At 34.0% G+C, this 144,179-nt stretch overlaps 2 protein-coding genes, 1 long non-coding RNA gene and 3 other non-coding genes across 6 annotated transcripts; 1 reads left to right on the top strand and 5 right to left on the bottom strand.

Moving 5' to 3' along the window:
• Nucleotides 1-3,771: 3,771 nt before the first annotated feature.
• LOC114580611 lies at nt 3,772-3,877 on the bottom strand. Its single transcript, XR_003702078.1, has one exon. It is a non-coding gene; the product is annotated as a small nucleolar RNA R71 (small nucleolar RNA).
• A 6,230-nt stretch (nt 3,878-10,107) lies between these two features.
• Nucleotides 10,108-10,214, bottom strand: LOC114580613. Its single transcript, XR_003702080.1, has one exon. It is a non-coding gene; the product is annotated as a small nucleolar RNA R71 (small nucleolar RNA).
• Nucleotides 10,215-24,953: 14,739 nt separating this feature from the next.
• On the bottom strand, nt 24,954-25,059 carry LOC114580612. Its single transcript, XR_003702079.1, has one exon. It is a non-coding gene; the product is annotated as a small nucleolar RNA R71 (small nucleolar RNA).
• A 39,333-nt stretch (nt 25,060-64,392) lies between these two features.
• Nucleotides 64,393-67,690, bottom strand: LOC110113858 (putative Myb family transcription factor At1g14600). The gene is made up of 6 exons (XM_020846565.2): nt 67,496-67,690; nt 67,344-67,420; nt 67,196-67,232; nt 65,938-66,088; nt 65,711-65,834; nt 64,393-64,669 (listed from the first exon to the last, which is right to left on the bottom strand). The coding sequence occupies exons 1-6, from the start codon at nt 67,620-67,622 to the stop codon at nt 64,418-64,420; spliced, it is 768 nt and encodes a 255-aa protein (XP_020702224.1). The 5' UTR covers nt 67,623-67,690; the 3' UTR covers nt 64,393-64,417.
• Nucleotides 67,691-82,555: 14,865 nt separating this feature from the next.
• Nucleotides 82,556-102,721, top strand: LOC110113859 (MACPF domain-containing protein NSL1). The gene is made up of 5 exons (XM_020846566.2): nt 82,556-82,771; nt 94,091-94,174; nt 94,267-94,450; nt 95,381-95,547; nt 101,003-102,721. Exons 1-5 carry the CDS (start codon nt 82,571-82,573, stop codon nt 101,681-101,683), a joined length of 1,317 nt encoding a protein of 438 aa, XP_020702225.2. The 5' UTR covers nt 82,556-82,570; the 3' UTR covers nt 101,684-102,721.
• Nucleotides 102,722-128,620: 25,899 nt separating this feature from the next.
• On the bottom strand, nt 128,621-141,066 carry LOC114580610. The gene is made up of 2 exons (XR_003702077.1): nt 140,832-141,066; nt 128,621-129,129 (listed from the first exon to the last, which is right to left on the bottom strand). It is a non-coding gene; the product is annotated as an uncharacterized LOC114580610 (long non-coding RNA).
• Nucleotides 141,067-144,179: the final 3,113 nt, after the last annotated feature.

Here is a 144,179-nt window from a genome sequence, read left to right as displayed (position 1 = left end):
GAAGAAAGAAAAGTGTGAAGTAATCTCAAATCACAAGTAGGAAATCTTATCTTTGAACATCAAGCGAAGCCTTCACGCCTAGTGGTAGGAATCCTCCTTTGAATGTTCTCTCACACTCTCTCCTTAACTCTTCTTCCAATAAGCACGAAGTTCAATGAACAAAAAGATTTGGTGGCAGTAAAAATTGTACCTTATATAGGCGAGACAAGAAAAACCATCCAAAACTACAAAATTTTCAAGTTATCACGAAATGGATCGTCTCGTACGATCGTGGATTGTCCCGTACGATCGTGGATCGTTCCGGACTATTTTACTTAAAGTGTCAGAAAAAATCTTGATGTATAATTGTACGAACTATATTCGTACATGCTTATCATCCCGTACGAACTAGGTTCTTCTGGTATGAAATGGTTATTGCATAGGTCGGTTCCCAAATCCCTGCAGGACGTAACCAACTGAGGTAAGTCGGTTCAGTTCATCCTGGGACGAACAAGTTTGATCCTGGATGATTTTATACAGAGGGTTTCATCCAGAGACGAAGGTTAATTTTATCCTGTATGATTTTATACATAGAGTTTCGTCCAGAGACGAACCATGCATTTCATCTGGACGAACAGTGCAAAGTGAGAATCCCGAGACGTTCATCCCGGGACGAATGTTAAATTTGTCCTGGATGATTAGGACTTTGAAAAATTTTCTCCCTGCCTATTCGATCCATTGCTCTTCTGAGGTCTTAATTGGCACGATCGTCCTGTACGAACTAGGTTCGTCCCATACGATCAGTTCACAAAAATTGTTCCCCTAAGTGTGTGTGTTGTGATTTTTCACTCAATTACAATCACTCCCTCTCAATTCAAAACTTATAATTTACAAATAAATATTTACTAAATTTGATTTGAAGTCTTCATATCTTGGAGTTGATTTTCCTAAAATGTTAGTACACACTAGAGCAAAAACAAATCTTCCAAAAAAGTGTTAGGAGATATATATACCTAAAACAATAATATTTGAAATCATCAAAATAATACAAATTTCAAGAATGTAAAATATGCAAATAGCAACTCTCTTAACAAGGTTCGTAAAGTCGAACTACTGATCCATCTTCTGAATAACATTGTTTAACTTTCTTCATGTCCACCTTAATGTAAAGATGCTTCAACCATGGATTTCCCGTCCTACCTTCCACTGCCTCCAAGTGAGAATAGGATCAGAGGCATTCTCACAACAATCTGATGTTCCACATGGATTCTCCCTATAACCCATCACTTTAATAGCTACAGAATCAGGTTTCGTATTCACAAACCTATTCACGAACAACTTCATGCCAGAAGATGAAGATTCCATAAGAGAATTGCTACGAATACCAAGAGAAGTATTCGAATTCACCTCTTCCATGATCTGCTTCCCTTTACATTACATCGGAGTTGTTATAAGAGCTTTAGCTTCAGTCGGTTCCTTGATTTGCAGAATACCATTTGATCAAAAAGCGTTCTGACCAGGTAATCGTTTCAAATTATCTAGTTTCATAATCAAATTTTGGCCATCACCGACGGATGAAAGACGGTCATCCATGTCCCGCTAAAAATACTCCCACAAGAGCCGAAGATGAAATTTGAAAAAAAAACATTAAAATCCTGGAGTTTCGCTCTCTAACTATATATAAATGTGATGTTTTAGTTGTGTAATGCAGGAAAACATAAAAATGTTATAAATTGTTAAGTATCTTCCAGCACTCTAGTGTAAGACAAATCAATTTCACAATGCCATTGAAGGTACCAACGTATTTATACAATATTTTCATAGAGGCTCTTACTTCTCTATTTGATAGCACTATGATATTAAAATTGTAAGCTTTGTAGTGCCATGTTCACTATCTTCAATCGCCATGGTTTCGCAATTTATCATGCCTCAGTTCCAAAATTTCTACCCTAGCACCTCAACATTAAAAAGTTAGTAGTGTTGTGGTGTAGCAATTATAAATTACAAAGGATATGATTTATCATCAAAATGATACAAATGTTTACTAAGTAAGTAATCCATACCAGCAAGTGCCACAATGGGCCTAAAATAGTAGCACACGGGTGTTAGTTCATTTTATGGGCATAGTGGCACTGATCTTTCAAGCGTTGTAGTGTTAGCTTCCTACTTTATGTTTTCCTATAAATAATTATTATGTTATGTTTGAAATTGAGTTTAGTCATGTTTATAATTTTAGTATTTTTTATAGTACTTCTTTAAATCTCTCTTAGAGTACAATCTAAGATTGACCAAGGAAATACTATATATAATCATTAGAGTGCTAGACAGTATTTATTTTAGCAACTCCATACATTATTGAATAAGAAGTGCAGAAGAGATACATTGATCATTCCTAGTTATATTATTCTCTTATATTTTTGTTCATCTATGATTTAAAAAAAAAAATGAGTTTGCTTATTCTTTCTTCCATTTCTAGCTAATTATTTACTTTTGGATTGATAATATAGAAAAAATATTATGTACTAATGAAAATTCTTGTGCTCTAATATTAAATATTATTTTTGAAACTATTCCGCTCTTTATTTAATGCTCATAGTAGTCAAATATATAGTTAAAACCTAATGTGATGTATAGCCTCGACGGAGGAATGCTAGAACAACCAGATTATATTTGCATACCTAGATATAGGTTGTAAAATTTGTTAGGTTATTAAGGAGATGATTTAATTGTAGTAGGTCAACATATATCCTTTTTCAACCCTAAAAGCTCGATAAAGATCTAGGTATGCATATGTTTTGAATCACATTAAAAATAAGAATTTTATTAGGAAAGATAGGTAATTTACATTTATTAATCCAAAGCACTTTATTTAAATATTGTATCCATTATTTCACAATTTTTATTTAGTGATTGAATATCCATAACCAACAATCTCATTTCTTTAGGAAAAATTTGCAAGAAAGTAAATAGTAATTTTTTATTGCTAAAATACTCTATCCTCTTATTGCTTGATTTTGCATGTATGCTTGCATATATTTGGTGTGATTTATTATTTATATATTACAAAAAAGAAAACCAAAACATTCTTTAGGGTAGATAGAGCCTTAAACATTTTTATAATTTAAAGTTGCACTCCACAGTAACCCATCCATGAAGTTTTTGGAAACATTGCTTGTGAAGTATTTCACTTTTTTTCAAAATTTTAATTATATTTTGAATTATTTATATAGTTATACTTACTTCCATTTTATTTTATAATTATTTTTAATTGATTTGATCACTAATTATAATATATTTTTGGTTGCATGCTTTATAGCCATAGAAATAAATTTTTTTTTTCATTTGATCTTTAAATTGAGAGAAACCTTTCTTAAAATCTAGAAAATCAAAAAGATTTTAATAATGACTCAATCTGAGTTAGAAAAAATTCATTCTAGACATCTTAAGGATTATGCAAACCCTTTAGTTGATAGAAATCATGAAAGAATAAATATGCCTATAATCCAAGCTAATAAATTTGAATTAAAAATAGTTATTATTCAAATGATTTAAAACATGCAATGTGGAGGAATTTATGTAGAATATTCCAATTTATATTTGGTCGGCTTCTTAAAAATTTATGCAACATTTAAGCAAATTGGTGTCGGAGATGATGCTATTGGAATTGGATTCTTTCCCTTTTCTTTAAGAGATAAAGCTAAAATATGGTTGAATTCTTTACCACCAAGCTATAAAACTACTAGGAATGCTCATATTTTTCTTGCTAAGTATTTTCCACCTTTAAAAACTACCAAACTTCAAAATGTCATAACTTCTTTTAATCTGTTTGAATGAAAATCCATTTATGAGAGTTGGGAAAGATTTAAGAAGATGCTTAAAAATGCCCTCATCATGGATTACCTGATGGGTTTGTTATTAAAATATTTTATAATATATTAATAGGATCTCTTAAAGTTATAATTGATGTTGCAGTTAAAGGATCATTAGTAACTAAACCATTTGAGGAAGCAAGTGAAATAATAGAGGAAATGGCTATTAATAAATTCATATGGCCTCGTGATGGGGTAAATACTAAAAAATAGGTAGAATTTATAAATCTAATGCTTTATCAATCTTGATTGCACAAGTTCTTATAATTTTTAAGAAGTTGAATACAATAGGTGAAAATCCTAGAATAGGAACTAATTATTTTGTAGATTAAAATTTCATTAAAGATAATAATATGTAAGGAATTAAAAATATTAATATAATTAGAATACAAAATTATCCCTATTCAAATACCTATAATTTAGGTTGGAGGATCCATCGTAATTTTAATTGGTCAAATAATAAGGGTGGTAGTAATCAATTAAATAATTAGCAAAATAATCAAGGAGTAAATTGAAGCACTTCTCAAAAACCCACTGTTAATCCTTAGACTTACATATCCTCCATGATTTAAACATAGAAATAAACTTGGAAATAAAAAATTAGCATTCGAGGTTGTAGTTACACATTTAGGGAATCAATTGCAAAATCAAGTTGCTTTTATTAAAATTTGAAAACTCAATTAAGTCAGCTTACAATTTTAATCAGTAGTAGACCTCTTAGATCTTTACCTAGTAATACTAAATTTAGTCCAAAATAAAAATAGAAATATCTTAATAATGTCATTTAAAGAATGGAAGTAATATACACTAGCCAAATTAAAAAATCAATGCAACTCTGGCTAAAGATTACAAACTTAGCACTCTATAAGAGGCAACCCATAATGAGGTTTAGTATGTTATTAAGTCTGTCTGAACGGTATAAACTTACCACTTCAAGGGAGGAAACCCAGTTTATAGCTTTTGTGTGATTAGTAGTTGTTAATTTTATTAATTTTTTATTATTTTTGCTTAAAAAGAACCTTTAGAGAATGAGTGCCTCAGCACTCAGTTAGGACTTTGTGGTTTAAAAATTCTCTTCACCTGAAAATTTAAAAATGGTATGTTGGAACATTATGTCTCAATCCTTGTCAATTTTTAAGTATAGTGTTATCTTTCTCTTCCTAAAAATTCAACTAAAGTGATGAGTGGAACCAAGCAAAGGCATTCCTCCTCTAGGATTAGAAGTGAAGAACATTTGAAAAATGAATATTCTTTTTCTCTTTTGCATATGCAATATTTTACTGGCATTAATAAACTTAATACGCTATATGATGAAATTCATGAAGATACAAGGCATATACTAAGAAATTACATAAAAGTGAAGTTTTAGATTATGAATTTCATCCTGCTCAAGTTATTCTATGATTTGATTATAAGAAGAAGTGTTGCCACAGAAAACATTAATCTAGATGGGTTGGTCCATATATTGTTATTAGAATTTATCTCAATGGTGCCATCAGCATTCAAGATAAGAAAACCTTTCAAATTTTTAGTTCAATGGTCATAGATTGAAATTATGTGGATAAGATGAATTAGGAAATCTTAAATTTGGATAAATGGAGGATGTGTATCTATATCTTTACTTTACTTTATATCTTTTAGAAGAGAATACATTTATGTGAGTAACTAGTATATGTAGTGTGAGCATAATTTATTGTATGTTATTTATAGTGCCTAGTTTACTAGTTTTCTTATAACTTATTTTATGTTTATGAATGTTATCACTTGTTTTATGGGTCTTTTATCATTCATATGAAAGCTTGTGTAGTGTTAATTATTAATTATATTTTTTTATTTACATTTTATTGAAATTATCCTCATGCTTACTCAAATTGTCATTATTTTTTATATTTTGATTATTTATTTAACATTAGTAAAAATGATAATTATAAATTATGTAAAATAAGGATAATAATAAAACCCCAGATCATAATTCAAATAAACCTTGTTTATACTTCATAGAGTGAAAAACTAATAATTAACTAACTCAGACCATTTATGTTGTTGCTTTAATTTGAAATTATAGGTTATACCTTTTTGCATTAATTTTTGTAATAAATATGAATGGTCAGAATTATAGATTAGGTATGAATAGATTAAAATTGGAAATCATAAGCAACACTAATTTTGATTTGGTAAACATATTACATTCTTTTATAAAATTCATTAAGATTGCCAAAGGGTTCGAAGCAAAATCTTCAAAATTATTAACTATGTACTCTAAAAAAAAGTAAAATAAATACAAAAAGAACAATGAAATTAGTTCCAAAAAGAAAAAAAAAAGGTGGTGAACTCATGAAAGTTTCAATTTTAACTACTAATATATCTATACATATACCTATATTTTTCACTTTAAATTTAAAAAAATAATAATTAAATTAATAACCTAAAAATTCAAATTATGCAATAATGACTAATTCATGTAATTATTAGTATTTTTAAAACTAGAACTATATTCTTATTCATTTTTGCTACTTCTAGATCAGGATATATTATCCTATATTTTAATAAATTTAAATTATCAAATTTTACTTGAAATTATTAATTAATCAAAATTATAAAATTTTTATTTTTTAAGGAAAACAAGAATTTAGGCTGGGAAGAATTTGATAAGTTGAAATATTGTATTATTTTATGTGTTATATTTTCATTGAAAATATATTATTTTAGTTTTGTTGTGTATAAAAAATACAAAAAATGAACAAAATTTTAAGTATTATCTAGAGCCGCAGTGTCAGTCACTTAATGCCACAACACTTTCGATGGCATCGCCAGATCGCTATAACATTTATATATAGGCACTAACATTGCTATTGGACAGCACCGTAGCTTTAAAAAGGTCAACTTTGCAATGTTATGTTCATTATCTCCAAATACATGGCATTGCAATCTATCATTCCTCGTCACCAAAATCGCAACTCTAAGGGCATAGGGTTCGAAAGACAGTAGTGTTGTTTCAAAACAGTTGTAACTTCCAAAGTACACAATCTGTTAGCAAAATGATTCAACTGTTCACTAAGTAATTGATCCACATTATCAAGAGTCATGATGGAGCTAAAATAGTAACATAATGACATTAGTTAATTTTATGGGCTTAGCAGCACTAATCTTTCAAGATCCATAGTGCCAGTTGCCTACTTTTATTTTCCTATATAGATTTATTGTGTTATGTTTGTAAGGAAGTTAAATCACTTATATAATATTAGTACTGTTTATTATACTTATTTTGATCTCTCTTAGAGTACAATCTAAGAGAGGCTAGGGAAGTACAAGATACAATCATTAGAATGTTAGCTATATTTATTTATCTAACTCCATACATTAAGAAAGAAGAAGTGTCTATGAGACACATCAATGCTTCATGGTAATATTATTCTCTTGTATTTTTATTCTTCTATTATTTCAATGCAAATGAGTTTGCTTATTTTTTTCTTTCAGGTTTGGCTAAATCTTTACTTTTGAATTGATAATGTAAAAAACATATTAGTATTAATGAAAATTCTTGTGCTCTAAAGTTAAATGATGTTTTAAATATTATCTCACTCTTTATTTAATGCACATAATAGTCATATATGTATTTAAAATCTAGTTTGATGTATAGCCTCGATGGAGGAATGCAAGAACAACTAGGAATATTGAAATAACATATTTGCATACCTAGGCATAGGATATAAAATATACTAGGTTATTATGGAGATGATTTAATTATAGGACTTCATCATATACCCTTTTCACCCCTACAAGCTCGATAGAGATCTAGAGATGCTTATGCTCTAAATCAGATTAGAAATAAAAAATTTGTTAGGAATGATATGCAATTTACATTTATCAATTCAAAGCACTTTCTTAAAATATTATATCTATTATGTTACTATTTTTATTCAATGATTGAATCTTCACAACAACAATTTTACTGTCGTAGGATAATTTTTCAATTAGAGTAAACAATAATAGTTGATTGTTGAAAGGCATATCTCTCCACAGGTTTGTCACTCTACACTATCACTTTATTACTTGATTTGGCATGTATAATTGTATATACTATGTGGGGTTTATTATTTTTATATATCAAAGAAAAACTAAGCATAATTTAGGGGAGATTAAGAATTAAATATTTTTATAATTTAAAATTAAACTTCATAGTAACCCAACCACAACCACCCCATTATGCATAAGTGAAATAACACTTATCAAAACTTCATACAAAATTTAGCATTATCTACTATGAAAAAGCATTCTATAGATTGTCCATCTAGAGTTCACATAATAAATTTAAAGGTATGATCAATTGAATAAAAAATCCATAGCCTTCAAAGTTTTGACAAGAAAGAACTATTGCACTTCTTGATTGCTAATGTCAGTATTATGTGTTTCTCAACTCAAGGATTGAGTGCCAAGGTTATTTTTATAATTTTCATATTATATTATAGGCAGTCATGTTTGTTAGAGGAATAACACATTTACTTAAGTACAATTTTATTTATTCTGATTCAAATAACACAAGCAATAAACCCTTTAGTAATACCAACCATTAATGATTTCAATATCATCTAATGTCAACATAGGTTTGCACAAGATTTCCTAATTAAGGGCCTGTCTTCTTAAACCTATAAAAATTATTTTTCTTGAATGGTTACTGTTTATTTCCTCATCCTTTTTGACATAATTATTTGTTTATATGGCTTTTATAGATGTGATTAATTTTCTCCAATTAATAACTTTGTAACCAAGTGTTTTTGTGCTTTGTATCATCTCATATTATTATTAGTAAATTATTGGTTCAATTGTTTTCATGCAATAACTTGTAAATTTTTAGGTAAGATATAACCATTACTGCATTGTTTAGCATATCCTTAAGGTAATATCATTATAATAAGGTATTGTTTCCCATAAGAATTAAATTGTCTCCTCTTATACTCAGCTTTACTTGGTGGTTCCAATAAATCATTCTTGCCATGCATTTTGCTTTGAATTATTTTGTAAAATGCATTCATGGGATATTTAGTTTATAGAAATTCATTTAATTGGGTAGGATCATAATGCCAATATATAAATTATATGTTATCTCATATTTATATTATAAGGCATTAATAATTTTATGTGACCATTTTCTTTGGTTACTATAATGTAAGTTATTAGTTAAACTTTATTCTTTAAAAGGTAATTGATAAGGAAATAAATACATTTCCATGACACGTAATTATAGATGGGTTGCCTCTTCTAGTTATTTCTTTTCTCAATCATGATCATGTCATAAGTTGGAATGTAAACATGCTAACATATTATGATACTTAGGTTCTGCTATTGATAAGTGTAAATTATGTGCATTTTATATATTTTATTTAGTTATTTTTTGTAGAAAAAAATCCAAAAATGATAGAAAGTCTAAGGAGACTACAATGTCATGATGTCTCACAAAATAACATCATTGTACAACCTTCAATATCACCAGTGCCACAACATCAAAAAGTCAACATGGTAGCATCAGATTTTACATTTTAAATGTCGCAACATCCTAATTTCCCATGCCTTAGCACCATTTTTTCCACTCGAGCACCACAACACTCAAATTTCAAAAGTGTCACGGTGTTGTAGTTTTAATTTCCAAGGGCCACATTCTCTAAGTGAAGAGACAAGACAGTTCACTAAGTAACTGATCCACATCAGCAAGCATTATGTTGGTGAAAAAGTTTCAACACGGAGGCATTAGTTCACTTCAATGGCACCGTAGCACTACTCTTTCAAATGCCATAGTGCCGGATGCCTTTTTGGGTTATCCTATAAATTGTTTTTATGTTATGTTTGTAAGAGAGATTAGTTACATCTATAAATTTTAGTACTTCTTTAGTTCCCTCTTATAAAAATTTTTAAGAGAGGTTTTGAAAGTAGAAGATACAATCATTTAAAGTATTTAGCCTATGTTTCTTCAAAGAACTCTATAATTTAAGGGAGAAGGAGTTTGGAAGAGATTATTTGATCATTTCTGGTGTTATTACTCTCTTGTATTTTCATTCCTTCATGAGTTTAATGAAAATGAGTTTGTTTGTCATTAATTTTATGTCTAGCTAATTCTCTTATTTTTTTATTAATGATTTAAAGTGCATGTTAAGCACTACTGAAAATTCTTATTCTATAAATATTAAATGAGCTTTTTAATATTATACTGATCTTAATATAAATGCACATAGTGGCTAAGTATTTTCCACCTTAAAAGATTATCAAATGTATAAATGATATTACTTGTTTTACCTAGTTTCAAAGAGAAACAATTTATAAGAGCTTTGAGAGATTTAAGGAAATGCTTAGGAGATGCCCTCACCATGTTTTAACATATTTTATAACGGATTAGTATGATCTTTTAGAGTAATCATAGATGCTGGAGGATCATTAATATCTAATCCATTGGGTAAAGGATATAAATTAGTAGAGGAAATGGCTACTAATAAATTTTAGTGGCCTATTGATAGAGTAAATCCTAAGAGGGTATTAAAAATTTGGAATATGATGCTTTGTCAATGTTGACTACACAATTTGTAGTCATTTTTTAAAATTTAAGCGTTATATGAGTAAATTCTTGATTAGGAACTGGACCATCTATGTAATAGAAGGATAAAAATGAAATTATCAATAGTAATGTGCATAAGATTAAAAATAATAATTTGATTGGAAGAGAAAATAATTTTTACTCTAATACATATTATCCAGGTTGAAAGAACCATCCTAATTTTAATTGGTCAAATAATGTTGTAGGTAAAAATTCAATATAATTATAATTCAAATAATCAAGAAATAAAAAGAAAAAACCATCAATAACCTATAATTAATCATAGACCTATATATACTCTAGGTTTTAATCAAAGTATTTTGTTAGTATTAAGAAAATCATCATTTCAAGATGTAATGATGTAGTTAGGGACTTAATTATAAAATTAAGATGCTTTTATTAAATGTTTGCAAATCTAATTAATTCAACTTTAATTTTGATCAGTAGTAGACCTCTTGGATCATAGCCTAGCAATACTAAAGTTAACCTAAAGGAAAAAATAAAAATATCCTATTGAAAATCATTTGAAGAATGGATGCAATATACACCAAACAAGTTAAAAAATATAAGCAAGTCTGGATTAAAACTAAGTATTTGTCACTAATGGGAGGCAACCCACTTGTATATTTACTAAACTTAGTGTGATGGTGATAATTTGCTTTAAGCACTAGCTATCTTATTTCCTGTATTTTAGTTTTATATTTATTATATGTTTTTTCACTTTTTTATCATTCATATAAAAGCATATATTATTTACCTATATTCATTTATGTTTTTTTTTCATTTAATAAAATTCTCCTTATACTTATAATTTTTTATTACTGTTCATTAATATGTTTATATTTTGATTATTTAATTTACCCTAATAAAAATAAAATTTTAAAAATACATTATATAATGCTTTATAGGTTATTGCTAGGGCGTCCCCTCGAAGCGACGCGCTGTATGGCCTGAATACAGTGACAAGTGTGCAAGCACCGGCGCCCGAGTGCAGTGTTAAATAGGCAAGGGTTCCCACATCAAGGACGTATGTGGGCAAAGAAGCTAGTCCATGAAACTAAAATTAGGATAGGAACTTGGAATATAGGTTCCCTTACAGGAAAATTAATAGAATTAATAGATATTATGATTCATAGGAAGTTAAATATTTTGTGCATTCAGGAAACTAAATGGGTTGGAGATAAGGCTAAGGAAATTGATAATTTAGGATTTAAACTTTGGTATTCGAGTAGGAGTCGTACTAGAAATGGTGTAGGTGTTATTATAGATAAGAGTTTAAAGGATAATGTTATAAAAATTAATAGGATTGGAGATATAATTATAGCTTTAAAGATTGTTGTTGATGATAAGATTGTTAATATTATAAGTGCTTATGCTCCTCAAGTAGGTTTGGATATGAGTTCTAAATTAAATTTTTGGAATGACTTAGAAGAATTAATACAAAATATACCTCTTGGAGAAAGAGTTTTTATTGGAGGAGATTTAAATGGACATGTTGGTAGAGAGGTAGATGATTTTAAAAGCATTCATGGTGGCCATGGATTTGGAACGACGAATGAAGGTGGCAAGACCATATTGGATTTTTGTTTAGCTTATGATTTTTTTATTGCTAATACCTTATTTAAGAAAAGGAATGAGCATCTCATCACTTATAAAAATGGATATAATACAACCCAGATTGACTATTTTCTTATTAGAAAATTAAATCGTTTAGATTGCAAAGATTGTAAAGTTATTCCGAGTGAAAATTTATGTACCCAACATCGATTATTAGTTTTGGACTTTAAGATAAAGGGGCATAAAATAAAAAATAAAGTAAAACAATTTTCTAGGATTAAATGGGGGCATTTAAAGAATATTAACAAAAATATTTTTGGAAATAAGATTTTAGATCTTAAGATTTTGTCTGTGCATGAGGATGCTAATATTATGTGGGAAAAAGTGGCTACTGATATTAAGAATATTGCAAAAGATGTCCTTGGAGTATCAAAGGGAAAAGCTCCCAATAGTAAAAATAGTTGGTGGTGGAATCCTAATGTGCAAGAAAAAATTAAAAATAAGAAGCTTTGTTATAAAAATTGGTTTAATTTTAAAAATTATGATAATTAAGAAATATCATAAAGTGGCTCAAGAGTTAAGACACAATATCGATGTAAAAGGCATTAGCTTTTGATTTATAATAAATTAGATACTAAAAAGGAAAGATATATGTATATTCGCACAACAAGAGATAGTAGTAAATGTATTCAGTTAAGTGTATTTAAAATGAAGATCAAAAAACTTTTCTTAGAAGATTGATATTCAACAAAGATGGATAGATATTTAGCTAAACTTTTAATGAGATGGGAAAATAAGATTACTATTGTACCTTAGCACCCTAGATTGGAAAATAAAGAATTATAGTTTATCAGACGTAATTGGAAAACTGAAGTTAATGAGGCTGTTAAAAGATAATGAAGGTGTAAAGAGCTGTGACTGATATATTCAAGATAGGTGGTGAAATGCTTAAGTGGAGATGAATCTTCATGCTACAAACTTATTTAAATCTATTAGACTAAGAAATGCCAGATGAGTGAGAATGAGTTGTTATTCCATTTTAGATAAATGATGTACAAATTTGCGAATTATAAGGTATATATGTAATTGTCATACTTATAAAACTATGGGAGCGAGTTGGAGCATAGGTGCGGCGTGATACTAATGTTTCTCAAAATCAATTTGGATTTATGCCGGGTAGGTCGACTATGGAAGCCATACATTTATTCAGAGGTTTGATGGAAAAATATAGAGGAAATAAGGAGGATCTACATATGATATTTATTGATTTAGAAAAAGCATATGATAAAGTTCCAAGAGAAGTGCTATGGAGAGTTCTTGAAAAGAAAGGAGTCAATAATGCTTATATTCAAATCATTAAAGATATGTATGCAGGAGCTATTACTTGTGTTCAAACACAAGGTGGATTGACCAAGTATTTTCCTATTTCGGTTGGGTTACAACAAGGATCAGTCTTAAGCCCATATATTTTTGCTTTAGTCTTGGATGTTCTCACTAGACATTTGCAAGAGTATGTACCTTTGTGTATGCTTTTTGCTGATGATATTCTTCTTGTTGATAAGACTAGAGAGGGAGTTGAAGGTAAACTTGAATTATGGAGGTCAACCTTAGAGTCTAAAGGTTTTCGCTTGAGTAGATCTAAAACGGAATATATGGAGTGTAATTTTAGCAGTAATAGTCCTAGTGAGGGGATTGTGACTTTGGGTGATCAAGTCATTAATAAGAGTACACGTTTTGATATCTTGGATCTGTTGTTCAGAGTGATGGTGAAATAGATGGAGATATTATCAGTAGAATTCAAGTTGGATGGTTGAAGTGGAGGAATGCATCGGGTTTGTTATGTGATAGAAATGTACCCCTCAAACTTAAGGGAAAATTTTATAAGATGGTAGTGAGGCCTGCAATGCTTTATGGTGCCGAATGTTGGCCATTAAAAGAGAAGCATAATACTAAGTTAAGTGTGGCAGAGATGAGGATGCTCAGGTGGATGAGTGGCTTTACCCTTAGAGATAGGATACGAAATGAGCATATACGTGAAAAGGTTGGAGTAGCTCCAGTAGAAGATAAGATTAGAGAAAGTCGCCTTAGATGGTTTGGTCACATAAAACGGCGGCCTTGCGATGACCCGGTTAGGAGAGTAGAGGTATTAGATTTGACTTATGTTAAGAAAGGTAGGGGTAGACCTAAAAAGACTTGGTTAGAAAATATTAGGAATGACCTTTCTTTATTAGATTTAAACGAGAATTTGACTTTTAATAGGACACAATGGAGAAAAAGGATTCATGTAGCCGACCCCATGTAGTGGGATAAAGGCTTGATGTTGTTGTTGTTGTTGTTGTATTAAATAATGCTTTATAATTCATAGATGAGAAAAACTAGTAATTAACTAACTTGAATCTTTTAAATTATTAATTTATATTTAATTTTTAAGTTATACATTGATCGTTGAATTGAAGATTAATAATTAAGGTTAAAGAATAGATTTGGGTATATTCAAATTTAAAATTATAGCATCCAAAATTTAGAATTCGTAATCATATTAAATCCATGCATTAAACTTTTTAAGATTATGAGAAGATTATAAGAAAAATTGATATTCAAAATTATTAACTATGTACTCCTCAAAAAATAAAAATGGTACATTCAAAAATTTATAACAGATAAAAGCTTAGAGCTTGGCTGTAATAGTACACATAAATTCATAATGGTTGCGTTAGGAGAACTAGTATAAATGATGGTGAACTAATGAAATTTTAATTTTAACTACAATCAAATATAATCTTAAAGCTATTTTTTTAATTCAAATTTTAATGTCATAAATTATAAATTTAAATTAAGCAATGATAAGGGTGATTGGTTTGGAAAATAAATAGTATTTTTTCAAACTAGAATTATTACTTTATTCATCTCTACTACTTCTAAACTGTAACATATTATCCTATATTTCAGTAATTTTAAATTATAAATTTTTACATTGACTATTTTATTAATCAGAATTACAGATTTCCTTATTTGCATGAGGAAAAGCAAGAGTTTAAGTTGGGAAAAATTTGTAAGTAAATAGAGAAGGATTGTAGATGAGATAGTTTGATCCTTTTTGGTGATATCACTTTCTTTTTTTTATTCTTTTATGAGTTTAATAAAATTGAGTTTGCTTGTCATTTATTCTATGTATGGCTAGTTCTCTTATTTTGGATTGATGATGTAAATTGCATGTGAAGCACTAAGGATGTTTATTTTTCTATAAATATTAAATGATGTTTTCAATATTATCTCGATCTTAATTTAATGCATATAGTTATCATATATGTAGTTAAAACATAGTGTGATGTATAACCTTGAAAGAGGAATATAAAATAGCCAAAAATATTACAATAGGTTATTTGCATGCTCATATGTAGGATGTAAAATATTTTAGGTTCTTAAGGAGAAACTATAACTGTATGAGGTCAGAAGATATCCCCTTCACCCCTACAAGCTGTTTAGAGATCTAGTGATATATATATGAAATGAATCTATAACTAAGGGTCTCATTATAAGGAAGTAGTTTGTTGCAAGTAAGCATACTTTCTTGTGGATTTGGTACTCTAGTCTATCATTTTATTACTTTAATATATTAAGTGGAGTTTTGTTATTTTTATATCTAGGAAAACCTAACCATTATTTAGGGGTGATAGAGCCCTGGATTTGTACACAATTCAATGATTCACTCCACATATCTCATCAAAAGTTTGATTTCCTAACTATATAAGTATTTTGTTTTTTATTTAAAATTATAGCTATATTATTAAATTAATTTCATACTTAGGCCTACCTGTATATTTTATTTTATTTTCTTATTTCATATTCATGGTTGCATGTTTTTTTTTTTTTGAAGAAATACATTAGCATTAACGCAATAATTAAAAAAAAAAATACAAAGAAACCTAAGGTATAGCTAACCTATCACAATCATTCCTGATGAAGTTAAAAATACTTGATGGAAGTTCACCTAAAAGAAAAGTATCCTGAAAAAAATCAGCGCCTAGAACATAGTTAGCGCAAGCATCCGCAACACTATTACCTTCTCTAAAAACAAAATGAAAATCTACTTTATTAAAAACTTCAAGAAAAGACAAATCAGTACTATTAAATATTGTCTTCTGATGATTCTTCATTACTAACTTTTGCATTAGATTGATAACATTAATATTATCTCCTTCAATAATGATCCATTACTTCTCTAGCATCTAATCTTTTATTACATCATTGAAATTGAGCACATCAATTGGCTCAAAAAGTGATATATCCCAATGAAATAACTTCCTACCATACGCAAGCAAAAACCTACCCTTGTGGTCTCTTAGAACTCTTGTTATACATGCTTCATTAGAATGTAATAAAGATACATGAACATTCTACTTAATCCAATTTATAGGAGGGGTAAACAAATTTTTTTTACAGTACCGAATGCTGGCTTGTTTCCTAGTTATTAAAAATTGGAACAATTAAAGTATACATCGAATCAGTATGAACTTAAGCAATAATAGTTGATGGAATAGGATAAGTACTCCTATGTTTAACACAATTTCTTGATCTCCAATTATAGACATAAAAATGAACCTTTGTTTTTTGACTTTGAAATAGGAAGAACCCTTTAAAAAAGTTAAAAAAAAAATTATGAAAATGGTTGAACCTATATTAGATCAAGATCATTCTAGATCTTTTAGAGATTATGCCGAAAGTTTGTTAGGGATATTAAGCCCTTAAAAACTAGCCCGAGGCTAACCAAGAGGGAGTTGAATTGGTATTTTAAAAAAATTTTCTTAGGTAAAGCACAGTATTAAAACCAAAATAATTCACCACAAGAGTAGCGGATGCGGAAATTAAATGCGGAAGTAAAACAAGGAAAGAACACACCAGATTTATAGTGGTTTGGTCAAACCTTGACCTATGTACACTCTTCGGAGGCACCCTCCGAGTGTTGCACTAACTAAGTGTATCTCCTTTAGCTCCCACAGCTAGGCGGAGAAGCCTTTACAACAAACTCATTTTCACCAACTCCGGTGCGGCAGAGAACCGACTCCTTTTATTTCCTCTTGAAGTGGGCACAGAACCCGGACCTTTTGCTGAAGTAGACCTCCCAAGAACCTCCCAAGGACGAAGGATGAGGAACGGAGATGATGACTTGGAACCTTGTATGGAGCAACCTTTGTGAACCCTCCCCCTCACAAGTTCCTCTCTCTCTCTCTCTCTCTCTCTCTCTCTCTCTCTCTCTCTCTCTCTCTCTCTCTCTCTCTCTCTCTCTCTCCCTCTCCCAAGACTCTCTCAGGTCAAGACAATAGCACTCAAGGTCTTGAGCATGAGAAAATTTGGGTCCTTTAAATAGAATTCTAAGAAACGACATTATCATCCAGGATGATATTTCTATCATCTTGTACGATCTGTATAAATTAAGATCAATCAGCCAGGATGATTTCGAACGATTAGAAGAAAATTAGTTACATCGTCCAGGCCGATACCATATCATCCTGGATGATTAGTTCAAATCCGAGGAAAATTATCTTAAACATCGCCCTGAATAGATTATGGCCGATGTCAATCGTCCAGTACATCAGCCTGGCCGATCCTATGATCGGCCCTACTAATGTGATCGTATCAATCAGCCTTAATTACTTTCCATAATTATCATATTAATTTTGGCATAATTATGTTGCATCATCAAGGCCGATGCTTCGATCGTCCTAGATAATTCTCTAAAATAAACAATAAATAAATTAATCAAGGCGGCTGATTCTTTCTTAATTGAGCCTATCCTCATGGCTGATACAGGAATCATCCATGACGATCTGCTTAATGACGACTGCCTTAATGAGATTTCTTAATTAAGGTTTTTATTTTTAGTCTGATCGTCCAGGTTGATATGGTCATCATCTAGGCCGACATTCTCAAAATAGAAAATAACAGAAAAACCCTCAAGTGCGTATGTGCAAGGTTACTTAGCATCAGGAACCACTTTTACAATGGAGTCAAGAAAAGAAAAATACAAACTTGACTCAACCTAAATCTACGAGATCTTAAGCTGTCTTGAGTTTCATTCGATCTTGTGGACCTAAAAAGTTAGTAGGTAAGGCAGTCGTAGGAAATCATGAATGTTTCCTATCATCAAAATTATAATCCATAAACTCAGATTTGCAACAATCTCCCCCTTTTTGATGATGGCAAACACACCTAGAAAATTTCAAACAGTTATGGCAGTTTAGTAAAAAAAATGTGATGAAAAAATAGCTCACTAAATTCTAGAAATCAAATTACAAGATACATCAGACTACTCCCCCTTTTGACATCACAAAAAAGAGGACTAAAAAAATAGAACAAAAACTAAAAACAACCATAAGAGAAAAAATAAACTACAAAAAACAGAAACTAAAACTAGTAAAATGAGGGACCCTGATCATCAGACAGAGGTGGTGGTGGTGGTGGTTACTGGTGGAAGAAACTAAAAAACATAGCAAACTGTACCCCAAACCAGACCATGTTCTGATCGAGCTGCTACTGCTGGTGTGTAACATAGGCATCAAAATGGGCCTTCCACTGATAAAATCTCTCCACTAACTGATCTAGCTGAGAGTGCTGGCGGAGAGGAACAGGTTCAGGAACAGGAGCAGGAGCCTCCTCCTCCTTGGCCCCCTGAGCCTCCCCATATCCTGGGTAGACACGAGTACTGTGAAGGACATTAAAGGAATTGTTTAAGTAGAAGGGTGCAGATGGTTGGGAGGAGAAGGATATTGAAGGTTATATTTGGATTCTAGAACATATGTAATGATTTGTCCTAGAGAAAGATTGGGTTTTCTTCTATGACCTGGATCATGGATTATAGTCAAATGCTCAATATAGCTAAATATTAGGTCTATGTCATTGAAATCTCTATGTGCCAGAATGTAAAAGGTAGTAAGTGAAAGAAGTAGAGTGATGTAGACACGATCCCCGGCTTTTGGAATAACAGAAGTGCGAAGGACATGCTGGATTATCCTAGCATCTTTGAGTAAAGATCTAGTCTCTCCAACATAAAAGTGTGTGTTGGTGTGGCGAATAAAGTGATTTGCAGTGGACCAGTCAAAGTCAGGATCAGAGATAAGGGTATGCAGCTTATCCCCAATGGTGGTCAGCTGCAATAGTTCAGCACAATCCTGATATATGATCTCGATAGGACGTCAATTCACATAAGAGGTGAGAGTAGTGTAAGAAGAATTTATGCAGAGGTTTGCGTAAAATTAAAAAAGAAATTCATAACTAAAGGGGACTGCGATGGTGATAATAAAGCAAAGAGAGGTGTGAGTGAAAAGATCCAGTATCGGATAGGAGAGGTAGGCTAGATTTATTGTTCATGAGAGAGTAATGCTTCACGCTTGCTGCCAGCCATTTAGAATAAAAAGTAAAGAAATAGTAAGCAGTAGCAAGTAGAAATCCAAAGATAGAGGTGAAAAAAAAGGCTGATTTTGGGCCCTATTTAAAGAATAGGTCGAATCATCCAAGACGATCGCAGGATCGTCCAGGCTAATTCGGTGCAATTATTGTGGCTGGCCGATTGGTCAAAAAGGAGGTCCCATCATTCAGGATGATTAGATATCATCTGAGATGATCATATATCATCTGGGACGATCAGATATCGTCTGCAATGATTAGATACAAGCGATCTTCCTGAGGAATCAGGCCAGATGACCGTTGAAAAAGCATATCATGCAGGCTGATTAGGTGGATCGTCCAGGATAATGCTCAATAATTAATCGTACCGACTAAATTTAAAACATTTTAAATTATGCGCCACGTGTATCATCCAGGACGAACAGTGGATCGTCCAGGACGATTGTCCAAAAATGGATAATCCTAGGCAATTTTAAAAATTTTAAACGTACTGACACGTGTATCATCAAGGACGAATAGGTGTATTGGATGGGATGATTACAATAAACGCGTCATCCAGGATGAAAAATGTATCGGCCAGGACGATCAAGATGATTGTAATGAGGATGATCAGATCGACCAGGATGATAAAGGATCATCCAGGATGATTAGAGCATAAAGGTCAAAATATTAAGCATATTGAGTTTTTGAAGCAAGAAAAGCTGATCGTCCAGGATGATATAAATATCGGCCAAGACGATGTGACAAAAAATTTCAAATCAAAGGAAGAATGGATATGATTAGAGAAGGCTCAAAAACAATAAAATCAACAAAAAATAACAACGATAAAACAAAAGCCATAAAAAAACAAAGCTTTTTTTTTAATCAAGTCATGAACATGATATAGTCTCCATGTGATTGATTTTAAAAATTTGTAAGTTAATGAGTTAACAACTTCAAAAATCCAAAAAACGGTAAAATATCCGATCGTGTTAACCCTAAGCTCAGACTTCTTTTAGGGCAAAATCTTCTTTTGAAATCAAAAGGCCTAACTTAGAAGAAACATTTGGATAAGAAAAAGAGATCGGATCAAGACTTAGTTTCAGAAAAATATCTTATAAAATAATATATCAAAGTAGTTTGTTAAATTGCAAAATTCAAAATCAAGTCCTTGAAATCTCAAGTGATATATGAAATCTTCTAATTTTTAAGAGTTGGAAGAAAGGAAGATAGCTTGTTTTTTGATTGGCTCATTTTATGCCTCTTGTCCATTGAATGGAGCACTTTGCGCATCTTTTGATTTATGATGCACTTTGTGTATAATAATTTTTTTTCCAATTTGGCATCATTGTGAATCTTTTGCTTTTGGCATCATTGTCCTTATTTTTTTTTTCAAGCTAAATTCTTTTCCAAAAATTCTTAAATATTCTTAGTTGTGAGTATATCTTCTGGATATTAGAGAAGAAGAAAACTCACTCTCTATTATAGGGAAGAATAAACCACAAAATAGAATAAAAATTTATATGAGAGATGCATTGATAAGATAACGAGAAATATTGAAGTAACAAAAAACTTTGATTATTATAAATATAAGCTAGATTGTTGTAGCAAGGTAGAAAGCATCCCAATTGCAAAATCCATTTGTTAGTTTGATTTAGACCTTTGTTTAAAAAAAAAAATTTAACTACTAGAATATGTTAGAGAAAGAGACACAATCAACGGTGATTTTACCCTTTAGCATATTAAAGAGATGTAAAACATTGACTACAAATTTTCAAAAAAAAAATAAAAACAAGGCATAAGATATCAATTCAGTGATGATTTGAAAGAGAAAACAAATTAAGGCCTAAAAACTAAAGTAAAAACAAGAGAAACATCTACAAAAAGAATAAATAATAAAAAGACTAAAAAAAATAAAACAAGGTAATCAGCCGATAACAAATAAGAAAATCAATAAAAATCAAGTTCATGCATTAATGTCAATCACACCCAATCTGGTCCTTAAAGTATTGAAAGTATCGAAGTCTAGTGGTTTAGCAAATATGTCATCCAATTGATTCTCAGTTGCCACATGGTGTAACTCAATATCTCCCTTAGTCACGTGATCTCTAATAAAATGATGCCTAATGTTAATGTGCTTAGTCCTTGAATGTTGGATAGGAATCTTAGAAAAGCAGATGGCACTAGTGTTGTTACAAATAATTGAGATGGTGCCTACAGGTAATCCTAAATCCAGTACTTGCTATTTTAGCCAAAGGACTAGGGCCACACAACTTTCTAAAGCAATGTACTCAGCTTCAGTAGTGGAAAGAGCAACAGAGTTTTGCTTTCTACTAGACTAGGAGACTAAAGAATGTCCTATGAATTGGCAAGTTCAAGAAGTGCTTTTTCTATCCACCTTACATCCTGCAAAATCAGAATCAAAAAATCTAATAATCTCAAAAGAAGTGATGTGCCTAGGGTACCAGATGCTCTCATGAAGCCTTTTCTGAGAGCTTACCTATAAAATTATCAAATATCAGATTTAGGAACCCAAACATGTTTGGGTTCCTTCTTATGAAAAGTAGAATGCAATGCATGCTGTGGATCATGTAACTTGGGGCGCCAAACCCAATGTGAGCTATGGTTAATGGTGCAAGTGTGTGCTATGTGACCTAGCATACCACATAAAAAACATCTAACTTCAGGAAAAGGATGCACTAATCTACTCCTATGGTTATGCTTCCTTTTAAAATCATACAATGGTTTATTTTCAAAAATTTTGAGATTTGTTAATTCTTTTTCTAACTCAACATGGGATAATTTTATGGAATCATGTGCATCAGATAATTCATTGTGCCTTTTGTTTAATGCATCAAACACATCAAGTAAATCCATGTGGTTGCTATCAATTTGAGAATTTTCTTTTAAAAGATTTTTATGCTCTTTTTGCAAATTTAAAAATTCTAATTTCAAACTAGCATGAGATTTTTTGAGTTTTTATATGATGCATGCATGTGCTCACAAATTTCTAATAATTGATCAAAAGTTGGTTCACATACCTCTTCTTGGTCACTTTGACAAAGATTATTGTCTTCCATTAAGCACAAGTTTGGTTTCTCCTCCTGAGGTTCAGTTTCACAGGAATCTGATACAGAATCCCACCAGAACTCCTTTTGGAATCGCTTCTTGCTCTTGTCCTTTTTGAGGTTTGGTTTCTCCTCACCCTTCTCCTTACTTGGGTGTGCCTTAAGCGTAGTACAATCATCTTTAACGTGCCTAGGCTTCTTGCATTCAAAGCAGATTGTATCATTAGACTTCATAAAATTTTTGCTACCCTTACCTTTATTCCACTTTTGATGATTCTTGTGCTTCTTCCTTAGAAAGTTCTTAAATTGCCTTGTGATTAAAGAAACATCATTGCTTTCAGACCCGTAAGAGTCAGTGTCTAAATTGTTCGCCTTAAGTGCAACCATTTTCTCCTTCTTCCTTTCACTTGCATCAAGATTTCCTTGGTTCACCCCTTGCTCGTAAGCAATGAGTGAACCAAGTAAGTTATCGATCGAATATGTAATTAAATATTTAGATTTAGATATTGCAGTAATTTTTGCATCAAAAGAGGAAGGCAAACATCTTAAATTTTTGTTTACTTTTTCATGGTTAGAAAGTTCTCTTCCTAATGCATGCAATGAAGTAATAATCTGAGTAAACCTTATATACATTTCAAAAATTAATTCAGAAGGTTTCATACAAAAAGTTCATAATCATGCAAGAGAATATTCAAATAGGATTGCTTAATTTCATTAGTACCTTCATAGGTGATACACAATTTATCCTAAATTTCTTTACCAATGGTGCAAGTGAAAACACGCATGTAATCTTCCAATTTCAAAGGGGGGGGGGGGGGGGTAAATTGGTTTTTTAAAAAAATTTCCTTAAGTAAAGCACAATATTAAAACCAAAACAATTCACCATAAGAGTAACAAATGTGGAAATTAAATACGAAAGTAAAACAAGGAAAGATCACACCAGATTTATAGTGGTTTGGTCAAACCTTGACCTACGTCCACGCCTCAGAGGCACCCTCTGAGTTATGCACTAACTAAGTGTTTCTCCTTTAGCTCCCACAACTAGGCGGAGAATCCTTTACAACAGACTCCTTTTCACCAACCCTGGTGCGACAGAGAAACGACTCCTTTTGCTTCCTCATGAAGCGGGCAGAGAACCCAGACTTTTTGCTGAAGTAGACCTCCAAATAACCTCCCAACGATGAAGGATGATGAACGGAGATGACAACTTGGAACCTTGTTTGGAGAAACCATTGTGAACCCTCTCAAAAACTAAATTAAGGTCACTCTCTATGTCCCTCTCCCAAGGCACTCTCAGGTCAAAATAGCAGCACTCAAGGTCTTCAGCATGAAAAAATTTGGGTCCTTTAAATAGAGTTTTAAGAACCGATATTATCATCCAGGATGATATTTCTATCGTACTGTATGATCAGTACAAATTAAGCTCAATCAGCCAGGACGATTTCAGACGATCAGAAGAAAATTGATTACATTATTCAGGTCGATACCATATCATCCTAAATGATTAGTTCAAATCTAAGGAAAATCATCCTGAACATTGCCCTGAATAGATTCTGGTTGATGTCAATAGTCCAGTACATCGGCCTAGCCAATCCTGCAATCGGCCGAGCTGATCTGATTGTATCAATCAACCTTAATTGCTATCCATAATTACCATATTAATTTTGGCATAATTGTGCTTCATCATCCAGGCCGATGCTTTGATCATCCTGGATGATTCCCTAAATTAAAGAATACCTAAATTGATCATGGCGACTAATTCTTTCTTAACTGAGCCAATCATCCTGGCCGATATAGGGATCATCCAGGATGATCTGCTTAATGATGGTTGCATTAATGAGATGACTTAGTTAGGGTTTCTATTTTTAGTCTGATTGTCCTTGCTAATATGGTCATCGTCTAGGCCGATGTTCTCAAAGTAGAAAACAACAAAAAAACCCTCAAGTGTGTGTGTGCAAGGTTACTTAGTATCAGGAACCACTTTTATAATTGACTCAAGAAAGGAAAAAATACAGACTTGACTCAACCTAAATCTATTCGATTTTGAGCTGGCTTGAGTTGCATTCGATATTGTGGACTTGAAAAGTTTGCAGGCAAGGTAGTCGTAAGAAATCATGAATGTTTGCTATCAACAAAAGTCTAATTCATAAACTCAGATTTGCAACATATGCTAACCTTTTAGTTGATGAAATTTATCATAGCATTAATAAACCAACAATCCAAGATGGTAATTTTAAATTAAAACTTGTTATAATTTGAATGGTTCAAATTTCTTAATTTGAGAGAATTATTGTTGAAGAATCCAATTTAAACATAGCTAGTTTGTCAATATTTTGTGTAATATTTAAGTATAATGGTGTTAGTGATGATGCTATTAGACTTATATTATTCTCATTTTCTCTAACAGATAAAGCATAGAAGTTATTGAATTCTTTACCCCTAGGCTCTAAAATCACTTAGAATGAATTTGCTCATAAGTTTCTTGCTAAGTATTTTACACCTCAAAATATTATCAAACTTATAAATTATATCACTTCTTTAACTCTGTTTGAAGGTGAATCAATTTATGATAGTTGGGAGAGATTTTAAAAATACTTAGGGAATGCCCTCACCATGCTTTACCTGACTAGTTGGTTATCCAAATATTTTATAATCTATTAGTGTAATCTATTAGAGTAATCAAAGTTCTTGTAATTGAAGGATTATTAATTTCTAAGCCATTTGATGAAGCATATGAATTAATAAAGGAAATAACTATTAATAATTTTTAGTTGCCTACTAATAAGGTAACTCATAAGAGAGTGGCAGGAATTTATGAATTTAATACTTCTTCAATGATGTTTACATAAGTTGCACTAATTTTGAAGAAGTTGAACATAATATGAGTAAATTCTAGATTAGGAATTGAATTATCTATGCAATTGAACGACCAAAATTTAATTAAAAATAATAATATTTAAGATATTGCAAATATTAATTGATTAGAAGATAAAATAATCTCTACTACAATACATATAATCCTGGTCAGAGGAACCAACCTAATTTTAATTGGTCAAATAACTTAGGTGGTAATAATTAATGGAATTATTATTAAAATAATTAAGGAGTAAATTAGAATAATCCTCAACAACCTAATTTTAATCCTAGGCCTGCATATACTCTAGGATTTAATCAAAGCAATAAGTTTGGAAGTAGAAAATCATCATTTGATGATGTAGCAATGTAGATAGGGTCTCAATTACAAAATCATGCTGCTTCTATTAAAAATTTGGAAATCCAATTAAGTTAGCTTGTAATTTCAGTCAATAATAGACCTCTTGGATCATTTAGTTTTTTATTTTATTTAAATTTAATAAAATACCCATATACTTATAATTTTATAATTCATTTTATTAATACCTATGCTTTTTGATTATTTAATTAACTATACACAAAATGATAATAAAAAATATGTAAAATTAAGATAATAATAAAACCCCACATCATAGTTAAATTGAACATTGCTTTATAATTCATAGATTAAAAAAAAATTAATTGACTAACTTAGATCATTTTAATTATATAATTAATTTGAATTTATAAATTATACACTTATATATTGATCTTCGAATTGAAGATGAATAATTAAGGTTAAAGAATAGATTTATGTTGATTAAAATTTAAAATCAAACCAACCATAATTTGGAATTAGTAATCGTATTAAATCTTTATATTAAACTCATTAAGATTGTAAGAAGATTTTAAGCAAAATTGATATTAAAAATTATTAATTATGTATTCTATAAAAATAAAAGGAAATTAAATGAGATAAGAGTTCTTAAAATTAAATACAAGAAAAGAAGAAAAAGAAAGAATACATTAATAAATTGGTATCAGATAAAAGCTTATACTTAAATTTACTAAGGATAAGATGGGAGAATTAGACAAATAATGATGAAATAATGAAATTTAAATTTCTACTACAAACACATCTAATCTTTAAGTTACATTATTCAATTTAGAATTCAAAAGTCAATAATTATATTCATAACGTATAAATTCAAATTAAGAAATTATTTTTAGTATTTATCCAAATTTGAATTATAACTTTTTTCATTTTCACAATTTCTAGATTGTGACATACTATCTTATATTTCATTAGTTTTAAATAATCAATTTTTTCTTTTGTTATTTAATTAATTTTAATTATAGATTTTTTTATTTGCTTAAGAAAAAGCAAGAATTTATATTGGGTAGAATTTGATAAGAGTAAATTATGTACAATTTTATATGTTTTACTTTCAGTTAAAATGTGTTGTTTTAGTTATTTTTATGCACAAGAAATCCAAAAAATGATAGAAATTCTAAGGAGACTACAATGTTGCGGCCTCCGACAAAGCAACATCGTAGCGCCATTCAGTACGACCTATACTGCAACATCATAAATTCAGTTTGGTAGTGCAAGATTCCCAATTTTTAAATGTTGAGGCACTATAATTTCTCACACCTTAGCACAATTTTTTTCTAGTTGGGCTCCACAGTGCTCGAATGTCAACAACACCACGGTAATCCAATTGTAACTTCTAAGGACCATGTTCTCATAGTAAAGAGACATGATTATTCAGTAAGTAACCAGTCCACATCAGCAAGTACCATAACAGTATAAAAGTTTTAGCGTTGAGGTGTTAGTTCACTTCAATGGCACTGTGGTGCAACTCTTTCAAATGTCGTAGCTCTAGATTCCTTTTTTATATTAACCTATGAATAGTTGTGTTGTTATGTTTATAAGAGAGTACAATCAGTTTTGTAAGATTTAGTTCTTCTTTTTAGAGCACTTCTCTAGTTCTCTCTTATAGTAAATCTAAGGGAGGATAGGGAATAATAAGGTATAATCATTTAGAGTGCTTATACTTTATTTCTTGAATCAACAAAGTAAGTTAAGGGTGAAGGAGTGTATAGGAGATACTTTAATTCTTTCTAGAAATATCACCCTCTTATTTATTTTTTTCAATTTTTTAATGAGTTTAATGAAAATGAGATTTCTTGTCATTTATTTTATGCCTGGTTATTTCTCTTATTTTGTATTAATGATGTAAAGTACATGTTAACTACTAATGAATATTCTTATTTTATAAATGTTAAATCATATTTTCAATATCTTTTATCTTAGTTTAATACACAGAGGGGCTATATGTGTAGTTAAGATATAGTATGATGTATAACCTAGATGAAGAAATGCAAGAATAACTAGGAATATTAAGAAAGGATGTTTGCATGCCTAGATGAAGGATATAAAATATTTTAGATTCTTTAGGATATAATATAACTATTTTAGGTCAATAGATATCCTTTTCACCCCTATTAGCTTGATAAAGACTAAGGGATGCATATACTTTAAATAACATCTATGATTAAGAGTCTCATTAGGAAAGATATGAAATTTTTACTCTTCAATCCAAAATATTTTTTTTAAAATATTGTCGTATATTTTACTATTTTATTGAATAATAGAATCTCCATAAATATCATTTTTATTTTGGTAGAATAATTATTAGAATTAGAGTAAATGGTAGTAGTTTATTGTAAGTATGAATGGTTCCTCATGGGTTTGACACTCCACTCTATCAGTATATTACTTAATTTAGTATGCATACTTATGTATATTAAGTGGGGTTTTGTTATTTTTATATATAAAAAAATACAAGAATTATTTAGGGGTGATAGAGCCCTAGATTTTTGTACAATTCAAAAGTTCACTTCACAGCCCCCTCATCTATATACTTTAATATTTTGAAGGGTTATTAACTATGGTGTATTCTTCTACAATGCTACTAGAGCCATTCTTCCCTGTTAAATGCATTTGATATGCAGATTTGCTTGGTATTGGATTTTTAAGTTGCTCTTATTGTTCCATAATTTTGCCTATGAAATTTTCTTAAGTAGTGCACCTTCCAATATCAATGGCTCTATTTATTAAATAGGTTATCTTTGTTTTTTATCTTTTTTACAAATTAAATTTCCTTTCTATTATTATTTATATAGGTAGCTTGACGATGCTAAGTTCTTTCAGATTCCTAACTCAAGTGTTTGCCTCTATAGTTGGGTATGTTAACTAATATTTTGTCACTAAGAGTGTTTTTATGCATTTCTAAGGCTTCACTATGTGCTCTTCAGGTTTTGATATGTTGGGTAACATGAAAATAATATTTATAATTGTTAGGGTAAGAGTGCATATATGAAGTACTCAGGAACATTTCATTATTATTTCTATTTTATAATCGAAATAACTTTTATTATTAGCTCTAATTATCATGCTTGCATTTTTTGTAGATTTTAACTAATTTAGGCAATAAAACATCCAACTTGCGTCAAAGACATAAACTGAATTTCAAGTTCCTCTAGATGGGTGAGGCATTCGCTCCTTCACAATTATGCGGTGCAGTATTTATACTTGTTGGTATATATTTGGTCAACTACAAAGGCAGTGATGATGATAATGCATGAATTTTCCTTAAAGATGAAGCTTATAGGTCCGTTCACTTCCAAGTGGCCTGCATTAGCACTGACAACAATAGGATTATCTGCATTTCAAGTTCCTCTTGATGATAATGAATATGAAGCTTGAAGTACCTCTTTTTTTTAAATTTAAGAAATAACTATTTTTATTTGAAGAGAATAGATTATGTAAGTTCTCATATGTGTGATTTTAAATATTTTGATTAGATAGTAATTATTTATAATTGAAATATCATGAGTAATCATATTTATTTGAGAATTGAATGTAATCTACATTGGATAAAAAATATATTAAGACACATAATAGTGCAATTTATTAAGATATTTCATTTATTTTAAGTATTGGGAAATCATATGTCTTAGGATAGTTAATTATTTCTATTTTAAAAATTATTATTGAACTTGTTCCATAAAATAAATGTATTAGGAAAGTTAACCTATTATGATACATAATAGTTATTGTATTTATTCACAAGCTCCATAAAATTAAGATGTTAGAAAGGCTTTCCTATTAGGACACCTTATAAGTGTCATATAAAAACTATTACATCAAAGTCATATGCCATAAAAGTTTAGTTTTTCGGGCACATAAAGATGCCATTACCCCTATGCTAACGGTCACCTATGTGACACCATTATTTGATGTCCTAATAGAATATGTACCCTAACAGATACATATTAAGGAACTTTAAGGTGTCGTAATGGACATTACTTTTTTGTAGGGAATGATTAAATAGTTTCTGAGGCCTTTGGCATAATTTGATATAATATCTATGCATAATTAAGGGATTTTATCCTAATGGGTCCTTTATGGTCAAAGTGATCAATCAAGGTAAACCAAACTTAATTAAGAGTCCATTTGGGTTTAAACATAATCAAGGATGATTTTAGAATACCTAGGGGTCAAACTTAGGGCTTGAATAATGGTTTACAAGATGATTCATGCATACGAGGGAGATTTATGATTTAAGGGTACATTTGGTCAACTTAGGTTAGCCATGAACTCAAATGAGTTTAAATCATTACGGTGATGATTAAGAATATTTACTAATCATTTCTAACGGTTTATGGGGATGTTGAATCAAGATACCATGTAAATAGCATGGGATATAAATAATTGAAGATTTTGGATCCATTATGGAGGCTTTAGGATTTAGGGTTTCAAAGGAAATGAGGCCTTAATAAATGGTTAGGGATCTTACCTATTATGATATAGATAATCAACATGTGAATGAGTAAATTGCATTCCAGAATTTTATAAAGGGTTTTCAGCAAACGAATGGATCTCCTTGGGAAAGGAAAAAAGTCTAAAGCTTTTAGGGTTTAGATTTGAACATAATTTTGAATTTATTGATCATTGAAGATAATTGAATGGTTTGATTTTTAATAAGTTTAGTAGTTGAATCTACATGATTGATAATGATGATTGGATTGAACTTGATTGATCTTTGATAATCATTGACAATTACTTGATTATTAAAAAATAATGATTGATTGTTGAACATTGATTGAAGTTTTAATGATTGAATCTGATTAAATATTTTATTTAAGGATTAAGTTTATTAAATTAATTAAAATATTATGATTAAATGATTGAAAATTATTAAATGAAAATAAATGGATGACTAAACTTCAGTTGAATGATTGAATTAAATTGTTTAAGGTTAAATGAAGTTTAAACATTGAATGGAGTTTAATGAGTGAATATATTTGAATTACATAATAGGGTTTAATGATCAAAAAATGTAATTATAATTTTTTAAATTGATCTTACTAGTTGAATGGAGTTCAAGACACACCATAATTAAAAATAACTAAAAGTAATTTGAATGATTGACCTCAAGTAGATGAAATTTCTATAACTAAAAGGCCTCTCCATCTGTCACCCTACACTACGGAGATGCCAACCTTCCTTCTACTCCTTATAATGGTGAATATGTCTCTCCCTCATTTTTGTCCTTGTAATGGTTGAGATGTTACTCCGCTAGCTTTCTCTAGCTAGTCTCAAGTCTTCACCCAATACTTCGTTAGAGACCCTTTCAAAAACACTCAATAAAAACTCTAAAGAAAAGGTGCATATTGAAAATACTCTTGTGTGCATCCCCTCACACAATCCTTGCACACCATTGATGATTCTCTCAAAATAAAAAACACTCTTAGAAATCTGCTCAAGCTTATTCCAAGGAAAATACAGCCCTTCTCTGTCTAAGGTCTTTCTTAGAGAAAGAACTTGTTAATACTCACTTTATTATTACATAATTAATTTAATTAGATTGGGTTATTTAAATGAAACCCTACTTTTAAATTTTGTTGTTTTTATCATATAGTATAAATTGTGGCTCATACTATCAAATTAGTTAAAATTCTATTTTTGAATTTTGTTAGATCAAACTATTCAATATGAATCGTATGAATGAAAAGTTTTATCATATCAGGTTCATCCACTAAATATTCTATTAGATCATATCGGGTGACTTGGAATATACAATATGATCTCAAATCAATATTTAATCCTAATTTGATTGCTTGATCAATAATTCAAATTAGGCAATAATTATTAATAATTAGATTTTACGAAAGATTTTATATAGTATGATTACATCAATTTTAAAAAATCAAATTTGCCAAAATTTGATATCTCAGATTCCATGATAAGGCTTTAGCAAAATAAATTTTTGCTCGTATGATGACTAGTCGTACATAACAATTTGTTATGCATTAAATTAATTTTAATAATTTAATTAAATAATTGATTTAATTTTTTGAAATAACCAATTGTATAATATGATTTAGATTATATGGTACAATTTGGATCGTACAGTATAATTTAATTGGGAAAATCAAGTGTTTAAATTTTTATCCCCACTCATATGTATATGCTTAGTCACCTTGATAATATACCCTCAATACAGACAGACTCAAGAAAATGAAAATTTTACACTAGTTAATTTATTATTGAAACTCTCAATCTTCATTTTCTCTTTTTATCAAGCTTGGTGTATGATGTAGGTTCGTCTATTCTACTTGAAATGTTAGTAACCCACAAAAAAAAAATTATTTACATAATGTAGAGGCTAATAAATGGTCAAACTAATTATGAGTATAATTATCAAAACACTCTGTCATGCTCCTGAATTTCAACAACCTTACCATCCACCCTTTTTTTTTACCAATCATTCCTTCTTTGTTCTATATAGTGAGATGTGCAGATTAGTACAAGGAGGAGGTGGAAGAAGATGAAGATGAACAAGGATGGTCCACTAATTCCCCTTACTAATAATTGTTGTCAGGATGGATGAACCATGTGTTTCACAGGACTAAAGATAAAATAGTATGAGCGCATTCAGTAATAAAATATCCATTAAGAGCATATGCAACTTCAACAAAATCAAGAATGACTCTGGTTGTATAGATAGTTTTCTCATATACACTATTATTTTTATCCTCCTCCACCACCATAAGATCAGGGCCATTCGAGTATTAAATTTATTTATCATACATTAATTTTTCCAACTTTTTTACTATTTTTTTAACACTTCTTGAAATGTCTAAAGGGATAATAATATTTTGTGTTATTTGTAGTATATCAGTTTACTTATGCAGTGCTTATGTTTTATAATATATATATAAAAAAATTCATTGTTTCCCTCTTCTAGCTTTTTGTAAATTGATGTCTTTATATTTTAACTTGCTTCGTATTATTAGAACACAAATTGAGGGGAAGAATCGTGTCTATAATATTAATAATACTTTTTTTACAAACTATTACATAATAATATAAGACCCAATTAAAAAGTATTTTATATCTTAAGAAATAGGATGTTAAACCTCATGAGCATATACTTATGATATTTTGGTGATTACAAATATTACTAGTTGATTTGATTTTTGACTAATGAGTATGTATGTCTAAATTTTCTATTTATGCTAAGATATTTTCTTTGTAGATGACAAAGGTTGATATGAGATTTTTTTTTTAAGAAAGAAGAATTTGCATTAATAACTAAGAGAGGAAAAAACAACATCCTACGGAGAACAACCTAATGATTCCTCCAACACATTAATAAAAGGAGGAGGAATCTGTCATGAAAAATGCCATAAAAAAAAGAGGAGAATATCCCAAAGTTAACACATAAGTCTGCTAACTTATTACAACAACTCTTAATGCAATTGAAAATAACATAATTAAAATCTTTGATAAAAGATAGATTTTCTATACCTTTTCCACCTCTTTTGAGAGCTTTGTGTATGAATTTGATGACATTTGCATTATCGCTCTCAATAATGAGTCCCTTGTACTCATGCATCCAATATTTGATAACATCTTTAATAGATTTTATAACAAGAAGCTCCAAGTAATAGATATCCAAATGAATACATGGTCTACCAAAAGCTGCGAGCATTCTACCTTTGTAGTCTCTAAACACTCCACCAATGCCCCCTTTGTATGAAGATAATAATGTTGCATCCACATTTACCTTGATCCAATCGGGTGGAGGAGAGTACCAATAATTTTCCAACAGCAAAAGCTGATTAGTACTCAACCGACCCAGCATGACATAATTTGGAGCATTAGCATCTCCAGCATAGTAAATAGATTCAACTGCTATGAGAACCAAACTCCTTTCCTTCTTTCCATGCACTATCTCATTTCTTTCCTTCCATATGAAGTAAATGACATTACAAAACAAATTAGATAAAAATATATTATGTATTTCCATCCAATTATAAGTTTTCTCTTTATAAATCAATGAAGGAATAGCAAATCCCCAACTATTTAGCTGTTGTATTACTTCACCAATCTTGTAACATCTGCAAACCACATGATTTATGTTCTCCACCTCATTACAACCTCTTGGACAATGTTCAAGCCTTTGAAGTCTTCTATACAATAAAAAGGAGTTAGTTGTCAAAGCATTGTTGAATACCCTCCACTAGAAATTTTCTACTCGTGCATTCAATTTTGACTTTTTCAGCCAATTCCAGATTTTGATTTCAATGCTTTGATGTGCCATGTTAACAACAGCCATTGAAGTTATAGTCTTTCCTGATTCTATATGAATGAGCTCTATTTGATCTTCATCAAGATTGGAATGAATCCGAACCTCACAAATCAAATCCATAAGGTCATTCCCGAAGTGTTTCTCTAGTTCATATATATTCCAGTAACCTATCGAGATGAATCTATCCACTGTGAAAGATTCAACAAAATCTTCTGGAGTGTTTACAAATGTTGGCCATTTGTTAAGACTTTTATCCATAATCCATATGTCTTCAAGGACATCAATAGATTGACCATGTGTTATGCACCGTCTAACAATTGGTTTTAAGAATTTGCCTCCATCCTTGATTAATTTCTAGGCCACCTAAGCAGATTTTATCCTACTTCTAGAATTCCAACAGGAACCATATCTCGGATACAACATTTTATTTAACAAGGAGCCTTCATATTTCAAGTAACTCCAAGCTAATTTATCCCTTAGAGGACCTGCTTTTTTAGAGCAAGAATGCAGCCCTCTACCTCCATTTTCTAGCAGTTCACACAATTTATTCCAGCATACATAATGCAAGCCTTGCCTTCCATTCATTTTGTTCCAGATAAAATTATGATAAAGTTTTTCTATCTCTTCTAGAATACCTCTTGGAATCAGTGAAATAGTGGAATAGAAAGAGGGTAGATAGAGAATTATCGATTTCACCAAGGATATTTTCTCTGCCAATGAGATATATTTGTATCACCAAGTGTTTAGCTTCTTCAACACTTTATCTATGATAAATTGGAAGTCCACCAAATCAAGTCTTCTTAAATCAACTTTATTTCCTAGATAGTTGAATTCCTTAACCTCTTTAAATCCCATAATATATTTAATCTTTCTCCTTTTCCTTTTTTTGACAGCTTTCCCGAATAGAATTCCATATTTGCATATATTTACATTTTGTCCGATCCAATAGCAATACCTTTTTAAAATACCCTTGATCTTCCTCACAGTATTAATTTTTGCTTGAAAAAAATAATAACATCATCCGTGTATAGCAAATGCAAAATCCTTGGCCTGTCATGGCTTACCCGAACTCCAATTGATTCATTTTCCATAATAGCATTTGATAGAAGCTGAGAACAAAAGATAAAGAGGTAAGGCAACAAGGGACATCCCTGTCTGAATCCACTTCTAGAATTGATCCAAGTAGAAGAAATTCCATTGATCAATAATGAGAAAACAGGATTTTGAACACACTCCATGATAAGCTTAGAAAAGAATGGTGGGAATCCAAACAAGTTCATAACTCTATATAGAGTAGTCCATCCGATAGAATCATAGGCTTATTCCATGTCTAATTTGAAGGATACTAATCTCTTTATAGCTTTAGAATATATAAACTTATGGAAAAGTTCTTGAGCAATCAGATCATGCTTTTAAAGCAACCTCCCCTTAATAAAAGTCGCCTGCTCCAATAAAATCATCTTTGGAATGATGCCATTTAATCTATTGAGAAGGACCTTGGAAGAAACTTTGTAAATCAAGTTGCATAGACTAATAGGTCTATAATTAGCTGGAGCTTTTGTATTACTAACTTTGGGGATTAAAACAATAATTGCTTTCTTCCAGTTATCACTCATTTCAGATGTTGAGAAGAACAACTGCAATGCTTTCCAGAAGTCATCTTTGATTATTGACCATTACCTCTTATGAAAGGAATAAGATATTCCATCCACACTTAGAGCTATGCTCCACTAGTGTCTCTTATTACCTTTTCCACTTCATCAAGAGAGAAGTCTTTTCTTAGAAAAATTCGGTCCTCTTCATACATGCAATTAAGATTTTTCGGCCACCCCTATAGCAAGTAATTCCTTTCACACCATTTCTTCTTGAAGAATTGTATTAAAACATTTTCTATCTGATTTTTCTCTTCCACCATATTCCCGTTGTCATCCTTAATACAAGAAATGAAGTTTGCATTCTTTCTAGCACTAGCAAAAGAATGGAAGAATTTGGAGTTATAAACACCTTCAACTATCCATTTCACCTTAGCACGTTGTCTCCACCAAGTGCTCAACTGAGCCAATGTGGAGTTCAGCTCATAAATTTTAAATTTTAGCAAGTAAACCTCTTCTAGAGAAAGCATACCTATCTCTACTTCCTTAGTTTGAAGCTCTAGAATTTCCATTTTATGAGTGTCCTTTAACTATTTCATATTTTTAAGTTTGGCCTTACTCCAAAGAAAATAGAGATTTTAGAGCACTTTTCATTTTGAAGTTAACGATATCGAATGCCGAACCAGTATAAACCTTTTTCCAAGCTTTTTCCACCACTGTAATGGATGCCAGGTAGGAAGCCCAAACATCCTCAAATTTAATGGGTCTTCTGATTTTGGGAGCTAATTCAAAAAGGTTTAGTAAAATGGGACAATGGTCCAAAGTAATTCTTGGAAGATGATTAACCACCATATGCTGAGTCAAGTTAACTGATGTCGAGTTAACAAAAATTCTATCACCTTTCCATAATTCGGTTCACCCCTTTTTTGTTGTTGCTCCATGTGAGATTAGGACCAACATATCCTAACTCATGCAGATCTTTGCTCGTTATGAAAGAATTCATTTCTTTGGGCCCCATAGAAAATAAGAATCTTCTTTCACCTCTCTTATATTTTAGAAAGAAGACAATTAAAGTCCCTGCCAATCACCATAGGCCAATCAGAGGTAATGTGAGGTTCCAATATATTCCAAAGATATCTTCTTCAATAAACATCTTTACTTCCATAAATTGTAGCTATCCTCCATCTACCTTTATTAGGGATATCCAGATCTCCAATGATGGATTGAGAAGAAAATTCTAACATGCTAAAAAAAACAAAGTTTTTTTAAAAGTTATTCAACCTTATTTTTTTAAAGTTCATCAGGGATGTTAAGCCCTTATGAACTAGTCCCGAGACTAACCAAGAGGGAGGGTGAATTTATATTTAAATCTTTTTATCTTAAAAAAAATCTTTTTATATTTTACAATGGAAACAAATTAAATTAATAATAAAAAGATCAATCAGAGAGTTCACCCAAGCAATTAATCATAATAAAAATAAAGTGCAAAAATAATAAAGAAAAGAACACATCAGATTTATAGTGGTTCGGTCAAACCTTGACCTACGTTCACTCCTCGAAGGCGCCCTCCGAGTATTGCACTAAACTCAGTGTCTCTCCTTTAGCCCCATAGCTATGAGGAGAGGCCCTTACAAAATCACTTCGACCTTCCCCGGTGCAGTAGAGTAACCAGGTCCTTTGACACCAACGAGATCTTCTTCTTCCAAAAACTTCCCTCAAGACGAACCTTGAATCTGATGGTACTAAGGTGCAAGCTTGCCAAAGAAACCGTGTGAACCCTCCTCTACACTCCCTTGAAACCCCCTCCAAGGATCATCTCTCTCTCTCAAACTCCACCCTTTTCTCTCTCCCTTTCAAGTTATCTCTTCAAGTTTTCTACAGAAAAATGATGCTTTAATGGCTGCCAAAGACACTTTGCAAGTGCCTTGATAAAGCTTAAATAGAAGATCTCCAAAAAGGCTCTTAATTGCACCAAACTATTATTATCATCCTGGACGATCTAGAGAACATCAATTCAACTCAATCAGCCAGGATGATTTGGGACTATCAGAAGGAAATATGTTTCTATCATTCAGGATGATAATAAGTCATCCTGTATGATTAGTTCAATTAGTCGAATTTCATCTAAAGAATCACCCTGAATGAACCAGGCAGATTAAACATCGTATAGAAAGAATTAAGGTTTTGTTTAACGGATCATCCCGGACAATCCTACGATCTTCCAAGATGATATAATCATTCAATCAACCTTAATTGCTTTCCATAATTACCAAATTAATTTAGGCATAATTATGCTGCATCGTCCAGGATGATATCTTGGATGACATCTAAAAATAAAAGCTACCTAAATAGATATGACAGTTGATTCTTTCTGATTTGAGCCTATCATTTCAGCTGATACAAATATCATCCAGAATGATGTGCTTAATGATGGCTGCATTAATCAGGATGCCCTAATTAAGGTTTCTATTTTTAACTGTTCGTCCAAGATGAATTATGGATCATCTTAAATGATGCGACTAAAAAAAATAAACTCTAAAAATAGTTAGAAATTTTCTCAAAAGTGTGTGTGCAAGGTTACTTAACGTCAGGAACCACTTTGTTAACAAGTGAGTCAAGAAAAGGAAAAGATTACAAACTAACTCAGACCAAGTCTACCCAATCTTGAGCTGATTCAAATTATAGTGTTGATCTTGTGGACCTGAAAAGTTAGTAGGCAAGGCTGTCGTAGAGAAGCAGAAGTGTTTGTTATCATCAAAACTCTATTCGTTGAAATCAGATTTGCAATAATCTCCCCCTTTTTTCTGATGGCAAATATTACTTGTTGAATTTGTAAAATTAAAAATATTTTCTCCTAATCTTCCCCTCATTAGAATAAAGAAACTAAAAATAGGTGACAAAACTTTCCTTTTTTTAAATTTTTATTTTAATATAAAATTAGTAAAACAAAATAAATAACTAAAACAAATACAAAAATAACAGTACGTTCTCCCCCTTTGATAATATCAAAAAGAAGAGGAGAACTAAAAACTAAAATATTAAAAAAACTGACTAACAAAACATCAAATGATCCCTAATCTAGTGACGAAGAGGTTTTTACTAAGTTTGAAAATTCAAATTTTCTTGAAATGAGAAAGTTACCTCTTGATTTTATTCAAAAATTTAGTAAGGAATATATTGACAATGCATACCGCAGAAAAGTTAGAAATTCAAAAATTGTTAATCAAAGCTCAAGTTCTTTTAAAGGCTAAAAAAGTTTTTAATACAATATCTAAATCAAGGAACAAATTAGAAAAATAAATAGTAATATTTTCAAAACTCCTTTCATGAAATATATCTAATAGAAGATTAATGCAAATATTGGTGAATCAAAAATCATAATTTTCAAGCTCAAGTATAAAAAATATCAATAGATAAAAGGGTTTTCTTAAGACTAAAGAAATTCAAGAAAGGTAAGCTTACTTTTTATGGGCTCATCTTATGCCTCTTGTCAATTATTTGGTGCACTTTGCGCATCTTTTACTTTGATATATTGTGTATCTTTCTTAATATGGCATCATTGCTCATCTTTTAATTTGTCATTATTAGCCACTTTTTTTATTTTGCATCATTGGCCATTTTTTTAAATCAAATATGCTATCTTTCTGAAATTTATAAAACTAAAGCAAATGCATTCTATTGACAAAAAATGAACTACTTGACTAAGAAAATTTTGAGGTAAATTCAACAACTTATAAAAGATACATATGTAATAGAAAAAATGTTGGGAGATTAAAAAGTTCAGTTTCAAATTTCAATTTATAATATGATGAAGATTTTGAATTATAAGTAAAATAACTGTTTTAAGAAAAGAGATAGAGAGACAAAATCATGAGTTTCCTTCTTTTGACTATTTTTAGAGAAGTCAATCACAACTTATAGAAGAGTTCAAGAAAAATAGGAGGTAAATTTTTTATTTTTAGAAAAAATAATCTTTAAAGAATATTTGAGTTTCTAAAGTGTATACGAAACAAAAAAGAAGATATATGTGTGTTGATCAAAGAAAACTTTACAAAAAATATAAAAACTAATTTAAAATTTTAACGTAAAAAAAGTGATGAAAGATTAAGCCAAAAGAAAATACATAAAATAAAGAAAAACAAAACAAACAAAAATATGGATACACAAATAAATAAACACATAAACAAGGGGTTAAACATCATCTTACTTCTAGTCTGATGATTCATAAGCAAGGTCTACCTAGGAGATTTTTTATTTTTCATTATTTTTCCTTTTTACAATTTACTTAGCTTTACCCTTTTCTTTTGCAGGAAGAGTTCTCAAATTAGGGCACTGATTTTTCATATTTCTAGGCTTCCTACATCCAAAGCAAACAACGTCACAAGAAATCTTAACATTTTTACCATTTTTACCTTTATTCCACTTTTGTTGATATTTTTGCTTTGGTGAGCCTTTTAATTTGTTTGATAATTCATCGCTTTCATCACAAACTAAGGCACTTTTCTCCACATTTTTAGCATTTAACACTATCATCTCACCTGCATCCAATGTCTTTGGCCCAAACTTTGCTTATAGGTAATGAGTGAGCCAATCAAATTATCAATAAAATATTCATTCAAATTTTTTGATTCACAAATAGCGTTAACTTTGGCATCAAACTTATCAAGTAGACAACATAGAATTTTATTAGCTTTTTCAAAGTTTGAAAATTCTTTACCTAAAGCATGTAATGATATCATAATTTGAATAAACCTAGTATACATTTCTAAGAATGTCTCATAAGGTTTCAAGCGAAATAGTTCATAATCATGCACTAAAGTATTCAACCTGGATTGCTTGATTTCACTAGTGCCTTTGTATATAGTGTATAATTTATCCCAAATTTTCTTATCAGTAGTGCACGTGGATACAAACATACAATCTTTAGAATTTAAAGCACAGAAAAAATAGTTATTGATTTATCATTAAATTAAGAATTGATTTAATCTTCCCTACTCCATTTATTAAAAGTAATATCAGTTTTAATTCCATCTTTAATACGTGACGGTATAGAATAACCATTTAAAATCGGTAATCAATTAATTACAAGAAAGTAGACATATAAATTTTCCAAAAATCAAAAGTAATATTTTTAAATAAAGGTGGTCAGGTGATTGAATATACTTCTACAATATTATGATTATAAAAATTAGTTATGGACTGAAATTCAAAAATTAGATTTTATAAATCTCGCTTTGATATCACTTGAAAGTTCATCAGGGATGTTAAGCCCTTATGAACTAGTCCCAAGCCTAACCAAGATGATGGGTTAAATGATATTTAAATATTCTTTAACTAAAAGAAAAATCTTTTTATATCTTATAACGGAAACAAATTAAATCAATAATAAAAAGATCAATCAGTGAGTTCACCCAAGCAGTTAATCATAACAAAAATAAAGTGCAGAAATAATAAAGGAAAGAATACACAAGATTTATAATAGTTCGGCCAAACCTTGACCTATGTCCATTCCTCAGAGGGGCCCTCCGTGTATTGCACTAAACTCAGTGTCTCTCCTTTAGCCCCCATAGCTAGGTGGAGAAGCCTTAACAAAATCACATCCACCTTTCTTGGTGTGGTGGAGTAGCCGGGTTCTTTGACACAAAAGAAATCTTCTTCTTCCCAAAACTTTCCTTAAGATGAACCTTGAATCTGATGGTACTAAGGTGCATGCTTGCTAGAGCAACCGTGTGAACCCACCTCCATACTCCCTTGAAACCCACTCATAGGATCTTCTCCCTCTCTCAAATTCCACCCTTTCCTCTCTCCCTTTCAAGTTCTATCTTCAAGTTTCTTCCAGAAAAATGAAGCTTCAATGGCTGCCAAAGATACTTTGCAACTTCCTTTATAAAGCTTAAATAGAATAGCTCCGAAAAGGCTCTTAAATGCACCAAATGGACATTATCATCCATGATGATCTGGAAGAAAGTTCGTTAGGGATGTTAAGTTCTATGAACTAGTCCCGAGGCTAACCAAGAGGGGGGGTGAATTGGTACTTTAAAAAATTCTTTGAAACCAAAAGAACGATTATCACAAACCAAAATCACCACGAAAAAATAAGTGTAGAAAAATTAAAGTGCGGAAGCAGTAAAAAGAACACAAGGGTTTATAGTGGTTCAGTCAACTTGACCTACATACACTCCCCAGAGGAGCCCTCCGACTATTGCACTACCAACGTGACTCTCCTTTAGCCCCCACAGCTAAAAGGAGAAGCCCTCACAAAAACACCTCCTTTTTTCCACACCCGGCAAGGCAGAGAACCCAACGCCTTTTGCTTCCTCCTGAAGAAGGCAGAGAACCACGATCACTTGCTGAAATTTACATCTCCCAACCCTTCCAAGGACAAGAGACTCTAGGGAAGAAGAAGTGAAACAATACTTGGAGCAACCCTTATGAACCCCCTCATAAGCTCCACCTCACAAGATCCTCTCGCTCTCTCTCCCTCTCTCTCTCTCTCCTTTAGGTTTTCTCAGGTCAAGATAGCAACCAAGGATGTTCAAAAATGTTGAACAAGAGCTCTTAAATAGAAGAGCTTCAAAGGAGCTCATTAATTAGAAGTTGCTGACTTTATCATCCAGGGATGATATGGACATCGTCCTGGCCGATCAGTTCAAATCTCATAAGATCGGCCAGAGCATCGCTCTGAATGTAAACTGGATGATTAAAAATTTGCTTTATCGTCCCGGCTGATCAGTTCAAATTAGAGGAAAATCGTCCAAAGCATCGCCCTAAATTTGAGCTGGCCGATATTTATCGTCCAGAAGCAACTAAGGGTTTTTGAATATATCATTCTAGCTGATTTCCAAAAATACAGAATACCTAAATTGATCATGGCGGCAATTTCTTTCTATATTGGGCATATCGTCCAGGCCGATCAATTAATTACGGGTGTCTTAACTAAGAAACCCTGATTAGATCTTCAGTTTTGAACTTGATCGTCCATAACGATATAAATATCATCCGGGCCGATGTGAGTAAAAATACAAGTTCTAAATCTCTCAAATGTGTGTGTAGGGTTACTTAACATCAGTCACTTCAAACAATTACAATAAACTCAAGAAAGAAAAAAGAAAATTATAGACTCACTCAACCCTAATCTACCCAGTCTTGAGCTGATTCTGATTTCCGTCTGATCTTTGAATCCTAAAAATGTTAGCAGTAAAGGCAGTAAAAAATAAGCAGGAGTGTTTGCTAATCATCAAAATATAATTCATGGAATCTGCAACAATCTCCCCCTTTTTGATGATGGCAAACACTTTGACAATTAATCCAAAAATAGTAGTGTAAACATGGAATTGAAAGTGCAAGCATACAAAAGAACCCCTCTCACCCTTTTGACATCTCAAAAAGGAGGAGGAAACTAAGAATCAAAAGATTTTTTTTTAACCAAGGCATGAACATGATGTAGTACTCCATGTGATTGATTTATAAAAAAATTGTGAGCTAATAAATCAACATAAAAAAAATTCATAAAACTGTATAATATCTGATCATGATTACCCTTAGCTCGGACTTTCTTTTAGGGTAGAATTGTCTTTGGAAATTAATGACCTAACTCAAAGAAATCAATTGGATACAAAAAAGGATCCATTCATTACTTGTTTCCAGAAAAATCTCTTATAGAATAATGAACCAAAGTGAATTTGTTATAATCCCAAAACAATCGAAATCAAGCATTTGAAATCTTCTAAGTTTTTAAAAGATTTGAAAGGAGAGGAGAGCTTGCTTTTGGTGGGCTCATTTTATGCCTCTTGTCAATTGATATACTTTGTGTATATAATTTTTATTTTCAATTTTGGCGTATTTGCGCATCTTTTGTTGGCATCATTGGCCAAAATTTTTTTTATTTTTGCAAGCTTCATTCTCTTTCAAAAACTCTAAAAATAATCTTAGTTGTGAGTATATCTTCTAGATATTAGAGAATAGGAGCTCTCTCTCTAACATAGGGAAGAACAATTCACAAAATAGAATCAATAACCAATGATAAGAATAATGAGAAATCTTGATGTGCCAAAAAGACTTTGATCATTATAAATACAAGATAGATTTGCTTTGGCAAGTTTAGAAAAGATCTTATTTTCACATACAATTGTTACTTTGAAATATATTTTTGATTAGAAAAGAAAATTGTGCCACTAAAATAGATTAGAGAAAGAGACATAATTAATAATATATTTTTACCATCTAATAGATTTAAGAGAAGTGAAACATTGACTACAAATTTTCAAAACCAATGACACATCTATTAGATGGTAAAAAGGAGAAAAGAACAATAAAGAGTAAAAAGGAAAAACAAATCAAAAAATAAAAAGAACAAAAGCAAAAGGAAGAAAGTAAAAGATCAAGTTCATGCAGTTATGTCAATCACACCCAATTTGGTCCTTAAAGAGCTGAAAGTGTCGAAGGCCAGTGGTTTAGTAAAGATGTCAACGAGTTGATTTTCAGTAGTCATATGGTGTAAATCAATGTCTCCCTTAGTCACATGATCTCTAATAAAGTGATGCCTAATCTCAATGTGTTTAGTCCTTGAATGTTGGATAGGTCTCTTAGAAACGCATATGGCACTAGTGTTGTCACAAAAGATTGAGATGGTGTCTATAGGTAATCATAAATCCAATATCTGTTATTTCAACCAAAGGACTTGGGCCACACAACTCCCCAAAGCAATGTACTTCGCTTCAGTAGTGGAAAGTGCAACAGAGTTTTGCTTTCTACTAGACCATGAGATCAAAGATTTTCCTATGAATTGATAAGTTCCTGAAGTGCTTTTTCTATCCACCTTGCATCATACAAAATCAGAGTCAAAAAATCCAATTATCTCAAAAGAAGTGTTGTGCCTCGGATATCAAATCCCTAATTTTTGGGGCTCCAAAAGTTATCTAAAAATTATCTTAACAACAGCTAGGTGGGACTCCTTGGGTTCAGCTTGAAACCTCGCACAAAGGAAAACACTAAACATAATATCAGGTTGGCTAGCAGTCAGGTAAAGTAAGGATCCAATCATGCCTCTATACTTCTTTTGATCAACAGACTTACCACTTGGGTCCTTATCCAAAGAAGTCATGGGAGTATTAATTGGTTTAGCTTTATTCATCTTATACTTCTTCATAATGTCATTTATGTATTTTGGTTGATTTAAAAATGTTCCATCATCTAATTATTTTATGCTAAAACCCAAAAAGTATGACAACTCTCCCATCAAACTATCTCAAACTCTTTACTCATTATTTCAGAGAAGTCATCAAAAAGTTTTTTATAACAATGAGCAAATCATCTCCAACTTTCCTAAGAAAAAGGGTGGTGTCTACGCTCCCCTTAACAAACTCCCTTTCTAGTAAAAATGTGCTAAGCCTTTCATGCCAAGCTCTTGGTGCCTGCTTTAACTCATACAAAGCCTTTTTTTATTTAAAAATATGATTTGGACATTGGGAGCTCTCAAAACCTGGGGGTTATTCTACCAACACATCCTCTTTTACTTCCCCATTTAAAAAGGCACTCATAACATCCATTTGAAAAAGCTTAAATCCTTTATAACAGGCAAAGGCTAATAGCACCTAATAGCTTCCAATCTAGCTACAGGGCAAAATTCTCCTCAAAGTCTATCCCTTCTATTTGGTTATACCCCTTAGCCACTAATCTTGCTTTATTCCTAATCACTACTCTAGAATCATTCATCTTGTTCTTAAAGACCCACTTTGTTCCAACTACACTTTGTCCTTTAGGTCTTTCTACAAGCTCCCAAACATCATTCTTAAAAAATTGATTCAACTCCTCTTGCATGGCTAAAATCCAAAACTCATCCGTAAGGGCTTGGTTTATGTTGGTGGGTTCAGTCATTGAGATAAAGGCAGAGTGGTTCACCTCCTTCTTAAGTCCATGTCTAGTCCTAACTCCATCAGAAAGGTCTCCTAAGATAAATTCCTTGGAGTGACTTATAGAGTATCTCCAATCTCTAGGCAAGGTGTGAGACGGTCCAACCCTTTCCTCCAGATCTATATTTTCTACTCCTTGGGTGACATCTCCTACTCCTTCAATGTTTTGGTGACCTACTCCCTTCTCCAAACTTTCTACTCCTATGGTAACCTCTCCAACATGATCATCATCCTCAACTCCAGGCTTTTTAGGATCAGACTAATCAAATACTACATGTGTAGTCTCTTCCACCATCAAAGTCCTCTTGTTAAACACCCTAAAAGACTTCCCATCACTAGAATAACCAAAGAACACTCCATCAGATTTAGGATCAAATTTGTCCAAGTGAGACTTCCCATTTTTGTGAATGAAAAAACTTACAACCAAAAACATGAAGGCGAGAAAGATTGGGTGTCCTACCCTTAAGGATCTCATAGGGTGTCTTATCTAGTTTGGCTATAACATTCAACCTATTCAACACATAACAAGCTGTGTTAACCACTTCAGCCCAAAAATATTTTGGAAGTGAATACTCTACAAGCATGGCTCTAGCGGCTTCCACCAAGGTTCGATTCTTCCTTTTAGCTATACCATTTTGTTGAGGGGTCCTAGGAGCTAAGAAGTTGTGGCTAATCCCCTTATCCTCACAAAAAATTCTAAATCATTTATTCTCAAACTCTCCACCATAATCCTTATGGATGGTCAAGATCTCACAACCTAGCATTTTCTGAATCCAAGTAGAAAATGTTCTAAACTCCTCAAAAGACTCATATTTATGTGAAAGAAATCTAGTCCAAGTGAACCTTGAGTAGTCATCAACAATCACCAAATCATAGACTTTCCCTCCCAAGCTGGTAGTGCTAATGGGTCCAAACAAATCCATGTGAAGGACTTCTAAAGGTTTAGAGGTGCTAATGTCCTTAGTGGGGTGAAAAGTGGAGTAGACTTGCTTTCCTAGTTGGCAGGCATCACAAAGGTGGTCTTTTGAAAACTTGAGTTTGGGGACACCTCTAACTAGGTCTTTTTGGGTCACTTTCCTAAGGGTTTTCATACTTGCATGACATAATCTCAGGTGCCATAACCATGAATCATCAATAACTATTTTTAAGAAAAATGAAACAGTGCATTCAATGTTATTTAAATCAAGCATGTAGACGTTGTTAATTCTTTTTCCCTGCAAAATAGTATTGTTACTTAAACTTACAATGCATGAATTTGCAAAGAATTGCACGATGAAGCCTTTGTCACAAAGTTGACTGATGCTGAGCAGGTTGTGTTTTAATCCATCTACAAACAAAATATTTTTAATCATAAGGTTCTTGAAATTACCAATTATACCTAAGCTTACCACCTTCTTGGTTGTGTTGTCTCCAAGAGTAACCTTGCCTCCAGTCCTGGACTCCAACGAAACAAATTGATTGGCAACACCAGTCATATGTCGAGAGCATCCGCTGTCCAAGTACCACATACTCTCATGAGGCCTTTTGTGGAGAGCCCACCTACAAACATTATCAAATGTCAAAATATAGGAACCCAAACAGTTTGGGCCCTTCTTTATGAAAAGTTAAAATGCAATGCATGTTGTGGTATGTGTAAATCATGCACCTTTGGTCTCCACACCCAATCGTGTACTATGGTAATAGTGCAAGTGTGTGACATGGTCCTAGCATGCCACATGAAAAACATTTAACACCTGGAGAAAGGATTTTTTAAATGATTTGAGTTAAAATGCCTCTTCCTAGGTTTTGGCTTTTGATCAAGAGTTAGTGTCATCCTAGTTTTCTTAAATATATCCAATTCATTTTGAATCCTCAAGTTAGTACTTTTTAAGACATCATTATCAATCCTCAAATTTTTCTCCATCTTCTTTAGAATTCTTAAAATCAGATTCAAGTGAGTGTTGTTTGACTTTTAGTGACTCATTCTCTTCAATTTATTCACAATGCTTTTTGTTTAACTCATCAAATTCATCAAGTATAATCATGTGATTTGAATCAATCGTAGAATGATCTTTGAGAATAACTTCATGCTTCTTTTTGAAATTCAAAAAATTCCAATTTCAAGCTAGCATGTGTTTTCCTTAGTTTTCCTATATGATGCATGAATTTTTTGAGAAACTTCAAGGAGTTGATCGTAGGAAAGTTCACCATACCTCTTCTTTAATTCAAGATTATCATTTTCCATTAACACAAGTTTAGTTGTCTCATCTTCTGTTCCGTCTCCGATGAATCTATGCAGAATCCACCCAAAAAAGCCTTTTAAAGTCTCTTTTGCTCTTTTCTAAACTTAGATTTCTCCTACTCTTTTCCTTGCTTGTGCTTACATCTAATTGTAGGGAAATCGGGGCTTTCACGTTGTTGGGCTTCCTACACTCATAACAAAACCCATCATATGATCCTTTAGAATATTGTTATCTTTACCTTTATCTTCAATTTTGATCTGATGCTTTTGCTTCTTCCTTAGAAAGCTTTTCGAATTGCCCTTGTGATAAAGGCAATGTCATCGCTCCAAACGGAAGAATCAACAGAGTCAGAGTTGTGTGCCTTCAGTGCCAACTGTTGTTTCTCCTTATTTTTCTCACCTGCATAAAGATTCACCCCTTGTTCATAAGCAATGAGTGAGGCAAGTAAGTTATCAATCGAATAGGTGTTTAAATCTTTAGATTCAATTATAACAGTGATTTTTGCATCAAAAGAGGAAGGCAAGCATCGTAAGATTTTGTTTACTTTTTCATAGTTTGAAAATTCTCTTCCTAGGGCATGCAAAGAAGTTACAATTTGAGTAAATCGTGTATACATATCAGAAATTGATTCAGAAGGTTTCATACGAAAAAGTTCGTAGTCATGCAAGAGAATATTCAAACGAGATTGTTTAACTTCATTGGTTCCTTCATAAGTAATGCACAATTTATCCCAAATTTCTTTTCCAGTAGAGCAAGTAGAAACACGCATGTAATCTTCAAACTTTAAAGCATAGAAAAAATAGTTCAAACACTTCTTATTCAACTGAGCTAAATCTCTTTCATCGGTAGTCCATTAAGTAAAAACAACTTTAGTTTTAATTATGTTAACTTCATGAGTAGGTGGAGAATATCCTTCTTTAATAAGCATCCACATGCGATAGTCAATTGATTGCAAAAAAATTAGCCATGCGAGTTTTCCAAAAACCAAAAGGAATGTTGTCAAACAAGGGAGGTCGTGTAATAGAATATCCTTCAGTTGTATTACGATTCACAAAGTTAACCATGGATCAAAATTCAAAAAGTTTTCAAACTTAGTTTTATGAATCCCGCTCTGATACCACTTGAAAATTTGTTAAGGATGTTAAGCCCTATGAACTAATCCCGAGGCTAACCAAGAGTGGGGGGGGGGAAGAATTGGTATTTTAAAAAATTCTTTGAAACCAAAAGAACGATTATCACAAACCAAAATCACCACGGAAAAATTAAAGTGCGGAAGAAGTAAAAAGAACACAAGGGTTTATAGTGGTTCTGTCAACTTGCCTACGTCCATGCCCCGGAGGAGCCCTCCGAGTAATGCACTACCAATGTGACTCTCCTTTAGCCCCCACAGCTAGGCGGAGAAGCCCTCATAAAACACCTCCTTTTTTCCACCCGGCAAGGCAGAGAACCAAACTCCTTTTGCTTCCTCCTGAAGCAAGCAGAGAACCACGATCACTTGCTAAAACATACCTCTCCCAACCCTTCCAAGGACAAGAGACTCTAGGGAAGAAGAGTGGAGTAAAGCTTGGAGCAACCCTTGTGAACCCCCTCATAAGCTCCCCCTCACAAGATCCTCTCTCTCTCTCTCTCTCTCTCTCCCTCTCTCTCTCTCTCTCTTAGGTTTTCTCAGGTCAAGATAGTAGCCAAGGATGTTCAAAAATGTTAAATAAAAGCTCTTAAATAGAAGAGCTTCAAAGGAGCTCATTAATTGCAAGTTGTCGACTTTATCGTCCAGGATGATATGGACATCGTCCTGGCCGATCAGTACAAATCTCATAAGATCGGCCAGAGCATCACCCTGAATACAAATTAGACGATTGAAAATTTGCTTGATCATCCTGGATGATCTCATGATATTTCTGGCCGATCAGTTCAAATCAGAGGAAAATCGTCCAGAGCATCGCCCTGAATTTGAGCTGACAAATATTTATCGTCTAGAAGCAACTAAGGGTTTTTAAATATATCATCCCGACCGATCCAGCGATCGTCCAAGATGATGTGATCGTATCAATCATCCTTAATTACTTTCTTGATTCCTGGATTAATTTAGGCATAATTGTATAATATCGTCCAAGACGATCAAAGAATCATCTTGGTCGATTTCCAAAAATGCAGAATACCTAAATTGATCATGGCGAGAATTTCTTTTTGTATTGAGTATATCGTCCTAGCCGATACAGGTATCGTCCATGCCGATCAGTTAATTACGGCTGCCTTAACTAAGAAATTCTGATTAGATCTTCTATTTTGAACTCGATCGTCCAGGATGATATAAATATCGTTTGGGTTGATGTGAGTAAAAACACAAGTTCTAAATATCTCAAATGTGTGTGTAGGGTTATTTAACATCAATCACTTCAAACAATTACAATTGACTCAAGAAAGAAAAGAGAAAATTTTAGACTAACTCAACCCTAATCTACCCAGTCTTGAGCTGATTCTGATTTCTATCCGATCTTTGAATCCTGAAAATGTCAGCAGTAAAGGCAGTCAAAAAGAAGCAAGAGTGTTTGCTAATCATCAAAACATAAGTCATGAAATCCGCAACACTGGAAATTATCCTATACGATCAGTACAAATTCAGCTCAATCAACTAGGATGATTTGGGGCAATCATAAGGAAATTGGTTCCTATCATCTAGGATGATAGTAAATTATCATGTACAATTAGTTTAATTAGTTGAATATCATCTAGAGAATCTCCCTGAATGAACCAGGCCGATTAAACATCATCCAGAAAGAATTAAGGTTTTATTTAATGGATCATCCCGGACGATCCTACAATTGTCTAAGAAGATATGATCATTCAATCAACCTTAATTTCTTTACATAATTACCAGATTAATTTAGGCATAATTGTGCTGCATCATCCAAGATGATATCTTGGATGATATCTAAAAATAAAACCTACATAAATAGATATGGTGGTTTATTCTTTCTGATTTGAGCCTATCATCTCGGCCGATACAAATATCATCAAGGATGATGTGGTTAATGATGGTTGTCTTAATCAGGATGCCCTAATTAGGGTTTTTATTTTTAACTGATCATCCAGGATTATTTATGGATTGTCCCGAATGATGTGACAAAAAATAGTAAACTCTAAAAAAAGTCAAAAATTTTCTCCCAAGTGTGTGTACAATGTTACTTAGCATCAGGAACCACTTTGTTAACAAGTGACTCAAGAAAAGGAAAAGATTACAAACTGACTTAGACTTAGTCTACCTAATCATGAGCTAGTTCAAATTATAGTTTTTATTTTGAAGACCTGAAAAATTAGTTGGCAAGCTAGTCATAGAGAAGCAGAAGTGTTTGTTATCATCAAAATTATATTCCTTGAAATCAGATTTGCAACATTCTTCTCCATGGTTTGGGTTCTTTTAAAATTGGCCAAAAACTATAAAAATTCATAACATAAGGTAGAAAATTTTAAATCTATCAAACTTAGAGTCAAATAACTCAACTTAAGCTCTAGTATTTAGAAAAAATATTAAAAATCCAAAAAATTGCTTTAATGTAGAAAGTCAAATTTTGACCCCTTAATTAATATAATTAAATAATTCCAATAATTCCAAAATTTAACAATTGACTTAAAATTTTAGAAATCTTAGTTTAATTATCAAAACCAGTAATCAATTAACTCAATTAAGAATTTTTGAACCCTGAACCTTCAATCTTTTTCAATCACCTAATTAATACTATTTAATACTAAGTAACTCGGGCCTACAAGACTATTAATTTAGACCAAAGGAATGTAAAATAAATTTCAAGAACCTAGCATAAACAACGGTAGTACACAATTAGCCCTTAAAATATATTTTAAAATAAACATTAACACACAAATATTTGAGATGAAGTTTTAGGCTCTTCTTCAACAGTTTTGATTGTTGCACTCTGCTTTCCCTTTGTGGTTCTTGGGCGATTTAGGGCTTGGATTCGGAAGCTTGCTTTCAGTCCTCTAGCATTTTGGTTTGGCTTCCCATTTCTTATTTGTAATCATTGTCTTTCTTTCAATTCTTCCATGATTTTACTTTGAGGTTCTCTTTTGGCTTTTTTTTCTTGGGGAGATGATGACTCCGTCGTTATCTATCCCCTCAATAGCTTCCATCCCTGATGGCCATTCTCGATCCTTCAAGGATGTTATTTTAGGTTCTTCTTCTGCTCCTAAGCTCAACTTTGTGCACACCATGTTCAAGGGCTGCCCGGCTCTTATGTTTGATGAATCGGTTGTGTCTCAGTTAGCCACCCTGTTTGCTCTTACACTTGTTGGTAAATTTCTTTTGCGTCGGCCTAATTTGGATGTTATCTATAAATTTTTTGTAAGCTTGAAACTGTTTGGTGCTTTTCATGTTGATTTATTGGATCCTCATCATGTTGCGATCCAATTGGAGAACAATCTTGATTATGGTCGCATTTTTGCTAGAAGGTCCTACTATATTCAAGTGTGTCAAATGTGACTTCTCAAATGGGCACCTAACTTTGATGTGAGGGAAGAATTGCCTATTACACCTGTTTGGATTTTGTTCCCTAACTTGAGATTGCATTTTTGAATTCACAAATCATGTTTGGCCTTGCGTCAATTTTTGGGAGACCTTTACAAATAGATTAAGCCACTGCTTCTATATCTCGTCCTTCCATGGCTTGTGTTCTTATGGAACTTGATGTTTCTAAGAAGCACCCGAGTGAAATTGGGATAGTTTATGAGCTAAATGGATACTTCCAAAAAGTGGAATTTGGAAATCTGCCTATTTTTTTCTCTCATTGTAAAATGCATAGCCGTAGTTTTAATGAATATTTTAGAGAGTTGTGTCCAAATAATCTCAACGAAATGATGGACCTCTTATTGAAAATGATAAATTGCCTTCTATTGAGACTGAAGGAAATAATTCCAAGATGGGTGGTTCTTCTTTACCTTTGCTTAGTGATCCTGCCCCCTCCATACTTCACCCATTCATATATATTTGGATCCGACCATTGTGGATGCTCCTCCTACTATGTAGGTTAATTCTATTAGTACATTGGTTTATTATCCTAGTGATTGTGACAACTCGGAGAACCAAGGGTTAAATGATTCTATCTCTCTAAATATTACTAACTCTTAATTACTGATTATGGATTGTTTATTGAGTACTAATAAATAATCTAATTTTGATGTTGCTCTATGTAAATTTCATGATCAGTGAGACGTGGTTAGAAATGAAAGGATTTATATTGATAACAATTTGGGGCCTAATGAAAAGGTCTTTGTTGAAAAAGAAAATGTTGAACTTGGCCTGATTAGTAATGTGATTAAGGATGAAGAATTGTTGGAGGAAGGAGAGCTTCCTCAAAAGGGTAAGGAAAAAGATGTGATTATTAACTGTAAGTCTCCCTCTACCTCTCAACAAAATTATGATGCTCTTACTAATACTGAGGATTACAATTTTCTACTAAATGATTTGCTAAATATGATAATGATATTAGCTTCATTAAAGCTCAAGATAAGTGCGGTAGGAACAATAAGAACCTTGTTTTACAATCGGGTAGAAATACCCGTTCACAAACTAGTCGTTAATTTTTTTACTTTTATGTTTAAATCAATTATTTGAAATGTTAGGGTTATTGGGTGTTCTTCTTCTCACTTGCGGGTTAAGAGTTTATGTCATTTTTATGATATTTCTATTCTTTTTTTACATGAACCTCTTGTCAATATCTCTAATTTAATTAGTACTGTTAGATTTCTTGGTATTAAGCATGCTACTGCTAATTGTACTAATAAGATTTGGGTTTTTTGAAAAGATCCGATTTGTATTGATATTCTTGATAATTTTACTCAAGTGCTACACTATAATATTGAAGCTTTAAATCTTAATTGTCGTGCTTCTTTCATTTATGCGATTTCTTCTCATGGGAATAGAAAAATTCTTTGGGAGCAGTTATCTGCCTTTCATAATATTTGTCAATTACCTTGGTTGGTGGGTGGTGATTTTAATAACATTTCTAATCCTTCGGAGAGTATTGGGGCATCCTCTCCTATTTTACATTATATGGACAATTTTAATAATATGATTTTGGATTGTAATATCATTTACATTGGCTTTTCTGGTAACAAGTTTACTTGGAATAGAGGTCAATTATGGAAAAGGCTTAACCGTATTTTATTTAATGATAACTAGCTTAACTCCTTTAGTATTATTTCTATTGATCATCTTAGTCGTACTCTTTTTGGTCACTCTCCTTTACTCCTTATGCTTAATATTAGACATATGAATTCTTTTCCTCAATTTAGATTTCAAAATATGTTGCTTAAACATGACTTTTTTCTAAGTATTGTTCATGATAATTAGAATTCTCATTTGCATCCTAATAACTCTATTATGGGGATGAATAAACTTTTTCTCAAGTTGAAAAGACTTAAATAGCTTTAAAATTAGTGGAACCATAATGTTTTTAAAAATATTTTTACTAATATTTTAAATGCTAAAAAGGTTGTTAATAATATTGAGCTTAATTATCAGAGCTTTCCTTCTGATGCTAATTTTGCTAAGGCTAGTCTCTTTAAACTCCATGCCCAAGAGAAAAACTTTTAGAAACATAAAGCTATTGCTAAGCATCTGGTGGAAGGTGATAATAATACAAAGTATTTTCATACTTTGGTTAAAAGGAAATGTGCCTTGAACTTCATTAAAAAAATCAAACAAGAGGATGATTCTGTTACTGAGGATGCTGAGGAGATTGCCCTATTGGCTGTTCAACACTTTCAGGATAGGCTCAATAAGGTTTTTATCCCTAGTAATATTAACAATCCTACTATTATCCCCAATCTCATCTCTTAGGATGATAATGATTTTCTTTCTAAAATTCCCTCTTTAGAGGAATTAAAAGATATTATTTTAGATATGAGTGGTAACTCTGTTGCTGGTTCGGATGGATTCACTACTAAATTTTTTTAAAAACATTTAGGGTACTATTAAGGATGATCTTTATGTTATGGTTCTGGATTTTTTTGCTGGTTATACAATGCCTAAATTTTTTTCGGCTACTTCTATTGTTCTTATCCCTAAGAGTAATGATGCTAGTAATTTGAATGACTTTAGACCTATTAGTCTATGAACTTTTTTTAATAAACTATTTTTCAAAATGTTTATGACTCATTTAACTACTGTTCTTCCTAAGATTATTTCTCCTTTCTAAATGGGTTTTGTTAAAGGTCGTGCCATCTCTGATAATATTTTGCTGGCCCAGAAATTCTGCATGATTTGGATGTTAAGGTGAGGGATGGTAATTCTATCCTCAAGCTTGATATATCCAAAGCTTATGATTATATTAGTTGGCAATTCATTTATAACATCTTGCATTTATTTGGTTTTAACTTGGGTTTTATTAACCTTATTAGAAATTGCATTGAAGACTCTTTTTTCTCTATTATTATCAATGGTAAGAGCTCTAGTATCTTTAAATCTTCTCATCGTTTAAGACAGGGAGACCCTATGTTTCCTGCTCTTTTTATTATTATGATTAATTATATTTCTAGAAGCCTTGCTAATCTGTTTGAAAATCACCCCAATTTTTATTTCAGGACTAGGGGGATTTCCTATATTTCACTTATGTTTTGCTGATGATTTTATCATTTTTATGAATGCTTCTCATAATAAGATTAATAAGCTTATGGATTTCTTTTATTATTTTCAAACTGTTAGTGGTCTGTCTTTGAACAATCAAAAATGTTGTTTCCTTATTTCCAATAATATGCATATTGATCGTATCTCAACTATTAAAGACCTTAATGGGTTCGTGCATGGCCAGTTACCTATCAAGTATCTTGGGATTCCTCTATTTAAAGGCAGAAAAAAATATTTTTTGTTTGATAATTTAATTACCTTTGTGCAGAATAAACTTCAGTCTCGGGATTCTAATTTCCTGAGCTTTTGTGGTCGGCTTACTCTAATTAGAAGTGTCCTTTGTTCTCTCCCTATCTACTCTTTCCAAACTTTGCTTCCTACTAAAATGGTGTGTAATAGAATTGATAAAATCCTTAACATGTTTTTTGGAAAGGCACTAGTAGTAACACTAAAATTACTTGGGCTTCCTGGGATAAGTGTTGTGGGGTTTTAAAGAGGGTGGCCTTGGTTGCAAAAGCATGGCTGATCTGGCCCATGCTTTTTCCTTCAAATGATGGTTTACTTTTCATGCCAAGTTATCTTTGTGGGCTAAATTTATATTTTCCAAATACTATGTGGGGAAGCATCCTTCTACTTGTTCTTTTAATATTAGTGATTCTAAAGTTTGGCATAAGCTGCGCAAGGTTAAGTATGAGGTGGAGCCTCATCTTTCTTGGGGTCTTGGGAGTGGCAATATTTTTTTCTGGCAGTATCAGCGGTTAAGTTCTTTCTCTATTGACTCCCTCAATAATTCCACTTCTACTATCGCAATCAAGGTAAATTATTTCATTAATGATAATTGTTGGGAGTATGATAAGCTTTCTAATGTTTTTCCTGATTTTATTATTCAAAAAATTCTCAGTCTTCCTTTGAACTTGGAGTTGAATGATGTGTTATTATGCAAGTTAGCTAGTGATGGTATTTTTAGATTAAAAGATGCTTGGCATGACTTTAGAACTAAGAATGCTGCTACTACCATTTTTTTGAAGATTTGGCATAAAAGTATCCCTTCTACTATGGCTACTTTCATTTGGAGAATTTTACACAAATTCATTCCTACAGATGATAATTTGATCAAAAGAGGTTTTGTTCTTCCTTCTAAGAGTCAATGTTGTTTTCATTTGGAAAGTGCATCATGTTTTTGTTTTAGGGCCTTTAGCTTTAGCTTTTAAAACTTGGTGTTATTTTGATGATATCTTCAAATTAAACTTTTTTAATGCGAATTTGTCTATTCATGCTCTTCTTAATGCTTGGCTTGTTAATTCTAAAGGCCATAATAAAAATGTTACCCCTTCCATAATTTTGTGGTTTTTTTGGTTGGAAAGGAACAATTATGTTTTTAATGGCATTAGAGTGGTCTCTCAGAGGGTTATTAAGAATGTGAAATATAAATTGCTTAGTTTGATTTCTGTTAACTTCCTGTCTATTAAAAGTTTCAAAAATTGCTATGTTGTTGCTTCTGACTTAGGTATCACGATAGAGGCCACTTTGCATCCTTCTCTTCCTCGTTCTGTTTCTTGGTTTAAACCTGTTGTGGGTAATTTCAAGCTGAATGTTAGTATTGTTAATGAGATTAACAACATGGGGTGTGGTGGTATTATTAGAGATTGTCATCGTAATGTTATTCTTGCATTTGTGGGGCCTTTATTTAATGGTAATCCTCTTATGGCTCTTCTTACTTCGGTTCTTTATGGGTTGAGAAGTTGTATGTCCCTTGACATTGCTAATATTGCTACTGAGATTGATCCCTCTTATAATATTCAATGCATTTTTAATGAGGATGAATAAGTTTATAACTCTAAGGTTTTTATATTGTTAGGGACATTAAATATTTGATGGTTTTTATCTCTGTTTATGTTTCTATTGTGCTTAAGGAAGGCAATGCTTGTGCAAATTGGTTGGCTCAGTTTGGTTCTAGGATTGATTGTTTCATGGACCTCGTGGAATCCAATGCCCCAATTCCATTTAAAGGCCTCTTAAGATTAGACAAAATTTCCTATCATTATGTTAGAAGTTAATTTGTTTCCTATTTACTTTCCTAATATGTTCATTTGGCCAACTTTGCCAGCTATTTTTGGCTTGCTGGTATTATTCTGGTTATTATTCTGGTGGGGTACCCTGCTCTCTTTTTCTCGGTTATGTTGGTTTTCATCTGGTTTTATTTTGGGTTTTTAGGGCTGAGCGATGATTATAAGCTCTTCTTGATGGGTTTCCTATTTGTTGCTCTTCTCCCTCGGGTTCTAGGTGGGCAGGAGTCTACTGGTTGTGGGTTTCTTGGCTTTACAAATTTCTGGATATGAATGTTATATGGCCTGTTAGATGGTTTTGTTTTGTTGAGGGATTATTGGGTGGATGTTTTTGTTCTAGTTCCCAGTTGGGTTCTTCTTGGCTATTTGGTTCTTCTCTGTAGTGATTTATGGGTGTTCAGTAGGTTCTGGTTTGGGCACCTATGTGTGTTCTTCTGGATGGCCTTGCCTTACCGTGATAGCTGGGGCTTTTCTATTGTGCGGAAGGTGGCTCTCTAGAGCCTGGTTTGGATTTTTCTTGATCATTATAGTCATGTTTCTCCAGGGTATGGGTTGATGCTTTTTTGGGTGGTGTTGTCTGGCTATTCCTAGTGTGTTTGGGGGGGGGGGGGGGGGGGGTATACAACCGGGGGGGGGGGGGGGGGGGTGCATGCTAGGGCCTTTGGGCAGGATGGAGCGGCCTAAGGATTTAACTTTTGATGTTTGTGTGATCTATTCATTCCTGAGCTCTTTTTACTCGATCCTCTCTGGCCTTAACTATATTTCTTTTATTTTGGTTATTATTTTTATGATCCACACCGTTCTTTCTTGGTGTGTGCTTGGTACTTTAATTAGATGTTGTGCTTTGTGGTTGATCTGGTTCTGTTTCTACCCGTGGCTTACTATATGGGATGGCTTGGTTTATCTATTTTTTTGGAGGTGGAGCTGTTACTTTGGGAGGACTATGGTGTTTTTTTTTTTTTTTTTCTTGGTGTGTGCTTGGTACTTTAATTAGATGTTGTGCTTTGTGGTTGATCTGGTTCTGTTTCTACCCGTGGCTTACTATATGGGATGGCTTGGTTTATCTATTTTTTTGGAGGTGGAGCTGTTACTTTGGGAGGACTATGGTGTTTTTTTTTTTTTTTTTGTGCGAATATGACTGAATGTAACATGATTCACAGGTGATATTTTCAACTCACTTCCTGTTATTTGATTTTGTGTCTTTCTTTGTGTGCCTTGTACTCCTTTTTGGAAGCTCTTTTTGGTACAGGTTATTGCTCTACTAATTTTTTTGGACAGGAAGTTCATGCTGAATGATAATGGTTGCTGCTTTCCTTCTTTTTGGGTGCTTCTTCTTGCGCACCATTGAATGTATCTAGGATTTTTTGTAATCTTGTATAGCAGGGATCTTGAGCTCATAGGGTTTTTTTATTTTCTCTTGTAACTCTTTTAAGTAGTAGAGAGCCTGAGATCCCTTTAAGGACCTTGTACTTTTACATTTATATTAACACGTAGGCCCCTCTTTGGGTTTCCCCTAAAAAAAAAATTAACACAAATATTTAAATTCAATTTAAATCCTCTCTTAAGCATTCGACAAATCAAAATACTAGATGACTTTAACCAATTTTCCTAGCCTTGGGCATATCCAAGCCAGATAGCCTTTCACACTGAATAAATTGTTTGTTTGGACAACCGACTCTAGATTTAGGCTTGGACGGTGTTTAATTTTTTGTTATTCCCTGTGGAGTTTTTCCGCAGTTTTCACTATATGTTGGTTAAAAATTGATTGATTGAGTGTTTATTTATGCAATCTGTTAAATGATGCAATGGACGATAGACTACCCTTAAGTTAGAAAAGATCAGATTGCTCATATAATTTTTTGTAGGTGATCATACTCATAAAGGGTTAAAATAAGGGGCAAAATAAAGTTTAAATTAATAGAGCTTTCTACATATGCTAATTGATAAAGCCCCCCTTAAAATCTAAAATAACTTGGCCAAGCATGATTGAGATTTAATTATATAAATATATAACTATGAATATTATTATTGATTTCAATTCAATGTAAGAAAGTGTTAAAAAAATGTTATTTGAGTTAGGATGCCATATCAAACGTAGAATCGAAAGAGGAGATATTATCCCTTAGGGAAGAGCTCTCTTCCAATTGGAGATAAAAATTATGACAACTTTAATATCCAAAGATAAAAGAAAACACTCCCTCGGGGAGGAGTTTCTTTTCATTCGGATATCAAGATCTGAAGAATTCATGGATCTTGTTGGAGGACGAAGAAGTGAAGATAGAAGAGTATCTCACTCAAAGTCACTTGTGTCAGTCCTAAGATTAGAATCTGGGTTTTGTTAGTGATACCCGATCACTTTTAATTCTGCAGACCCTAGGTTGTAAACTAAGTGGTACTTGTCATAATGATATTTAATTCATTTAATTTTTTTAATTGATTAATTTACACTAATTGTGCTTAGAACTTCAAGTCTTTCCTAATTTTTTTTGATGCCATATTTGATTTTGCCTTGATACGCGGAGGCTCGTAAGGATACAATAAAAAATATTTTCTACTTAAAATTTAATAAAAAAATTTAGGCTCACATAGAAACTCTAATGTTCTAAGATGTAAGCTCAAACTGTCAAGAGTCTGCATAAGCATATTATTACTTTCTTCTCCTTGTTCGACACTTCCCTGCCCGCAAGTTCTGGAAGACTATCTGACCCATTAGGGTGAAATTCTGACAAGGGAATGTTGTACAATCTCTAGAACAATATTATTTTTAAGCCTTTTAAAATTGTTTCATACAAATTCATGTATTTATCGAGTTAATTAGCATTCATTATATTAGAAACATATTTAAAAGTATCTTAAGTTTTAATTGCATTTACTCTAAGCATATTAGTCTTATATAAGTCAAGCCAATAAGGATCTACTTTAGATGTAGGCCATAATTATGAAAATTTTAATTAACAATAGCCCATCACTCTTTCATAAAAAGACTGAATTCAATATTTTAAAGCGCCTAGGTAATTAGTTGGCTCCCAAATCAAGGCTAGGGTAAATCCCGATTTGCACTTTATTAGCTAGGTTCGGGTTACTATCATTAAGTGTACAATTTAGACTTTGGATGCAGGGCGGACAAAAAATCATATGATCCCAACCTTCAGAAATCTAATAACATTATTCTAATAAATCTTCAACTCAAATGAAATGGTCTCTTCAAATAAAAACTTAAAGCCCAACATATAGGATAGCCTGGGGTGTTTCTAAAGTGTTTCAGAATCACAAATCACATCCTACACTTTATCCTTTAATCTCGAAAATAATTGATCAAATTCGATCAAATCCCAATTGAGATTCTAAATTCATCTCCTCTCATATCACTTCTCAAAAATCTTTACAAATAAAACTTCTGTCGTTGTACTAATCAAGAGTATTCATAGGAAGTTTAATTTCCCTATGATTAAATTAACTATGAGAGCTTGCACTCGTAGGAGATTTAGAATCAACATCTTCTTTTTAAAATTGATTTTCAATACTCAAATAATTTTCATTAGAAAAATCAAAATAATGAAGATCATTATCATCATATTCAATCGATCGATAATAAATGATATTATTTTCCCTGGAGAGATACATCAGTTACCATCACAATTTTGAATATTAAATTAATTTTTTCTTATCCATATTATAATAGCTAATTACAAATAGAATATCATTTTGACCCTTCTGGGCAGGATGTAGTTCTTTGAATTTGACTATTATAGCTTGGATGAAACTTTAAGTTTTGCCATCTGAACCCATTGGGGATTAATATTTTCATCTTCCGATGCGATATATCGTTCATAATAATGTGTTCAATCTGAAAACTAAAATCTTAGAAATTAAATTTTCCCAAAAAAAATTAACCTTTTCAACCTCAACTTTTCAAGCACAAACATATATATGGAGTTGTTTAGTTTGAAGGTAATTTGTATCGAAGATGACACTTTCAGGCTAGGTGATAAAAAATGTAGTAGGCGAAAAAAAACAAAAAGAAAACTAAAAAAGAAGTATATCTTTGGTGTGGAATGTGCACTTTGTTGGGTTCTACAATTTTATTTATGTTCTTCTGTGGCTTGTCTCTATCCTTGTTTGGTTGTCTGGGCTCTAGGGTTTTCTTTTTACCCTTTTGGTTTCTTTCATGTGAGTCTTATTGTACTTGTCATAATGATATTTAATTCATTTAATTTTTTTAATTGATTAATTTACACTAATTGTGCTTAGAACTTCAAGTCTTTCCTAATTTTTTTTGATGCCATATTTGATTTTGCCTTGATACGCGGAGGCTCGTAAGGATACAATAAAAAATATTTTCTACTTAAAATTTAATAAAAAAATTTAGGCTCACATAGAAAATCTAATGTTCTAAGATGTAAGCTCGAACTGTCAAGAGTCTGCATAAGCATATTATTACTTTCTTCTCCTTGTTCGACACTTCCCTGCCCGCAAGTTCTGGAAGACTATCTGACCCATTAGGGTGAAATTCTGACAAGGGAATGTTGTACAATCTCTAGAACAATATTATTTTTAAGCCTTTTAAAATTGTTTCATACAAATTCATGTATTTATCGAGTTAATTAGCATTCATTATATTAGAAACATATTTAAAAGTATCTTAAGTTTTAATTGCATTTACTCTAAGCATATTAGTCTTATATAAGTCAAGCCAATAAGGATCTACTTTAGATGTAGGCCATAATTATGAAAATTTTAATTAACAATAGCCCATCACTCTTTCATAAAAAGACCGAATTCAATATTTTAAAGCGCCTAGGTAATTAGTTGGCTCCCAAATCAAGGCTAGGGTAAATCCCGATTTGCACTTTATTAGCTAGGTTCGGGTTACTATCATTAAGTGTACAATTTAGACTTTGGATGCAGGGCGGACAAAAAATCATATGATCCCAACCTTCAGAAATCTAATAACATTATTCTAATAAATCTTCAACTCAAATGAAATGGTCTCTTCAAATAAAAACTTAAAGCCCAACATATAGGATAGCCTGGGGTGTTTCTAAAGTGTTTCAGAATCACAAATCACATCCTACACTTTATCCTTTAATCTCGAAAATAATTGATCAAATTCGATCAAATCCCAATTGAGATTCTAAATTCATCTCCTCTCATATCACTTCTCAAAAATCTTTACAAATAAAACTTCTGTCGTTGTACTAATCAAGAGTATTCATAGGAAGTTTAATTTCCCTATGATTAAATTAACTATGAGAGCTTGCACTCGTAGGAGATTTAGAATCAACATCTTCTTTTTAAAATTGATTTTCAATACTCAAATAATTTTCATTAGAAAAATCAAAATAATGAAGATCATTATCATCATATTCAATCGATCGATAATAAATGATATTATTTTCCCTGGAGAGATACATCAGTTACCATCACAATTTTGAATATTAAATTAATTTTTTCTTATCCATATTATAATAGCTAATTACAAATAGAATATCATTTTGACCCTTCTGGGCAGGATGTAGTTCTTTGAATTTGACTATTATAGCTTGGATGAAACTTTAAGTTTTGCCATCTGAACCCATTGGGGATTAATATTTTCATCTTCCGATGCGATATATCGTTCATAATAATGTGTTCAATCTGAAAACCAAAATCTTAGAAATTAAATTTTCCCAAAAAAAATTAACCTTTTCAACCTCAACTTTTCAAGCACAAACATATATATGGAGTTGTTTAGTTTGAAGGTAATTTGTATCGAAGATGACACTTTCAGGCTAGGTGATAAAAAATGTAGTAGGCGAAAAAAAACAAAAAGAAAACTAAAAAAGAAGTATATCTTTGGTGTGGAATGTGCACTTTGTTGGGTTCTACAATTTTATTTATGTTCTTCTGTGGCTTGTCTCTATCCTTGTTTGGTTGTCTGGGCTCTAGGGTTTTCTTTTTACCCTTTGGTTTCTTTCATGTGAGTCTTATTTTGCGTATGGTTGTGGTCTGAATGGGGGGGGCGGTGCTGTTTGGTTCTGGTTGTTTGTTATGGTGTTGGCCCCTTTAATGAGCTGCTCTTTGGGTTTCTCTTGGTTGCTTTGGGCTTTTGGTTTTAGTTTTTTCTTCCCTGTTGTGGGTTGGGTCCCTTTCTCCTACAGGTTATTGTTGGTTGTTTTGGATGTATTGAACGAGTTGTTGATTAGCCAGGCGTTGGTCCATAGTTCATTTCTTCTGGATTTTCTTCTCAAGGTTTCTTTGCATGTTGCTCATGTCCAGCCTTTTCTTGGACTGAACTGTGTATTGTTGCTCTTCGTTTGCAGTTGTCGTGATTTTATTTTTATTTTTTTGCTTATTGTATTAGATTAGAACATTTGCTGTTAGATTTTATTTTAAAAAAAATGTATTTGTGATTAGCTTTTATTCTATTAAGGTCTTATAATCCGTATTTTTTATTAACACGTAGGCCCCTCTAATTCCTCGTATGTTTATTAGTTTATAAAATATCATTATTAAAACAAAAAATAGCCTTTAGTCCGTTGCCATCTTTAACTAAAGAGTTATGCTAAAAATGATAAAATATGACACTGTACTATAGTGTCATCCCTTTCTAAACTAAACAATAGATAGCGCCAAAAGTAGAAAGCACCTACTTTCAGCACTTTCTCATAAGTGCTTGGTAAATTTTTTATCATTGTTTGCTAACTATAAATATAATAGTCAATCAAATGCTAGTTAAAGCTAAAAGAATGTTATATGACTGGCCCTGAAAAATAATTCATTAAAGACCAGCACTCAACTTCGTAAACTGATAGATTTTCCTAACACCACAATTTCAACAAAACTAATTCTACCTAAATGTTTAAGTATCAAACAGCCGTAAATCTGTCATTTAAGTGACACCTTTCAGCAAGAATGTTAAACAAAAGAATAAATTGAAATTTACGAACAAATGCTAATGATATTGTTAGAAAGGTGCATAGTATCAAAATCACTAACAAAAGAAAAGAACAAAACATTATCTAAATATAAGTTTGAAAAGAACAAAATATAGAAATTAGGAGTTTGCAACTATGCATAAGAGCTACAGGCTGACATTGAGAGATCCAAATTTAAGCAACAATCATTTGACTGATGCAAGCTTTCTGTGTGATTTCTACCAGCGGCTGGAAAGGCACAACAACTGCTTTCACAAGCAGAAGAAGCACTACTCCCATGTTTGGGTTTTAGAGATAATGAAAGTGAGAGGGAGAGTTCATCCTCTTCATCGGATCTGCAGGTTATGGTACTTGTTGGGGTTTGACAACCATTTTGCTTAATGCCCTGCCACCATTAAAAAAAAAAAAAGATGTTGAAGAATTAGTTCATCTAAACTGCAATTATAGATTAAGGATCGCTTACTCTCTTGTGTTTCATAAATCAAAGTTTTGCAAAAGCAATAAATCTGTTGTACTCTCCTAAAAGAGTCTTGTTAACATAAAGGAAGAGGATTTTATTCATCTATCAAAGTTGTGTAGAGTTGTTAATCAGGAAAAAAAATTCGGTTGACATGCATAGAAGCTTAATCAATGAGAATACAGTTTAGAGTCAGATTTAGTTATATCTTGGCATATCATAGACTAACGCATTGATAAGAAAGAAATTGACCTAAACGTATAAATTTGCTTTTTTGTGCTAAACCATAGAAGCGTGCTCTGGCAACCATTACTCGTAGGAAGGTAGTAGTATTATTATTCATTCAAAAAAATTCTGGGAGCCACAATATTGCTTTTTAATTTCTATTTATTATGAGAATCAAATATTCCAATAATTATCACATCTTTAGCGATAGGAAGATAACTATCATATTGACCCCTCCTCGCTTCTCGAGCATTTGATATCCAAAAAACAGCTGCTAAAAATAGATGATTTGAGTAAAACTAAATTTGTAATACTAGAAGTTAGAGATGGAATTAAAATAAATATTGACGATAATATTATTAAAAAGATAATCGATAATGAAAATGTCGGTCAACTCTAATCTTTGAATGGAAAGGATTTTTTTTAAGAAGATAAAATATAATTACGGATTTAAGGCCTGTGCTACATTTGAGCTATCAAATAACTCATTTTATTAATACTATTTGAACTATAATGTGGCCATGTTTCAAGCTATTTGTGCAATAGTTTAAACAATAAAACAATCCCAAAGAAAGCCGTTAAAGTAAAAGATGGAGTGCATGCAAGAAAGTAATGCAGTGCTGAGTTAAAAAAGTAATCATCATTTTCCACGATGAATTGAAGTAAACTATCAAAAGGGAGGGGCAGAAAAGTTAATGATAGAGAGAAAGAGATGCCTCTGTCCTTCCCCTTTATGCAATTTACCTTCGAAGTGTGAGATTCTTCAACCATGTAAAAGCCGAAAGTGTGATTTTTTCTCTGCATGTAATCATGGAAGTTGCACAGGGTGGTAAATATCCCACAAATTCCATTGCTACTCTCCATGCTTCTGTTGAAAGAAAAAGAGTTTTTAATTGTAAATAAATAGATAGAAAGGCAAAGAATGTTGAATACTTCATAGAAAAGTGAGTAGCTTTGTTGTTTCAACAAACCTTTTGAGTACAGGGAGAGATGAGAGCATGAAGTGGGGTTGGGTTTCATTGGGCTTTGAAGAGGGCAAAAATACATCATCATGATTTTGCTTATAAGCAACGCCATCATTGCCTTCGCATGAACGTCTTCTCTCTTCAATGAGTTGAACATCTGGTGCATATAGGTAACTACCCCAGTTTTAGCTTCGCTGTTCCAATCACTTGTTACTTGTACGGAGTTTAAGATTATTTTTAAAAAATCTTATTTATGTTGTTTAACATAAAAGAAATCCTGAATTCAATTAGAATTTCAATAATATAGTTATAATTAATATATAAACAAAATCCGGGAAGCCATTTGAATGGCATGAGGTGATCTCTAGGCTCCGGGGAGGTTCATGTTTTTTCGTCCCCTTCTCTTCTGATGAGTCACACAATCCACGCATTAAAACAGAGAGGAATAAAGTCTTGAACGTTAGAGAGAAGACAAAAAAAAAAAAAAAAAAAAAAAAAAAAAAAAAAAAGGAAAGTATTTAAAAGGCTTGAGACTGGAACATCGCTTCTAGAAGAATACTGATTATGGTATGAATTTTCAAATATTTATACTTTTGGCTTGATTATAGTACAATCTTATAATTACATAGAGAATATAAACTATTAAAATTGTGAATTTATAAATATATTTTAACTTTAAATAAAAACTTATTCAAAAAAATTATGAAGAGAAAGACAACCAAATCAAGTCTAAGTTGATTAATTATAATATAAGCCCTGCAAATCAAGCAACAAAACTACTAACATGTGAAAGAATAGTGGCTACAGCTGCAACTTAAGATTTGCGAGAAAAAACTACACCTTAGAGTCAGATAAAAAAATGCTGATTTCCAATAACTGTCACATAAATTTAATGTATTATTACTTAAAACCATAATAAATATGGGGAAGAGCCGGGTTAAATAAATGTGAAATGTTTCAGCAAATACAACAGAAAACAATATCCATGGACACAAGTCCTGTGAAAATAAAATCTCAGTTCTCCATAGAGAAGATAGTGAGATGCTACAACTTGTAGCCTACAAGTAAGCTGATTTGGATCGGTCTCTACTAAAAATTGCACTTATCTAGATTTAAGTCACTCGTAAAATTTGAGATTAGTCCAACTCAACTAATGTGGCGGAACTTAATCAATTATACAGTTTATATGAAAAATGATGATAATAACTTTGTCTGAAATCCGCAATGAAGCTATCAGGATGACGGAACAATGAATTGAATATACCTTGTCTGCTTAGATCATTCCTCATGCTTCTGTACATCTGCTAAGAAGTTCAAAAATGGAAACAAAATTTCTTTGAGAACAACAATAAAGAACCAATAGTTTTAACAAATTGAAATTTCAGGGCTTGCCCGTTATGACGAAACAGCACCTGCAGATGACTCTTGACATGAGAAATAGTTAGCCCTTTCACATCCATCATCTGAAGCACCAGCTTTGGAGTAGCCTCTGCATAATTTTGATGGATTAATAGAAGAACAATCGCAATGCGGACTGAAGAACAAAATAATGAGAAAACATTACTATCTTGGCCTCCAAGGCGCTCAATGGCATAAACAAAGCAGTGGTGGAGATCAGGAGTCCATCTCAGCCTGGGAACCTTTGATCTGTTGTACTGCCTTACTGCTCCATTTCTACCACAGCTCACCATTTCCGCTTCTTTCTTTGCTAACCTTTAAGAAGATGAAGCAGAGCAGCAAAGCCAATAACTTTCCCTTGAAGCTAGCTGCCACGGCTTCCTCTAACTTATACCTGTTTACTTGCCCGCCTCCCCTATTCCCATGAAACTTCTTATTTCGTCGGTTCTATAAACCGTATTTCCTTACCTCAAAAAGTTTTCTTCTGATAGCATAGAAAGCACGAGGTGAAGTTTTGGGTTATTATTTTTTTCAGAAAAAAATAAGTTATTTAAAAGGATCACATGTTTAAGTAAGAAAAAAGAAACGCAATTAAAAAGAAATTTATAATTGGTCAAAATTGTAAAACAGAATTGGGTTTTAGTAGAAAACGCAAATCAAATATTTTGCGTTTTCTAAAGAAAACTCTAAACAATTTTTTGTTTTCTTAGAACTCAGAACTCTTTTATATTTTCTATACAAAACATAATTTAATATAATATTTGATAAATGTTTAATATAATATTTAAGAAATTAATATAATAAAGCTTAAAATGTTAAATAAAATTTAATATGATAATTAGAATTAATAAATATTTTTGATTAAATGGGTAATGAAAATTACGTAAATAAAATGTAAAATAAATTTTTTTTATATTTCTAAATACAACATAATATATTTTTGTAATTATAATATATTATTTTCATATAAAATAAATTTATAATTAAACAACAAAAATTATTTTTACCGGCTTAACTAAATAACTCATTAGTAAAAGTTTTCAATAATTAAACAATTATTTTCTAGTAGATATAATTAAATAATAATACAAATTAATTATCATCATTTACGCTTTTATTTTAATCTAATTAGCTTTAATGATAATATTAATTTTAATTTATCGATAATTAATTATTTCATTATCCTATATATAATTATTAAAAGTATTAAACTTTAATTTAATCTTAGCAATAATAATATAACACTGTTAATCAGTGAAGGATCTTATTAATGGTTATTTCATACAATCAATGTCCAATTAGTATAGATAGTTTAAATTTAAACTTTTTTTCATTTAGGGGAAATTTTAGTTTTAGAAGTTAAACTCTGTACTAATTGGATTCTAATTGTGTGAAGAAACTATTATCAAGATTCTTCTATATTATTATCGCTAACTATCCAATTAGTATAGATAGTTTAATTTCTAAAGTTTATCATTTAGGCCAAATTTTAATTTGAGAATTTAACTATCTATACTGATTCGATACTGATTTGGTAAAATAACTATTATTAAGATTCTTCAGTGATTAAGAGTGTTATTTTATTGTCGCTAAGATTAAATTCACACTGTTATATTATTATCACTAATATTAAATTAACATTAAACTCTTTTAATAATTATCTATGGGTTTATTAATTAAATTATTAATCAATTAAACTAATTGTTTTCATAAAGGCTAATTGAATTTTAATAATAGCATAAATGATGATAGTAAATTTTTTATTATTTAATTACGACAACTAGAAAATAATTGTTTTATTATTTATAACTTTTGTAATGAAGTATTTAGTTAAGGCTGTTAGAATAATTTTAATTGTTCAATTATAAATATATCTTATATGAAAAGAATATATTACAAAATTTTAATTTTTATAATTATAAAATTATATTATACTGTACTAAAAATATTAAAAAAAAAATAATTTTAATATTATTTATATAATTTTCATTTCCCATTAATCAGTTGAATTTATTAATTATAAATATCTAATTAAATGATATTTAACAATTTAAACTTTATTATATTAATTTGGTGAATATTATACTTAATATTAATATTCTATTAAATATTTATCAGATATTATATTCAATTAAATTTTGTGTAGAGCAAACACAGTTTGGAGTTTTCTTGGAAAACCAAAAATTATTTTGGGTTTTCTTTAGAAAATGCAAAATGTTTTCCTGTTTTCAGAAAAAACCAAAAATTGATTTGCCTTTTCTGTTAAAACCCATTTCAGTTTATTTATTTATTTATTTATTTTGATCCTCTTTAAATTTCTCTTTAATTAAGTTTTTTCTTCTTATCTAAAAATGTATATGTTGATCCGTTTAAAAAAATTGTCTATTTAAATCTCAATAAAGAACCATGTGTAAACAATTAGATAATAAGAAAAATTATAATTCAAGAGTTTGAATAACATATATATCTTTCGTTGATATATCGTCAAAAAGTTATCTTGATCCGACATGAATTTCGAGGTAAAATCAAGTTGGAAACTTCCGAAATTATATTCGGAACCATATGAAGTCCGATATCAACAAACACATAGTTGAACTAAACGTCTCAAGAAGAGGAATCCAACCAAACCCAATTCGACTGAATCCATACCCAAATGGGTCCAAATCGAAGACTCGAAGTACCTTTGGAAAGTTCAAACCATAAATTGTATATACAAATGATTTCCAAATGTAACATGCTTACAGTTGAATCGAGCGGCGCAACGAAACAAATCCAGCAAGCCCAATATCACCAAATTCTGATATCGTTAAGTCATTCTGATGCACAGTAAAGGGTTCACAATCAGGGGGATCAATATTGGTCGTCCAATCAAAACACTCCCAGCATACCCTTGATCTCCTTCCTATTTACTAGCCATACCACCATCAAAAAATCTTAAATAGACTCGTCATTCCTCATAGAAAGGGACCCAAGCAAGGAAGATAAGAAAGAGAGAAAAACTAGAGATATATAGCAACCATACTCTTCCTAGACACCCGGCATCACCAAACTATTGTCAAACTTCCGCCCGGCCATCAGCTGATGGTGAACATCGGCTCGACCATTGATTATAGTCGGATCTCCGCCTAGCCAACAATTATTGCCATATTTACACTCGGCCACCAATTGAAGATGGATTTACACCTAGCCACGAAATGTCAATAGTTATCCAATTTTCTTCGCTAGAAAACAAACTTTTTTACCACTATCTTCTGCCAACTATAGTCCTTTCGACCTATGTCACATGATAACAGTCTTTCTAACCATATTCTCCCACCAATTATGGTACTTCCGCCTTTCTTCACTAGATAATGGTCATTCTTACCACTATCACCCATTGAGTAAAGTCCTTCTGACCTTCATCCCCAGACTATGATTCTTTTGACCTCAATCACGAAGCAACTGTCCTTTCAACCTTCGTCGCAAGTCTACAGGCTTTCCAACATCCACTACTCATGACTACAGTCTTTCCGACCTCATTCGACAAACTATGGCCTTTACGACCTCCTTCCCCTACAGAATATGATCCTTCCAACCTCTATCACCAGACTACAATCATTTTGACCTCTGTCACCCACAAACTATAGTCCATCCGACCTCCATCACAAGACTAGTGTCTTTTTGACCTCGGTCGCCTGCAATCTTTCATATTTCTGACCAAATAAATATGTCAATATGTATTAGGAGTATCAAAAAGGGTCAACGAGTCAGCTTCGAGTACAACCTGAATTGACCCGACCTGACCCATGCGGATTAGGGTTCATGCTAATTCGCACCTGCTTCCATATACAGGATGATGTTGTATGGAATGGGTTGACCATTCTTACAAGCATTCATGCACAATATCATGAACGGGATGATGCCGATAATGGATGGGATAATAAGATAATGATGCAGTGCGGGTTGGTAGTATGCTAGGACACTTATGAGATGTGAGACATCAGCAACAAACATGTGAAGCCAGCCCACAGACACTCAACTTAGATTGTCACACTTGCAAGATGAGGTTAGTTATAATAGACCAGGATGACATCAATGATGATGAGACGACATGATATTCTCTGGCCAATTTGAGTTTGTTTTGGATTTTCGAGTCAACCTGAACTCGGCCTAGTTTTACGAACAGGTTGAAATCCCAAAGCTTAACCTGGCAAATTTCTCAAATGGGTTGACCTTAACCCAAAATTTTTTAGTCTAGTTTGGGTTGGGTTTTTGAGCCGTGTAAAATATTGACACCCTAATATGGATTCTTCCAATTCCCACCATGTAAGGAGTTCTATATGATGTATATTTTCTACATTCATTCAAGGCCTTCCCTTGAGGTAGGGCCTCATTGCACTCGATTGCAAATAATATTTGATTCATTTAAATTGGGCCATGCCCCTTGGTTTCCCCCCTTTTTAGGGATTTCCACATAAAATATCTAGTGTCTCTTATAAATGTTACGCCTTTTCTTTTATTTGATTGTGTGTTGGGTCTTCATACAAAGCTACGATGTTAAACTTTCAATTTCTCTACCATCGTGAATTTTCTAGGATGCAAGAGTTTGGCTTCATCTGTGAGAACATGGTTCCTAACTGGGGGCCTATTTTTGTTCCAACTTCAAAAGGTTATTTATGTAAATATCTTGACATCATCCATTACTATATCAATTTCATGGTGATAGTAATTATGGACAAATAAATTGCTCCAATACTTTTAACATAACATATAATATTTTATGAAATTCCTAGCAAATACAATACTTCCAATCAATTATAAGCTTTTTATAGTCCCTAACTGGACTTATACTCCTTAAACAAGGTCTTAATCTCAACCTTGAAAAGATACTAACAGTCTAAAGATAGACCATTCTTCACCTTTGATTTGATATACACATGGCATTTTCCCCTCCCAATAAAAGCATCATAGATCCAAGGAGATTTGATCCAACCTCTTCTGCAAAGGTTAATGTCATTGAGCAATGCTTTGACAAGGAATCTTTAATAGGTTATAATATACACATCTTTGATAAATTTTCTCAACCTCCATAACATAGGTTACCATCATCAAGCAATGATCTAATAAATAACCTGAGACATGTCATAGATCTTTAGTGGATTCTCTCAACCTCTTGAACACAGGTTAACGTCCTTGAGCAATGCTCTGACAAACAACCTCAGATAGGGCATAAATCCATGATGGATTCTCTCGACCTCTTTCTCACAAGTTAATATTGTGGATCAATACTCTGACAAACAGCCTCTAATAGGTCATACATCAATGATAGATTCTCTGAACCTCAACAACACAAGTTAATGTCATTAAGTGATGCTCTAATAAAAAACCTCGGGTATATCAACCATATTTAGTAGATTATCTTACCATCATTCATACAAGTTAATGTCATCAAGCAACAAATTACTTCAAAAAGGTCAAATAACTTTGGAGGATTCTATTGCCCTCTTCTCTACTATACATTAAAGCATCTCCTACAATTTCATCTTCAAAGAAAGATTTTAATATGATCATCATCTGGCCTCAACTTAATTGGCATTATTAGTGTATAGCGAGGCTACCAATAAGGGAAACTACTTTGACCCATTCCATAAGGGTGTCTGACGTCCTCCCGTATTTATATGAATGTATATTACCTTTAGCATAACGCAACTTGACCACCATCATTATCGACCTTTGCATGATGTCCTTCATCGATCCTTTGCTTCGTATCAGCCATTATCAGCTTTTCGCTCGACTAATTTTAGCAACACACCCTCTAACTATCTTATTAAGCTCTCCACCTGACCATTGATTGACATCAGACTTCCACCTTATCATTGATCGTTGACATACTTCCACTCAAATATCATCAAAAGTCTTCCCGTCTAATGATAATAATTAATTCTTTTCTCATGCTTAATTACCACCAAGTATTTTCAAATCACCCTCCTATACAAGACATAGTTTATCTTCATCTTTATAGGCTAGTCTATTGAGAGATAAACTCTTATTGTGACTTCTTCTACATAAAAGAGGGGCACTAAATCTTAATAGGGTATGTCATCTATCTCAAATAGTGGAATGCCTCTAGTATAAGAAGAAAATTAGAAGTGAAGAAAAAGGCAGGAGGAGAAAGTTCCTTCTACACTAAAAAAAGGCATTTAATTTTAATGGGGGATACCACCTATCAAAAATAATGAAAATCCTTTAAAGTAAGAAAGAAAATTGGGAAGAGAGAGAGGAAGGATGAAAATTCTAACTTCTACCTAAGAGAGGGGCTCTTGTACTTAATAGGTGATGTCCCTCAACTAAAATAAAGTTAGAGGAAGAATGGAGAATGAGAAGAGGAGCAATTTTCACCATGCCTCAGGGGAGTATTTATAGGAAGAAAAGATGAGGAAATGGTTCAACATGGGGGTGGGGCGGGGGGGGCGTGGGGGTGTTTGGATTTCCCTACTATGTTGTAAATTTTTTTTTAGAAATTTTCTTAGGATTTTTTTCAGAATTGTTTGGGTCCTATTCTAAAATTTACATACAAAAAAATGATGCTCGGGATCCACAAAAAAGAATGTTGCAGGCACTGTAGTTTCCACCCACACAAAGAAAAAATAGTGGGGTCAAAAAAAAAATTGAAAATGTATAAAAGCGGTAGGTAGAATCGACTCTAATTGACCACACACCCTAAATGGTGAGCCTTTATAGGTGCATAATGGATGGGCTACCTTTGGCGTTAGTAGCCGGTGGCCAACTAGATTGGCCGCAAATGTACCTCTGGGATTGATTATTTACCCGGACTATCTGAATCGAACATTTTTTAGGTCTTTTAATCAATTTTTTGACATTCTACATCCAATTCGGGCACTTGCATATCTCAACAGAGCCTCTATAATCAATTTCAAATGTTTTGGAGCATAAGTTTTCAACAATTTTTTGCTACAATCAATGCACCAAATTAAAGACTTCCTCAATTTATAATTAAGGATATTTTACTTGGTTTATGGCCCTGAGAGGATATCCACGTTGACTTCCAAGGAGCGGTTGTTCATAACAATTATTTAAAAATTATAATTTTTCATTGAAAGAATTTGAAGAGCAACGACATATATTTTTTCACTATATAAGTATCGATTTCCAAATATAGGGAGCCAACTGATATATCATTAAAAAAAGTATCATGATCGGGTATGAATCTTGAAGCAACATCAATGTGGAAATTTCTAAAATTAAATTCAGAACCATATAAACTTTAATTTCAGCAAACTTATAGTAAAACTAAATGTCTCAAAAAGATGAACCCAATAACACCAAATTCGATTCAATCTGAACCTAGATGGGTCAAATTCGTAGACTGCGCGCCTTTAGAAAGTTGAAGCCATAAATTGGTTCACCAAATGAATTTCAAATGCTATATTCTTATTATCAAATCAAGCAACACGATGAAACAAATCCAACGATCCAAACATCTTCTAATTATGATATCATTAAGTCATTTGAATGCATAATAAATGGTTTACAATCAAGAAGATCAATATCAGCTATCCATTAAAACAACTCCCTAGATACCCTTTATGTCCCTCATATTTATTGGTCATGCCACTCTTTGAAATCTATAAATATACTCCCATTTCTCATGGGATAGGACTAAAGAAAGGAAGAGAGGGAAGAGAGAGAAACTAGAGTTCTCTTTCCACTAGAGTCCTCAATCACCATCAGACCACTGATCGATGCTAGACTATCACCGGACTTCTGCCCATCCACTGACTGATGATGGACTTTCATCGCCAACTGATTATCACCAAACTTTCCCCCGACCACCAATTATTGACATATGTACAAATGCCACAAACTGAAGCCAAATTTACACTCGGCTATTGACTGTCATTAGTTCCACTAACCTCCATCACCAGATAATGATTTTTCTTACCACTATCACCCACAACCTATAATCTTTCCAACGTCCCTCATTAGATAATGGTCATTTTAACCACTGTCATTCACCGACTATGTCCTTCTGACCTTCGTCGCTAGACAAAGATCACTTTGGCCACCATTGCCGCTGACTAGGGTCCTTCGGACTTCCATCACCAAACTATGGTCTTTCCAACCTCCATAGGTAGAGTACGGTCCTTCCAACCACCATCAAATGACTATGGTATTTTTGGCCTCTATCACCTGCCGACTACGGTCATTTCGACTTGTATCGCCAGACTTCAGTCTTTCCAATGTCTGTCACCTACCAACTACTATCCTTTCAAACTCTATCAACAGACTATGACCTTTTTGAACTTCATCACTTGCCAACTACAGTCCTTCCGACCTCCATGTCTAAACTATGATCAGACTGAATCTATCATCTGTCAACTACCGTCCTTCTTCACTATATCTGTAGACTATGGTCTTTTTAACCTCCGTCGGCTATCGACTATGATCCTTCAAACCTCTATTTTTAGACTACATTCTTTCTAACCACCGTCACCCACCGATAATAATCCTTACAACATTCATTGCCATACAATAATCTTTCTGACCTTCGTTGAATTCTAACTACAATCTTTTTGACCTCCATCATAAGACTACAATCTTTTTAACCTCCGTCACGCACTTACTATAGTTGTTCTAACATCCGTCACCATACTATGATCTTTCATACCTCCGTTACCCGCTTACTATGGTCCTTCCGACCTCTTTCACTAGACTACAATCTTTTCGACCTTCATTACTGACTATGGTCCTTCCAACCTCTGTCGCCAGACTAAGATCTTTCTAACCTCCATCACTAGCTGACTACAATCCTTCCAACCTCTATTCCAAGACTACGATCTTGTTTACCTATGTTGCCCACCGACTGAGGTCCTTCCGGCCATTGTCACCCGCTGACTATGATCCTTTCAACCAAACAAACATCTCAATATTGGTTTTCCAATTCCCACAATGTATTTTATTTTAAATCATGTATATTTCTTCATTAAGTCAAGTCCTTCCTCCCAAGTAAGGCCCTCATTTGTAATCGACTACAAACACTAGTAGATTCATTCAATCTGGGCCAAACATTGTGGGTTTTCCTGTTTTTAGGAGTTTCCACGTAAAAAATTTGTTATCTCTTATGAACGTTACACCCTCTTTTGTCTTATTGTGTACTAGATTTTCATACAAAACTATGATGTTAAACTTTATATTTCTTTATCACCACAAATAATCCATGACACAAAACGTATAAATTTTACAAAAAAAAAAAATTATATAAAAAAAAAACTTAATGATATTTTAATTACATTTTTAATGTTTAAATGCCAATTTATTTAATTGATAGAGCTTCATATGGAATATTTTATAGTTTCTGAAAATCACATTCTTTTAGTCAATATTAACCCTAAACTTGGCAAGCATCGAGCTCAACTTCTTAAGTCTTTTTAACCACTACAATAGGTTGTTATGGGAGAGTTCTTGAGAACCTGCTGATGAACACCTTTTTATTGAGCCCATAGGTTCACTTTCTCCAAGACAACTTGGACCAACGTTCTCAATGATCTTACTACTCAATGCGAGACTTCAATATATGTCTTTCAAATTTGTTTATCAAGAAACAAGTGGCCTTGCTTCGTTTCATGAAATGTTGCTCTATGGGGCTTTTCTAGCTATTTAATTCTCATTATTAATCAATCCATGAAATCAATAGGCCCCTCTGCCACACATTAACATGTGGCCTCCCTCAACTAAAAAAACTTTCTTAAAACGAAAAATCTAGCCTCATCTGAGTTCCCTTTCAATTACGTGCAGCCGGTTGATAATTCTTCGAACTAGAGGTAGATGAAGTAGCTAAGGAAAGACATCTATCTCTTATAGGAAATGCACTAGGTAGACGTCCTGACTATAAGGCCCCTCTAAGGGAAGTTAGAAAGGTTTGACAGCTTATAGATACAATGTCAGACCTATATTTCAATGGCAGTTTTCTTCTCTTTAAGTTTTTTTTTTTTTTTTTAATAGATTATATTTTTTCTTATTATTAATTCTTCTCATCCACAAGGTTTAAATCGATAATCAATAACCTTGAAGATATAAAAATTTTGTTTATCTTGAATCCTTATGACACCATTAGGATAAATTATAATGACAGTAAAAAGGCCAAGCCATCTAGATTTTGTTTTTTTAAGGTAGAGTTTATTTTTATAATAAAAAGGTAAGACATCTTGACCAGGAGAAAACACAGAAACTTAAACTCGACATACATGCATTTTAGATTTTTATATCTTCATAAACTTCAATTCTGAATTCATGAAGTTGATAAACTATTACAGAACTCTGGATGTTTAGAACAGAGTTGAAATCTTCATTCTTTAAGCATACTTGACTTCTTTTTTAGGATGAATGATTTAATTCTTTCCACCCATTGCATAGAAAAAAATCTAGAAATGAAAGAGAGACACTCCCAAATACTACACTTCAAAAAGATTTATAAGGATAGAAAATCAAATGTTCAACTTACCCTTTTTATAAATTTCATAGGCATAGAAGCTCCAAAATTTGAATTTTAAATCGTCGTGGCACGACTATACTCAGTGTTTCTATAAGCAACGTTATGGTGTCATTTTCTGTCCAAAATATTTTTTTTTACCTAATGACTATCACTTCTAAATCTAATCTGCTATGCACAAAACAAATTAAAAGCTGGGTTACCTCCCATACAACGCTAAGTTTATAGTCTTAAGTCAGATTTGCCTAAATTTATTAATTTGGCTGGGGGTTCTTTCTACCAATCCTCAAATGGTTATCACTATATATATATATATATATATATTTCCTTTTTCCTTTGGGTTAACTTCATTATTTCTTGGTAATGATCCAAAACGTCAACTAATGATTGAAATTGAAAGCTCACATAATTGGTTTTCTAAATTTTTAATAAAAGCACCTTGATTTTACAATTGAATTCCTAATCGCATCATTACATCTTTCAATAGTTATTTTCTACTTCCAAACTAATTGCTTTGATTAAATCTTTGATTATATGTAAGTCAAAAGTTAATAGCAGGTTGATGAGGATATTTCCAATTTACTCATTGATTATCTAGAATTCCATTAACTATTCATAGCAACATTATTTGTTCAATTAAAATTTGTTTATTCATCTAACCTGAATTATGTGTATTGAAGTTTGGATTATTTTAATTTCCAATCAAATTAATATTTTTAATCACTTACACATTATTATTTTCAATTAACTTTTGATCCTTTAATTACAAAGATAATTTAGTTTTTAATTATGCAATATGTTTTACAGTGCTCAACTACTTTGAAATGGCTACAACTTGTACAGTCAAAATTAAAAAAAGTATCAAATTCATACACTCTTGTTACTGTCCAATGAATTACCCTATCAGCAGGCCACTATAAATTTTTAGTAGCCATTTAAAAAAGTTTAAAATTAAATAATCATTGAATAAGGATGAAAATAGGGTATAAAGTCCCTGAAATTTAATATTTATTTGATGCAACAATAATAATAATTATAATACTAACATAATAACAAAAAAAATTTAAAATAATGATATTAAGAGTAATAGTAACAAAGTTAAAATAATTGTAATTACTAATATAGTAGTTAAAATAACAATAATAATAATCTGAAACTTAAAATAGCAATAAATATATATGTATATAAAAATAACAGTTATTATTAATATTACATTTAAATAAATAATGATAATAATATAATAACAATAAAAATACTTAAAATAATATTTTTAAATAGTATTTCTTTGCTGTTTTTAAAAATAAATACAAATATAACAAATATTTTTAAATAAAAATAATTTAAATTGTGCAGAGTTCAAATACGAACAAAACAAGATATTGTGCGTCGAAAACGGAGCAAAAATGAATTTTTGGCAATTGTTTTGAGTAAAAATAGCTTAAAATATATTTAAAAATACTTTAAATAATATAAGAGGGCGGCGGCGGCTCCGGGCGTGACAAATGGCGGCCTCTGGTTCGTCCCAATAACCGCGGCCAATCATTGCCTGGCGGCGCGATGATTGCGCTGCCAAAAATGATTGCCGCAATGATTGCGGCAATCAAACAGCGGACGGCGACTCAGCCACGTCGGCTTGCACCGCACGCCGTCGGATCACCCGTCCTAAGCAGCGGACGGCTTAGATCGAGCCGTGCCATCAAGCAATCCGCGGGATCGTTCGTACGGTCGGACGGAGCCGCCATTTGACTAGACCAGACCCGTTGATCGTGAGATCAATGGTCCAAAGCGCTCTGAGTACACAGCTTGACGGACCGATACCCTAGTTCCATTTTTGGTCAATTTCTCTCAATTGAGCGAATGAAATCAAACAAAATTTTAGATGTAGGATCTAACAGTGAAGAGCATTCATGGGGGTATTTTATTTTGAATTAATACGCACTAATGATGATGCTAATTAACCCTAAGTGTTTCTAACTAGGGTTTGCGATATACCTCAATCCACATGGTGGATTTAGGAGATCTTGGGCTCGTTGGACTCGAGGAAACCTCACGAACAATCATCCTCTTGAGATCGAGCTCTGAAAAGGCCTTGATCAAGCAAAATTCATCCTGGAGAGGTTGCACGCTCGGTCTCGCCGGAACTCGCCGTCGGCGGGGGTCCTGACCGTTGGGTTTGATCGGAAAGGGTGAGGGGAAGTCCCAGAAACTCTCAAATGAAAGTTCAGGAGATCTGGGAGACTAGGGCGAGAGTAATCAAAAAAAGGTCTTCAAAAGGACTTAATCTTTGATATTTAAAGATCCCAGCCCTAACGCGGACGGCCTAGATCTAATCCACACCAAATTGGGAGGAAAAATAAGCTCCCTTGGCCATGGTTTTTGAATTCCAAGCAATAGGCATTGATTAGGGAATTAAATAGGCCTTAATTCCTCTTAAAAAAGTGATTATGACCTATTAATGGTGTTGACCTCATTATTCGAGGTCAATTTCCCCGGACTCAATTCTAGCACCTAGGTCTTCGTAGCCTAGAATAGACGTCACCCGTAGGATTTCCCTTAGGTGGATACCTATTGACGTAGCATCGACTCGAACCTATCACTCAACTCAAATCAGGCTCGATTTATGATTCGTTGATGTCGATCGACTCAATCTAATTTATTTTCGATCAAATTGATGCATCATTAAGCTCAAAATCAACTCACCAATCAAATCAAAATCAAATCAAATTAACTCAAATTGAATTCGATTTCAATGATTCCGATTAACCCATTTTGACTCGTCACAAGTATATATATAATAATAATTGATACGTCATCAAAAATTATCTTAATCGGCCACGAATCTCAATCCAAAATCAAGTTTGATAAAAATTGAGTTCAATTTCATAAAAAAATAATTTATTTGCAAAAGATGCATGTTGTAAAATGAAACTTAATTTTGTAATGCGATTATAGTTTAGTACATGAAGTTTTAATTAAAAAAAATCTAATTGTAGCTTGTACGTGTTCATATTCAAAATATACTCGTATGAACATGTTTATATATGTTTATTATGTTTGCATATTTGGTTTATTATCTATAATGCTAAATCGTTGGAGGGCATATTCTTAAAGCTTATGACATGAATATATACTTTATAGACAAGCAACACCTTTCAAAAGGTTAAGTTTTATGAAATGTTTTTAATTATTAGAAGAAATCTAATGAAGCATATAAAATATTGTGTAGTAAGCCTGATGTTGGTTATTACTTCATGTAATGCTTTGCAGCACGGGAGCTCATGTTTTTTAATCTACACCTAATGTGTATATGTATTAACTTGAAGTGTTTAGATTTTGAACCAGCTCAAGTTCATTTGATATCAAGGCTATGCTGTTCATGCTTGGTTGCATATCAGATGAAACCAAACTTCAGGCTTTATTTCACTAGAGTTTGGCACATGGCAAATACTAATTATTGAACAAAATATAAATTTTGAGAGAAGAATTTTTCTTTTTCATTTCTTGCTGAATTATTGGGTATTTACACACTTTGACATCCAAAACAGTAAGGAAACCAAGTAAATTACATGTGATATTTAGGCCAAGGTAAAGATGGAATATATCGATGCTTGAAGAAAGAAAAAAAAAAGAACACCGATGGGTTTCCGCCCATGGGCGGCAATAGCTGGAGCAATAATAGCTAGAGGCACCAAAAGGAACACATGATTGCTGCAATTGGCAAGGAGGAGAGGGCCTGGCCCTTGCAAATATAGGAAAGGGGGTCACTCGGTGATGCTTGAAGACACTTGTAGCAATTTGAATTCAATTGCTACCCTGATTCTGCGAGAAGGAAATGCCAGCCTTTAGAATTAACCGTTTTCCATATATGTGGACAAATTATGATGGATGAAAATGTTCCAAAAATTTTGGTGGAAATAGTGAATAGAGTTACCCTCAGCTATTGTTTGAGGTGGTTGGGGATACCCAACAGATAGTTTGAAAGTGAGACCTCAATAGCACTGGATTTTTTTTTTCATTGGATGATCATGATAATGTTTGATCTGTCACGTTCATGGAGAAATTGGTGATATCATGTTGATGCTTTTCTTTATACCCTGCAAATGTTCCATTGTCTTAACATACAGAAAAATATTTTAGTTAGTATATAGATATAAAAACTGATAGGCTTATGTAATCAGTTTGTATTTATATTAATTCTATATTTCTTTCACCTTTTTTGTTCCCATGACACGATTTCTTCTTTTTTTTTTCTTAAGTTGCATTTGCATTACTTTAAATTAAAGGCAAAAAGTATACAATGAGTACAATTTGGTATGGAGCTTCTAAAAAGATACCTCCCTTAGCAAAATAAAATAAAAGTGAGGGAAGCATAAGACAAACTATAACTTTCCATACATGTATACGTTTCATGAAGAAAAAAAACAAAATATTGTTGTTTTGCTGTCAATGTGAGGCCACCAAAGTGCTTGTAGCAAGTACCAAATAATCTAGTTAAGGTCCCCTCCAGAAAAGGAGGGGGGGGGGGGTTGTGTTCCTGAATGGCAAGGAAACATTAGAAAGATCTAAATAACCAAATGGACGATCTATGAATTCTAGGAGGAAAGTACGTAGTGGGACCTTTTTGTCCCCTGTTACAAACTCTATGCATCATAATTTATCTGCCTTCAATTGCAGTCTTTGTAGCATTGATACACTACTCATTTGCTTGAATCACGATACATTTACTAATTCAAAAATATTTGTTATTTTGTCATGGTTTGTAGGTTTATTGATAAATATGGAACTCACATTATTTTTGGGGTAAAGATGGGTGGCAAGGATGTTATTCACATTAAGCAGCTGGAGGAGTCTGTTCTTCAACAAAATGATTTGCAAAATTTATTGAAGAAGTTAGCTGATGAGAAATTTGCTGAAGAGTCACATGAAAGTGAGGATTTGTCATGTAGAAAAGAGGCAAGTATTAGAGAATTAAACTGAATTCAGAATTTGTTACAAAATATAATTGAACTAAACGAAACAAGTTCAAAGCTATACATGTATAACAATTTGACGTTCATTCAGCACTTCTATATGCATTATTCCTTGTGATTTAATACTTCATTATGCTGAAACAAAAGTCAAAGCCCAAGTTGTGCACTTCGCTTATGTTGACATCATCTCGTAGAGGTTTAATCATAACATTCAATTGAAAACAGTTGAGAGCCTCAATTTATAAAAATTCTTATTTCATGCCTAAACATGTTCTAATTTGTTAAGAATTTTAAATATCTTTGGTCAAAAATGTTTATTTTGTTGTTAGCATTGATAATGATGAGACAATCATTTTCTTAAAGGGAAAAAGTCAGGAATAGTCCCCTGATTAATTATATATGGTAAATTTAGTCTCAGAGCATCACATTTCTTCAATTTATACAAAATTGATCCCAAATGGCCTCTCAATAGCTCAATTAGGATTAATTTTTATAGTCGAAGGACTGAATAGATATCAATTCTGCATCTCAATTTTCGTCAATTTCAAATGGAGGGACAATTTGTGATCAAAAATTTTAAGGGACTGCTTGGTTTGAAGTAAAGTGGGCGTAAAGTAATCTTTTTACATGTGTATTCAAGATATTAATATTTGATTGGATGAAAAATGAATGCAAAGTAAAAGGAATACATTATAAAGCGTTTTAGTCGTTTTCGAGCCAAAATAAACTCCCGTAGTTTTGAGCAAAAATCGTTTTTGCCGAAAGCAAGCTCTTTGTCTCCACTTGCCACCACCTCCATTTTCCCCCACTTGTCACCGTTCACTGTTGCTACTCATTGCTAGCCCCCCACCCCCAACAAAAGCAACAATAACACCAAAACTAGTCGACCACCACGTCCATTGTTGCCACTGTTGCCATCATTTTTGAACTCTATACTACATTAATTTTACTTCAAACAAAAAAAACGCATTCACCTACATTTATTTTACAAACTATACAATACCAAAATATTCTCTTTATACTACATTCCTTTTTTTAATTTAAACAAACCACCCCTAAAGTCGAGGGACTACATTAGAGAAATGCAATACGCTGTGGCAAAATTTTCTGGACAAAAATATTCAAGGGATCTTGGGACTTTTTTTTTCCTTAAATTATAACATGTACATTGATGTAGTTATATATAGAACATGTTATTTTTTTCTAATTCAAACTATTCAAGCGATGGTGATTGGAAGATTCATCATAAAATTAAATATTCTCAATCTATGTAATGGCCTCAAACCTCTGATAGGAAATACTTGAGTTCACAATTAATCCAAGAGGAAATACTTGAGTTCGCAAGCAACCCTAGCAATAATAGGCCAAAACAACGAGAAAAACAAGAAAACCTGGAAGAAATCAGTCTAAAAATGAAAAATTGTAATAGTAGAATCAAAGCAAAGCAAACTCCAAACAAGATACAATTGATCCTCAATTTCAGAGGATCGTCTCTCCCCTCTAGATTGTGGATTTAGAGCCCAAGACACTAACAAGACTCCAAAAGAACAACTCCAAATCATGTATAACCCTAACCCTAATCCCTCCTCCCATACTTAAAGCATACAATTACTTATTTAAAGCCAAATTACTCCCTTGTCCTTGCCGCTCTTCCTTTGCCTCCAATTCCTTTGAATTTGAATCCTTGCTGGGCCCCACTCCTTCCTCTCTCCTTATGCCGCCGCCCCTCCTGTAGCAAAGAACCGACCTCTTCAAAGAGGCCTGTTGGGGTTGGGCCGGTCCAAATACTTGTTCCTCTAACTTACCTCTCATCGGAACACCATCTCTTCCACATCTTTATGCATTTTCTTCCAGTACAACTCCGAGGCTAGCCTCTTGTAGGTCTTTTGTACCCTTGAGTGACCCCTAATTGCACTCACATGGAACTACTGAAGCAAATGTGGAATGTGAACAGATGTCCTGGGCATCACAAACCTTCCCTGGTACAGTAGCTTCTTCCCCTCCAAAGAGTACCTCGGGTGGCTACTCCCTTCCCTCAGTAAGTCGACCCTGATCTTTCTCAACTCCTCATTCCTGACGCTCTCCTCCCTGATGGCCTCTTAATCTTGCATCAAAGGAATCGATACTGTCACTGTTTGCAGCTCTCCCATACACTTGGACAAGGCATCTGCTGCTTTGTTCTCCACTCCTAACCTGTATTGGATTTCAAAATCATATCCCAACAATTTGGACAGCCACATCTGATGTTCCTTAGTCACTATCCGCTGCTCCAACAAGTAGTTCAAGCTCTTTTGATCGGTTCTGACAATGAAGTGCCTTCCTAATAGGTAGGGTCGCCATTTTTGGATGATTAAGACGATGGCCATCAATTTCCTCTCATAGATTGATTTGAGCATGGCTCTGGTTGTCAACACCTAATTGAAGTAGGCAATGGGTTGGCGATTCTGCATGAGTACTGCCCTTAATCCGTATCTAGAAGTATCCGTCTCTAATATGAAAGCCTGAGTGAAGTCTAGTAGAGCTAAAACTGGTACAGTTGTCATAGCTTTCTTTAATCTCTCAAATGTTGTTGTAGCCGCCTCTCCCCATAAGAACTCATCTTTGTTCAGTTGCTATGTCAGTGACCATGCTATAGTTTTGTATCCTTTCACAAACCTCTTATAGTACCCCATCAGTCCTAAGAATCCCCTCAACTCCTTCAGATTCTTAGGTAAGGGCCACCTCAACATAGTCTCAATCTTTGATTGATCCGTTGCCACCTCTTCTTTGGATACAATGTCTCAAATACTCCACACTAGTCTGGGTAAAACAACACTTTTTCAGGTTGGCCCTCAACTGATGTTCCTACAGAACTCCCAAGACCATCTTCCCTATGCTCCTCAATTTTGATGTACACCAGTATGTCATTAAAAACACAAAAACAAACTTCCGAAGTAACTGTCTGAACACCATGTTCATCAGTGACTAAAAAGTATTAGGGACGTTGGTAAGCCCAAATGACATAACCAGAAACTCATAATGCCCCTCATGTATCCTAAAAGCTATCTTGGTGATGTCTGCCTCCCTCATTATGATATGATACTACCCAGACTTCAAATCAAGTTTGGAGAACATCAGTTCCCCATTCAATTTATCCAAGAGCTCATCAATCACAGGAATTAGAAATTTATCTAGCACTATCTCCTTGTTTAAAGCTCTATTGTCCACACAAAATCGCCAGCTCCCATTCTTCTTCTTGACCAATAGGACTAGACTAGAGAAAGGACTCACACTCGGCCTGATGATCCCTGCCTCCAGCATCTCACAGATCAGTTTTTCAATCTCAGCCTTCTGAAATTGAGGATATCAGTAGGGCCTGACATTGATGGGTGACACACCTTCCCTCATTACGATGGCGTGCTCCTGCTTCCTTGGTGGTGGCAATCCCTGAGATAGACGAAACACCTCCTGGAATTGTTGAATCAACGGCTGTATGGAGAGGTGTATGTCCCCTCCCTCCACTCTAACTCTCTCCAGACTGTGTAGCTCCACCAAAATTTCTTCACCCACCACTTATATATTCATCACCATAATCTTGAGAGAAACCATGGATTTGGATAGCCCTGATCTCCTCTTATCACCACCTTCCTCCCATCCACCATCAGCTCCATCATGAGTGGTCCCCAATTAACCTTGGTATCTCGTAAGGTCTACAGCCACTTCATCCACAGGATGATATCTGTACTCCCTATCTCCAATGGAAGAAAATCTTCCCTCACCTAAATCCCCTGGATAGTAGTCAGTAGCACTCTACAGATCTCATGACATTTCTCCATATTCCCCATACCCATCATCACCCCATAACACCAGGTATCCACCAATTTCACTCCCAATTGGTCGACGACCTGAGTGAAAATAAAATTGTGGGTAGCTCCACTATCAATCAACACCACCACCTTCCTGTCCCTATCTCCCCCTTCATTTTCATGGTATGATTCCATGAATCCTACCGGAAACCTCAGCCAAATCTAAATGCAGCTTCTCCTCCATCTCCTCTAATCCCTCACCTCCCTCAGTTTCCTCGTCATCACAGACGGTGAAAACCTTAAGAGTTCGGTCATTGCACCTATGCTCTGTAGTATACTTCTCATCACACCTGAAACACAATCCCTTTGCTTCTTCTCCTGCATATCCTTCTCTGTCAGCCTTTTGAATTTTCCCCCGCTCCCTCCTACTGTCTTCTCCCTGATGGTCTCCCAGATTCCTCCTATTGCAGGATCCTTAGGTGCTAAATCGGTGGTCTTCATCCTGTAAGTGCCTCCTGTGCTACTGCTCCTGGCTCCCCTCTCTAGATTCCTTTGATTTTCAACTAGTTATACCAACCTCATTGTCACTCCCAAGTCACGAGGCATCAGAACTTAATAACTCGGATCTCTGCATTCGACCCCTTCATGAAGTCCCCCTCCAATACAATATCCAATAATCGCTTCACCCTATTGTCCAGGTGCTCAAACCGCTCACGGTAGTTTTCTACTGATCCCTCCTGCACTAGAGTAAAGAACTGCTTATAGAAATCTCCTCTTCGGTTGGTTTGGTAATGTTCTATTATGCAGTCTTTGAATTCTCCCCATCTTCTGATGGGTCTCCTTTGGTCTCTCCATTGGTACCATGGTAGCGCTTTTCTCTCCAAACATAAGCCTTTCGCTGTCAGCTTCTCCTCCTCCATTAGCCCATTAACAACGAAGTACCTTTCCTCCTTATAAAGCCACCCCTATGCATCCTCCCCTTCGAATATGGACATCTTCTGCTTCCTCACCTTCTGATGTCCCCTATTTCCCCTTATTCCTCCATGGCTCTCCCTTTCCCAAGTGCTTGGCCCTACCCATGTCTCCCGGTCTTCCCTTGCTCTGTCATAACCCAGTCCCCCTTCGAATTCCCCTTTCCTTCCTTCAAATTCAGCACCTCGGCGGTCATAATGTCCCTCCCGGCGTTCCCAATCAGCACCTCTTTACTCCGCCCCTCCATACCTATGCCTTTCCCCATACCAACCTCTTCTGTCCTCTCTCTAAAAAGGCCCTATAGGGTTTCTTTTTTTTCTCCCTCCACAATCTCCATCCATCTTCCTTCCCACGAATTTAAGAATTCATTTTTTCCCCTTCCAATCCTTTTGCCACGGAAGCCGCCGTTTGGTCATGGATTTCTAATATTTTCTTCATCATGTCCAGGAGATCGACTACTTGTCCTTTCATGGAGGAAATCGATCGTTGTCTTGATTTGGTTCATCTCCCCTTCAACCCTATCTTTTAGCGCATCTACTTTCTTGGCCGCCATCTCTATACGGATTTTTGTAGATTAAAAAATTCTGGATTTGTATCACAAAAACAACAACTTTCTCCTTTCCCGACCAAAAATCAGCCATTGAAATTCACCAAAATCAGCCCACGAACGGTCCCAAGATTGGCTCAGATACCAATTTGATAGGAAATACTAGAGTACACAAGTAATCCAAGAGGAAATACTTGCAAGCAACCCTAGCAATAATTGGCCAAAACAGCGAGAAAAACAATAAAATTTGGAAGAAATCAATTTAAAAACGATAGATTGCAATAGTAGAATCAAAGAAAAGCAAACTCCAAGCAAGATACAATTGATCCTCAATTTGAGAGGAGTATCGTCTCTCCCAATCTCTAGATTGTGGATCTAAAGCCAAGACACCAAGAAGACTCCAAGAGATCAACTCCAAATCACACATAACACTAACCCCAATCCCTCCTCCCATACTTAAAACATACAATTAATCATTTAAAGTCAAACTACTCCCTTGTACTTGCCGTCCCCTCCTTTGCCTCCAATTCCTTTGAATTTGAATCCCTAGTGGGCCCCACTCCTTCCTCTCTCCTTATGCCGCCACCCCTCCTCCTGTAGCAAAGAACCGGCCTCTTCAAAGAGACCGGTTAGGGTTGGGCTAGTCCATTAGGGGCCGGTTTAACAACCTCCTCTTATATAACATCTACAATCGAGAGTAACTTGTCGGCCTTAATAATGCACATGGGGGTTGATTTTGGTGATGAAAACATTTCACAAAAAATATTTGGATATAAGTTAATAAAAAATTGATTCATCAAGTGAGAGTGATGTGGAATTTACAAGAACGTATGTTATTACAGGTGTTAGGTGCTTTCAATGCCCTCAAGACAATATTTAGGATGTGCTATATGTTCTCTTGAATTTTAGTCCCTTTAGGAGACTTAGGCCTTTCTATCATTTGGTTTGAGAGTATGGTGCCAGCGGCCATAATATTATAAGTATTGTGTAAGAGTAATAGATGGAAATATATAGACAAGGAAATCAAACTTCAAACAAAGGCGCCATGATTTGTAGTGGTTCACCTTCGTCATAAGCCTATGATCATTTTCTAGCCCCTCTTGAAAGTTCCAATTCCACTTTCAAGTTGTGAAGGACAAACTTTGCCTTCACTCCTCTTTTTCAACTTGGAGAGGACCAACCTTTTTCATGAGCTCGAGTCCCTCACACAGGAAGAAAAATATAAAATTAGAAGAGAAAATAACTTTAGCTAGAGTCATGGTTTAAAATTGCGCAATATGAGGCTCGCCTTGAGGCCCGCCTTTGCGCAATTCCAGTAAAAAACGCCTCAATGCTTACGTCTCGAGTTTTTGTTATGAGGCTTGCGCCTCAACTTGGTTGAGGCCCGGCTTAAGGCCCGCCTCGCCTCACTGGCATGAGGCTTACGCCTCACACTATATATATATTAAAACTTACATAAATCTTGAAGTAAATGCCCGACATTGAACTTTATACGAGAGGAGGAAGGGGAGAGAGCAGTTCATCATAATGATGATTCAAATGAAGAACCCCTTAGTGATGACAGTGTTGATGACTTATGAGTTCTTATGTGATATGTCATTGCTATTTATTTTTAGAAATTGGAATTATATGTTAATGAAAAGAATACTGGGATTTGGGAAAGATAGAATTTTGAGTTGAACTATATTTCATGTTGTCTTATTATTGGGATATTTTGATTTCACTTCATATCTTATGTTTTTTATGTTTTATATTATTCACTCATTAGTATATAAAAAAATTATCATTTTATGTTTACGCAATTTTTTGATTTTGAGGCTTATGCCTCAAAACGCCTTGAGGCTTACGCCTCGGCTCACGAATGAAAATCGCCTCAATACCCTAATACGCAATTTTAAACATTGGCTAGAGTACAAATAATTAAAAAGAACATAGAATAAGAAACATGCAAAATTCTAACTTAGCAAGTCAAGATACATAGATATCTAGATGTATGTTGTGAAACCATTATGCAAGTATTATTTGAAAATCATGAAATTACAATCAAAATGGAAGGGATTTTTATAAAACTTCATATTACTCCTTCAATGTGCATGAAAGGAAGTTTAACAAGTAGGATCTGAAATGGCTAGAAAAAAAACACCTGTGAATGCTGAAGCAAGTGAGCAAGAGAGAGCTTGGAGTTCATCACTTTGGTAATAATAGTTGAATAGCTTTAGCAAAGAATGTTAATAGACTTTAGCAAGTTTGCTTGCAACTAAAACTGTGTAATGTTTGCTGATGATTTCAAAATATTCAAATAATAATATATGCATATGCTGGATGAAATGAGTTGGAACTTGTAGTACAAGTCAATCTAGCCAGTTTTATACCTAATTGGCCAACTGAAGCTAGCCGCATCCCATTATTGAGAAGGCCGGCTAATTTTACACCGAACTCTGGCCATAATTTACTGGTCAACCCCTACCTGAGTAGATTTGATGAGGACCTCATCAGCATTTTCGAAACGAGTACCATCAGGAGACGCCGGGAGTCACGACACGATTTCATGGTTTTATTTGAATCATTTTATGTATAGTTTATTTATTTTCAGTTTTTTCCGCTTTGCCCTTATGGGTTGGTCGCTATTGTAGCCCAAGGGTCAATTTAGTCTTTTGTTTTCTTTGTCATTTGGAGGCCTATATATGACCCTTTTCTTATGTAATAGTTAGTTTTGATGAATGAAAAATATTTGCTTTGTGTTCTCTTTGTGAGTGCAAACCTCCACGATCTCTTAGTGAGTTCGTAGAGAAGCTAGATTCTTTGTGAGTTCTAGGTTTTTCTCGTTCTACTATTTTCCTTTATTTCTCTTGGTCAATTCATCATCGTGGAGATTCGGATTGAAGCACTTGTGGAAAATTGGAATTCACTCCTTGAATCCTTATTTTCCATACTTCTTCCTCTCCTTGGATCCTTGCTGCGCCCCTTCCCCTAGCCAAACCCGGCCAGCCTCCCGCCGACCAACCCAGCACCCATCCCGGCCGTGCAGGAACCCTCCCGCGGCCAATCCTCATCCGGCACCCGTCGGCCACCACCAGCCCGTCTCCGCCGGCCTCCCTGGATCCATACCGCCGGCCCCATCTTGGTTTCCTTTTGCTAGTTTGAATTTCATCCTTTAATGACTTTCCTAATTAATTCACTTAAATTGGGAATTATATAGGGAGTTACAATTTTAAATTCAAATCCCTCCCAATTTTTTTTCAAGAAAGGAGTTACTTGACATAATTAAAATCTGAAATCTATAATTTCAGATTTTGATTAATTAATTGTGGCCCCACCTATTATTCAAGCCTCTCTTCTCTCCCATATGGCCGGGCCACCTTCTCCTATTGTTTCTCTCTCCTACTTGCCACCTCATCACTACTTAAACACCTCTTTATACCCCTCTCCCTCAGGTTAATTTAGTTTTCCATGATTTTAATTTCAAATTTTAAAATCTGAAATTTGAAATCAATTCCTCCCCCTTAATGGCCCCCTCTCTCTCCTAATCACCTTAATAGCTCCAAATTCAGCCAAATCTTTCCCTTTGCGCCCCTCTCTCCTCCTTGGATTAATTTGAAAATTCAAATTAAATCCCTCTCCTAAACCACTAAAATCTGAAATTTATTACAGATTTTCTGCATCTTGCCTCTTAGCCCCTCACCATAGCTGTCAGAAGTTTTGAATAAGACGTTGGATGCTCACTAGTCATCCCATGACTACCGCCACTGGCTACCGCTCCCAACGGACTAACGCTTTTGTGCGCCATGTTGTCTCCTAGGGCATCGCTCGGTTGCTCTTCAATCTTCCACTCCATTAAAAAAGTGCATACAACACAGAGGGTGAGTGAGAGACCCAAGTGAAAGTTCTATTTGTTAATTTGGATTATTGTTTTCTCCCCATAAATTACTCTCTTAATTCTATGTTGTCAATTTGATATTGGTCCCGTAATCTAGTTATATACCGCATGCCTTAATTTCAACTTGATAGTTTGAAACACTAAACTTGGGTTAAGCATTAATTTTATAACTAGCAAAGCTTTAAAAATCTATATTAAAATCCCCAAGCAGTTTTTGTTTCATGCTCAAACGTTTCACATCAGTTGGTACTCAGAGCATGGTTACCTAGGGTGCGGATCTCGACATGAGTCGAGCTCTTTTTCACCGGGGAATGATGCGGAATCAACGTCCTATGACTATCCGAGGAGCGAAGTCAACGGCTTGTCTCTGTCCACTTATCTTATATTATATTTGTAATTTTTAAATTTTTATTATGATTTTTCGATTATTTTAACCCTCACTTAGAGATATCCTTGTAGAGTCTTAAGGGGCATATGTGTCTGTTTTTAGTTCTTAGCTATATATAGAGGCCTTTCTTATGTGAATGAGAGGATATTGTTTAATGAAAATTTGCTTTTTTGCCGTTTTCTTTGGATGAGTCATCTTTTAAGATCTCTTATGTGAGTTTTTTTCTTTTGAGATCTCTTAGTGAGTTCTTTAGTTTGGTTTTCTGTTGTGAGTGCATCCCTCTCCAATCTCTTTAGTGGTTTTGGGAAGAGCTAGATCCTTTGTGAGTTCTATGACCTTCCTCCAATTTTTCTTTGCAATCATAAGTGTGAGAAATCAAGGAGACATCCGTCCGGATCACATTCTTTCTTGAACATCCATCCCTTCACCGTTACACCTGCAATTTTCCGCCGCCCCTCCTCCAGGCCGCTCAGGCCGCCGACGTTCCAAAGCACTGCCTCCGCCGGCCATCACCTTTCTCACCGTGGCCGCCTTCCCTTTCCTCTGCCTGTCATGCCGCGCTTCCTCTTCCTTGAATTTCAAATTTGAAATTCAAATGTTTTATGGGCTATTAATTGTTTCCTAAGTAGCTCCTTATTTACGCCATCAATTTAATTGATTTGAATTTCAAATTTGAAATTCAATATGCTTAATTGATTGCCCTGTTAAATGGAAGTTTTTCTTTCCTTAAGAAAACTGAAATATTTATTTAGATTTTGTAAAAAATCTGAAATTAAATTGGTGGTCCCACTTTTTCCAAAACTCACCCCTCTCTCCTCCTTATGTTGGCCGGCCCCCCTCATTGGGCATAATCTCTCTCCTATTCTCATTAAGTCAGGGCCCTCATTAAGCTCTCCATAATTACCTCCCCAATTCCTTTCTCATGCAATTTAAGTCTCCGACCCTTAAATTGTGAGTTTAAATTCAAATTCATCCCGCCAATTCCACTTTAATCTTGAAATTTTAATTTCAGATTCCATTCTCTCTCCCCAATTGATTTGGGATTTAATTAATCTTGCCACCTAGGCAAGTAAATGACATTTACGTTTGATATCAAGATTGTTCATATTGATTTGAACCTCACCGAGTCAATGTGGTTGGATGAGCTTATTTTGAATCTGTTGATTGGGTCGCTTGATCCTAATTGGGCCATTATATCTTGTCTGCTTGAGTTAATCCAAAATTGCTTATTTCAAGGAATCAAGTGGTCCTAACTCATTAGTTTAATTTTTTGGTACCCTATTGATTAAATCACGGTTAAGTGCAATCCTTCAGCTATATTAGATGATATGAGCGTGAATGACTTGACATCTTAGTTATTCTTACCTATGAACCTAACAAAAGATATAAATAATGAAAGTCCATTAATTTAAGCATGTTAGTGGACAAATTTTCAGCTCTTTTGTCTTCCTTTGATTATTGTAGCCCTTGAGCTTCTTCACAATAGAACCTAGCTCATAAAATTGAAGATAGATGTATAGTGTAGTTACTATAGTATTTACTCATCAAAATAACATGGGTGTCTCAATAATTGGTCTTTTCACCCTTTTATTTCATCTAATTGCCCATATGCTTTTTAAATCTGTAATCATTTATTTATCAGCACTAGTCAGTTTGATTTTGATGAAGACATGCTTAAATGTATTCTGAATCCATGCTCATGATCACTAAAGTAGTTCATGTGGCGATTTCAGGACAATCAGTTAGTGTATCTGGAACGTAATGCAGCTTTGTTCAACTCTTTGAGGTCGACTGTTTTATCTCACTCAAAGAAAGATGTAAGCTTTTTTAAATTGAATTGTGCTTCTTGTGAAGCTTGGCCTATCAAGGTTGCTAACACTATTTTGTAAACATTCCCAACTTTCTTTAGGACATAGTTAGCATTCAGGTTAGAAGAGGAGGAATCAACACTAATCAAAGTCATAGCCGGTGGCTTTCAACTATTTCTGAGGCCCCTGATGCGATATCAATGTCGTTTATTCCTATTACGTCTTTATTAAATGGTGTTCGTGGAAGTGGATTCTTAACGCATGCTATAAACCTGTACCTTCGTTGTAAGTTAATTTCTCAAGTTTTTGTTCGAAGTAAAAGATTATAGATGTAAATATACCATATTTTTATTATATTATGAACTATGCTTGGTTCAAACTTTGAACTTTTGGCTTTTGATTTTAGGTTGCTCATAATATTAAGAGAGAACAAAAAATCATATTCTTTTTTTGATGGTTCAACGTATCATCTTTACAAATTATTCAAATACATTATATTATCAAATTGTGATCTGTTGAATGCTTTTTGTGATATATTAGCCTTAAGATATAGACATGAAGAAAAAAAAATGATTATTATCCTTATATTTAGTCTCTCAAGGATAAGGGTGTAACCGAGCTATGTTGGTTCGCAAGGCAGCTCAAGCTAAAACACAAAAGCAGTTCTTGATGTGAGCTTAATGAGCCAAGCATATACTGGCCTCAATTAGGCTTGTTTAAAAAAAAAGGTATATATATATATATATATATATATCCTTTCTTTCCTTTTACTAGTTTCAAATTACTTTTACAAATTTTTTTCTTAAATTTTTTGTTACAATTCATCATTGAATTGAGTTCGAGCTGAAACATAAAATCATTTTATTTTCCCCGCGTCACTCAAATGAGAGGCAACTCAGACTCAGCTTAACTCATTTACAACTTTACTTAAGCCCCTATTTAAGGGTCTTCTTGAACTGCATGATTCTGAACATAGGAATTTTCACTTGACTTTAGTGTATAGAGGCCTAGAAACATGTCGCAAGTCCCTACAATTATCAGTGCAAGAGTTAGCTATATATATATATATATATTTGTTTTTTTTTGGGGTACTCTTTAATCATGTACGGTAGGATTATTTTTCTTAAAGAATCCATATTTAGATTATTTTGCTGGCCCTTTTTTCTTTATTCATTGGTATCTGATGGAAAGTGTGTTGTCAATATTATTATTCAGACAAGCCACCTATTGAGGAACTTGCTCAATTTTTGGAGTTCCAGTTGCCACGTCAATGGGCTCCAGCTTTTGGTGAGCTCCTTCTTGGTCCACAGCATAGGAAGCGTGGTTTACCATCCCTTCAGTTCACTATCTTGGGTCCCAAACTTTATGTTAACAATATCCAGGTATTTCTATGTTTCTTGAGAGCTCATTGTCTTCTTAAAATGTAAGCAATTCAGGGAGCAAAACTTTAGTTTCAAACTTTTATGATGCTGTTCACAAGTAAACTTTAGTTTCAAACTATTACGTGAAGAAATAAGTTGGTGTAGTGATTTTTTTTGCCAATGTTGTTTAATACTTTAGGGTAGAGGTAGACTTAAAAAGACTTTGTTAGAAAATATTAGAAATGACCTTTCTTTATTATATTTAAATGAGAATTTAATTTTTAATAGCACACAATGAAGAAAAAAGAATCATGTAGCCGACCTCACATAGTGGGATAAAAGCTTGATATTGTTGTTATTTAATACTTTATTATCTTTGGCTTTCTTTTGAGGGAGTTTGATTTGCATATGAAGACACCCTACTTAAATTTCTATAAAACCAATTCTTTTCCCTCGTTGGTGGCATAAACTTCACTGTGGGGACAACCGCTTTTGATGATTAGTTGAGAATATATCATTTTTGTTGTTTTATAGTTTAATCAAGGAAATGGATGTTGGATAAGGGTGCAAACGAGTCGAGTCGAGCTCGAGTAAGGGGATGTTCGAGTCGAGCTTGACTTTCAAAGACCAAGCTCTAGCTCGAGCTCGAGTCGAGTTCAAAATCCGAGCTCGAGCTCGACTCGTCTTCTTGTCGAGCGGCTCGTCGAGCTTTGCTGTCGAGCTCCGTTGTCGAGATCGAGATCCCTCGCTGGTTGTAGCGTCCATCCTCTCGAGGCTTCGTCGTCGTCGTTGTCGCATCTACCGTCGAGATCATTGTACTGAGCGGTATGAGCGTAATCGTGAACGTCCCGAGGTCTGTATGTTGTCGAGATCGCTCGCCTTCGCGTCTGCCGTCGAGTCCATCATCCCGAGCTCGTCCCGTCGCATCTGCCATCGAGGTTGTCGTCGAGCTCAAAAATTCCTGCTGTCGAGATCATCGTCAAGCTCGTTCTATTGTCTGCCATCGAGATCTTCGTCGAGCTCGAATTTTCTGCTATTGAGATCGTCGTCGAGCTTGTCCCGTCGTCTATCGTCGAGATCATCGTCAAGCTCAAAATTTTCTGCTTTTGAGACCGTCGTCGAGCTCGTCCCACCGTCTACCGCCGAGATCGTCGTCGAGCTTGAAATTTCCTGCCATCGAGATCGTCGTCATCGTCAATGAGCGTAATCGTGAACGTCCCGAGGTCTGTATGTTGTCGAGATCCATCATCCCGTCGAGTCCATCATCCCGAGCTCGTCCCGTCGCATCTACCGTCGAGGTTGTCGTCGAGCTCAAAAATTCTCGCTGTCGAGATCATCGTCGAGCTCGTTCTATTGTCTGCCGTCGAGCTCGAATTTTCCACTATTGAGATCGTCGTCGAGCTTGTCCCGTCGTCTATCATTGAGATCATCGTCAAGCTCAAAATTTTCTGCTTTTGAAACCATCATCGAGCTCGTCCCACCGTCTACCGTCGAGATCGTCGTCGAGCTTGAAATTTCCTGCCATCGAGATCGTCGTCATCGTCACGTCGTTGAGATTCATCTTTTTTTTTTCCCGCTCGCAACTTTGATTTCCCGCTTGCGACTTCGATTTATCGCTTCATGGGTTTGCATTTCCCTCCTGCAAGTTACGCCGTCGAGCTGCTCGACGAGCTAACGAGTCGAACAGCAGCCTGTTCGAGCTCGAACTTGATAAGCTGTCGAGCTCGAAATCATGTTCGAGCTCGATTCGCGAGCTCGATAAGCTCGACTCGTCGAGCCTGTTACCGAGTCGAGCCCGAGCCGGATCGCGAGTCGGCTTGATATGTTTGCACCCCTAATGTTGGATGCTTGCACGTCTTCATTGTCACAGTTAATCTAGTCATGATTAGTACAAAGTGGTATTTTCTTAGTATGAAGAAGATTTGATGTTATATAGATATGTAAAATAGAGATTTTTTTGTAGTATTATGTAAATCTCCATCATGTGTGTTCTCATACCCAAGCACGATTACACTAGTTAAAGAATGAATTAATTGCAAGTATTTTTCTGGTTTATCTTTCTTTATATGAAGTAAGAGGCCCAAATTTTGGGCTTGGTATGGGCCCTTGCCGAAATCAAAATTGAGTGCGTCATTCAAGTTTGCAAATAACTTTTGTTTTCTTCATCATCTATTTTGGATGAATTTGTGAATTTTCATTTAGAACTACTTGCAGACTTTTGTGGGAAGCATATCTCACTCGCTGTTTCTCTTTGCATGAGCTTTGGATTCTAATCTATTCATAACTGATTGTCCTGCAATTTAAGAAGTCATTTAATGCTTCTTTGGAGTCATGATAACAGTACTTGCAAAGGATATTTATCAAGTGACAATAGTAAATTGCTGCAGACTGTTGTTGAATCTCTTGCCTGTTGTGTGATAGAAAGTTACCCCTCAAACTGAATGGAAAATTCTATAAGATGGTGGTGAGACATGCATTACTTTATGGCGTAGAATATTAGCCATTAAAGAGAAGCCTAAAATTAAGTTAACTGTTGCTGAGATGAAGATGCTCAGGTGGATGAGTGGCTTCATTCTTGGAGACACAATGTGAAACGAGTATATACATAAAAAGGTTGGAGCAGTTCCAGTGGCTGATAAGATTATGAAAAGTTGTCTTTAGATGGTTTGGTCACATAAAACTTTTACATTCTGATGTAGAAGAGTAGGTGTATCTTGTTGAAACTCGTACACTATGAATTAGATTGTTAAGCCTAAGTTTATGTCCCATGGCTAATGAAGAGGGGGATGAATTGATATTTTAAAAAATAATCCTCTTTTGAGTATTTTAAACCGAAATTAAACTTTAATGAATTTTTGTAGAAATAGTTTTTCAACCACAGTTTTAAAATAGTAAATCACAAAAATAAAAATGTAGCGGAAAAATAAAGACACCAGATTTATAGTGGTTCGGTTAAAACCAGACCTACATCCACTCCCCGGAAGCACCCTCCGAGTATTGCATTAATACTACTAGTGACTCTCCTTTTGCACCCACAGCAAGGCGGAGAAGCCTTTACAAAACTCTTTTCACCACTACCCGATGCGGCAGAGAACCATCGTCCTTTTACACTATCCTCAGTGCTGGCAGAGAACTGTCTGTCCTTTCACACTTCTCCGATATCGGCAGAGAATCGTTCGTCCTTTCACACTCTCCTAGTGTGGGCAGAGAACCTTTCGTCCTTTCACACTTTCCTAGTGTGGGCAGTGAACCCTTCGTCCTTTCACACTCTCCTAGTGTGGGCAGAGAACCGTTCGTCCTTTCACACTCTCCTAGTGTGGGTAGAGAACCCGCGGCTGTTCACACTCTCCAAGGTCGGCAGAGAATCGAATCTCCTTGACAGATCTTCTCACAAGAATCTAGAAGGAAGAAAGGAAAAGAGTTGAGTAATCCAAGAAAGTTCACAAGTAGAGATCTTACTTTTAAAAAACAAGGTGAACCTTCACGCTTTTCAGTAGTAAGAATTCTTCTTGATTCTCTCACACTCTCTCATTGACTCTCTTTCAATAGCACGAAGACATGAGCAATAAGATGCGGTGGCAGTAAAAATTGGACCTTATATAAAAGAGACAAGAAAAACCGTCCAAAAACTGCAAATATTCAAGTCAACACGAAATGGATCGTCCCGTACGATCGTGGATCATCCTGGACAATTTTACTTAAAGTGTTGGAAACGATCCTAATGAATATTGGTACGAACTATGTTCGTACACGATCATCGTCCCGTACGAACTAGGTTTGTCCAGACGAACAGTTATTTCGTAGGTCGGTTCCCAAATTACCACAGGATGTAACACTTACTTAAGTCGGTTCCCATCGTCCTGGGACGAACAGGACTTCGTCCGGACAAAATTTTACGAGGCAACTCGTCCTGCACGATTATGAATTTGTCTGAACGAATTTTTACAGAGAAGACTTCGTCCAGGGACGATTTGGATTTTGTCTGACGAAATTTTTACAGAGCCCAAGTCATCCTGGCACGATTATAGATTTCGTTCTGAACGAAATTTTTACAGAGAGACTTCGTCCGGGGACGATTGGATTCGTTGGACAAAATTTTTACAAAAGCCTAACCTGTCCTGGGACGAAACTAATTTCGTCCTGGACGATCAGGACTTAGAAAAAATTTTCTCCAACTCTGTTCGCATTGCTCTTACGAGGAGATTAATTGACTTGTCGTTCCGTATGAACTGCTTCGTCCCGTACGATCACAGTACAAATTTTGTAGATCTCTTTAAGTGTGTGTGTGTGTGTTTTTTCACTCAATTACAATTCTCCTCTCAATTTAAAGACATTTTTTTTATTTTTAATTTTTAATTAAAGTTCAATTATACAAAGTATCTCATGCTGAATTTGATTTGAAGTCTTCATAGTTTGGAGTTCGATTTTCTTGAAATGTTAGTACACACAAGAGCAAAAACAAATCTTCCAAAAAGTGTTAGGAGATAACTACACATAAAACAATAATATTTGAAATCATCAAAATTATACAAGTTGCAAGAATGTAAAACATGCAAATTCCAACTCTCTTAACATATCTGATTTGGCCCTATGTTAATAAAGGTAGAGGTAGGCCTAAAAAGTTTTGGCTAGAAAATATTATAAATGATATTATTTTATTAAATTTAAATGAGAATTTAACTCTTAACATGACATAATGGAAAAAAAAATGTTTCATGCAGCCAACCCCATGAAGTGAGATGAAGGCTTAATGTTGTTGTTATTATTATACTGTTATTGAACTTATAATTTTACTGCGAATTTTCCCTTCTCTCTTGTTATGTATTAGACTCAACACTTCCCTCTCAGAGGGATGATACTTGCATGATTTGCAATTGGCTTTTTTTTTTTTTTTTCAGGTGAGCAAATGATGAAAATGGTCCATAAATATATTTTTTAGGTGTTCAATTGATCATTTAACTTCACAAATCTTAAACAATTTAATCATAGTGATGACATTTCATTATTTGGTTGAAAACTGGTGAAGGGGAGCTTTCTATGGGGGCGTTTTGGTCTTATTTATGATTTATGTAATTAGTTTGAACTGATATTATTTAGTGAAATTGCTCCTAAAAAGTTCAAAATGCCCTAATGAAATGCTTTCTTTCTCCAATTCCTATGCAAAGAATTGGCTTGTTAATGGAGGAGAATTGTTTAGATTTTGGCAAATTGATGGGCTAAATTGAATGCTCAACAATTTTGAAATTTTAATAAACACAACTAAAAAAAAATCTAAACATCATTTATTCTTTCTCATGCTGTTGTTGATGATTATAGTTCGAACTATTCAGTCCCACTCATTTAACATCATGTTATCACACAATATTCAATGCAGTTGAAGAAGTTCATGGTTAGAACAATGCAACCTCTTTAAACGTTGAGTTTACAATTTTATTCCGACTTGATGAACCATATTCATTATTAACTTCTTTTGCAGGTTGATTCAGGGGGACGACCAGTGACTGGGATTCGACTCTATCTTGAAGGCAGAAGGAACGACTGCTTAGCAATTCATCTACAGCACCTTTGTGCTCTCCCCAGCATTTTCAAACTATGTGACGACGAAGTTCACACAACCGAAGACATTACTACCAACCAAAGAGCATATTTTGAACCAATCAAGTGGGCTCTCCTATCTCGTGTCTGTACTGCTCCAGTTCAGTACAGTGGAGCTCACTTAGATGAAACTGCCTCCATCGTTACCAAAGCTTGGCTGGAGGTGAGAGAGATTGGCTTCAGGAGAGTGCTCTTCCTTCGACTTGGCTTTTCACGCATAGCGTCAATGAGAATTCGTCGTTCAGAATGGGATGGCCAAAGCAGTATCTCAAGGAAGTCAGGCTCCATCTCAGCATTCATTAGCTCGAGATTCAGCACAGGTATTTTACCAAAGCCAAAGCCAAAGGTTGAAGTGAATTCTGCAGTCTTTCCTGGTGGGCCACCTACACCATTCCGAGTTCCAAAACTTGCGAGGTTTGTGGACACTACTGAGATAGCTAGAGGTCCAGATGATCTTCCAGGTTACTGGGTAGTGACTGGTGCTAAGTTGTGTGTGGAGGGTGGGAAGATCTCTCTAAAGGTTAAGTACTCCCTATTGGTTTTGATACACGAGGATGACTGAATCTGTAGGCACTTAAGTGCAATTTGTTAGAAGTTAGTAGGTTAGCGTGCGAAAGCTCCCAACTATTCTCGGCCAAAACTAGGTGGTGACTGGTACTGAGATGTGTGTGGAGGGTGGGAAGATATCTCTGAAATTCAAGAACTTTCTCTTGGTATTGATACGTAGGCATTGAAGTACAATTTGTTTGAAATTAATAGATTAGTAGGCTCGAGTTTGGGTTAACTGTGAGAAGCAAAAGTGATTTGTTGGGGTCAAACTATGTTCAGGTCAATAAATATAATGAGTACATTAGGATTAGATTAACAATTTTTTTTTAGCCATTTAGGTTTCATTTGAGACGGCTTTCTTACTGCTTTTTAAAGCAGCTTTTTAGTACAAAATTTTTATTTTTTATTAAAAAGTCACTTTAAGAAGCATAAAGAAAGCCGTTCCAAACGAAACATTAATTTATAGGGAAATAATCATTGTTGCAAACTCATTACTAGGCGAGCCATAAATCATAGATTATAGGTTGCCGGCAACTCCAAAAATCAGGTGGGATAGAGAAAGACGCAAGAACATAGGTTAAGGAGATTTTACCTGATTACATTTCATCATGTCATAATACTCCAACAGAGAATATTTATAAGGATACAAAGATATCTTAGACATATGAACTACCTATTAATCCTTCATACCTATTACTTATTTATGAATCAAATGACTCAAAAAGACCTGTTAATCTAATCTTAATCAACCCATCAAACTTATTGACCTTAACAAACCCGAGCCAGTAATCACATCTCTTTTGATATTGGACTTCAGCTTCAGGTTTGGCTTCTGGGTGTTTTAGATTTATAATTTCTTTTATCTGCAAAGAGATTCCTGTCTTTCCAATGATGTCGATGTGTTGGGCCCGAGCTATTATATGTTATCCTGACATTTTTTCTGGCTTACAAATGAATTTTAAGCTGTCAAAGTTTTTTTTTTTGGTGTATTATACAGAACTTTATCATTGTATATAGATTATTAGGGATTGAATGCGAGATTTATTTCACATTTGCTTATGGCATATAGTTTGACTGCTGTGGCTTAATTAATTTTACTGTTTTGAAAGCCACCCACCATTAGTGGCATAATTACATTTATTCCAATTATTTGTCAATTTTATGATTTTTTTTCCAGTTGTTCGATGGTTAGCTTTGTTTTAAGCCCAAGAAAAAGGATTTGGCTGTACACAGATAAATGATTAGCATGTGATGTTTTAGCTTTTATGAGTTGTGAAGGGAGAAATATTAATGTAATATCTTCTCAAAGAGGAAATTCTAAATAAATGACTGCATATTAATTCACTGCAAATATAGTTCTAAAGATATTTGTAAAAATTATTGCAGTGTCAGGAAAAATAGTAAAAATCATATTCTTTAAAGTGTGATCATTGTAATAAAATTATTATCCTTTTTTTTGTTTTAAAAAAGTTTATAATATAAGATTTCTCAACAAATTTATTTTTCCTAATAATCTTATAATTATTTTCTGCTTCAAAAAAATCCCGTTATTATAACGTGTCATAATATCAAATTTGAATGAAAAAAGTGTATTAAGATATTTCGATACATATTATATCAGGATGGAGTTAAAAATTTTTGGAATTAGTGTAGCATATAAACATTTATATTATGTTAATTTTAAATCAAAAATATTGATTTTAAATTTATTTTTATATAGAGTTTGTTTTTAGATGGTTGTAGCTTTTTAAAAGTTGGTTGTAAATTTATAAAAAAAATTATTTAAAGCTGTTAAAAATAACTTTTTAGTATATAATAAAATTAATAGCAAAATAAAATTATAGTTACTACCAGGAAAAAAGTCTTAAATAACTGATAATTTTTAAGATATATTTTATTTTTTTCATATGGACTCATTGAGCATTTATAGCTAAATTTAAATCATAAAGGCCTCAAAATCCATCTCCCACAAATTAAAAACATGTTTGACAAAATTGAGATATTTTTAATCTCATTAAATACTAACTATGACTTAAAAAACTAAATTTAAAAATTTAAAAGTACAACAAACTAACGACTTCTTCGTAGATTGTAAGAAGAGATGACGGAGGCTAACGGCTGCCAAACTCCCGCATAAAAAGTAGGTGGGATTGAGAAGGTGTCCAGCTGTTAAAATTATGGTTCTTATGCGGCCATACCTTCCAATTGTTCCTCGTCGGGGTTGAATTTCCAACCCAATCATCATGCGCTTCGCTGGCTCTCACACCCCACTTTATTTCCATTTATATTTAATAATAAATAAATTAATATACTGTCTCCAATCTTCGATATTCATATTATTTTTTATGAGATAATATTAAAAATACCTATCATGCCAGCATGATTATGATGCTTTGATATGACAAGGGCATTTTTGTAGGTGTGGTGACATAAATTTCAAACAAGTTTTTTTTTTTTTTAAATTGAATATTTATCACTTTTATTATTTTTGGTATATGTAATAATGATAATAATAATTTAAATAAATTTACTTACTAATTGGATTTATTTGGGGCCAAATTTTGGGAAGGAGCTTGTAACAATTGTAATTTAGGAGAAGCTTGATTGGAAAAGAATTTAAGAAGCGGCGTATACGCTGTAGTAATTGGCGCATTGAAAGAATGCTCTCAATTAATTGGCACATTCTTAGAATGCGCGTGATTGCATGGCGCTTTCTGAAGAATGCGCGGTATAGCTTAGCGCATTTCTCTAATTTCCGAAGATTGCGCCTAATGTTTCGGCGTATTCCAGCCATACACGATTTTATGGATTCAGTGCAATGGCAGGCCGAAATATTGCCTCAAATTTGATGCATTTTTGATGGATTCAGTGTTCTCGGAATCAGGAGTATTGAATGAGTAAGAAGGTTTTTTTTTTTTTGTGGCTTTAGGTGTTTGTTAAACTTGATTTTGTAAATGATGGTAGCCGTATCCCCACCAATTTTTACGTTTGAGGTTTGAGGTTGGGAATGATAATATTGTTGGATTAGAGTAGTTTTATTATGTTTAAGAAATGTAAAATAAATATACAATTATTAAAACCCAAATTTTTTGTAATGAATTAAGAAAGTTGAGTAGTATTTGTTAATGAATTATATATATTGAATTAGATTAAAAAGCAAAATTTGAATAATTTTTAATCTTATTAAACATATTAATTGTGGTATTAAATTATATTGAAAAGCTTAAAATAAATTTAAAGTAAAAAAATAAATTTTTTATGAAAAATGCAAATTAATAAAATAAATTATTTTTTAGGAAAAGTATTAGAATTTTGAAAAATAAGTATTAAATAATAACTTAATGTATATTTTGGATTAAAGCTGAGCATATTCTCTACTTTTTTTTAAAGTTGCTGTTTCAGATTGTGCAGTACTTAGCAAAATAACTAATGACCTGTAGAAGCAAAAAAACTTAAAATTTGGAATAGAAATAGTGCGGAAAGTAATCAACACAAGTTCATGTTAGTACATACGATAATGATTGAAAGCAACATAAAAAAAAACTATTATTACATGTGGCTCAGTACTATGCGCATATGCGCTTGGAGTTGGGTTAAAGTTGGACAGCATAAGAATTTTTCTGTGAACTGCTTTTGGATGTAGTGCCAATCTTTTATATTTAAGAACTCATTCTTCTTTTTACCATCTATAATATTCAGCTCTTGATATTTTTCTGATAGAAATGCATCTTGATAAGTATGCCACCTTTTATAAGAATACAATGTTGCACATCAGTTATTGGATTCTCAACATTGACCACTACAGAACCATCTTTTTTCCGTGCGATTTCACCAATTCTTGTCCTAAGAATATTTATGGGAGCAAAATGACCATTATGATCCCTAAACCTTTGTTGTACAAATTTCTAACCCATATCAGTAATTATTTCTCCATCCACATACATGGGGTAATGACTTTTAATAACTTCATGATACGCATCCCATAAACTGTCATCTTCATACCAAGACCACTCATGTAGACAACATCGAAAAATTTTATTTGATCTTGATTTCTCCTCCAAGGGATACGACATAGATTCTGTCAATCGAATAGTACCATCATAGATCAACTTCTTTCTTGGAATAATATGTAGGAAATCTCTTGATGGCGAGCGCTTTATTGATGAGGTACTTGATGATGAAGACATTAAGTGCTGAATTTTTAGCAAATGCAATATGAGTTATCATTATTAAAATAATAATACATAAAATTTAAAAGAAATGATTTGAGAAGTAGACTCACATTAATAAAACAAATTTGAATTTGAGTAACAATTAGAAAAAAAAAATATTAAGCATCAACATTACAAAAGGAATTACATTTTAAATTTCTAACGAAAGAACAACATAAAGTACTTTTTCGAAGTTACTGATTCATATTGTTAAGTACATATCGTAGATGATTTTGGATCTGTGTTTGTGTAGGACAACAGTTGAAGTTGATCTAAAATTGATGTTGTATTTGCTGCCAATCTTCTCCATTAAGAAATTCCTTTGCTTTAGCATGTTTAGAACTTCGCAACAACTGTTTATAAGAATCTAACATGTGCTTATTATATTCAGTCGTCCAGTAGGAGTATAAAATACAATTATTTATATCCATCATGGACCTTCCCAAACCCGGTTCAATGTCACCGTTTTTAGCACGACAAAGTTCTAGAATTCGACCTTTCAGGAAATCTTTTGCCACAAGGTGGTGCTTAAATTCAGTAAAGCCTTCTTGTATACATTTCCAGCCTAACTCTCGACGTGTAGTGTTACATCTATATTCCTTCTCTTTCATCGTATCATCGTGTAAGTGCCACAGTAAGAAATCTTCATCTTCATCCCAAGTATATATAACACACCTAAATAGTTCATTTGATGATACCCTGGCTTCAAGGTCCTCATCGGTAGGATAAGATAAGCTTTCACGCACCCGGATAGTACCCTCTGTAATCCATTGTTTGCTTTCGACACTGCTGCTATCATCCAAACTTTCATTTATTATTACTTTTGCTTCTACGAAATCATTTGTAGTATTACCGTCGTACTTTTTATTTAGCAGCAAGAGTGTCTTTTATTTTAATATGTTATGTTATCCTGTTTATGTAGTAAATCTCTTGATGGCGAGCGCTTTATTTTTTAGCAAATGCAATATGAGTTATAGTTAAGGAAATGTGGAACCCTATTTGAAGAGGTATGTGTAAAAATACATTTTGGCAAGTGAATTGTAGTAAAAATGACTTAGTGAAATCAAAATTAATTGAATTCAAAAAAGAAATTTACCTTTATTAATAACCATAAAGAAGAGTGCATACAATGGTAGATATTAAATTAAAGGGTGCAATTTAACCTTAGTTGTCACCAAACTTTAACAGTTACATTTACACACAAATAAAGAGGGCAGCATAAATAAGAGAAATTATTATTACAGATTATCTAACGATGGCGCCGGAGAGCCCTACTACCAGGAGTATACCTATTTGGGGCCCTCTTCTTCGTCGTTGTAGTTGTTGCTCTTCCTCAATGAAATCCTCTTCTTGTTCTTGTAATTCTTGTTGACGTTGTGCCTCAACAGGGTATTGTTGTGATATTACTCCTACCATTAATAGTATATCTTGCTGTGTGGGGGAGGACGGTAACCCTACATTTGACATCCACTCTGGGACTGTAACTGGAAAAAATGATTGCGTTGTGGGTTGCTGAGATGGTGTACCGTAATATATTTCATGTGCAGCACTTTCCTGCATAGGAAATGTGCTCCAATGTTGTGTTGATGGCTCTGCCCCAGTCATGTCATAGGAGGACGATGGAATATGCATTGAATGTCTAGATGGTTCACGCTCGGTATTTTGGCGTCGACGACTTCTCATGGATCTAGAAGGAGCATCAGAGGTTGACCGTCTTGCATCTTCAGGCCTACCTTGACTCCGTTCTTCTATTGTGGTGTCAAAAGTTGTATAGTCGATATAAACTGAGCGTTGCACTCTAGCCGATAATTCAGCAACCTGGTCAACTGCTAATTGCAATGAACTTGCATTTTCTCCTTGACCTCCAACCAATGGCTCTAGAATTGCAGTTGAACGGATGTAGTAGTCAGCCTACAGGATGCGATATGTTTGTTAAATTATCCTCTTCAATGGAAATTTTAAAAATTATTATTAAATTAACTTACATACCACTAATCGTTCTCCTGGAGATCGAGGGAAGAAAGTCTCTGGTGGATCCGTCTGTGGCTGCAACAGATAAATCGATGCCCATGATCTATACCATCGTAGGTAAGAGCCTAACTCCCAATTACCTGTGCCTTCTGGTGGAGTTATTGGTACAACATATGCTCGTCTTTCTTCCCATATCTCAAGGTAATCCCTATACTGAATTGTCCAATCTAAATCTGCTCGACCTCTTCCATCAATCCTTCTAAAATTAGGTTCCATCGGTTGCATATCCGTTAATTGTACTCCCCCGAATTGCCTCATAACACGGTCAGGTAGATGCCACTCGGTACGCTTCCAGCTAATAAGTGGTACTCGAGCTCGCCATATCTCTCTCCCCTCCAAACATTGGCTAGGCAAAGCTACAAGGATCTCATCCATGTAAGGAGTCATGGCCACCTAGTATCAAATAATTTATAGATAATAAATTTTTATTGATATGCAAAGAATAACTGTGGTAGTTAGTGTAAAAAATTTTTTTACCTGACTAAGACGTAAACCGTCGAGTTCGTCACGATATGTCATTGTGTTTCCGGCTGGTAGTTCTCGTATTCGATCTTCAGCCCATCTATATTTAACATAACAGATAATTGAAATCAAGCATTTAAGTGTAAATAAATATACTAAATTGTAATGCATACCTGCAGGCCAATGGTCTTCCACCGAAATCGTGTATTTGTGGTACACGTAGTGTGGGTCTCCCTATATATAATCGCTCCCAAGACCAAACTTGCAGTAATGCCACACATCCAGTAATATAAGTGCGTGTGGGCCTAGTAGCATGGTACAACTCTCTGTATAGATGCGCAAGTACAGCGCTACCAATAGACATTTGGGCAAAGCTTTCAACATTCAACAGTAAGGGTAACCACTGCAATGACACATGTGATCGTGATGTGTCGGGTAACAAGAAGCATCCAATCATGAACAGAATATAGGCCTAAACATGTTGAAGAAATGGACCATGACCTAAGTCGTCGTATGAATCTCGATATAATGTCCAACGGAGCCAACGCAAAGGAAGCATTGAATCTACTTGTGCACTACCCATCCTGAAGGTGGCAGTGTCTTCTTCATCACCTGGGGCATGGTACACAGTATCCCTGCCTGGATGTGTTCCTAGCAGTTCATCACAGCATTCTGGCCAGGATTCCCAACGACGACCAACACCAACCACATTCGGGCCCACAACAGCTGGGCCATCAATTCTCAAGCCTAGTATAACCTGGACATCTTGGAGCGTTATTGTCATCTCCCCAACCGTAAAATGAAAGCTGTTCGTAAGTGGACACCATCGCTCTACAAGTGCTGTTACGAGGTTATGATCCAAATGAATGAATTGTAGGTGTCGAATGTTATGAAGCCCAAGATTTCGTAACACATAAATCATTCGGGGGCACTCTACAGGCCACTCACGTGCGGTCCGTAAATGGGTTGAAGGAACTAGCGGAGAAGCCTATTTTCAATGAAAAAAAAAAGACAGTCTAAAAAAGAACTTAATATGTTACTAGATAAGAAATGCAATGCAACTGGTAGGTAACCTGATCAGGGTCATGAGCCCTATGTGATGCGCCTATTGAAGCGATGCTAATTTCTCAAATTGACTCCTCCCCAAGCTCTTCATGTCTGCTACGACGCCCACCACGCCGTTGCCTTGATCTATCAGCCATTAATTATATTTGCATAACAAAATTTTCTTTAATGCAACATCATATGGAGTCGTGGAAAGATTCAATGCAGTAAACAAATTTTTATTAGGGCTTCAAAGATAAATAGGTCTAAACATGAACATCTGTAACTAGCTTTCAATAAATTAAGACATCATATATTATTGTTCTTTAAATAAAGTAGGATACATGTTATAATGATTTTTCTAATACACATCACGTAGGTGCCTCAAGACAAACTATACTCTTCTTTAAGCGGAACACAATCCTTGGATGTAGCTTTGAGATTGCATCCCTCGATCTACCGATGATATCTTTAAATCATTACGAAATAATTAATCAGTAAAATCAATATCGAAATCAAACAAACCATATAACATATTGTAGTAAAATAAATGTTATTTAAATATGTTCTGTACCTCGATGATCCTGGATTATTTGGGCATGTTTCTCTATTATGACCATTTTGCTTGCAATGTCCGCACCTCTTATTCGATGCTGAATTAGCCTCATCCATTGTGTTACGAAATCTATTGGTCCTCGGTCTACCTGCACGCCTTCTGAAAGCCGGTGCAAGTAAAGGTATTATTCCGTGAATTTCGCTGAAGTTCGGCCAAACTTCCTTCGGTGGAAGAACATGAAAAAGGCCGGAGTACGTTTCCCGATAGGAGTTGAGTGTGAAGTACTGTGATACGAACGGATTATGATTCCATCGCCTATATCCGGCTACTGCTATGACATGAACGCACGGCACATGATAGAGTTGTGGTCTCTTACATGTGCAGGTACAATTTTCAATTGAAGGAATCTCAACTCTATGTGGGCGACATGACGAATCCACAACTTCAAATTCACCTCTATTAATAGTTTTGGGTTGTGGGCATCTTCTAGCCTCACGTTCAGTTCGCTGTAACGTAGCCATCGTACGTGGAATAAATTCAGATTCCCCAGACATAAGCCACTTCTCAACGTCTGTAGAACGCCTAACAAATAAAGACACAAGGTTATAGTAAATGGACATTACCAGACCTTGGATTGGAAGTCCACGAGCACGTTTAAGAACTCCATTAAAACATTCTGATGCATTGGTTGTCATGATGTTGTATCGACATCCATTGTCAAATAGTAATGACCACTTACTAACATCACGTTCTATTAACCAGTCATAAGCCTCTTGCTTCACATTTTTAATGTGGTTCATCATGCGAGTGAAGTTCACGATATCATCAGTACTACCAGCTAGGTACATGTTAATGCAAACACCTTCAACATCAGGAATTGCTTTACGACGTAAAAATTTTTTGTAGTTCTCACGCAGATGATGGAGGCAGTGTCTATGAACGGCGTTAGGAAAAATTTCTCGGCACCCTCTCACCAAACCAGGATGCTTATCAGATATTATACATAAATTTTGACGGAGTTTAACTACTTCAACCAAGTCATGTAAGTTCTTAAGGAACCAAAACCATGATTCAATGCTCTCGGATTCAACAACTGCATAGGCCAACGGAAATAATCCACCGTTTGCATCTATTCCCACAGCCACAAGAAGAGCGCCACGATAATTCCCTAGTAGGAAAGTTCCATCAAGGCTTAGGACTGGCCGACAATGTTGCCACCCTAAAATTGAGGGGCCAAATGCCCAAAATAAAGCCTTAAATCGTGATTCTCCAACCATTTCAATATTGGATACAGTGCTAGGTTGTGTTAACCGTATAGCTTCCATAAAACGTACAAGGGAACGATATGATTCCTCATACGAACCAAATATTGATTCGATAGCTTTCCTACGTGCATCCCATGCCTTCATGTATGAAATCTTCATTTCAAACTTCGACTCAATTCTTGCAATAACATCCTTCGGCTTCATATCGAGCTGTTGTTTTATAATAGGCATGATATGCCTACATATAAATTTCGATGTGCAATTATGATGACCACCAAGCATAATAGGCTGAGTGCAACTATGTGGAGGACCCACAGCTGAGACTTTCCAAAGGCCACCAAGTCTTTTACTTCGTGATGCATGTAAACACCAAGAACAAGCCCTATGCACATTGTTATATTGACTACATAAAATAGTGAGACGACTTTTGTTGGAAGTCGAATTTATGTACTCAACATTTTGTGAAATGGACCAACCATTAATTGCAGCCTGTAAATCTTCTTTGTTATGAAATATTTGACCTTCATAAATTTCATAAGGAATGCCTGCTTCGTTTGAGCTGACAATATTGGGGACAGGAGGATCACACTGATCATTACGATCCCATTGTTCGGATGTTTCAATAGTTTCCTTGTAGTTGTTGTCTGCCTCCATTGATTCTACTCCAGCTACATTTCGTCTTGCATGATCTTCAATGAGCTCAACCCCAATATTTTCATCATTCGAATTATTATTCAAAGATCCATATAAATTTGTTTTTGGTTCACTACATCCATCTCCTGAATCAGTACTACCACTATCCATGGTTTCGTATGAACCTACGTCATTATCATCCATCATACCTCCGTCTAACCAAACATTTTCAGTTTGTTCTAACTGAGGCACGTGCGACGATGATACTAGGTTTTCTTCAATTGTACTATTACTTTGTCTAACCATAATTGGATGTTCGGTTACACTACGAGGTCGACGAAATTGTGTTGGCATGAAATTAGGTTGCTCCGACAAACTGAGTTGTCCTTGAAAATTATTTTGCATATCTAATGCATTTACTTCTCTCTCGTACCATAAGTTTTGACTAGTAAAGAAAAATATTTAGTTATGCTTCAATTTGGCTAAAACGGAATTCAAAAATCAATTAGTAACATAATAAAGTTCAATAAACTTACGTTTGTAACGCTGTTGACGGACCAGCAACATCGCCATAATTTATTTCTTCGGCTTCGACGTACACAATGACTGGATCAATTCTAGCCTCCAATAACATAAACTCACATACCTCATCATCACTGACATGTGTAGCACAGTAGCCACCATTACTACGAAGGCGACATGTTAGGCTGACAGTATTTGTTGTAGGATTTATCCTAAGTGCACCCATTATTCTCTCTTTTAGCATAGTAAGTGATATGTCATAATCAAAATGATTGGCCGATTTTGCCCACCAATATATGTGGCTGTGAACTCATCCCCGATACGCAGCCTCCACCAAAAAATAATAGCAAGTGGACATGCTATCCTAAATTAAAGTAGAGGAGGGTTAATTAATAGAATGTCATGTTTTTTTAAACATCTTTACTTATCATAGTGCACATAATGTACGTAACGAAAAGCGTTTTAACGCGTCAGAATCACTTTTCATCTCATTTCTTAAGCAATGAATGTAATTAAATTTTTTCAGAAGATTGATCTCTTGCAAATATGAAATAAAATCTCTCCTAAATATATCATGATTTCTTCTTCACACCTCTCAAGTTTTTTTTTTTGCTTATTAATTAAACCTATTCTTTTAATTTTTTTTTCGAAACTCTAATGAAATATCAAAATCCACATCTCCTATAAAATTTTTTTAAAAAAATTAGTGGTCTACATGTATACTTTCCATAATTAACTTTTTTTTTTTTTTTTTATAATTCGAGTTTACATTTCTTTACAATAATGAATCATATACATTTTCTCTTAAAACTAATATTGCTTTAGTGGTTTTATATTTCACAAGCACTACAAAAGGTCAATTTTATTTTTCTAAGAAATACAAAAATTAATATTTTTAATTAACATTTAATATAACAGTTTTTATTTTAAAAAATCAAACCTATTAACTAAGGTTAGTGTGGGGCGGATGGCAACATCTTTGGATTAATGGGAACCTAAATGGTTGTAGGCAATGGTGATAGTTGATTTTTAAAAGCACTCAAAAGACTTAAAAAAATTTCCCAAAAATCATAAATATACTTAAAAGTTAAAATATTTCAATGAACTTTATTTATTTATGAAAATAATAAACATTAAATTACTCAAAAAACAATAATGTTTAAAAAATACAAAAGGACAAACAATCTAAACTTTAGGGTCTACATTATACTTGTGTTGTTTTTAAAATTAAAAACATTAATTTTCTGAAAAAAAATTTAACTGATACATGTTAGTTGGAAGTCGGTGGCTAGTACACAACATTTAAATTATCTTCTCTTCTCAACTCTCCTAAGCAGTCAAAGTTACATCAAGCAGCTACGCAAATCCGTTCATGCTAACCTAAATCTTTTACAAAAATTGACCTGATTCTTTTCACTAATACATATCTCAAACAAATTTCCAATAAAATCTGAAAATATATCTCTTGATATATCCACCAATAAAAATCTCTTTTTATTTTAGAAAAATTTTGGAATACGAATCTGCAACATAAACTTTTTTGCTAAGGAAAAAACTTTAGCAAGGCAAGCTTAGTTTCTTTTTAAAATTTTTAGCAGACAAGCTTAGTTTATTTAGAATTTAAAAAAAAAAAAGCAAACAATTTATTTAGAATATCCTTAGCAGTCATGGTTAGTTTTTTTTTATAATTTTTTGAAAAATTTATAAAGCCTGGAACTAACATTTTATTTCTTCATATCAAGTCATTATCACACGGATAAGTACACTGTATAAAATTAAATACTTTTAAATTAATATTATTAATAGATTCTAGCAAGGCAAACACATGGATTTGCAATATGATAAATAAGCTCTCCGGTCAGACATGAAATTATAAATAAATTCAAATATAACCATGACGAAAAAATAAAAATATTGTTTCCAATAAAAACTCTACACTCAAACATTAACACCATCTACTAATAAGATTATACATCCTAAGAATAAATAACAAAAAAATTATAAAATTAAGCAAACAAGAGTTCTTCATTGAAAATACATCAAGAAAAATTAATCATACATTTCACTTTGTGGCAGCTTACATATAAATGCATTAAAACTAAGAACAAATAAATATTCAACAAAAAAAAAAAAAAACCAAACTAAGGAAAAAAAAAAATTACCTCTCTAACTCTCTGAAGCTAATGAAGTGGGCAGTTCGATCTGAGAGCTGATGCAATTACGCTCTTCACCACAGCCCCATTTTTATAGGCACTCAGACAAACATCCCAACGCCATCCGCTTAACTCCCAACGCCATCCGCTAAACTCCCAACGACTTTTCATTATTTCGCTTCACTGAATGCCACCAGTCCAGCGCAAAAATTCCCGCAATTCACGGATCTGGTCGCCGATAACGCCAAAGGAGATAATGATCCACAGCTGGAATACGTCAAAAAGCACGAAATGCGCCTAATAAATAAGGGCATTCTGAAGAATGCGCTGAACATTTAAGCTCATTCTAAAGAATGCGCTGAACATTTAAGCGCATTCTTAAGATTGCGCTATATAGCTCAGCGTATTCTTTAAATGCGCGTTTACATTAAGCGTATTCAACAATGCGCCGTTCCTCCCAGCGTAATTGCTTCTATTTAAATTTTTTCCCAATTATGCTTCTTCCCCTAATATAGCCACGTACCGTGCTCCTTCCTAAAATTTTGCCGAAACCTAACAGCTAAATTGGGTTTTATGTGATTTAGGCTTCGTTTGGGATGACTTTTTTGTTGATTTTTAAAGCAACTTTTTTATACAAAAGTTAAAAATTTTTTATAATAGAAAGCTGCTTTAAGAAGTAATAAGAAAGTCATCACAAACGAAGCCTTAAGCTTCATTTGGGATAGCATTTTGGGGATAACTTTCTTACTGATTTATATAAGTAACTTTCTAGTACAAAACTTTTTTTATATTAAAAAACTGCTTTATAAAACAATAAGAAAACTGTCCCAAATAAAACATTAGAAATATCTTAAGTGATACATAAATCTTTATTTTATATGATTTTTTTCTAATTATTTTATTTTAAATTTCAAGTAATAGTTTGATAAATAGTTGAAATTAATTAAGGAGGTGGTTATAAATTATTTGGAAAGATTATAAAGTTTTCAAAATTTGGTTGGTAGGTGATTAGATTTCAAAAGTTGGGGAGAAGGGATAAGATTGGTTGAATCATCCTTATCAAAGATTTATGTGCTCAAAGGTTGTTAATGCAATTTAAAAGCATGATTTGAAAGCTTTCTCCACAAGTTCAACTTCTTTGAACAATTTTTAAACTAGTGTATGATAAATTTCATGAAAGATCCAAAATTCCTAACAACTATCATAACTCTCAATATCACCTAATTCCCAAAAACCCTTGAAATCTTAGATCTTGAATTTCAATAAATACTTAACCAAAATTTCATCCTAGTTCCTCCCACAATCCCTCTCTTCCTTCACAATACTACAAACATTCATTCCCATATGATAAGTCTATGGCCAACCCTTCTAGACCCAACTTGAGCTTAATCACTTCATCTAAAAGCCCTAAAATAATTACACAACTCTTGAACCCTAGATCTCCTCTCCAAACCCAACAAAACTACACCTTAGCACCATCAACTCACTCCAAAGGCCTTGCATGTACCACCTTACATCATCATAATAACTATAGTATGTCTTCTACTTACCTCAATTATTCATAAACCATCTCGGGTCATCATAAACATCTAGTAATAAAGGACGAAGGTATCACTATCTCACATAATTCACGACATACAAGTATGATATACATATCTTTTATTTATTGAACGATTCATTACCTTATCGTCATTTCTCAGATATATGCCGAGTCCTATGCATAAGATACTCTCTATCAAAAAGTGCGAGTGTATCATACGAAACCCCACTTTAGGTACCAATATATTCCATCCTACATTCTAATATGTTCAATAGAATCTATGCCAACAGGGAAAGGCTAAAAGAATGGAGGGAGATGCTTACTATTATCATTTTCTTCCATTAATATTATTTATTAGGACTTTCATCCACTCAAGAAAGCTAGGAAGCAATGGATGTCAAGGCTTCCTACCAATCTATCTTATCTCTTGTAACAGATAAGAAAGCCACACAAGCTTGCAAAACCATATCCAAATTTTCTTGGCATGTCAGTTTCAACATAGTATCTATGGAATAAGTGGGTCATACTCAAGGCTTGTTCTTAGTCACATAATAACCTGATAGCTACATATAAAACTACTTAAGTTTCCCCCTGTTAACGACCCTAAAAATGTCAGGATCTCTCAAAGCAAATAGTAATAATAATATCATACATAATAAAATAAAAATCAACTTGAATTGCAATTCTAAGGTCTCAAAGTAATGCAAATAACAGAAGCAAAGGATATATCATTGATAAAAAGATAAGGATCAGCTTAGAGCAAGATAAACATGGCATTTTTCCATATCAGCATACGAGACTGGATTTAATTGAAGCATTTAGTTGCAATACAACTTGCAGAAAAGACAACTAAGAATTCAATGCTATCTACAATATAACAAATGAATGCTTGCTATTGCGTTTACAGATTATTTAGCCATCATAAATAGCCAAAATGTTTATTGGGAATGCTGAAAATGAGATTTAGAACAATTGATTCTGACACATTTTAGCTCCAAAGCTTCATTGAAGATCTAATGTTGACCAAGTGATTGAAGCCGAATTACAGAAATTAAGCTAAATATAACATTTTTCTTTTGAAGGGAGGAAATACATTTCTTTTGATAGAATTGGTGATATATGCATCATGGCAACAAGAATAGGTAGGAGTGTCAATTGGCTCAATGGGTCGGATTCGGGTCAAACCCGACTTGATCCGATTATAAACGGGTTGACACTAATCCGACCCTTTTGCAAACGGGTCAGGATTGTCAACCTGAACCCAACTCGTGTGGGTTACCGGGTTGACCCGACCCAACCCACAAATTAGAAGGGTTAGGACTCAGGCAAGGGCTGCGAGGCGAACCAGTGCAAGCTCACCGGCTCAGGCCGTCAAACAGCATAACAAGAGGCAGCAGGCGAGGCCAGCAGGGGTGAGGCAGTGCCAGACCGGAGCAGCTCAGACGGCATGGCGAAGAGCGGAGACGCGGAGCCGCCAAAGTCCAAAAAGGCAAGCTAGCAAGGCTCTCACGACTCGCGAGACGGCAAGAGACGCTGCAGTCTGCACGGGCCAACACGACTGGACGCGATAAATGACGGCGGACGGCTGATTGACATGTGGACATGACGCGATGGCAGACGGATGGCGACAGCCGACGCAATTTGACATGGTGTTAGTTCACGTCCTTGTGTCAAACAGGTTATTTTTGGATTTTCGGGTCAACCTGAACCCGACTTGGTTTTACAAATGGGTCAGAATTCTAAACTCAAACCCGACCAATTTCTCAAACGGGTTGACCTAACCTGAAATCTTTGTGTCGGATTTTCAGGTCGTGGCAAATATTGGAACCCCTAAGAATAGATGAATAGTTTTTGATAGGAGGCCCATCTTCCATGCCTAATCCATAACATTATCCATAACAAACGTAGGACTTGAGCTTTCAAGTCCCTATCAATTATTAAAAGTTGTCTTTGTCCCTACTAACACAGCAGGTACAATTAACTAGTAATATGTGAAAGCTTATCAAACTCTTGCTTGCGTGTGGATGTTTTTTATCATTATTTAATATTATATTTATATAAAACAAAAACAAACTATAAGGATGTGGCAATGCAGAACGAAATAGAGAACATCAACATATGACTTTCTATTTATCATTATTTAATATTATATCTATAATGAAATTTTGCTTGTAAGTTATTGTGACAGAACATATGACTTTCTATTTATCATAATCTTTTTTAAATATTTAGAAAAAGGATTCATGTAGCCGACCCCACATAGTGGGATAAAGGCTTGATGTTGTTGTTGTTGTTGTTGTTGTTTTATTTTCTATATTAGTTAATTTAATTATTCTGAAAGATAATACTAAATAACATTAGAGTCAGTATAATTTGATTAAAATGTAATATTAACTTATAACATTTTTTTATTTTAAAATGGGCTTCTGAAAATTAAGTGAGATAATATTAAATTATCTATAGATTATTAATTTTACTTTTTGTTTTAATTTGTCTTGTTTTAAAGAAAATAACAATTTCAATAATTACAGAAAGAATTGAAAATTGATTATGGAATTCTTATTAATTTATTATTCAAAATAAGTAAAAGTTGAATTTTGCTAAAATATAAATTTATTTGCAGATCAAAATGAGTTTGTGAATATTAATTGTTTAGTAATATATCATGTAAATGTATCTTTGTTATTAGCAAAAATTATTATTCATAGCATATGATCCTATAGTTGGTGTATAATAGATTGGTCCAGTCATTTATTTGATGATATTGATGATAGAAATCTGACACATTATGTGAACTATATAGCAGTAATATCCAATCAATTGTTATTATAGTAAATGGAACATATTAGGTAAACCATTAATAATTTGCTAAACTGAATTTTCTATTTTACTATAAATGCGTGGCTTCTTTAAGCTTTGTTATTTACGTTTTAAATCTATTAGTATAGTTAAACAATGAGACAAGTTGCTTGTATTAGGTTTTTTTTGGCAAAAAATTGAGTTCTTAAATAATGCATTTTTTTCTTCTAGATGCATTAGCTGAGTTTAAAGAAACATCGAGGCATCCCTACAAAAGAATTGTTGGCTATTACACTATTACACGAATGCATGCATGCATGAAAAGGTCATTTAAAAGTACTGCTACAAATGAAATTTTTCGATGTTGCATGCATGCCTGGACATCCAATTGAGATTCTTAACTTTAGGCATTGCATGTTGAAGTGTGGGCTCCAAAAATTCATGCCAAGACCTATTTGTAGTCTCTCTCTCTTTTTTCAGGTCATCGAGGAGAGTTTTAATGTTAAGTTCTGATGCAATTTTCATAAGCCATATTGGATTTTGAATAAGACATTACCCAAATATTTCACCCTCATTTTGTGAGGACTTTATGATCTGAGTTCAGGTTTTCGAAAGATACTTAAAATTAGAAATTCCCCTCCTTCCCCTTAAAGCGGGTGGTGGGGGAGTGATGATAGACCTTATTAAGATCCCATGGCTCGTCTTCCCGAATCATCATGTTTCCTAATCTACTTAGTCAAAGGAGGTAGTCAACCCAACTTGACAGAAGGATCATTGTCGGCAGCCATGAGTTGCTTCCACCAATAGTACTTCGTAGACATGGGAAGGATATTTGTTTAACTAGACAAATTTGAATACACCTTAGCTAACAAAGGGCTATGTGCCCTATCTATCATATCATGTTCATTAATTCCTTAATGATTTAACGTCGTCGGGGAACATACAGACTCTGATCATGACCGTAATTTAATGGTGTCATTTGGTAGTAAAATCACCTAGCCAGAGGGTACAGATCATAACCGTTTACCAGTGGTGTCATTTGGCGACAAAATCACTGGTTATAAGTCATGTGCCACGTCATTACTGGCAATAGATGATTTAAGAATGAATCCCAGTAATATTCTTGACTAGACATTTGTTTTTTGTGAGCTGAAGTGATATAGGACATAGTCCATTTTTGGCTTTATGATTTCATTAATGAATCTTTCATATTATAAACTTTAAATGCCTAATATGAATATATAAAATAATTGGGTCAATGTCATGACTGTACATTTGTTGAATGGTTCGAGTCATGTCGACTCCTATTTATTCACGTAGAAAAATCGGGCTCGAACATGTTCATTTCTTGATCTGCGCAACATCCTCAAACATCACATGTATGCATACAATATGCTCGCCAGGGCCAATGAAGGTGTATGGCTTTGAATGCATTTTGTAAGATGTGTTTGTGTAGTAGTTATATATATACAATGCAATAAATATATGCAACATATTTACATGTATGCATGTATGATATAATTTGTATTTGTACATTATTTAATCATATTTTCATGATGTTTTGCATATTGTGCAGTGACTTGATACAATGGCATTTGACATGCATGTATGATGTACTAATGTATCGTATATTTGCTTGCATAATATATTTGCACATCAACTCGGTCTTTTTATGCAGTGCATGAAGCATTTACGTGTTGGTGTATTTTGCATGTTGGATAATATGCCTGCGTGATATGTTTTGTGTTTTGCAACGTACATGTGATGTGAATGCATCAATGCGCATTTCAATACATGGTGGGTGTTCTTGTAATATTCAGTTGTAGTTAACTATGTAAGTGACTATCGTTGTTAAGTGTGTCAGACTTCGTTTTGGCATCTACAAACGCTTTCTGTCCGCTTATATGAGTGTTGTGGATCCGGTGGAGTAATGTTGCCCTATGGGCCATTTGTAACTTCCTACAGTCAAGCTATCATGCATTGCAGGCATTTGTACTTATTGAAATTTCTTTAGAAATATTTGTAGTGGGATTATCACATCTGTTACACGCCCACCATCATCACTCATAGGTGGATATGATATGTTCTTTTGTAAGTCAGCTGTTGACTATCGGTGACATGTATTCATCACTAACGTCTTCATGCATGTTGCCTAGTGAGTTGCTACGTTCATTCCATATTACTCTGCAGTGTTCACATGAGAATAATACACTTATTTGCAAGTCAATATTATGGGGAAGTTGCTTTGTCTGTTGCGTTCCTTTCATACTTTGCTCATGAATGTGTTATTGTGCTCGTCGCATGATGTCTGTATATGTTGGTAGGAAAATTACCATGTTCCTTACATATCAACTGTCATTTTCTACAGGTGATTTCTTTCATTATGGATCTTTATATATTTACTTGCAGATAATGTATTGTACATATGACGGGTCTCCCACAGTGGATCGCAAGTGTTTCGTTTATTACAAGTGCATCGTCCTTGCTTGTTGTATGCATTGAAACCCTTGTATAATTGATTGCATCATAATCACGCTTCATCTCGAGCAGCTTGTTGCATTTGTTGAATATCAGCTTTGTTCACCTGTAGGGAGTTTATGCATTTGTTAGATATTCAATTGACGTTAACTGTAAGAGCATCTCATCTTTTGCATGACTTTCATGCTTTGCTAATGAGCGTGCTATTGCTTTTGTCAAGGCCTCTTTGAGTGGGTTCATGTGATAGCTGTCAATGTTGTTATTTGCAAACAAGCTAGCATGCTTGCTGGGATCAAATGATACTAATCGCTTGCAAACTCCTCTACTTGTAGGGGATCAATATGCTTGCATGATTGATATGAGTGATACATGTCAACCATTATTGTTCGTAGATGATTTATAGCATGTGTCATTGACTTTACATGCTCATTAGCAATCAGATTACACATTATCTTCAACTTCATTGCTTACGAGCGAATCATGTTAAACATTACAAGTGCTTGCTGTCCTTGAAGGCAATTTGAGATTTACATGGAATTGCTTGTTGATATTCATATTTTAGTTAACAAGATAATTCATTAACTTTCATTAGAAATTATATGTTGTTTGATTGTAAGCATATTGTTACATTTTTTCATCTGATCCATGCTTACGAGCAGCTCGTACTTGGGGATATTTGTCTAGCACAAGCTCTCACATGTTTACTTACATTTAACTTGTGCAAATTATTATTTAAATTTAAACATTTAGGTCCAGTTCCCTATTATGCAAGTTCAATCCCTTGTGGTTTTGCTTAAGTTCAGGTCCTCCGTTCACTGGAAAATTTGGCAGCCTCCCAGCATCTCTCCCGTTTAGGGTAAATATTGGGAGCTGGGCCTTCCCACCATGCTACGAAGAGCCTGTATGGTAAGTGTTGAGCGACACCGTGGCTGTGGTTCTTCAATTCCACCACGATACAAAGAACATGTATAGATCAACAAGGTACCTGTTTGAAAACGCAATTTTTTCCCGCAGGTATGACGACACATATACAAGTCCTTAGGGTTGTCCCTGTCATGCTACGAAGAGCGTGGATAGGGCCTACCCACCTCGTCGCAAGCGCTGCACTGAGCTCCCTTCTACCATGTTACGAAAAACGTGTATATGTGATCTTCTGGTACGCCGCGAGCGCCGAAAATAGGGTTTTTAAGGATTTTGAATTCGAAAAGCATTATACCTGCACGACGTTGTGTGGGAAGTCCAGTCGGTTGACAAAGGCTGGTGGTATCGAATAGTGTAGGTTGAAATCGGAGCTTTGATCAAAGTGGAATTTACTACTATTGGGGATGGATGTCGGATTGATCGACTAGGGATCGGAGGAGGTTTTGATCGGGATTTCACGGGAGGTTGAGGTCGGACAAAGCGGCAGGGAATTGTAGACTGTTCGGTGGCTTGCATCGATGGGAGGAAATAGAAGTTGGGGGCTTGAATCGGGATCGGAGGGATCCGATTAGCAGCCGTGGAGGTCGTCGATTCTTGGCTTGCAGATGAGTCGGATGCAAGCGTCATAAACGGGAGCTACAGAGAAGTGAGGCTACTTCATCGAACGGGTGTATACCAAGTTCCGACGGGTTCGGCAAGCGTGAGGTGGAGTTATGGCTGTTGTCTTGCTAAGTGTGGACAATAGAGAGGAGGAGCGACTATTGGGGTTCGGCGCAGTGAACGAGAGGTGGATTGCTGTGTAGAAATCGGGAGGTTGAAGAAGCAGAGATAAGGAGCTGGCAATATTATCAGCTGGGTCGATTAAACATGGGAGATCAGCTTGCTACTTCGTTCGGCTGGGAGCTCGATCAAACGAAGCCTATTTCGTGATCAAATATCGATTGGGCAACATCGTGCATCAATTTTGGGTGTTGGTTGCCGATTTTGACCGTTTTCATCAGATTTGGCTGCGAAGGGTTCCCTTTTAGGTGAATTTGACGATCTAATTGCAACGATGCAGTCAGTTTGGTGATCGAAGGTTGTTTAACCATTTAAGTGGCGTGTCGCGCGTGCCAACCATTGCTTATGTCGCCAAATTCACCCCTTTTTCGCACGTCTTTACTTTTTAGTATAGGGGGGGTCAACATTAAGCTATAAGGATAGACGATAATAACACGAGAGATTTCCTAAATTGGTCTGGATTTTTTTTTTAAATGGGTCTGGATATAAATATGCAGTTGAAAAAGTTTTTAGAACAAGATCAACATCGAATTTGCACTCACTTTTTTAAAATGTGAATCATAATGTACGACATGAAAGAGAAGGTGATAAGTTTGCTAATGTTTATAGGCCACCACTTGATCTTGAGCATGTTATTATGTACCATTCATAAAATTCAAGTGAGGATGAATTTATTTTGGACGTCTCTAAAAAACTGATGAAAAATTACTTCCTAAAGGTAAGAGACGAAAGTTTTTAAATGAATAAGACGGGCAAAACTCCAGTATGAGTTTGAGTTTTACTTCAGTTATTGTTCAACACAAACCCAACTCTAAACTCACCTGCATATATTACGTCATGAAAAACAATAATTTATAGTCCGCATTACGTTGTATGTATGTAGTTGTACTGTCTAGGTTGTTAATAGTAATTGTCGAAAGTTTAAGCATAATTTTATGTAGCTGATTGTGATAGGAAGTTAGCATCTTCAATATTTTTATTTATGGATTTGGATCTATGAAGCTTAAATCATATTTATATACATTTGTGTAAAGTAGTTATTTTTTAGTGATAAATATAAAAAACTATATGTAATAAGATTTGCTTAGAATACCTCAACATGTAGTGTTGATTAATATTATTATAAGAAAATTAGATAGTTCAAAATTTAATTCGAAGCTGATGGACAAGTGTATATAGATGCGGTTGGATAACTTAAAGTTCAACATATGGCTATCTAACGCCTACGTCGTGTTTTCGTGGTATTGCATCTAAGCCCAGTGTATAATGGTGAGGTGCTATGATAGGTTTGTCTCACAAAGCATGGTAAGCCGCAGGGGTCAACCTCATCATGACCCCCTTTTATCTACGAATTTGTATTGTGTCCATACAGTGGTAACGAGCGATATCGATCGCGGTACCGAGCATAGTACAGAGCTCAGTACCGAGCGCTTAGTGACGTGGCATATTTTTATTGGTCTCTGACACGTTCGGTGTCCGGACACAATAATCTCTCTTTATCTACACCGTTAGATGAGCAGTCGAGTGAACCACATACGTGTGGCGTGTATACAATAATGCCGACTGACAATATTTGGCATACCCAGTGAACCTGCCCTGCATGTCAGTTCTTATACTAGCTCATAATGATCTCATGGTATGTAGCTTGTGTATGCTAACTAAAGTACTCTAATATAGCAATTCAGGTTCTCTATTTTACTAGGAGGGTGAAATGGATTCAGGTTCTCTGCCTCATCATGAGTATGAAAAAGATTTAAGTTCTCAACCATATCGAGAGTAAAAATGATTATTGTGAGGGTTTCTCCACCCTGTCTAAGGGCCAAAAGGAGAGACACTAAATTGTTCAGAGTGGAGGACTCCGAGAAGTGGACGTAAGTCAAGTTTTAACTAAACTACTATAAATCTCGTGTATTTATTTTTATTTTTACCGCACTTTAATTTCTTGCAATTTTACTTTACAATCATCCAATGAAGATGGAAGCTTCGAAGATACTTCTCGCTGTTGATGGCTAGTTAGCAAGCTTGTCTATGTTACTATCACTCAACTTGATATATCTTTTTGTCAGCATAGTTAGCTAGCAAATGCAATATTCATAAGAGAAACATTGAATCAATATCTTAAGAATTTTAATATATATCAAGAAGTCTTAAAGAATAATTGATTAATCATACATAACAACCACCAAAAGATTGAATCTTATTCTAATCTTGATTATGTAGGATCATTGGACAAAGGAATCTACTTCAGGATACTGTATTATTGTAAGAGACATTGCTATGAACCTATTTTTCAAGAAAGAATAAAGCATATTGAAGTAAATTGTCGTTTCATCAGAGATTTGGTTCTATCAAAGAAGATCAACACTCATTTCTCTAATAAAGAACAATTAGTAGATATTTTCACCAAGGCTTTGAAACCTTTTTTTCTTCTCCAATGTTTGCAGCAACCTAAAATTTCTTGATATATGTGCTCCAACTTGATGAGTGTAATCAAAGAGAGTTTATCAAATTGGAAAGTTATAAGTTCTAAATATTGTCTGTATTAATATAATATATCCTCATAATTGAGGATAATCTCTTTTTTTTTCTCTTATATCTCAAATATATCCTCATAATTGAGGATAACCTCCTTTTTTTACTAAATATTGTCTTTATTAAAGAAATCTAGTTGAGAATCAACATCTAGATCCGAAGAGCCATTTTTATTAAAGAAACACTGATGGGTACATCGGAGCTTGGAAAGTTTATCAGAGGTGTTGCAGTCGATCTACGGCCATGATTGCACCGATGTATTTTTAAGTTGTCATATATATTTGTCTTTTATTTATTTATGCTTGTATTTGCTTTAGTTGTTTTTTCCCTTTTACCCCTTACTTAAAGGTGGTCATGTGTAAGCCCAAAGGGCGACGTCATCTTTTATTTTGAGTCCCTTGTATGAGGCTAACCCTTATGTTCTCTTTTGATGATGAATGAATGAATGATAAAATTTTTCCGTGTTTGAGTTCTTGTGAGAGCATGAGAGAGATTGAAGAGAGACCCCTTGGAGAGGGATTCGGATCACCCACCAATCTTGGAAGAGTCCGGGTTCATAGTTAGTTTATCTTTTATTGTTCTAATCTTCATCCTTTGTTCTTCCTCTAAGCCACGGTTCACCAATCCCCACCCGCCGGCTTCATCCCACCACCACCACCCTAACCAATCCCTTTTCCCCACCTAACCGCCACCCCTATCACCCAAAACCCTAGTCCAAACTGTCGGCCACCCCTTTGCTTTCCCCTCCCTCATCAATTGTCATTACACCTTTCCTAAATTAGTTCTTCGCATTTTAGGTAACTCAAATAATTACAAATTCAAATCTATTTGAATTTTGAAATTATTACCTAAAATATAAATCCTATTTTAGAAAAGTTTCCAAATCCCTTCCTATTTGAATTTTAAATTAAATTGGGATGAGGTATCTCTTCCCAAATTTAATTCTCTAAATCAAGAAGGCATTAAATGCTTCCATAAACTCTCCCTTTCCCCCCTATGTCGTCGGCCACATTCAATTCCTCATTGGAATTGTTTCCAAAAATCAAGTTACTCTCTTGGAAATAATTCAAGTCACCCCTTCCTCTCTCTTAGTCGAAATCCCCATGCCCCACCTATTTAATTTCTTTCCAAAAGAAAGTCACTTCCATTGAAATTAAATCAAACCCCTCTCCCTCTCTCTTGCCCGCCACCCCCTCTCTCTTTCCCCCTCATTAATTCTTCTCAATCAAGGGGATTACCTAAGGAAATATAAGAATTAAATCCCCTCCCCAAATCTGAACATGTTTTCTCCCCTCTCCTCTAAAAATCTGAGACTAAATTCTCCCTCATGCTCTCACCCTTGCCTGGCCACCTCTCTCCTTTCCCTTTTGAATTTTCAAGATAAGCTCCTCTCTCTCAATAGGAGCCTTCAAGGGAAGTAACGATGATCATCTTCAACACTTCAACCCTTCAAAAACGATGAATAGCCAATCCCGATCTCAACTCCGGATTCGTTTACAATGAGCAAGGGAACATCAACATTCTCTGGTCAAACTTCTTCGACGTCAACCCGGAGGTCGATAACTCCATTGAAGAATATTTGGATAGCATCATCTTCACATTTTCCGAAGCTATTGAAGAACAACTTACCAACGTCCAGTGGCAAATTATTTCCGGTCATCAGCAAGGGTGAACTTCTCTCTTAGTCAAAAAAAAAAAAACTTCTCTCTTAGTCATTTATCTTCTTAATCCACTAATCTTGTAGGTGGTGATTTAATTACAAGGATTCGTGCTTCGCTCTCTGCCTCCGCTTAGTAATCATAGGATTTGAGTTTACTTTATATGTTTATAATCTCAATGTTAATTTAGGGATTCTATTGAATGACTACTTAATTTGCATCTTGTTAAATTTCTAAATTACTTTGGTGATTCAAGTGCTTAGCTTGTGATTTAGCCTAAACATAGCTACCCCTCCTTCGTTTTCTATCATCGTTTAGTAGCTAATAGTTTTAATTATTATTTGCTCTTACTTAAATCGTCCAAGTTCTTACCGCATTCATCTAAAGCATATTTAGTCCTGCATCAAAAACATAATAACAAGCCATCGAAATATTTTTGAAAGAAAACCATAACACCAAAGCATCAAATTATTCAATGAATTTAACAATCAAATGGACTAACAATCAAACGAAACTTAAACCAAAATGAACAAAACAAAGCAATCTATAGGAAAAAGTACATTTCCAGTACAAAATGCTTTCAAAAAATGTTACATTTCAGAAGTAATTCCTGAGATTTGGCAATGCCAGTCTTCAAACAGGTAAGTCTCTTAACATTACCATATAGCTAAATTAGATAATAGTCTCATGCAACTTACTTACAACTACAGATTATTTGATATGCCAAAGGGAGTTAATATTCACTATGTAAGAAACAAAAATCATAGGAGAAATAATTAGAAAAATTTATTTAAGAAAAAATGGCTGATTTGGATTCATATTTGGGAGGCATTTAGGAAAATTTTCTAATTATATTTATGCTATTTAGGAAGTATTTAATTGTTTAGAAAGTTTTCCTAAAATGTGTTTGATTATTTAGGAAACCTTCATAAACAATTAAACATATTTTAAGAAATCTTTCTAAATAATTAAACACTTCCTAAATAGCATAAATATAATTAGAAAACTTTCCTTAAATAAACTTTCATAATTATTTCTACCATGATTTCTCTTTCTTACATAGTAAATATAAACTCCCCTGTGCCCCACAAGGTAGCCCCCTGACATATCATTATTTTGCAAAATACTCTCTTTTTTTAGTATAATTATGCCAGGTCAACTTCCGTAAAAGTGCTTCAAAATACGGAAAAACATATTTAGTGACTCAAAAATAATAAAGAAGAATAGATGAAGGAACCACAGCAACTGAAGCTAAAATGTCATCAAATAAATAAACAATGGTTCTGTATGTGGTGTAATTCATTTCAAGAACACTCAGTATGAAAAAATGCTCCTACATCAGTCTCATTACCTGTGAAATCATCCTGAAATAACCTTAACTTATATTTCCATAAATAAAAACAAATTAAGAATTATCATATGCTTATTAAAAAGTGAGATAATTAGACAAAGTAAGAGGCAATCCTAGTCAAATCCGTGGACAAACACAGCACAAGAGTGATGAAGTTCAGGCTTAAAATATTTGGATGGGTTACTCCACAAATGGATTTGCCAGTACAAATGATCAGAGCCAAACTAAAAGATTAGAGATCACAATTCCTCCTACTTCAAATTTGGATTGCACTCAAATTATGATACCTACTCGAAGTTTTGCTAGGGAATCTGAACCTTCCATGTTATAGATCCATCTATCCAAAGTATTAAGGCTCTGGGAGGAACATCCTCCTCAAATATCAACATGGATTTTTCTTCTCCAATTGTGATAGAGCATGTTCCTTATCATCCTGTGGTACATAATGCAAGTGATCCAGGATCTAAAAAGTCAATTGCTTCTGATAGCAGTCTCTCATCATCAAAATGAAAAGCTCTAGATTCTGTTTGACAGAAGAGGTAGAAATAGGAAAAAAATAATTTAGCATTCATCAAGGCTCACTAGACTTTAAGAAAGACAGAAATCCACCTAATGACTAAAGCATTCTTGACTTACGAGGAGTTAATGGGGCTACGCATCACTTAGAGTGATTTTTTCTCCCTTGCTATCATGTTATCTTTGTTATTGTATTTTGGAAAAACTTTATATTCTAGCAATTCACTGCAAGTGTTTCACAACAACAACAACATCAAGCATTTATCCCATTATGTGGGGTCAGCTATATGAATCTTTTTTCTCCATTGTGCCCTGTTAAGAGTAAAATTCTCATTTAAATCTAATAAAGAAAGGTCATTTCTAATATATTTTCTAACCAAGTCTTCTCAGATCTACATCTACCTTTCTTAACATAAGCTGAATCTCATATATCTACTCTCATAACCGCATCATCAGAAGGCTGTCGTTTTATGTGGCCAAACCATCTAAGATGACTCTCTCTAATCTTATCTGCCACTGGATCTGCTCAAACCTTTTCACGTATATGCTCATTTCATATCATGTCTGTAAGAGTAAAGTCACTCATCCACCTAAGCATCCTCATTTTTGCAACACTTGACTTAATATTATGTTTCTCTTTTAATGGCCAACATTCTGCGCCATAAAGCATTGCAGTCTCACCACCATCTTATAGAATTTTCCCTTAAGTTTGTGGGGTATTTTTCTATAACACAACAAGCTAGATGCATTCCTCCACTTTAACCATCCAACTTGAATTCTACTAATAATATACATATCTATTTCACCATCATTCTGGACAATAGACCCAAGATATCTAAAATGTGTACTCTTATCAATGACTTGATCACCGAAAGTCACAATCGCCACCCCACCCCTCCCAACTAGATCTATTACTACTAAAATTACACTCTATGTATTATATTTTAGATCTACTCAAATGAAAACCTTAAGACTACAAGGTTTACCTCCATAATTCAAATTTACCTTCAACTCCCTCTCTAGTCTTATCAACAAGAAGAATATCATCAGCAAAAAGCATACACCATGGTACATCCTCTTGCAAATGTCTAGTAGGACATCCATGACTAAAGCAAAAAGATATGGGCTTAAGGATGATCCTTGATGTAATCCAACTGAAATAGGAAAATACTTGATAAACCACCTTATGCTTGAACACAACTAATAGCTCCGGCATCCAGAAATGGAAAGATATTCAAGACAAATAGTGAGAACCAAAACAAAAATTTATACATCATTTTGATACAGACCTAGTCATGAGTGGTCATTGAAGTCATATAATTCAAATCCCTCAAATTTCATTCCACTTGCAATTTCTGCACTAGAATATTGAACATGTTTGCTACAACACACATACGATAGACTTAAGCATGAGGGAGTTCACAAATTCCCCACCTTTCTTCAAACAATAATACTCTGTTGAGGAGACCAGTACAAATCTATAGATACATGACATTTAAACACCAAATCCAATGCTTTAGGTAGCTTATTCTAGTTAGGATAATAATAAAACCTTAAGCAAAATCAAATAAAGAAAAGAGAACACAACACACTAAAGATCAAAACACAAAACTCATAATTTAAATAGTTTGGTGAGATCCACTTATGTCCATAATGCAAAGAGATCATACATTTCACCAAGCTTCAAAAGAGAGGTATACCAAGAATTTCTCTTTATAAAAATTTGAGGATAAGAACGAATAGAGATAAAAATCAAAATAGTCCCCTGACTCTTTACAAATAAGTAAAATAGTTTTTGACCATTTAAAAGTCTTATTTTAATGTGACTTTTTAAATAGGAACCTAAATGAACCCACGGAAGAACTAACTTAATTCTCATTTAACAAGTCAATGGACCAAATTGATACTTTTATATAGCTAAAGATTATTTTAATCCTTCAAAAAAGTTAGTACCAATTAGGTCCTCTTATCGAACAGAGATATCAATTTATCTTTTGTCAATGACTAGGAAGGAATGAAATGATCTGCTATGTTTGTCGCAGGATTCCAAAGAAGAGTTTCTCCCTACTATAAATGAAGCTTCTCTTTTAAATGGAACTAAAACTAGTAGCACTTTCTTGGCAAAAGTAAAAACATCCCTCCTACAGGTACTTGAAAAGTTCCTCTCTTCTCTCAGTTGGTAGCCCCTCTTCCCTCTCTCTCATTATTTGTGGATGTTGGATGTCAAACCCTTCCTCTAAGGCTCTAATTATGATGGCAACATAGAATGAGTTTAAAGATATAGAATATATTCCATGATCCCACAAGATATTATAAGATATTTCAAAGTTAACAAAAAATCTCCGAAGATCTCTCAAAATCAATAATGATCCCTTCAAGATCTTTATATTAATACAAGATCTTCAAAATATTCCGATAACCCACAAAAGAAATTTAACCATACGTTTCAAAACCTCAATCAAATATTTGCAATAAATAGAATTACTAAAATATCTTATATCGACTTGATGGAAGAAAATTAACAATAATTTTAACGATCCCTCACTTTAGATAGATTTTTTATATATATATGCTGAGTGGTGAGTAAAAAATACCTCTCTATTCGACATCTCCAAATCATCATTATTAACTGAGATGATTTTTCAACAAGCACGATTTTTGTAAGCATATAAATGGTATTTATCATCCCCCTTGATCTTGATAAGCTACAGAACACCTCTCTTGAGTAAACTTTATATGTAGTTATACTTAAGTTGCATATATTTTGTCCATAAGTGAAAATTGACATTCATTTTCAAATGAATAACACTGTAACAAAATAGTGTAGAATTCTTGTGACTTTATCAAGTTGTTTTAGGAAGGTTTTGAGCCAAATCATTTCCTCGCGAATTTTAGTGGCATGTACATATTAAGCTTTTGTAATTAATGCCATGACTATATTTAAAAATTGTAGCACCCAATGATTGCAATGTTAGCCACGTATAGATATAATAGGCAGTTGTGGGCTCCGAAAATTCGACCCCGGCCTCCCCCGTTGTTTTTCGGGGGAGTTTTAACAGAATTAAGTTCCGGGGTAAATTTTTGGAAGGCAAATGGGTTTGCAGATAAGACACTATCCAGAGATTTCGCCCTCATTTCACGAGGACTTTATGATCTGAGTTATGGTCTCCTATAGGCGCAAGCCCCTCTAGTTAATTACCCCTCCTGATAACGAGAGAGAACTTTCGATTAAGGCTAGTCATCAATCAGATATTTAGAGATACATATATCTAGCATATAGTAGAAGCTTGGGTTTGGAATTGTGGAAATTTAATATTTAAAAGTAGAAATTCTACCATCTTGCACTTAAAGCGGATGGTGGGGGAATGGATGATGGACCCGATCAAGATCCCATGGTTCCATCATCCCGAGACATCATGGTCCCTGGTCTACTTAGTCAGAGGAAGTAGTCGACCCAACCTGACAGAAGAATCCTTGTTGACGGTCATGGGTTGCTTCGTCCAATGGTACATTGTAGACCTGGGGAGAGTGTTTGTCTAGTGGGACAAATTTGAATCCACCTTAGCTTACATAAGGCTTTCTGTCATATCGATTATATCCCATTGATTCATATCTCAAGAATTTGATACCACTAAGGAACGTATTGGCTTTGGCAATTACTGTAACTTAATGGTGCCATTTGACTGTAAAACCACTCGGTTTAGGGGGGTCCGGGTCATAACCGTTTATCCTGTGGTGTCATTTGGTGGAAAAATCGCAGGTCAGATGGTGCGTACAACGTCCTTACTAGCAACAGATTATTTGAGAATGTATCCTAATGATATTTTCGAGTAGGCATTAGCTCTATGTGAGCTGAAGCAAATTTCAATTTATCCACCCCAACAAACTGTTGCGCATGGTGGATGGATTTTGCTTTAAATGATTTATGGTTAGATTTCAATTTTAAATATCTTGGAGTTTTGAGATTTTAGAAATTTATGTGGAGTTTTGAAGTTTTGATGAGCATTTTGATGGCATTTTGAAGATATTTGAAATTAACCCCTCCAATTGAGATATGCATTCAACACAGTCATCATCGGGGTATTAATGGGCATTTGGGAATTTCATTGATTGGATCTTGTCGACTATGTCTACTGGTCAACAGAGGATCGGGTCCCCATGGCCTTATATTTTTATTGATGAATTTCTTTTGTCACAAATCTTGAAGGCCTTATATGAACACATAAAAGAGATATTCTGGTCAACGTCTTGACCATACATATGTGTGATAATTTGAGCGTGTTGACTCCTATCTATCCATATAGAAAGATTGGGCTCGAATTATGGTTTATTTATTGACTCGTTCAACATCCCTAGATGTCATGTATGTACCCATAACGCACTCGCTAGGGCCCATGCGGGTGTATGATTACACATGCACTTCTGTGTACATATGTGTATACATATTACAGTGCCTATGCGGGGGCAATTGACATATTTATAAACGTCTTCTATCCGCTTATACATATGTTGCAGATCCGGTGGCATAGCGTCGTACTATAATCATTTGCCCATTTCATACAGATAGACTATCATGCACTACTTGTTTTCTGGAGGTAGCTTGTTGTGCACTAACGAATCTCCTCTTATCACTAGTAGATGTTGCTATCTACTGTAGTTCTCTTGAATCCTTCTTGTAAATGGTATGTTAAGCGTATAGTGGATTTTCTACAAAAGTTCATAGGAATTTGCATTTGTTGCGTTCTTTATGCATTTTTTTTTGTAGTCTTGCATTTGTTGTGACTTCCTTCTTTATGCTTCCTAATGTTACTTGTGGGCAAGCTACATTGAATGCATATTTTCCCATGTCATCTACTAGTATTTGAATTTATTAAAGCTCCTCTGCGTGTTACTTAGTTATAGCGTCTTGGTGTGTATATCTGCATTCACAAGACTCAACATACCCTTTCATCAGTATTTGAAAGGATTCTTTCATATTCATCGTACAACTGTCGTCAATGCTTATGGGGGTACAATATACTTGTTACAAATTAGTTAACGTCGATTATAAGGACATCGTACATTCATTCTTAATCTCTGTACTTTATTCGCAAGCATATTCATGCATGTTCGCATGTTGCTATCGACCGTCGATTGAGCTACGTTAATCACCAATCTCTTCATGGATATCGTCTAATGAGTTGTTATACTAGCTTGTGTATATTTCACTGTTATATTTAGATAATCTTCTGATGAACTGTGGCATTTGCACTACGAATCTCTCCTTTTACTTGTAGGCAATGTGTTGTTTGCTTAATAACTTTTTCAATCATATTTGTAGCTAGGCAACTTGTGCTTTTGACAGATATTTAATTGATGTCAGCCGTCTCTGCCTTTGTGTGAACTACTGTATATACAATTAGTTCTTTATTTTTGCTCGTAGATGAATTGTCGGTCGGTATTTACATTCATTACATGTTGCACTGCACACCTCCGCTCATGTCGCTTGTTGATATTTGGTTGCAATTAATTCATGTATGAATCCACTGGTTATTGCTCATGAGTGAGATACATGAATCCTTGCTTATTTATTTGCATACCAAATCCTCCACTGGTATGGGACAAATGTATTGACTTGCTTGATTAATGTGAGTATCACCTGCTCTGTTTGTTGATTTGACTTGAATGCTCCACATCGCCTTAGTTTCATTATTCCTCGTCGATTGACAAATTGATACCTTCCTTATGCATCAACGAGTAGATTGTAGTATCTTCGCCTAAATGTATTTAATCGTAGACAGTATGTTGTATGTATGACGAGCTTTCTGTAATGGTTCATAGGAGCTTGAATTTGATGCATACGGCATGTTAGATGCTGGTAATCATGGCTTATAGGCAATTAATATATTCACTTAAGACTGAATTATTGTTGACTGTAGAAGCATCCTTGTAGTCACTACATGTTGTACTGAGCGTATTGACAAGAGACTTTGTTGGATGGCTTGATTGGGATTCCACCTGCTTATTTATATATTGATATTGACTGTAAAGATGTCATTGCATTCAACATATATGCTCTTCACGTTCTTCCCATGGACGCCTAATGTAATCAGGTTACATGTTCGTTGTATATTGATCAATATGGCTCGCAGAGATTTGGTGCATTTGTTTCATAGTCAAGTAACATTGATAGTGCACTTGCTCTCATGTCCTTTTTCTGAACATTTATTGCTATCATTCTTGCTTCACATTGTTGTTTGCAAGCAAGTCATCATATTCCCTTCAATCCTTGTTGATTATTACTAGTATAAGAGCCATGTTGAATATTACAAGTCCTTCGCTGTCATTTGAAAATAACTTATGTCTTGTATAGTGAGTTTACTTATTAACATCTGCATTCCGATTGAAGTGATGCGCTTAATATCTCATTAAGGTTTTGTGTTTTCACTCGCAAGCATATTGTTGCGCTCTTAATCTTGCAATATATGCTTATGGGGGAATTGTCATGAATGTTCCAAACTTCATATAGTTCATATAGGGTCCACATGTAGGTTGTATTCCTTATTAATGATTTCATTTGTTCGAAGTTATATCCATTGCAAACCCATGTTCATTTGTTGATGTGCATTTGAAAGGTCCAAGTTGTCATTTGTTTCAAATCCAAGTCCATGTTCAAGTTTAGAAGTTCAAGTCCCATGTTGTCCTTTTGAGTTCAATCAAGTCCCTTGTTCAGTTCGAGTTCAATTCATGTAATGTTCAAATTAGATCCAAGTCCAAGTTCTTTCTTTTCATTCAAGTTATGGTTCAAGCTTAAGTTCTTTTGAGTCCCTTGCGCTTATTCAAGTGAAAATAAGGTCCCCTTTTTTGTTTAAGTCCTTGGTTCACCAAAAATTTTGGCAGCCTACCAACATATAGGGGAAAAACCAAGAGACAGCTTTCCCCTCGATCTACATAAGTGCTTTAGGTAGATGTCAGGTGACACCGCAGCTATATTTTCTTCAATCACCGCTACGCTCCTGGTACCTGTTTAAAAGAGAATAGTTATTTCCCCAAGTATGTGTACTTATTTTTCGTCCCGCTCACACTACATAAGCGCTCCGGGGACTACCCACCTCGTCGCAAGCGTCGAGAGCGAAATTTTAAGTCATAAATTTATATCTTCACAAGTAGATCTGCGGTGGAGTTAGCACATATAGATCGAGGCAAGCATTGCACTTTTTAAAATAATAATAATATTAATATTGATTTGAATATTATTATTATTATCATATCACTATTATATCATTATAATATTACTATCATATAACATCAATAATATGATAATGATAGTAATAATATAAATAGTGGCATATAATACTAATATTGATATTAATATCAATAAATAATAATGACAGAAAATAAATACAAAAAGAAAATGAGAGGATTAACCTTTTTGGATTTCGCCGTAGATGATGATTTTGGCTGGATCAAGTGGATTTGAGTCGAGTCAGGGCAGGAGTTGGAGTTGTGGGTATAGGTTAGACGGATATGAGAGGAGGCGTGGGTTTCGGCTAGGTTTGGCTTGCGGCTGGAATCAGAAAAAGGCGAACAAGCTAGGGAGGTCGGCTTTGAGGAGAAGTGGGGAAGGAGATCAAATGGACTGGCGTCAGCTTCGGCAGAGGAAGGGCGATCGAAGTGGAGGAAGAAGGTAGAGGCAACGGGATAGGGAAGAGCTTAGTTTGGGGTGAGTTCGACTCTAGTAGAATCGGAAGGTGGAGTTAGCTACAGCTATGGTGTCTGCTAGGGCTCTTGGAGATCTTAGTTGAAGCAAAGATGTGAGTGTTGGAGGAAGAGAGTTTTGGATAAGACTTAGAGAAGGAAGAGGGATTGGATGGGGATATGTTGAAGTCAGAAGTAGCGACTGAATGGAAGCCGGAGTCCAAGGTCTGCGAAATATGGATAGGGAAGAAGAAGTCTCGTATATGTAGCAGGAACCGAACACCTCTAATCGTTGCTGATTTTATAGCCCGATTGGAGCGCGAAAACTGAGCGAATTTATGGGATTTGAGCAGGAATCGCGGAGATGAGGCACAAACGGCACCGTTCTGTACGAGGTAAACGGGTTTTGAGCCATATTTTTAGGATTTACCATCTCTTTTCTTTTTATATAGAGGCCAACAACAGTTTTGCTCTTTATATGCAGGTATCCTCCTAAATCCAAATCAACATATATAGTAACATAATTTTATGTCAATTCTTTGAAACTTCAGAAAATAATTTATTATACATTTTGGACAGCATAGTATCCACTACACAACTTTTCAATACTTTTTCTTGGATTGGGCATGTACTGATTGCTCGCTCTACTTGTACAATATCTGGCCTAGTGCAAACCGCTATATAAATAAGAGATCCAACAACTGAGGCATAAATAAATTTGGTCATATCTTCTTTCCCTCTTTAATAACGGGTATATGTCCAATAAAAAATTTGAAATGGCAACCAAATGGAATACTTAAAATCTTTACCTTTACATATTTAACATCTCTAACACCTTCTCAATAATGTGATTGTAAAAATTTTAATATATAGGGCCCTATTACAATCTATTCTCATCACAACTTTTTTTTCCTTCTCACAAATTTTTATGTAAAACATTGTGTTAATACTATCCCTGAAAGCGACGCGTTGTACGGCCTGAATATAAGTAAAAGTGAGCAAGGACCGCTGCACCCAGGTGCATTGTTAAATATGCAAGGGTTCCTACATCATGAGCGGATGTGGGAAAATAAGCAAGTCTGTGAAATTAAAATTAGGATAATAAATTGGAATATAGATTCCCATAGAAGAAAATTAATGGAATTAATCGATATTATGATTCATAGGAAGATAAATATTTTGTGCATTTATGAAACTAAATGGGTTGGAGAGAAAACAAAGGAGATTGATAATTTAGGATTTAAACTATGATGTTTCGGTAGGAGTAGTACTAGAAATATAGGTGTAATTATTGATAAGAATTTGAAGGATAATATTATAAAAATTAATAGAATTGAAAATAAAATTATAACTTTAAATATTATTATTGATGTTAAGATTATTAATATTATAAGTGCTTATGCTTGTCAAATAGGTTCGAATATATGTTCAAAATTAAAATTTTAGAAAGATATAGAAGAATTAATACAAAAGATATATCTTGAAGAAAGAGTTTTTATTGGAGGAGATTTAAATGGATATGTTGAAAGAGAGGTAAATGATTTTAAAAGCATTCATGGTGGCTATGGATTTGGAGCGACTAATTAAGGTGGTAAAATAATATTAGATTTTATTATAGCTTATGATTTATAATTGTTAATACCTTATTTAAGAAAAGAGATGAGCATCTCATCACTTATAAGAATAGCTATAGTAAAACTCAATTAATTATTTTCTTATATGAAAAATAGAACATTTAGATTGCAAAGATTGTTTTGTTAAGTTTATGTGTACAACATGACTTATTAGTTTTTAACTTTAAGATGAAGGGGCAAGATGCACTAGGCCAAGTTAAGTAGAACGCTCTAAGAAAAAGCACCCCAAAAGGAATATTTCACTCAGCAGATCACAAAGGAGTCCGGAGAAAAGGGTGCTAACATGGATGCCTAATACTAACTACAACCATAGCCACACTAGCGATGAGTACAACCTTTCGCCCAGGCAAAGGAGGGAGCAAAAGCTAACAAACACATCCTCCAAGGAGATCGTATAGGTAAGGTTGCCTACCAAGATCAAAATGCCTCAACTAGAATCATACCACAGAAAGTCAGACTCCACTAACCATGTAACATTCAAGCCAACAACGTTACTGATGGATGTTAGTAATGACTTAAAGAGTCAACTCTTTTCACCACTTTTAAGTAGTCCTCTTTACGGTAGTTTTCCCACCCTAATAGCCACATCAACAAAAATAAAAATAATAATTGATGCAATTGGCATTTTTTCAAAAAAAAAAAAAAAAGAATATAAAAATGTGGTTGAAGAATCCTAGACTATTCACCCCAAAAAATTGGCCATCAATGATTGTTAGCATCAAAACTATGAACATAATAAGAATTGCCCTATGAACAATAAAGTTGATGGGTCACTGCACATACCCCAAAACCAGCATCATCTATGTCAGCATGAAGCACCCCTGCAAGAGAAACCAGTCAAAATCGCAAGACCGCCCACTCTGCGAGCATAGGTAATGCCACGACCAGCTTCGTATAAATGAAGGTACACACCCTACCACTAATATCCTAACATCACTCTTTTGGGTTTTAGGTTTGTCCATGGCCAAACTTGTAGGTGCATTCAAAATAAAAAGTTCTTCAATAATCCGGCACCCATGAAAGCAATCAATCAAGGGAAACCTCCAAGTACTATACCTTCCATAAGGACCACATGCACAATATTGGGGAATGCAAGCACATCTGAGGTTTAGTGGAAGACCTTATCTAGGCAGAAAAAGTAAAATATTTTAGTCCTCGCCAACCCAGATAAGCGACACGCCCATGTAGGATCAAGGGCACGAGCCCGTTCTTGTCCGTTCCATCCACATCGCCTATGTCGTACCAACCATTCTCGGAGAGGATAAAGCTGAAATGTCCCTAGAGTCAAGTCTCACAAGATCTTTCTTATAATAGGTAAACTCAGCCAGCATATCGCGATGTGCTGGCTCTAGTGGATGAAGTCTCCTCGTTAAGAGCGGAACCCTTTTAATGACACTATGGTTATCACTTTCTGCGAGGTGGACAAGCCAGAGAGTGGGAACCCTTTTAATGTTGTGTTAATCACAACACTAGTCAGTAACTACCAAATTGGTGGCATACTCATCGATACATTGTGTCTTCTTTACGATTTCTTTGGCGAGCGGCAAGAAACTAAAGGCTTGATCACCCTACCAATCACCTGAGTAGAGGACAAATGCCAAAATACTGCGATGGAAGATTTCATTGTTGTGGATGCAATAAACACCTACAATGGGATCTTTGGGCAGCTTCTCCTAAATACCTTCAGTGCGACCATCTCAACGTACCACGTGGCAGTCAAGTTCTCGGCAAGAGGCCAAGAAATCATGACAATGGGCAATCTTGCAAGCCTATTGTTTGAAGGCTATAGAGAAGGTGGCAACTTCCCAAGAGGAAATACTATAGGTGGAAGTAGAGAGATGTTCATGGCTGGACAACATGAAGCAGTGGAGGAAATCCCAGTAACAACAATAGGTGACTCATAGAGAACCTTAAGAATATGTTTGTCATATACTCTGGCGCATCGAGACAAGCTTGTCAAAGAACTTAGAAATGACCTTGATGTTTTTACTGGGGCAACAGCAAAGATACTGAAATTGATGTTGAAGTCGCCTGTCACCAGCTAAATGTCAAATGGGAAGCTCGGCCTACCAACCTTAATGTTTTCACATCTTTTGGATCTCTTCTTTCTCTTAGATTCTTAGTTGTTGTTATGCTTATTTCTGAGATATTATAGCTTTCCACTTTCTTGATTTTCTACCCTAATTCACAAACTACCTGCTCTTGTAAAGTCAGATGTCACCCACGATTAGATTTCAATCCAACATTTCATTGAATTGTTGAAAAATGGGTTAATAATATCAAAATCTCCATATTCCAACATAAATAGAGGGAAAAAAATTTCTACTAAACCCCACTTAAAGGAATTTGATCAAGAAAAAACCTGAATTCTAACTTAAGTCGTATGGAAGAACCGTACATTGCCCAGGGCAATTCCAGGTAGAAGCTAATTAGGTGACATTCCCAGTTATACAAACTAAATTGGTTCTAGTTTTGCATGAAAATTGGAAGAATTGAGAATCATAGTAGTTCGATGTCAGTTCCCTGAGCTTCGCCGAACCTGCAACCATCACCTACCGCAAAACAGCCCTCGGTAGTCAAGAGAGAGAGAGAGTGTGTGTCTTAGAGAGACAGAGAGAGAGAGAGACAGAGAGAGAGAGATGAATGGTTTGGAGATATAGAATCTATTCCATGATCACCACAAGATATTATAAGATATTTCAAAGTTTAACAAAAAAATTTCAAAATCTTGTCAAAATCAATAATGATCCCTTCAAAAATCTCTTATATTAATAAAAGATTGTTAAAATATTCCCATAAACCCACAAAAAGAAATTTTAGCCATATGTTCAAAACCTCAATCAAATATTTGCAATAAATGGGATGATTAAAATATTTTAATCTGATTTGATGGCAAGAAATTAATTATAATTTTAAAATCACTAACTTAGATAAGAATTTTTTTTATTATATATGCTTAGTGGTGGAGTTCAATGCCTCTCTATTCGGCATCTCCAAATCATCATTCATAAGATTAATTAAATGATTTTTCAACAAGTACAATTTTTTGTAAGCATATAAATGGGATTTATCTTCCCCTTGATCTAATAAGCTATAGAACACCTATCTTGAGTAAACTTTTATCGTAGTTATACCTAAGTTCATATATTTTGTCCATGAGCGAAAATTGACATTCATTTGCCAAATGAATAGCACTGTAACAAAATAGTTGTAGTATTCTTTGTACTTGTACAAGTTGTTTTAGGAAGCTTTTGAGCCAAATCATTTCCTCGCGAATTTTAGTGGCATGTACATATTAAGATTTGTGTTAATTACCGACTATATTTAAAAATTGTAGCACCCAATGATTGTAATGTTAGCCAGTTATGGAATATAACTAGGCAGTTTTGCTCTTTATATATGTATCCCTAAATCCAAATCAACATGTACCATAAATTTTATGTCAATTCTCTGAAACTCAGAAAATAATTTATTATACATTTTGGACAGCATAATCCACTACGCAACTTTTCAATTTTTTTTTGGATTGGCATGTATATGCTGATTGCTCGCTCTACTTGTACAATATCTGGCTAGTGCAAATGACTATATACATAAGAGAGAGGCAAAATAAATTTGGCATATCTTCTTTCCCTCTTTAATAACAGATAATGTCCTGAAACAATTTGAATAGGTACCAAATGGCATACTTAAAATCTTTACCTTTGCATATTTAACCTCTCTAACACCTATCAATTATACTTTTTGGACAGCATAGTACCACTACGCAACTTTTCAATATTTTTTCTTGGAATGGACATGTATAGCTGATTGCCTCACCTCTTACTTGTACAATATCTGCCTAGTGCAAACCACTACATACATAAAGAGATCCAACAACTTGAGGGCATAAATAAATTTGGCCATATCTTCTTTCCCTTCTTAATAAAGTATCACTTGTAAAACAATTTGAAATGGCTACCAAATGGAATTTTAAAATATAATGGGTTACCAATAGGTATATTTTAAATATGCCGCATTTGGTAGCCATTTTTAAATATGCCATTCGGTAACCATTTTTCCTTATTTCCTATACATTGACATCACAAATCATTCGCCCGCATCTAATACCCCATTCATCGAAGTATTCTTATTTCAATTTCTTTTGGCATGAAGTTATTTTCATGCTCCTCTCTTGATGACTCATAAATGACATGGAGGCCCGACTCTCGACATCCTAATATTAATCATTTTAAGCATAAATTCTCTAGTTAAATGACTTATTTTTTCTCTAAATTATTTTAAAATTATACTTAATTTAAGTTTATATACAATAATTTTTTAAATATAAAAACTATAATGCCATGTCCAACCTGTTGTCCGTGTCCTATAATTTCAATAATGAACGTGTCAACGTGTCGGTATCGTAGTGTTCGGTGTCTGTGCATCATAGCTTGCCCATGCAACCAATTACCTTATGTGATTACAGACTAGATCTATTACTATTAAAATTACACTCCATGTATTCGATTTTAAATATACTCAAACGAAAACCTTTAAACTCTAAGGTTGACCTCTACAATTTAAGTATACCTTCAACTCCCTCTCTAGTATTATCAACAAGAAGAATCATCCGGAAAAGGAATCACCAGGGTAGGTCCTCTTGCAAATGTTTAATAAAGACATCAATGACCAAAGTAAAAAGATATGGGCTTAAGGATGATCCTTGATGTAATCCGAATGAAATAGGAAAATACTTGATCAAATCACCTTATGTTTGAAAACAAGTAATAGTTCCTGTATCCAGAAATGGAAAAATATTCAAGACAAATAGTGAGAACCAAAACATAAATTTATACATCATTTTGATACAGGCCTAGTCATGAGTGGTCATTGAAGTCATATAATTCAAATCCCTCAAACTTCATTCCACTTGCAATTTCTGCACTAGAATATTCAACATATTTGCTACTCTACACATACGATAGACTTAACCAAGAGGGAGTTCACAAATTCCCCACCTTTCTTAATACAATATTACTCTGTTGAGGAGACCAGTACAAATCTATAGATGCATGACATTTGAACGCCACATCCAATGCTTTAGGTAGCTTCTTCTAGTTAGGATAATAATAAAACCTTAAGCAAAATCAAATGAAGAAAAGAGAACACAACACACTAAAGACCAAAATACAAGACTCAAAATTTAAATAGTTCAGTGATATCGACTTATGTCCATAATGCAAAGAGATCATGTATTTCACTATGCTTCAAAAGAGAGGTATATCAAGAATTTCTCTTTATAAAATTTTGAAGATAAAAACAAAGAGAGATAAGGATCAAAATAGTCCCCTGACTCTTTACGAATAACTAAAATAGTTTTCGACCATTTAAAAGTGTCATTTTAATGTGACTTTTTAAATAGCGACCTAAATGAACCCACGGAAGGACTAACTAAATTCTCATTTAAGGAGTCAATGAACGAAATTGATACTTTTATGTAGCTCAAGATTGTTTTAATCCTTCAAAAGGTTAAGAGTACCAATTAGGTCCTTTTATCGAATAGAGATATCAATTTATCTTTGTCAATGAATAGGAAGGAATGAAATGATCTGCTATGTTTGTTGCAGGATTCCAAAGAAGAGCTTCACCCTACTATAAATGACGCTTCTCTTTTAGATGGAACTAAAACTAGTAGCACTTTCTTGAAAAAAGTAAAAACATCCGTCCTACAGGTGCTTGAAAAGTTCCTCTCTTCTCTCAGTTG

Source organism: Dendrobium catenatum, unplaced genomic scaffold, assembly GCF_001605985.2.
Source record: "Dendrobium catenatum unplaced genomic scaffold, ASM160598v2 fragScaff_scaffold_1119, whole genome shotgun sequence".
In the NCBI taxonomy this organism is placed as follows: Eukaryota; Viridiplantae; Streptophyta; class Magnoliopsida; order Asparagales; family Orchidaceae; genus Dendrobium; species Dendrobium catenatum.
This window is presented reverse-complemented; position numbering and strand designations above follow the sequence as displayed.

Bases quoted from the DNA above. Each gene is read 5' to 3' on its own strand.
- LOC110113858 (XM_020846565.2), bottom strand. From the start codon at position 67,622: ATGGTGAGCTGTGGTAGAAATGGAGCAGTAAGGCAGTACAACAGATCA. The intron at 67,421-67,495 runs GTAATGTTTTCT...AAAATTATGCAG, and splicing joins GCGCCTTGGAGGCCAAGATA to AGGCTACTCCAAAGCTGGTG. The intron at 67,233-67,343 runs GTGCTGTTTCGT...ACTTCTTAGCAG, and splicing joins ATGTCAAGAGTCATCTGCAG to ATGTACAGAAGCATGAGGAA.
- LOC110113859 (XM_020846566.2), top strand. From the start codon at position 82,571: ATGGTTTGTAGGTTTATTGATAAATATGGAACTCACATTATTTTTGGG. The intron at 82,772-94,090 runs GCAAGTATTAGA...TGGCGATTTCAG, and splicing joins ATTTGTCATGTAGAAAAGAG to GACAATCAGTTAGTGTATCT. The intron at 94,175-94,266 runs GTAAGCTTTTTT...AACTTTCTTTAG, and splicing joins TATCTCACTCAAAGAAAGAT to GACATAGTTAGCATTCAGGT.